This window comes from Daucus carota, chromosome 2 (assembly GCF_001625215.2).
Source record: "Daucus carota subsp. sativus chromosome 2, DH1 v3.0, whole genome shotgun sequence".
Taxonomy (NCBI): domain Eukaryota; kingdom Viridiplantae; phylum Streptophyta; class Magnoliopsida; order Apiales; family Apiaceae; genus Daucus; species Daucus carota.
Window position 1 is genome coordinate 14,247,256 of NC_030382.2, and position 121,180 is coordinate 14,368,435.

Here is a 121,180-nt window from a genome sequence, read left to right on the forward strand (position 1 = left end):
CGAGCTAAAGTCAATTTGATATGATACCGGAGTTCAAATAGAAATATATTTGTCAAGATATCTATATCGAATCGATTTTATTAATATTCGGCTCAATTCAAATTGAGTCGTTACATTTGAACTTGACTCATTAAAATAAAAACTTTTGAACTCTTTTTTTTTTATGTTAAAAGAGATAATAAAATACAATATTTATATTCTACTGATTCCTAAGTAAAATATATCGATCACAAGAAACTGGATAATGGAATTGATTACATACTTAATAACTAAAACTTAAACACAAAGAAGCATTACCGCAAAAGAGCAAAGTTGCATAAGAGCAGCATTAAAGTATGTTTATCTTGATTTTAAGTCGGGCTTAAGACTATTTTTGATTTTAGGGAAAATAGATTTTTTTGCCACCCAACTATTTATTTATTTAGAAACTTACCATTGAACTATAATTTTTTTCTTTTTTATCACTAATGTTAGATTCAGTTTTTTTTTATCACTAACGTTAGGTTCGGATTTGATTATTAACACTATGTTATTTTTTTTAACATTATTAAAATATAGTGTTATTCTTCAATATTATGATGATCTCATATGTGTCCATATCTTTATACTCTCTCATTTTTTTACGTTATTTTTTGACACGTTTTTTCATACTCATTTAAAGTATAGTTTCATAATATATTTTTTAATTTTTTTTCTCTGAATAAAAGTGTGATGTTCAAACTTTTGTTAAAAAAGAAAATTTTAAAAAAAAGTTACGAAACTGTACTTTATAGAAGCCTGAAAATGCGTGCAAACAGTGTACGTAAATTATTTTATTTTACTTTTTCTGAATAAAATTTAACGTTTGAATTTAACGTTGGGTTTTTTTTTCTTCAAAAAAAACGTTGGATTTTTTTGATCACTAACGTTAGATTTTGATTTGATTATTAACAATATGTTATTTTTTTAAAATTATAGCAATATAGTGGTAGTCTGTAATATTATGGTAATATGATATGTGTTATATATAGTCATCTATATTTACCTGGGTAAAAACAATTTTGAATAAAAAAAATTCAAACTCTCATCCTCCAAGATAAACTACCTAGGACACATGTGGAATACTACATATAAAAATATCGACACATTCAGATCACCATTATACTGCAGATTACCACTATATTTTGATAATGCTAAAATGAATAATATAGTGTTAATAACCAAATCCAAACTTAACGTTAGTGACAAAAAAAATTCGAACCTAACATTAGTGACAAAAAATAAAAAGATTATAGTTCAGTGGTAGGTTTCTAAATAAATAATAAGTTGGATGATAAAAAAATCTATTTTCCCTTGATTTTATATTGACAAATATTTGTTTGTATAATAAATTAGAAACTAATTTAAAATCAAAGTAAGTCAGAAATTGAGAAGTTAATTTCAGTTACCTTTTCTAGTGAATTAATTTTTTTAATTTGTTTTCTAACAGTTGCCCATACTAGCATTACATATTTGTTCCGTTTTTTATTGAGATTTTTTTATCATATATTTGTAACTTTAACTTTAAATATTAAATAAAGCTAAAATACTTTTAAAAAAATTAAAAATTAACAAAACACTCGATCAACTCGACCAATTATTGGTGGACAATTCGAAATCAACCTCGTCCATAACGAGCGCGCGTTTGAATAACAAAAATAAACATCATCGAATGAAAGTTCAAACTCAAACTCAATAAGGACATATATTTCACAATAATCAACATCACCTCATATAGGAATATATAATATTCATTCTGGAGTTTGTGCCTGCTCGCCCCAAAAGATCCACCATTCTGATTTTAAATATATATGTGGTGTAGCATAATTATATATTTCTTATCTCTAATTACGACAATCTTAATTACCAAAAGATCAAATTAATTAAATTTTTATCGATTTGACTAGTTAAAGTAAGGGAATTTCTTTCATATACGTGATTTTGGAAACTATTTACGAAAATATGTTATGTTCAAACAATTTACAAACATACGATTTATGTGTTTGTTCTTTTACAAACAATACGTTGCTTTTCTTACTCTCCCCCTCCCGCTCTCTCTTCCCTTATTGTTTTAACTCGCTACTCCGCTGTTTTGCAATGACAATACAAACCATGACGCCGACCATCGCCGATCAGTAACGCTGCTATGCCGTCTTTGAACAACTCCCGTCTATACCACCTCCAATCATCCACACAGCAGCGTCGCGGCCAGCGTTCAATCACCGCCGCACCCTTTCGAAACAAAGGCCGATCTTACTCTCCCCTAATTCTACTGCATTTCACCTTCTTTACGACGCACCTGAGGTTGGCGATTCAAGCGTCACCGCTCGCCTTCATCTACACACGGCTGAAACCGACTATGCAGTCGATCGCTGCAAACAACCCGTCCTCTCTACACGATCCCTCTTGTCTCCGCCAAGTTGGTTGCTTTTCAATTGATTTTTAGTTTGTTATTTGAGTTGAGTTTTTGATAGCAATGCTTATTAATTTTTCATTTGTGGTTATCTTTGTGATATTAGTATTGGTCCAACGGGAGTATTCATTTTTTGGTCTTTACAACCAGTCTCAATTTCTTATGCAAATAAATATAATTTTCAAAAGATATTTTCAAAGTTGCATTTTTGATTGTATATATTATTGCTAGCAGTTGCCAGTTGCAGATATGGTTACATATGTAACCACCGTATTTTTGTAAATATTTTTTCAAACATAGTATTTTTACATTTTGTTTTAAAAGATGACAGTATTTTTATGAAAATTCTTTTAAACTTAATTGTTTTCTGAAAAAAGCCCTTAAAATAAACATATATTTTAGATAAAGAAAGAATATTATTCAAATTGAAAGCGCTCCACAAGAAATATATTGTCATTTCTATATCACATGCAAATTCGTCTGGATGGACATCGACATTTAACCGAGTTCAATTAATTTCCGATATAATCGGTCATTTTCGCCTTTTGGGATTAGGAAGTGAAATAAAATCCAAAAAACATGAAAGATTCCAGCATTGAGAAGGCGCTTAAAAGTTAAAATGCAAATGGCTTTTGAGCTTGAGCGCGCTATCCTCCAATCTCTCTTAAGCCAGACAAAACTTCTTTCTTTTTATTTATCATCTCTCTCTCTCTCTCAATACTCTCTCTCACACACAACACAACTCTCTCTCTCTCTCTCTCACACTCAGATATTTGGTTTCTTCGTTTGACCAGGTAATCAACTCTAACTTCATCTCAATCACGCTGCTATTTCACACTCTGTGCTTATATTTCTCTGTAATCGGATACTTAACTTGTTGTTCTCTGTTCCTGATACAGTTTTTAGCTGAATTTCAACTTCCTCGACTTAATTTCGTGCTTTAACCTCTCAATTTCGATGTATTTTTATGTTCTCGAAGCTTCTAGATTCAATTCGAGCTTATTTAACTTCAACTCAATCACTGATTTTAATCTGATGCTATAGAGTTCGACTCGAACAAATCGATATGTGAAAAATCAGCTCAGTTCTGTGATGTTTGTATTCAGTCAAAGTGTCTATGGCTGTTTGATTATTTCGGTCTCCGTAAATCGATTACTGATGATGATCCAGGTTTATATAAATTGAATTGTATTCGACTTACAAACTTTATATGAGATATGGTATATTAGGATATTTTAAGTTTACTTGAGTAAGAACTTGGGAAAGGATCATAAACAAATTTACTCCCTCCGTTTCAAATTAGATGTCCACTTTGAAAAAATCCCACAGTTTAAGAAAAGTGGATGTTCACATATTAATTGCATTAAATGAGCATAATATGTGGTGTGAGATTGATCTAGGAAATATAAATAAGAGATGTGTGGAGTAGAATTGACTTTGGAAATATAATTTTGCATTGAAAGTTGAAGTGGACTAGTAATTTGAAACAAAAAAATTTCTTCAAAGTAGACATGTAAATTGAAACGGAGGGAGTATTATGATTTATATATTTCATAGTTTGTTAAGCTCATTGGAGAAGGAATCTTCTTCCTGTAATTATGACGCTGACATGATGTAAATAATCGTTGTAACGTGTCACATGATTGGCAATGTTATGACGGTGTATGACTGTGTTTGTATGTAAATTATTGTTGTACTCGTGTTCCTTGATTGGCACTGGTATGACAGTGTGTGTGTGTGTGTGTGTGTGTTTTTAATAGTTTATTATAGAGATCCACATAGAAGACAGATCACTTATTTGTTTCTCTAGCTGTCATTTAAGAAGTTATTGAGCTGGAAACTACAGTTGAGGATGTGCTGTTTCTTGGTTAGTAGCTACTGTAATCAGCAAAAATAAGTTACATTCTGTGATTTGATGTTATTCATTCGCAAATTGCAAATATATTGTGTGGCTTTTTGGTACATGGTTGCATTTATAAGTAATACATTGTTTAATGTTTTTGTCTTGCACAAATTATGTCCTAGTTATTTATTTCGCTGACATAACTTTATACATCACCTTTATATATTCAATTTTTTTGATAATGACCTCTGTCCTCTTTAATACATGATACAAAGTTACAAACTATCAGATGTAGCATATTGCTTCAGATGATTCGTAGCACACAGTTGTAATACTGGTTTCTACCTTTTTTTATATTGATTTATAGAGGAATACTTGGAAGTAATGTCTTAAGATATACCAAGGTTGTATCTAGATATTATGAAACTAGCCATCATTAGCAATTCATTGCATGTATTCAGTGTTATTCTAGATTATCAAAACATTTATACCTCCATTTTTCTATATGCAGAGGTTTCTTGCACATTTCGGTTTATATTTTTTAAATTTTGTGGCACAGGTAAGGGAAAACAGCAATCAAGATTGAGGGGGTTCATTGCTTTAACGAGTATATAGGACTTGGGGTTGAGATCACAAATTTCCAGAAGCTAGATGACAAAGCATCAATGGATAAAGTCAATTTTCAGTAGTCACATTGATCCTGAAACAGATGAGGAGCTAAAGGGAACTAAAATTGGTATACTTCTATTTCAACAAGATTGCACGTGTCAGCATGAAAATTTTGTTGCCATGATTTGTAGGAACCATTACTGCAGTCTTTGTTCCTTAGTAAATACTATAACTTTTCTTTTTGGGAATAAGAAGTTTGTTATGAAATATGTTGTACAAACTTGTCTCAATTTTTCAAACAAAAAGCTAGATAATAGCAGTCGGTAACAGGCTAAAAAACCAGGGAGAACAGGAAGTAGATTCAGAATATAGTAGGTGGGATGCTTTGCTGAGAAGTGCTTTAATAATTATGGTTTAGGACCTTTCTGTAGACACTTAGCTTCTTCCTTTGTTGATTATAAGGAAAATATTTAAGGAAAATTTTGCATTTCTATCTTAAAAGTCAACATTTTATTCCAGTTTCTAATAAATTACAAGGTCTTAAATGTAAGCTTTTCTTTAATTCCAGAGACGGAAGGCAAATTTCAGAAGATACTGAAGCTAGTTAAAGATGAAAATGAAGACTCCAACAAAGAGCCACTAGTTGAATTGATAGAGGATTTTCACAAGCAGTACCAGTTACTGTATGATCGTTATGATCACATAACAGGAGAGCTGCGCCAAAAAGTTCATGGCAAAGAAAAGGATTCTTCTTCATCATCCAGCTCAGATTCTGATTCAGACAAGTCTCACAGAATAAAGAGCAGTAAGAATGGTAGAAAGCAAAGTAATATCGAGAAATTGACAGGTGGAATCCGACATGAACTTGAAATTGCAAATCTGGAGATAGTTGACTTAAAGAGTAAGCTGGGAGCTGTTAGTGAGGAAAGTGAAGCATTAAATTCAAAATATCAGATTGCTTCTCAAAAAGTACAAGAATCGGAGGAGGAGATAAAAAGATTGGTTGCAGAAGGCGAAAAATTGAAACATGAGAATGCTGATATCTTGACTGATAACAAGGATCTTATTGTGAAACTGCAATGTGCTAGTGAGATGGAAGCTCAATTAAATCATCAGCTGGAAGAGTTGAAGAACACAATTAGCATTTTAACTTCAGAGAAAGAAACCGCAGTGAGTGCCATAGAGGAGGAAAGGAAAGTTAGTGATGATTTAAGAGCAGTTACAGCTCAGGTAAGAGATGAGAAAGAAGTGTTGCAGCTAGAACTAGATGCTGCTAAGGGAGAAGTTTATGTAACAAAGGATAATCTGCAATCTGCACAACAAGAAATAGAAAACCTAAACCAGATACAAAAAGTCATCAACGAAGAAAAGAATTCACTCTCCTCGGAAGTTGTGACACTATCCAAAGAGATTGAGCAGGCAGATCACAAAATTCAAGACCTCGTCACTGAATCTAGCCAATTGCAGGAGAAGCTTAATAGCAGAGAGACGGAGCTTTTGACATTAACGGAGATGCATGAAGCCCACTTGAGTGAGACAGATTCTCGGACTAGAGATTTGCAACTCAATTTGGAGACATTGCTGTCCGATAAAACAAAATTGGAGAATCAAAAGGACGATGAACTCTCTGTTCTTCTATTGAAACTTGAAGAGAACGAGAGAGATTTCTTATCACAGATACAACATCTGACAGCAGAAAAATCTGCGCTGTTGGAAGAAATGAAGCAGTTGCAGAACAAAATCCATGAAATTGTCACTGAATCTAGCCTAATGAGGGAGAAAATGGATGGTAGAGAGACAGAGCTTTTGACTCACAAGGAGACACATGAAGCCTATGTGCACGAGGCAGACGCTCGGATAAGGGATTTGGAACAGAAGTTGGAGGCCTTACACCTGCAAATAACTGAAATGGAAAAAGAGAAAGATGATCAACTCTCTGCCCTTCTCGTGAAGCTTGAGGACAAAGAGAGAGATTTATTATCACAGACAGAACATCTGACAACAGAAAAGTCCATGCTCTCCGAAGAAATTAAGCAGTTGCAGGACAAGATCCAGGAACTAGTCACTGAATCCAGCAAATTGAAGGAGATCATGGACAACAAAGAGAGAGATTTTTTGACACTCAAGGGTATCCATGAATCCAGTGAGGATGAAGCAACAAACCGGATAAGGAATCTAGAACTAGAGCTGGAAACGTTACACTCACAAAAGAATGAGATGGAAAAGCAAAAAGATCATGAACTCTCTCTCCTCTTGACTAGACTCGAGGACAAAGAGAAAGATGCTTTGGTTCAATTGGAGCTTCTAAAAGAAGATATAAACCAGTTGCAACTGAGGGTAGAAACATTACAAACTCAGAAAAGCGAACTAGAAGAACTACTTGTACAGAAATCAAATGAAGCATCTAGGCAGTTTGATGAATTAATGATTCAGATCAATGAAAAGCAATGCGAACTGGAGTCTTTACAGAGCGAAATACATGAATCTGACGCTCAACTGGGAAAAAAGGCTATAGAAACTTCTGAGTATCTGATTCTGATGGAATCTCTAAAAGAGGAGCTTTCAAGGAAGACCGCCGAACAGACCAGCGAGATTGATCAGCTGACAAAGGAGAATGAAGATCTGAAGGACAAAATTTCTGGATTGGAGAAAACACTGTCAGAGAGAGAGGACCAATCCTCTTCTCTAGAAAAGAAACTTGAAGAGGCCTCAATTGAAGCATCAGCTTTGATTGATGCTTCTGCAATTGAAATGAACAAATTGCAACAGGAGTTGGAATCCTTGCATGCTGAGAATCTGAAATTGCAAGTAGAGAACGAAGGCCGCGTTAAACTGGGTAAGGATCTAGAATTGCAAGTAGACATGGTGCAAACCAAGATAAAAGAACTTGAGGACCAACTACTGGAACAAACAAACGAAATTGATCAGTTGAGAAAGGAGAATGATGACCTGAAGGACAAAATTTCTGGATTGGAGAAAACATCGTCAGAGAGAGAGGACCAGTACTCTGCTCTAGAAAAGAAACTTGAAGAGGCATCAATTGAAGCATCAGCTCTGCTTGATGCTTCTGCAATTGAAATAAACAAATTGCAACAGGATTTGGAATCCTTGCATGCTGAGAAAAGCCAGTTGGAGTTGTTGGCTGAAAAAGATAAACAAGAGTCTGCCAAAAGTCTGACTGAAGTCGAAGACCAGAACATTGAATTGATAAGAAAGATCAAGGAGCAGGAGTGCATGTTAAAAGAACAAGCGGTTGCTTTCAACGAACTGATGGAAGTGCGCAAACAACTTGAGGTCTCTTTAATAGAAAGCAAGGAAAATTTGCAAGTGTCAGAGAGGAAGATTGAAGAAATGACTAAAGAGTTCCACAGTAGTATGGAGTTAAACGCTCGGAAATTTAATGAGCTGGAGGAAATCCTTAAAGAGGTGGAAAGAGAACTTGAAATAAAAAGAGATGAAATGGAAGAGAGCATTGAAGACTTGAAAAGAGAACTGGAGATGAAAGGAGATGAAGTCACCACCTTGACAGAGAATGTCCGGAATATAGAAGTAAAGCTCCGCCTGTCAAATCAGAAGCTCCGGATTACAGAACAGGTGTTAAGTGAGAAGGAAAATGAGCACACCACCAAGGAAGAGAAGTACCAGAAGGACAATAAGGTACTTCACGAAAGAATTATAGTATTATCTGGAGTACTTAGTGCATATAAAGAAGATCAATTTAAGATGAAGGCAGTGTTCACAGAGCAGTTAAATCAGACCTTTACTGGATTGGATTCGCTAACAAGGAAGTTAGAGGAAGACTCTGGGCACATTGAAACATGTGTCTTTGAGATCTTAAATGAGCTTCAGGTAGCAAAGAGTTGGGTCATGGATAAAAACAACAATGAAGAAAATCAAAAGAAAAAGATCACCAATCTGATCTTTGAGCTTAACTCCATGAGGCAACAGGAATCACTCTTAAGGGAACAGATTGAAAATCTAGTGAAAACTGTTAAACAACTTGAAGTGAAGATGGAAAATTCCAATACTGAAAAAGATGAGAAGATAGGAGCTATGGAGAAAAGATTAAATGAGAAGGATGCATGGATTTCAGGTCTGGGGGAGGAGAAAAAAGAGGCCATAAGACAGTTGTGCATATGGAATGATTATCACCGGGAGCGTTGTGTTTATCTTGAAAAGTACATTACAAACAGGATTAAGGGCAGAAGGCAGGTAAGAACTTAAAGTACTCTGGGGCATTTTTTTTTTGTTGTAGGATCAACAGTTTTGGTGGTTGATTTTGCTAGTGATTCAGGAGACAATGGAGCAGTATGTGTATCATCATACCTATTTAGTGTGCATAGGAAATTAGATTCATTACATTGTTTGGTTTGTGGTTTTGATTAATTGTTGTGTGTTTGCTTTTGTGCCTTTGGAGACCACTCTTCGTATATTCTAGACGAGTGACATTCTATGTATATTTTCCGTTTCTTACCAGTTCTCTTATTCACCTCCCTATTTACATAATACATTAGAGTAAAATGGTTCTCAGATATGCACCCTTGTTAACTAAAAGGGTGAAATGCAGAAGTGCTCCCCGAAGTGAAGTGCTCGTATCAAATTAGTGAGTGAAGCGTTGGTATCAAATTAGTCAATTAACTTAACGGGGTATCGTTTGAATCACTAAAGTAAAATAAATATCAAACATATACATCATATATGTGCTCGAGATCTAAACTTATTTTTATGGAGTTCTATTCATTTTTCTTGAACACTATTACAATTAAATGAAAAGTCATGAGTTTTAGTATTTTAGATAGTATATCGATATTTTCAAAATGTTCTGCTGTTTAGTTTTAATTTTGTAGTTATTTTTTTATTTAAATAAAAACAATTAGTAGGTCAAATTTTAAAAATCGTACTATATTATCTAAATATCAGCCCTTTACCTCAGCGAGCATTTTGAGATTTAAACCTTAACTAAAATTTGTCTTTAATCCATGTATTCAACAGAAGAGTTTGATCCGGGCAGGGTTTGGTGGCCCGAAAAGAAAGCCTTGCCTAGGCTACAAACCCACTGACAGAGCAACTTAAAATCTGAACTTTAACTTTAAGTTGTTTTCGATTTTAAACTCAAAAATATCTGTTTGTATAATAAGTTTGAAGTTTGAAATAAGTCATAAGCTAACTTAAAGTCAAAAGTTAGTTTAAGATACCTATTCCAGTGAAATTTTTTAAAAAAATTTTTTTGATAAAAGTTACTGATAAGTCATAAGCTACCAGATTAAATATTTTGAAATAAGGCAGCATGCAAAGAAAATAGAGGCACATCTATGCAGTGAAGCCAAATATCTAAATGAACAAGGCAAAATGCAAGTATAACACCAAATAGTAAGATAAACATATACGACTGGTTATACAAATATTGAGGGTTGAAACACTAACAGTAATTCTAATAACTAAGAATCTCGTGAATCACTCCACAATAAAACCTTATTGGTGAATAAATGACTGAAGCTAAATGTAAGGCATATAGAAAAAGATCAGTATACATGAGGTGGACTATCAACACTGGCTTCTAATTTCCCCAATAATTTGAAAACTCCGGCCAAAAAATGATTCCCCCTGAATTTAATTTATACTTTCTTCCTTTTCTGCTTCAAAAATTATAATCTGCACTTTCCCTTGGTTTCAATCAGATATCCTCATCTCAACTTTAAGAACGTCCTTTACTATCTCGTAAGTCACAAATGCAATTGCAATTGATGGAACCACCTGTGTAGAATCACAGGAGAATTAAAATGTTTCTGCAACAAGAAAGCTTACAACAGAAATTTAAAAATTTCCTTTAAAATAAATCAATAGGATTGCGAGGTATTCACACCTCACCTTACTAGGCGAGTCCAGGAAAAAAAAGTATTGATAACTCTCATAAAGTTTGTACATTTGAACTACTATATAATTATTCTCTTTTGGAGGTGTCACATAAAAAGGTGCAACCACATTCAGCAAAAACATATATATAAACAGAGTGGGACCTCTTGAATGGAAAAAAAATAACCTTGAGCTAAAGCCATATTAATCTACAAGCAAGAAAATTTAGAAAATTTTCAAACATTAGCCCTATCTACAGTAAACATCACATATATCAAATGATGAAGATATTAACTTGTGCAGCAAACTAACCTTTACCGAGTTGGGAACCAACCCTTTGTATAAAGCTCCGAACCCTTCGTACCGAACTGTTTTCCTGAATGTGTCTATCATACCGTTGTATTCTAGTTGCGCCTTGTTCTTCCCATCACCAGTAACGACTGAGGCAGCATCCTTCCAGCCCACCATTTGCATTCTTCTACGTATAACATCAAGAGGATATGCAACTGTCTGGCCAACAGTTCCAGCTGCAGCACCACATGCAAGCCTTGTTGTAACACCCAACCCACTGTCGTCCACTAGTCCAAATGGTCTGGATTTGACCAACCAGTCTTTCAGAGATTCATACACGGCAAAGTTGAGGCCAACATAAGGTATCTACAAGCACCAACATTAACCTCTTCAGGCTTCTTGCAAAGAAAATTACTAACAAGTTGATTTTGCTACTTGGTATTCTATATGTAGTCAACACAAACCAAATTTTTACAGCTCATCCATAACCAGAAGGAGACAATTATTATGCAAAATTAATCAGCAATGGACTTGTTAGAGCAAGTTATTGTTTATATATTTATCCCATGCACATCATTAATGATGTAATAAAACACAGTACAAAAATAAAACAGCTATATTACGAAGCAGGAAACACATAAATCCTAAAGCGCAAAACAAACAAATTCTAAACAGACTAATACTAAAACAACAGGACCTGAAGGGCACATGCTATTCATTTAAACAAGAACCCAAGATGGAAGTATAAGGTTCAAATATTCAAATTTTGGGAAAGAATATTAATCAAGCAGTAAAATTAATTAGTACTTACAACTCCAATCACAGAAGGAAGCCATCCTTTGTATAATGCACGAGGTCCTTCTTCACGAAGAACTGTTGCAAGAGCATGAGCGATTCCTCTATACTGGCATGGAGAATTGCCTGACTGCAAAATAGGCATAAAAGGTGAACTCCCTGCTATAAACTAGGGTGGACCTGATTCCGTTAGATCCAAATTGCATGAAATTTAGATAGGCACACACTCGTCTCCACTGAGGCTCGAAACATCAACCTTTAGTAACCAAGGACTTGGGGATAACCCATAAATATTATATTCATTATTAATCTGTAAGCTATACCTGGACTGTTATCCGACCTCGTACCAGGTCCATAGGATAAGTAGCCGACATAGCAATTATTCCAGCACATGCTCCTGCTCCAAGGCGTAGAAGAGGAGTAAGTTCAGCATCCTCTGCAAGTGGGAAGTAAGAAAAACCATACTATTAATGAATTGATTTCTTATGGAATTACAAACCCTCTATAAACCAGAATGTCGTGTAGCTTTACCAGACCCCCCTTAACAGTAACCAAAATAAACTAACAGAGTTTTACAAAAATGTCTTGTGCTGATAAATAGGCATGAAGATAAGCTGATAAAGAAGGTGATTTGATTAATAACTACGAGGGGGAAGGATGATCTCACCATTTCCAGTTTGCCGCCTATAGAGCCACAATATTCCCCTGTTAAAAGTCAAACCCAAAACCTTAATACGTATTATATCTAACATATTTAATGCCACTATTATGTCTGGGATCTGGAGATTATGTACTGCAATAGATTTCTTTTGTCAACATGGCTATAATAGATTACAAAGAAGAATAATGCATTCAAATATTTTTTCAGATAACACGTATAAGAAACTACAATATGACCTGCGCATATAGTTCAACAAAATGTAATAAAGCAAGAAAACCCTAAAAACCTGGTGATGCAAGTAAATCAAATATTATCTTGAAAAGTTTCCGAAAAGTCTCAGTTAAAGTTCCAATGCAAGTATTTACAAATTGAGTCACACAATTTGTTAGGGCTTGGGAGGTCGTCAGTGTACTAACGAGAGAGGGGTTTGTTTAGGCAACTGCACTGCCAAATGGTCCAGTCACCAGAAATTTGAACTACTGTTACTAACGACTTTTCTTTGCAATTCTGAGTACTCATATTGTGCTATAAGCAGACAATTCCCATCAACTGTTAGGATATAGGTAGAGTTCGCAATCTTACTATGACTGGAAGCCAATAAAAGGTAAGGTCCCAAGGACATTTCCCTTAATACAACAACAGAACATCAGCATTCACTAATTTCTTGTATTCTTTCTACAAAAAAGATATGTATTGTATATGGATACTACAGGAATTAAAAGGTAAAACTCTACCGGGCAGGATAAATATACCTACTGAGAATGAGAATAAATGCACGGCCTTATGGCTATGTCGCCCAACTTGCATATACCAAAAGGAAAAATTTTAGTAACAATATACTTTAGTATCATAAGAACTGCATGCACATGTTTCAATGCACCACAGAACTGTTTGTAAAGATATTTTACATTCATCATACATTTGGCAAACAATTACTAGTCACTTATCTTGGTATAGCAAGTTTATATAAAGATAAATCTGCTTAAGTTGCGGCCACTTTCACACCAAGAGATGTGAAATCAAGATGCTGGCAGCTTTTCTAATTATAAGAGTAACATATTATATTGTCAAATTTAAAGAATATCTCATGCTTAAAAGAAATTCATATTCTGTAGTTGAGCAGGAGAAAAACACTCAATATTTTCCATCTATTAATTTCATGGCAGGAAATACAAAAACATACTTGGAAGCTTCCTCGTAGCTATAAAACTTAACGGCGGAGTTTGGCACAATGCGAGCGCAATTAGTGCCATTGCCTTTGAACAATCCTCGAAAACCCTCAGTTCGCCATATATATTTCAAACCCTGGACTGTTCCATTATATTTTATGCTATGCGGGTTCTGAACCTGCAATATATACACCACATACAATATATAAATTTCTAAAATAGCCAAATGAAGGCCAAAACTTTTTTCTGACAGAAAAGAAACGAGCAAAGTGCACCTTATGTATCGCACTTAACCTGTCAGACCATTAAGTGAGAGTTTTGAAATGGAGTATTTCAAGTGATCTGACACGTTAAGTGCAAGTACACAAAGTGCACTTTACTAAGAAGAAAAGAAAGTGAAAGTTTTAATTTCTGTGACGTGTTCCCAAGTGATATTTTGAGAAGAGAAGGAAAAGAAACCAAAAGATTGAGAAAGAAACTCCTCTAATATTTGTCCAAAGAATTTTCTCCCCACTTTTGGAAAGATTTGGTGATAAAAGAAAATAACCACTTTTCCATTCTTTACTTTTCTTTCCAAAACTCGGGAAGATGTATTTAGCAAAAAAAAGACTCGCGAAGATGGCGTGAGTTACACGTACAGGATGGATTAAGGTAAAAAGATGATCAAAAGATTGTTTCGAACTGTCCCAATTATAATTCAAACAAAGAAAATACACGGCACAGTAGAATCATGCAGGTGTTCTTCAAAAAAACTGAGTTAATACAGATGAAGATAAGGAGATTGGTGGTAATGGAAGGGCAGTAGATGATATATGGAAATTTTGAAATCGAGGTAGAAACAGACTTATTGACGGGAAAGGAGAAGAGCAAGGTAATTCCTCTATCCAGAGCTGAGATGGCTACAACGCGAGCAACAAAAAACATAGACATCCATTGTTGTCATTTGGAACAGTAATGTGGCTTTTAACTGGAGAGTCATTATCATTCATTCTAATGTTAATGTGGTTGGTCCATGCTGAATTAAGTGGTTTAGCAGAATAGTAACATAGCATCAGAAACTGATACTGTTATGGAAGGGTCTTCTAGAAAGTCAAGCACACAACATGAGCGAAACCGTAATGAAGCATATTAATTTCAGCCATTGATGGAATACTTTTTAGATTTCTTATCTTTTAGCAAAAGAATATACAAATATTCTACTTGATAGCCAGACAAGCTATAAAGTAGAGTGTTTGTATATTCTAATGTAGATCAGGTCTCTTGGCAGATTGCATGCTGCAGAGCCTAGTTCACACCACCACAATTTAATACGTAAAGCATGTTTCACGATAACTTCCTTTATCAGAACATAAGTTGCAACATAGTGGCTTCTAAATGGATGATCAGGATAACTTATTAGAATTATTCCCACATAGCAAATCTGCAAGTTTAAAATGTCTTTGCACCAACGTACATGAATACGGTTAACTATGGTTCTTAGTTGAAATTGAACAACTGATTTCAAATTTATCCAAAGTTGACCGGCCTCGTTAAAATAGTTTTTACAGCACCATTTATCAATGTATTCTGGATCATTCACCATTGCCAGGTTTCTCCTCATAATAGTTCAATGAGGCACTAAAATCATAGAAGTTATTGGAATTTTCAATTTTTCACTGAAAATATGCTGCCTCATTTGAACAGCTTCTACAGCATCATTATATTAAGTGTTCTAGATCATTAACCATTGCATGGTTTCTTCTTATAATAGTTGGGACTTTTGGACATGATGCATGACAAGAAACACTGACAGCTTCGAATTATTATTCAGATGACAACCTATACGCTTCTTATAGTTTTATATTGAGAAAACAGAAATGATAAACAGAGAGTTCTACACCCACTCTTAAATGACAAACAGAAATGATAACAGCTTTCTTGAATTTCAAGAGTAGATATATCAAAAAAATTGTACTTTAATATAATTAGAAGATTATACTGTAATTAGAAGATGTTATATTTGAAGATTATACTCCACAGGGAAATCATGTGTAATGAGTTTCTGCTGCTACTGGTTGCAACTTCTAACATTTGGGATAGAATTATAGAAACCAGTGAATTTATGGAAACAGATGTAATCAGAGCATATGTTCTCTAAAGTCAAGATTTTGTATAGTACTAAAATGCAAATGTATAGCACACAAATTTTTCAACAAAATGATTGAATGCAGAATCCTGATTTGAGGTGACATAACAACCCAACAGCGAAGACAAGTACCTGTAGCAAAATTTTCAACCGTTCTAGAGGAGCAACAGCAGTGCGAGACCTGAAATAGGAGGGAAGAACAATAACTTCAGCATATAGAATTACTATGCAGACAAATCCATGCATACTCTTATTAGCACAAAATAAACCAAAACCATTAATCAGATTAATTGCTTGAGACATTATTTTTATTTGGCAATGTTCAAGTACAGGAATTATATTACTCACGCACGAAAGGCCTTTACTGTTGCTCAAATTTTTTTACCTTAATGCTTTGTTCTTATGGGGAAACAGAGTAACTACAGACCTACAGCCAAAAATACCCGAAATCTTGTTGTTGGCTTATTGCACAAAACACATTAGGTTATGGTTGTAAAGCTTCTGTCAATTAGATCTACCTTAACATTGCTTAACTGCTAAAATTTAGACAGTAGTAAAGCCATTTTAGCATTAATTATCAGAAATGTTTTAATATATCAAATGTTAATAGTATCTAGGATATGTACTATACAAGTTGGTTATATCACATAATTTCTTTTGTATTTTCCAAGTTCTTAAGTTTTGAATTCTCACATGTTTAGGAAAACACATGATTGTAACTATTAACCACAATCCATTGTCCCTTCTTCTGCGCCTTGAGGATCCAAAGGGCGAGAAAGTTTTAACAGCTGACTGAGACATGTTGACATCTTTCTAATAATTGTTACTTAAAATAATATAAAATCCTAATATCCTTCATAGATTAATGTTCACCGCACAATTTGGCTTCACTACAGCTACAAATCTACTACAAAAATATTAGGAACATGGCTTCCTGCTTAAAAATTAAATCATGGAACAGTAACAATACAAAAGAGAAGCGTAGAGTAAAAAAAGGACAAACTTTATTCTGTTTCTCAATTCCTATAACATATCTATGTATACCGATACATATAACATATGACGTAATAATTTATCCTTCCTAAATAATTCTATTAAATTACACTTCCATTTTACTGTATCCATCATTTCCATTATTCTAGCCAATTCCACTTCATCTACGCAAACATGCCTCGTAATTCACCAAATCTCATTCAAACAAATACTAATCACTTAAAACAACAATTCATTTCCACAAACAAATATCACAACACAAATCAATCGAAACACTAAACAGATACGCATTTCTACAAACACAAATTACGAAACGAAATAATTGAAAAGAATCACGAAACTAACACGCCTCCGGCGACTCCACCGGCAATCAGAGACTTCGTAATAGTAAGCCAATCGAACTCGCGCGGCGCTTTCACTCCTTCCCGCGCTATCTTCGCTTCCTCAGCGAGATTCACGATTCTCGTTACCGCCGTCTCGCCGGTCTTTCCCACCACGTCCTCCGACGCCATCGTCCTGATCTAATCTCGCCGGAAACCTACCGGAAATCGTTGAAAGACAAGACTTTCCGGCGATTTCGAGAGAGAGATCACTAGGGAGTGAGTGTATTGGGAAGTGTGTGATTTGGCGGCTTTTAATTAGTTATACACTTTAACTACCTCAACTAGGTTAGCAACTTATCATATTAAGAATTTAAGATTCCTAATCAAAATAATTATTCAAATTTAAGATTCCTATATATTTTTTTGAACGGTTTTTCTATGGTGTGCCCATGGGCATATGTTAAGCATCAAAATCTATGGATTTAGAGGGTTTTGATTGGCTTACACTCTTCAATAATGATGGCCCCCTGCATTTACAACAACCACACCAATCAAAACCCTCTAAAACTATAAATTTCTGTGCTTAGCATGTGTTCATGGGCACACACTAGACAAACCGTTTTTTGAATTTTTGAAAGAGATAAAAATCCTGTTTATTGTGATGAGTTGTCGACCATATTGCTAACGCTGTGAGTGATTTTTGAAAAGTAGTATCTTTATTATTTTTTTTGATTTTATATTAAAATTATTTGAGCAGCGCATTACGGCGGCCTATAAAACATATATTAATAATTGTAATTAATATTTGCATAATAAAATAAATTTGCAGTGGTCTATAAAAATTATATTAATAATTCAAAAATTAATATTTGTATCTTTATTTTTTTAATATTTCATAAACAGCCTTCAAGCAAACAGATATTGTGGAAGTGTTGCATTAATGATATTTTCCTGTATACAAAATAAATCATATTAAAATTAACAATGACAAACATATTCGATAAACAAAACAAAACAGATATTATCATTAACAGTGAATTTATTGAAATTTTCATCCATCAATATTATGTCAAGACTATTCTTCTCTCGTGTTTGGATTACACGATTCCCACATCCGACAAACTCATACTTTTATCGATCAATCATCTTTATCGCCATTCAAATCATATAGGATAGTGTAACTCAAGATTGTATCAGATGGAGAAGATAAATAGGCAAAAAAAATTGTTTATATTAAATTATGATAAGGGTTGATTTGAGAAAAGACTGGCTTATCAAAAAAAATTTCTGTTTTTGATATACATTTTTTTTTAAAAAAATGGTCATGGTTTTAGAAGAAAAGCAAGTCATTTAGCCAAAAAAAGAAAAGCAAGTCTTTTTCGGTATCAAAAATTAATGAAAAGAAGTTTCGAATTCTAATTTTATATTTATTAAGGTATGTAGTTTTTATTTTTGATATATTGAAAAAAGTAGTTTTGAAATTTTTCTCCAATGTATTCGAAATTACAAAAAGTAATTTTTATTTTTGATATTTTTAAAATTAAAATCATAATTTGTGTCTTTCTTCCAATAAATTTTATGTAGGTATATTTTATTTTGATATTTTGAAAAAGGTAATTATGAAACTTACTTCTAATATATCCGAAACTAAAAAAGGCAACTTTTATTTTTAAAAGTTTCTATCCAAAAATTCCAGAAAATTAGAAAAATCAGAACGGAACTATCTGAGAGGCACCACATACACGCCCCTCATTTCTCTTTTATATAAGTATATTGATGATTGATGATTTTAATATATTATTACTCTCATGTGAAATTGATCACATAAAGTTAAATAATTAATTTTCATCAATTTATTACATTATATTACATATATTCATCATCTTAGAAAATATCTTCAAACAAAATTAATAAACCGGTTACTTATCAATTATGTCACTTTTTACACTAGAAAATATCAAGTGGATCACTCGAAATTTTTTGATCTCATTTGAATTATTTAAGTCATAAAAAATATCAAATTGATACATTTAATATCTTTTCGAGAAGTAAACTTTATTTTTCATTAACATTCACACATTTTTCTTAACTGTCAGTATAATCAAATGAAAGATTATAAATTCTAGTATTTATGATAATATATTCAGATTTTAAAAAATTTATTTACTATTTATTTTTAATTTTACAATTATTTTGTTTAATTTATATAAAATAAATAATAAATAAATTTCTTAAAATCTCAATATATTATCATAAATACTAGAATTCATAGCATTTTATTTGTTTATACTCACAGCCAAGAAAAATGTATGTAACTCAATGAGAAATTAAGTTTAGTTCTCGAAAAGATATTAGAGTTATCTATTTGATATTTTATATGACCTTTAATGATTCAAATGAGACCAAGAATTTCCGAGTGATCCGCTTGATATTTTCTAGTGTAAAAAATGACCTAGTTGATAATTAACCCATTAATAAACATGCAGTGCTAATAAATCAAAAATTATAAATTTCATGATATATTTCAATACTATTTACATTTTAAAGGGGTGCCAATATATTCATATAATTTTCAAAGAAAAAAATATTATTATTATTATTATTATTATTTATCATTAAAATTATCATTAATATCCTGCCCTCAATCTCTCATCAATCATTCAAAATACAAATAGGATTCTTTCTTTTGAAAATAAAATAATTGGTTATACAGATAACAAAGGTAAAACACTAGGAGCCGTTTGGATGAGCTTAAACTAAGTGCTTATTACTTAATGTAAAAAAATGAAGTAGAAGTTAAAAACAAGTTAAGACTTTTAAGTGATAAAAGTGTTTGGGAAATAAGTAGAAACCGTGAGACAAAAGCTAGTAATCGTAGCTTTTTTTAAGTACTTTTTGACTTCTACACAAACAGTACAAATAAGTGCTTCTAACTTATAATTCAGAAGCCGGGCCTATAAACCCGTGCCAAACACCCACTAAGAATCTCGTGATTCACTTCACAATGAAACCCTATTGGTTATGAATGAGAATGAGTGAAGCTAAAGGCAAGTCATATAGAAAAAGATCAGTATACATGAGGCGGAATATCAACACTGGCTATAAGATCGCAGCTTCTAATTTCCTCTAATTTGAAAACTCCAGCAAAAAAAATGACTCCCCCCGAGTTTAAGTTAGTAATTTCTTCCTTTTCTGCTTCAAAAATAATAATCTGCACTTCCCTTTAGTTTCAGTGGGATATCCTCATCTCAACTTTAAGAACATCCTTTACTATCTCGTACGTCACAAATGCAATTGCAATTGATGGGACCACCTGCGTAGAATAACAGCAGCATTAAGATGTTTCTACAACAAGCTTACAAGAACATTATAAAACCTTCCTTTGAAACAAATACTAGCAAGGTGTTTACACCTCACCTTACTAGGCTAGTCAAGAAAAAAAGAAAGTATTGATATTTCTCGTAAAGTCATACATTTGAAATTATTACAGTATATATTATTATTATTCTCCTTTGGAGGTGTCACATTAACAAGCTGCGACATAACCTTAACCTAAAAACTAAAAACTTGAAAATTTTAAACATTAACCCTATTAACAGTAAACAGCGTATATATCAAATGATGAAGATATTGAGTTGTGCAACAAACTCACCTTTACCGAGTTCGGAACCAACCCTTTGTATAAAGCTCCGAACCCTTCATACCGAACTGTTTTCCTGAATGTGTCTATCATACCATTATATTCAAGTTGCGCCTTGTTCTTCCCATCACCGGTAATGACTGAGGCAGCATCCTTCCAGCCCACCATTTGCATTCTTCTACGTACAACATCAAGAGGATATATATGCAACTGTCTGGCCAACAGTTCCAGCTACAGCACCACATGCAAGCCTTGTTGTAACACCCAACCCACTGTCATCAACTAGTCCCAATGGTCTGGATTTCACCAACCAGTCTTTTAAAGATTCATATACGGCAAAAGTTAAGGCCAACATAAGTTATCTACAAGCACCAACATTAACCTCATTAGGCTTCTTGAAGGGAAAGGACAAACAAGTTGACTTTGCTACCTGATATTTTATATGTATATAACATAAACCCTATTTTTACAGCTCATCCATAACCAGTGCGAGACAATTAGTAATTTATCATGCTAAATTAATCAGCAGTGGGATTGTTAGCTGGAAAAAGAGCATGTTATTGTTTACTTTATTTTTACCATGTATATCATTGATGATATAATAGAACACAATACAAAAACAGCTCTATTTCAAAGGACCCAAAACAAAAAATTCTAAGTAGAGATAATACTAAGACAACAGAACCTGAAGGGCGCATGCCATTCATCTGGACTTGAAGCCAAGATGAACATATAAGGCCCTGATATTAAATTTTGGGCAAGAATTTTAGCCAGGCTAGATAGTTTAGCACTTACAACTCCAATGACAGAAGGAAGCTATCCTTTGTATAATGCACGAGGTCCTTCCTCACGAAGAACTGTTGCAAGAGCATGAGCGATTCCTGTATACTGGCATGCCGAGTTGCCTGACTGCAAAATAGGCATAAAATGTGAACTCCCTTCTATAAAGTAGGGTAAACCTGATTCTGTAAGGTACAAGTTACATGAATTCAGACACGCACACATTTGCTCTACTGAGGCTCGAAACATCGACCTTTAGTAACCAAGGACTGAGGGATAACCACATATTATTACTTCCTCCGTCCCCCTTTTTCTAGTCCCCATTTCCTAATTTCTTTGTACCAAAAAGGTTGTCCATATTATGTTAATATGGTAAATTACATTTTAAATTTGTTAATTTTTCTGAAAAAATAATACAAATTTTTGGTAACATGCAGCAAAATTATTATGATTGAATAAAACTTGGGTTTTGACAGGGGGACAAGAAAAGTGGGACAGACAAAGTATTCATTATTAATCTGGAAACTGTACCTGGACTGTTATCCGACCTCGTACCAAATCCATAGGATAAGTTGCCGACATAGCAATTATTCCAGCACAAGCTCCGGCTCCAAGGCGTAAAAGAGGAGTGAGTTCAGCATCCTCTGCAAGGGACAATAAGAAAAACCAATAAAAAATTAACAACTATCAATGAAATGCCTTCTTATGGAAATAGAAACACTTTGTAAACCAGATTGTCGTGAAGCTTTACTAGAACTATGTTTTGGTAGCAACTCATGATAATGCAAACAGTAACAAGATTAAACTAACAGAGACCTTTACAAATCTTCTTATCCTGATAAATAGGCATGAAGATAAGGAAGGTGATTTGATTATAACTACAAGGGGAATATGATGATCTAACCTTTTCCGGTTTGCCGCCTATAGAGCCACAATATCCCCCTGTTAAAAGTCAAATCCAAAACCTTAATATATATTACACAAGTTACATATATGATGCCACAAATGATGTCTGGGCTCTGGAGTATATTTTACTGCAATAGATTGCCACGCTTTTATCAAATATGGCTATAATAATTTACAAAGAAGAATAACCCATTCATTTTTTTTATTTAAAATAACACGTATAAATAACTATAATATGATCAGCGCATGTAGTTCATCAAATTGTAATAAAGCAAGAAAACCCTAAAAGCTTGGTGATGCAAGTAAATCAAATATTATCTTACAAAGTTGCCTAAAAGTCTCAGGCAAAATTTCCAACATAAGTATTTACAAAATGAGTCATACAATTTGTTATGCCTAGGGACGTCCTCATTGTACTGGGGGGAGGGGGGTTTCTTTAAGCAACCCCTAAATTTGAACGACTTTTACTTATGATGTTTCTTTGCAATTCTGAGTACTCATATTGTGCATTAGCAGACAATTTTCTTAAACTGTTAAGACATAGGTAAGAGTTCTCGCTGATATTCCAATTACTGGGTACCTGAAGGACGAGAGTTAAGGAGAGTACTGCTTAGGACACATAAATGGCAAGGTCCCAGACATCAACATTCAGTAATTGCTTGTATTCTTTCTTAAAAAAAATAGCATTGCATTTGGATATTACAGGAATAAAGTTATAATAAAAGGTACAACTCTACCTGGCAGGTTAGATATACCATAATAGAGTACTTCTTATTATGAAAGTAGTAATACTTTTTGATCATCTTAGCAAACAATTATTAATTACAGTTCTTGGTATAGTAAGTTTATATACCACTTTTACATCAAGATATGCAAATTTGAGACACTGGCGGCTTTTGTAATTATAAAATAACAAACTAAAGGGTAAAATTTAAGGAGTATATAATGCTTCAGAGGAATTTATAATCTGTAGTTGAGCAGGAGAAAAACACTCTGATATCTTCTAGTTATCATATTTCATGGTATGATATACAGAAACATACTTGGAAGCTTCCTCATAGCTATAAAACTTGACGGCCGAATTTGGCACAATGCGAGCGCAATTAGTGCCATTGCCTTTGAACAATCCTCGAAAACCCTCAGTTCGCCATATATATTTCAAACCCTGGACTGTTCCGTTATATTTTATGCTATGCGGGTTCTGAACCTGCAATTTGCACCACATAAAATATATAACTTTCTAGGATAAACAAATGAAATCAAAACATCGCAATAAGTTGCACATACAGGATGGATTAAGGTCAAAAGATAGTCAAAAGATTGTTTTGCAATGTCCCAATAATTGAAATTCAAACAAAAAAAACACAGCAGAGTAGTATCTCGTGGGTGTTATTTAAACAACTGAGTTATTACAGACATTGAATATACCTGCGACAAAGGAGAGTGGTGGTAATGGAAGGGCACTAGATGATATTTGTGACATTTGTGATAGAGGTAGAAACAGAATTATTGACGGAAAAGGAGCATAGCAAAGTAATTCCTCTATCCGGAGCTTAGATGGCTGTAATGCGAGCTACAAAAATGTAGACAGCCACTTTTGTCAATTGGAACAGTAACATGGCTCTTAACCGGAGAGGCACTTTCGTCCTTGTAATGTTAATGTGGTTGTTCCATGGCGAATTAAGTGGTCAGCAGAATTCTAATAGAGCATCAGATAATGATATTGTTGACGGGAGAATTCTAAAAGGGTCTCCTGGAAGTCATGCATACAATATGAGCGAGACCGTAAAGATAGGTATCAACTTCAGCCATTGATGGAATATTTTTTTAATCTCTTATCTTTTAGCAAAAGATTATATAGATAGTCCACTGGCTATCCAGGCGAGCTGATTGTCTAATGTAGATCAGGTCTCTTGGCAGATTGCTTGCTGCAGAGCCTACTTCACAGCACCACAAATTCATACGTAAAGCATTTTTTTAAATAACTTCCTTTATTATGACAAAGATTGCAACGTAGTGGCATCTACTTTGTTGATCAGGATAAACCACTTAAATTATTCCCACATCGCAAATCTGGAGTTTAAAATGTCTCTGTTACAATATACGGAAATACGGCTCATAGTTGAAATTGAACAATTTATTGCAATTTTAACTGAAATTAACTGGGCTCGTTAGAGTATTTTTTTACATCACCATTTTATTACGTGTTCTGAACATTTACCATGACATGGTTTCTTCTCATAATAGTTGAATTAGGCATTAAAATTGTACAAGAGATTGCAATTACACTAAATATTATCTGTCTAATGAACACAGCTCCTACAGCATCATTATACTAGGTGTTCTGGATCATTCACCATTGCATGGTTTCTTCTCATAATAGTTGGGACTTTAGACATATCGCATGAGAAGAAACACTGATGATTTTGAATTATTATTCAAGGATGACATCTGATAAGCCTCTTATCTTAAACTTGAGAAACAGAAACGATAAACAAAGAGTTCTACATCCACCCCAAAGCCCACCGACAAGTATAACATTATTCTAGAATATCGAGTAGAATCATAAAAAACATTTTACTTTGGTATAACTAAAGATAATACCCATTAAGATTAATCTCCACAGGGGAATCATGTATGATTATTTCTGCTGCTACAGGTTGTAACTTATTCGATAGAAGCCAGTAATTTTATGAAATTAGACATAATCAGAGCACATGTACTCTGAAGTCAAGGTTCTGTGAAGTATTTAAATGTAAAGTGTAAAGCACATAGATTTCAACAAACGATTGAAGGCAGAATCCTGATTTGACATGACATAAACAACCAACAGTAAAGACAAGTACAGGGCCGGTTTTGAGGGAGTGCAACAAGTGCAACAGCACAGGGCCCATGAAAATTTAGGGCCCCCAATTTATTACTACTTCTTTCTATCTTTTGGTATACTCATGATAAATATAATATAATATTAATATCTCTTTAATTTTTACCATTATTTTATTTAAACACTAATCAATTCTCAAATCTCAAGACCCGGCCATGCCCGTCTCTTCTTATTCCTTCTCTCTCCTCACAAACTAGTAGACTGCACAAACAGTAAATCCCACACGGCCACACACATATTTAAGTTTAACTACTTAAAAAAGACAATTTTTCAGTTGTAGTAGTCTAATTTTGTTTATGATATCATGTTATTTTAAATATATTAAAATTTTGTTTTGTCATTTGGAAGGGCCTCATTCTTAAAGTCAGCACAGGACCTCAAAAAAGTCCCTGACGGCCCTGGACAAGTACCTGTAGCAATATTTTCAACCGTTCTAAAGGAGCAACAGCAGTGCGAGACCTGGAATATGAGGGAAAAACATATAACTTCAGCATATAGAATTACCATGTGCGCAAAACCATGCATACTCCTATCAGCATAAACTATGTCAACACCATTAGTCAACTTAATTGCTTGAGACATTGTTTATTTATTTCTATTTGGCACTGGTCAAGTGCAGGTATTATATTACTCACGCACACAATGCCACCACTAAAGCTCAAATGTTTAACCTTAATTCCTACTTCTTATGGGGTAACAGTGGAACTAGAGACGAACAGTAGACAATACCCGAGATATTGTTATTGGCTTGTTGCGCAAAAAGCATTAGGTTATGGTTGTTAATTTTGCATCAATTAGAGCTATCTTAAGACATCTTCACTGCCAACATTTAGGCAGTAGAAAGACATATTAACATTTATTATTAAATATGTTTTATAACGTCATATGTCAATGGTGTTTTTAATATGTCCTATACAGGTTAGTAATTTATCTACGAAATTTCTTTCAAAATTTTTAAGTTGCTAGGTTTTAAATTCTCGTTTAATATATCACAAGACTAAAACTATTAACCACAATTAACTATTGAAACCCTCACTTAAAGGATCCAATGGTCAAGAAACTTTCTATAGTTTTTTTTTTTTGCCATAGAAACTTTCTATAGTTAGTTAAAACAGATCAACATCTTTACACATAATTTTCATTTAAAACAAACACTCAATCGCGTAATTCTTCATAGACTGTATCTGTATTGTTCTCCCACTTTTTGGCTTCACTATAAGTACAAATTTTTATTAGACTGAAGTTATTACAAATATATATAAGGAACATAGCTTCCTCATTTAATCAACATGTCGTCCTTCACAGTCATCTACAAGGAACAGTAAAAGAGAAGTATGAAGCAGAGAAAAATAGGAAAAAACTTGATATAAATCCACGGTTTTTATAGCTGAAAGACATACTAATATTTGATTTTTTATGTGAATAGAGGGGGTCACATCACCTATGCACGCTTTAGACACCCATCCCAGGGTTTTTATCTTTGAGCTATAAAAAAGTGCGGAAAGATTGTTGCCAACGATCACTGGTCATGGACCATCTACCTATATACATATGCATATATAAATATATATATCACTCGATTTGAAGTATTATTCGTCAGATTCAGACCATATATAACTATCAACCACAATTGATTATTGTACCCCTTATTCTGCGCCTTAAGGATCCAATGTTCAAGAAAGTTTCTAAAGCTAATTGAGACAAGTTAACGTATTTCCACATAATTTTCATTAATAAACAAAAACTCAATTTTGTCATTCTTCATAGAATGTATCCATATTGTTCCTCACATTTTGGCTTTGCTACAGTTACAAAATTTACTAGATTAAAGTAATTAGAAAAATATATATATATATATATATATATATATATATATATATATATATATATATATATATATATATATATATGAGGAACATGGCCATCATTGTTGAATCAACATTTTCCCACATTTACCAACAAGAAACACTATTAACTATACAAAAGATAAAGTCCGCATTTCTTTAGGTAAAAAGTACAATCCTTTACTATCTTTTATTTTCGATTTCAATTTTATTTTATCAGGCCAACTCTCCCAACAAAACAAACATTCACATATCAACACATAATCGATCCATCATTCTATTAAATTCCAATTCCACTGCATCGTATCCATCATTCTACTTGATGCCTATTCATTTCCGCAAACACATAATATAACACATCTCATTCAAGCAAATACTAATCAAACATTTCATTTCTACATCAACAAATTAATCGAAACGAAAATCAAATACGCATTCCCCATATACAAATTACGAAACAATAGAAAAGAATCGAGAACTAACACTCCTCCGGCGACTCCGCCGGCAATCAGAGACTTAGTAATAGTAAGCCAATCGAACTCTCGCGGCGCCTTCACTCCTTCCCGCGCTATCCTCGCTTCTTCAGCTACCGAAGTCTCGCCGGTCTTTCCTACTACATCCTCCGACGCCATCGTTCTGATCTAACCTCCCCGGAAACCTCCCGGAAATTATTAAAAGACGAGACTCTCCGGCGATTTCGTTGAAGAGATCACTACTCAGTAGTCAGTAGTCACTGCTCACTGGGGTGTGACACGGGGAAGTATAATTTGGCGGCTTTTAATTACTCGCTCTGGTTTTATTACATGACGTTTTGAATTTTTCACACATCTTTAGGTCGGTTGACCGAATAGTAAAAATTAATATTTTTGATTGAAATTTTTTGTGAATAAAAATTTGGATTATATATTTTTATTTAAAAAAGAAAAATTTTAAAAATAATAATTTTAATTACTCGGTCAAATCACTTAAAAGTATGTGATCAAGTCAAAGCGTGGAATAACTTTACCTTCTACTCTCTATTTTTTATTTCAAAAAAAAAATTTAATTTATTTTATTTGATTCAAGGAGATTCGCAGATAAAGGGAGTATTTAGTAGTATTTGTATGATAATTATAGACTAATACCAGTATATTGTTATTTTTTTATAATGTTATTTAGGGTTGTTCTCGTGAATACCCAAGATTAAAAGATTTTTTGCAAAAATACTATCATCTTTTAAATCAAATTATAAAAAAATAATATTTCAAAATATATTTGCAAGAATATGGAGGTTGTATTTACAACTGCTAGCCACCACATATACAATCACAAATGCAAACAGAAATCTCAATATTGTTGTTCCTGATGAGTCATCCATTCAGGATCATGAGAATCCTAATCCTGCTAATTGCATGTACAAGACTCCTGAGATTGGTGCAGCTCGATATAACATCAATCCCAGTCTTATTCAGATGGTGAACAATTCAGCTTTTGAAGGAGACATTGAACGAGAGGATCCACACCTCCATCTAGAGTGCTTTGTGCAAATGTGTGGTTCATTCAGAATCAATGGTGTTACAGCAAATCAGATTCGTCTCCACATGTTCCCTTATTCTATAAAGGGAAAAGCTTTGGAATGGTTTCAACAGCTGTCAGATACTGCTTTAGCTACTTGGGATAATCTTTCTACTGAGTTCTTATCCAAATATTATCCTTCTGACAAGACTCAGCAAATGAGAGCTATTATTCATACTTTCAAAGCACAACCAGGTGAAGGCTTGTATCAAGCATGTGAAAGATACAAGGCATTGTTGAGAAAATGTCCACATCATGGTTATGAGGAGTGGATGGTTCGGAGTACTTTCTATGGAGCTTTGAATTCTGATATTCGGCTGAGTTTGGATGTTGCAGCTGGAGGAAACTTTAAGAAAGCACCTGTTCATCAAGCAAAGGCACTTCTAGAGGAATTGGCCTCAAATAACTATGCTTTGGCACCCAGTGGTACAAGCTCGGTGAAATTAGCACAAGACAATCATGGCCTATTCAGAATAATTCATATTACACTCCAAATCAGAGGCCCAACAACAATCTTTCCTATAACAACAATCATGCTGTTAATCCACAATATGCAGTTCTGAAGCAAAATCAACCTCCTGGTTTTCAACCCCAACAACAATATCAGCACCAAACAAAGGAAAAGGACGAACCTGCTGATTAGGAAGTTGCACTCGGCAAGATGATACATGGAACTCCTGGGGCTTTTGCTAATATCGAGACTAAATTCGAGAAGGTTGAGTCAAGGATTGATCAGATAGCTTCCTCACAGAAGATGTTGGAAATGCAGATTGGCCAAATTGCTAATAAGGTTGGTGCTCGTGAGCAAGGATCACTGCCTAGTCAACCAGATGTGAATGTCAAAGAACACTGCAAGGCTATCACGTTGAGGAGTGGCAGAGAATTACCAGAAGTTAGAGCGCCGGGACTAAATGATGCAACTCTTCCTCCTAAAAAGAGAAAGTCATATCAAAATACTGTGAAAATTGCTGAGAAGAGTGAGGATGAGCCAAAAGATGAGACTCCGCCGAAAGCTCACATGAAACAATATGTGCCTCCACTCCCTTTTCCATAAAGGTTGACAAACTGGAAGTTAGAGAAGAAATATGAGAAATTTTTAAAAATGTTTCGGGAGATACACATTAGCATTCCTTTTGCTGATGCTTTGGCTCAAATGCCTCTTTATGCTAAATTCATGAAAGAGGTATTATCTAATCGCAAGAAGTTAGAGGCTGTGGAGACAATTAGTCTTAATGATGAGTGTAGTGCTGTTATACAACGCAATATTCCTCCTAAGCTCAAGGATCCTGGGAGCTTTTCTTTGCCATGCACTATTGGGAAAGTTGGAGTAAAAAGAGCATTATGTGATCTTGGAGCTAGTGTGAGTTTGATGCCATACTCTATCTATAAAAGACTTGGTGTGGGAGAGCTAAAGAAAACAAGGATATCACTTCAACTTGCGGATCAAACTATAAAATATCCACTAGGTGTACTTGAAGATGTTTTGGTGAATGTTGATAAATTTGTTATTCCTTGTGATTTTGTTATTTTGGAGATGAATGAGGATGTTGAGATTCCAATTATCTTGGGAAGAGCATTCTTGGCCACTGCTGGAGCAAGTATTGATGTGAAGGTTGGCAAGCTTTCACTAAACGTGGATGAAGAAAAAGTTGAGTTTGATCTAGATCAAGTTATGAAGGCACCGTCACTTGAAACTGAAAGCTTTGCTGTGGATATTGTTGAAGAACCTTTGACGGATGTCACTGATAATATTCGCGAGAAGGAAACCGAAGGTGATGAAAACAATTCTCTGGAATTCCTAGAAGATGATTTGAAAGAGACGGATTTGACACTTGGACTAGTTAAGATGATAATGAAAGAGCCACCATAACAGAATGAGGTAATTACGTCAAGTTAATGACGTTAAACAAGCGCTTTTTGGGAGGCAACCCAAGGTATAATATATATTATATAATATATTTTGTAATTTTTATAGGATTTTAGAATTTTTGTTTTCATTTTCTTTACTCCCATGAGATGCGTTGATGGGTGTGTTCAGTGTTTCATGTTATGATATTTGTTGAAGAATCATGGCATGTTGTGATAATGATGTTGTGCACAATCATGCACTCTCTGGTGCACCTAATTGGATCATGCGTCTGGTTTTTCTTCAATTTGCACGGTCATGCAATCTGCAACATGCTCATGCATTCTCAACATAGCACAATCGACTGGAATTATCAGACCTTGCATGATCATGCAGTTCTGGAACATGCTCGTGCAGTCAATTATGCTTGCTGCGTGTGAATTTTGTGGCATCAGCATGATCATGCAGTTTTGTGCATGATCATGTCCTACCTTCACTTGCTTTTATGGGTTCTTGCATGCTTATGCAACACTCCTCAACCACTTCGACACTATATGGATCACGACACTTCATGCGTATGCACATGGGAGTCTTCTTAACTTTTATTTGTATAATTATTTATTATATATTATTATATATTATTCATTGAGGACATTGAACCATTCAAGTGTGGGGATGTGTTCTCACGAATAATAATATTTTTTAGAAAAATAGAATAATTAAAATAAAAATTATATATTGCCTTGTCTTAAATTTAGGAAATTCATGACAATTGCATTTAAATTAAAGCATATAGTTATTTAATTTGACATGCATATTTTTTAGTAGATTTTTTTTATTATTTATTTTCTTTTTAGTTTGCATTTGCATAATTTCATGAAAGTTGTCGACCAAGTCAATTTCTTATGATGAGTTTATTTGCATAATTTCTTGGCTAGTAATCTTGATCACATGTGATATCTTGCATGCTTAGAAATTTCTTGTGCGGAACTTGTAATTACATTATAAATGTTAAAGAGACGAGATTTAGGCCAGCTTAATTCTTGAGTCTTAACTATGAGCCGGACGTAGAATTTTTGTTTATTACCTTTTGAGCTTAGAGTCTATAATTCTCAAGTGAGGGGGAGCTTTGGGATATACATGTCTTTCTAAAAAAAAAAGAGATACATATATAAGCAATAAAGTTTAAAAAAATGGTGGTAGAATTGACTGGGTTGGGCTAATAATTACTCGAGTAATTAAGTCTGAGGGGACTTTGTGCCTAGTAACCTAAAGCCTTTCATGGTTTGGGATTGCTGACCCAACACTCGCTAAATGAGTATTAGTGCATAAATCTTTAGGGATCTCAACCATTGCAAGGTCAAATAAGCCACCTAAACCGCATGTGAAAAATTTGGTTGGTGAAGTCTTATGTGGTCGTAACTCACTTACACTGAGAAGCATCCCGACCTTAGACTGAGCATGTACACACCAAATAATAGATATTGTGTGGAGAAAAAAGCATATATATATATATATATATATATATATATATATATATATATATATATGAGAGGCATGGAACTTCCTTGGTGACCCTAAACTGTAGTTGGCTCTAATGTAACGAAGTGTTTAAGCATTATTCTGATTAACGACTCATGGTTAAGATTCTGTTGAAGTTTGTTGGTCTCTATTTTGTTTAATTAGAGAGCATGTTGATCACACACGATGCACTCCGTACTTGCAATGGAAGAGTTGCATGACTAATATGTGAGATAGATGAATTCCTAGAGTGTTGCATATGCTGAGGATTATATGTTGACAAGGTTGATATTTTCATGATTGGAATCTATGCATATTCATTTAGTTTGCATTCATATTAGTTTCATTCTTAGGACTTGGCAGAGAAAAAAAATGAATTTTGTGGGTACATTCACTATAGGCCCTCACGAGACCTTACTCGTCCACTAGGGCTGCCTAGGGGTTTAAAGGGCTTGTTGCATATGCCAAATGCAACCGTGATCACCAACGGAAGTGGTATATATCTATTAGGTATTAGTTTTATTTATTTTATTTGCCCGAGGACGTGCAAAACACTAAGTGTGGGAATATTTGATAAAGCATATATTTATATATGTTTTTATATGATTTTATTCCTATAATATTAGTATTTTGTAAATAATCGGGGCTTTACTTATTGATTTTAAGTGTTTAATGGTAGGAAAATATATATTCCTAAATTTGGATTAAATCAAGCTTATTTGGGCTTAATTAGATGGAAATTCGGATTTTATGGGCTACCTGCGCATCAAATCTTATTTGGGCCATACTTGAGTTCCGGACATCAGAATTGGGCGATTCAACAGCCCACGCGAAGATATTGTAATTTTATACAAGTCTCAAGTGGTCCAGATATCAAAATCCGACTGGAGCAGTCCAGAATCAGGCCTGAAAGTCAGCCTACGAATTTCTTTTCAGAATCCGACTTATTTTAGGAAATTGGATTTGTTTTCCAAGGAGCCCATTAAAACACTATTATTATTAGGGTTTGGATTATTAGAGATTAGACCGGAGATTATTTTGTATTGAGAGAGAAAGAGAGAAACACTTGTAGTGGGAGATAGAGCAAAGGATTGAAGGGATTCATCTAGTGTTTTAAGGAACTCTTAAAGTTGTATTTCTTCTACTCTTGACTCTTGTACTCATGGTTTGGTTTACTCATATATATACAGTTTCTTATTCAATTATGAGTAACTAATCCCCTAATCCGGGGATTGAGAAGTATTCGTTGGTTTAATATGTTTGTCTGATAATGTTGTGATTATTCTTGCTTTTGCTAATCTATCATTGAGCGTTTAATACAACCAGAGGAGTCATGAACCTTTAATTGTATTCATAGGAGTTATAATGAACCGGGAGAGGATTTGTAATTTCTAGTACATGATATGATGAACATAATTCAATTATTGAATCGGGTGATTATTATGCGAGTTATGAAACTATAAATTCTTGGGTATCAATAGTTTATGGCTTATATTTTGATTGATCATGAGAGTGGCGTTCAAGATATAGTTGTATGCAGTATATTGTATCTTGGGAGAGAACAATATAAGCATTAGAAGAATTGTTTTTAGCAAAGTGAGAGAACAAGATATCACATATATTAGACATTCATGAAACCAATTGATCACCCCTGTTCCTCGATTGTTTTCTCCATCGTTAAATCTTATATTTTAATTGCTTAGTAGTATAATTTAGTTAGTAACAAAATACCCAATTATTCTTCTACACTTCTAGATTTAAGGAATAATACACTTGACTTGATATTGAATTTAGTCCTTACCTGTGAACGATACTCATAGAAGTACTTGACAACAATTATAATACATTGTGCCGGATTATAAATGTCAAATGTATATTTAGTTTTAATAATATAATATAGATTTAATAGAGATATAATTATTTTAATAGGTTGCCGCTATAAGAAATGATAAATGGTGAGATAGTGATTTATTTTAAATAAACAGAATTGTTAGGTACCGAAGTATTGTAGAGAATTGAATAAAATACTCGATACAATTTAAAATTCTTTCTAATCTTGCAGGTAAGTAGATTGTAGTCCTGTAATAAGTTTCGTGTTCCAGTTATATATCGAATTCGTTTTTGTAGATATTCAATAATTATGCTGACACACAATTTTTTTCAGGATATATTTTTATTGATAAAATTCTGAAAGTTGCTATGAATCCAAACCCGTAGTTCTGTTAGGATCATGTTTTTATCCTCGTAACTGTTTATGAGTGTATTTGGATTTAATTGATTTTGTCTTTTAATAACATTCACGCTAAGTATATTTGAAAGATATCATTGACAGATATTGTTTACAATTAATTAAAGATTTTTTCTCTTCTAAAAAGATAAAATAATTAATTCAGGAATAAGATTAATTACTAAAAGATTATTGTTTGGAAATTTAGGAGATATCGAGTCTGATAAAAATAAATAGTAATAATAAAATAAAGGGAAAATTAGAACTGTTGATATTTTATTGTTTAGGTCCATGAACTAAAGATTCCATTTTGTGCCACTTAACTTTTCCGGTTTTTTTATCTAAATCTTTTCATCAAAAAGATTTTAACGACATTATAATCAGAAAACTAGGATCCTCGATGTTAATACAGATCAAAACATTTCGAAGATGTTAGTGATATCCAAATTTAAAGTTCAATTAGTCAATTGATTGAAGGTTGAAGCACCAGCGACACTCATAACTCTAATTTTCACAAACTAAGTTTAATTCAGAAAATCCTGAACTGGCCATAAATTTAGGATTTTTGAATTAGCCTTAATTTATGAAATTGGTATCAACTGAGATGGGTGTATTGGATTGGGATTTTAAAGCATTTTTTTTCATTCATGAAATCCGAGGGTATTCGATTGAGATTGTTTGAAATCCATTAAAATCTTGAGGTATTCAATTGAGATTTTAAATTATGCTACAAAATCTGGTGGTATTCAATTGGGATTTTAAATTATGCTTTAAAGTCCGATGGTATTCAATTGAGATTGTTTAATATCCATTAAAATCTGATGGTATTCAAATGCTGATAGATTTTTTTGGATATCATAAAATGATGGATTTTGTGGCATTCTTCAGTGTATTTTAAGTTTTTTGAAATTTCACCAAAATCAATGAGATTTTAAAGCATTGTGCTTAAATCCTATAAACTCTGCGACATTTTATCAGGAATCCGCACAAAATCAAAATCACATACAATCCATTAAAATCCATAAACTAAAAACAATCCATTAAAATACCAATCGAATACACACCCGTGAGTGTCTCTCGTGATTCAAATTTCAATTTAACTACTTAAATTTTAACTTGAGATATCACCAACACCTTCAAAAATGCTTTGTATGAACATCAAGAATCCTAATTTTCTAATTATAACCGTTGTTAAAATCTTGTCGAAGAATGACTTATATCAAAAAGTTAAAAAATTAAGTGATCCAAGAAATATACTCCAATTTTTAGTTGATGAAACTAGGCAAATAAAACGTCAATAATTCGTATAATTTATTTTTTCCTAAAATAAAATTCAAATTACTCTTATTACTTACAACCATTTTTCAAAGTTTAACACCATTTTTTTAGAAACAAAACTAAAAATATGGTAACAAGAAAAAAACAATAACGTAATTTGTAACCGCTGTATCAAGTAAAAAACAAACACAAAAAAAGGCGAATCACTTAAATTCCCAAATACGTCTGATTCTCGTTTCTACCTACATAAATATTAGTCAAAGCAAGCAGAAGCCATCCATATCAAGCCTCATCTCACTTATAATTTCAAATTCTCCGGCGATCGTCGCCGTTAAAGAAAAAAGTCGCCGGAGATCCCATCCATGGAGTCTTCTCACTTGCTGACGTCACCAGGTATCATCACTGCTTGCTTTCTTAGCAACTGATAACAAACTCCATCATTTTGTCTCTCTTATCATGAAATGAAATGTCAGTTACGAGCTTATCCTCTGTCGTCCCAGGTCCTGTGGTTCGATCCTGGCTCACCCTGAGAGTTTCGTAGAACAGATACTCATTTGTAAGGCTATAAGTCATATTTTTAAAAAAAATAAAAAAAGTCAGTTGTATGCTTACAAATTATGTACGTATATTTTTGTATTTTTGTGGTAATATTATTTTCCAAGGGTGCTCTTTTATATCTATTTATTTATAAACAAACAAACAGTCAAATATAATTGTACCCGTTGACCTAAATAATTAACGGATTATACAAATATCATTATAATTTTCCTTCTGTCCTTCGCATTTTTTTACAATTTTTTTTTATCAAATATGCAGCGGAAAAAAAAGGTTTAGAATACGTGCCGAACCCGAATCCGACACAGTTGCGTCCAAAACTGTTTTCTAAAAGACGCTAACAGCAACAGACTTGTTGTTAGTAACACGGAGTTATAAACTATACGAGTTGTTCTCAATTTACATCATCATCATTATTAAATTTTATAATTATAGTTCTCAACCCTCCGTATTAATATTTATATTAAAAATAAAGATAATATTCTACTATTAATACTCCTTACCACATGCAAACACAAAGCTTACTCTGACACATTTAATTGCAAGCACTTTAGATTTTGTTAAGTTGTAATACAGTAGTAATTATAATGCTTTATTTAAATTTTGAATTAGAATAAAATTAAATGCAATTCTGCGGTTAAATCTGGGATTTTTAGACTAATTTGAGTAGTGAATATTGGTGTGTGAAATCTGTGTTTTGGAGTTTGTTAGAAAATAGTGCATGTGTGTAATGGCAGAAATAGTAGAGAACGGTTCGATAGCTAAGGTGGCCAGGCAGGAAGAAGATGCTGGTGCTGCTTTCGTGCTTGAATCCAAGGGTACCTCTCTCGCTTTTTTTAATGGTCATAGCTCGATTTTTGTTTGATTTTGCCGTGTTAGTGTATCGGGTTTTTTTGTCGTTTTTATGGAGGGTTTTCAGCTCAATTTCTATTGGATTTGCTGTATTGTGTTTGATTTTGCTATATTGGTGTATTGTGTTTTTTTTAATCATTTTAGCTCAATTTTTATTGGATTTTGCTGTATCAGTGTTTTTTTAGCGTGGTTATGTAGAGTTTCCAGCTTGATTTTTGTTTTATGTTCTGTATTAGTGTATTGTGTTTTTTGTTTTTATTGTGTGGGGTTTTCAGCTTGATTATGTTGTGAATTTTTTGTTGTTATGTTGTAATTTGAAGGTTGGATTTTATTGATCAGGGGAATGGTGGCATGCTGGATTTCACTTAACGACGGCGATAGTGGGCCCTTCGATACTGGCGCTGCCGTATGCTTTTAGGGGAATGGGATGGGGGCTTGGTTTCTTCTCCTTGACGGTGATGGGCGCGGTTACTTTCTACTCTTACTACCTTATGTCCCTTGTGCTTGAGCACTGCGAGAAATCTGGGAATCGCCACATTCGTTTTCGGGAACTAGCTGCTGATGTACTTGGTAATGACTTTCTTGTACTGGTTTAAACTTTGATGAGATGAATTCATTGTAATTACATAGTTTATGCTACATTTGGCAATCTGACGAAGCATGTTTAGGAAGTTCTGGTTGATATACTAGATGACAGAAGTTATAATTTTGTTTGAGAACCATGGGACAACCTAGTTATAAAGGCGGATCCCCAATATCGAGTGAACACAAATTTGATTCTTATACCCCCTCCGCTAACTTCAATTCAGTAAAAGTTAATTAGTTTCTTTAAGGTCAATTTGAGCTCTTGCAAATTAGTTTCTCCTACAAAAAAGTTAAAGTGTGAGGGGAATGGTACCTGGTGGGGATTGCATTAATAATTATATGGACCATGAGTGCTTCTGGGTGGGTAGGTGGATCTGGATGCATAATGGCAGGGTATTTATCATATAAATCAGCACTTGAGGTCTTGAAAGTTGAAATGTCAGCCTTGTCATTTATCTTCTCAAAAATGTCCATCCAGATTAGTAATAATGACGATTTGAATTCTGGTGCCCACTCCATCTATTCCTCCAAAACTGTAGAGTTGGGTTTTCAGTGTTACCTAAGTTCATCTTTTTTTTTTTTAAGGTCCGCTTTCTTTTTTTGGGCCTGCAAATGAAATGCTAGCTGCTCTGAAAGCTGAAAGCATTGGCAGTTATGCTAGTGTATATAACATTGTTGGATTTATTCATCATTTTGCCCTTTATTATCGTTTATCATCCGTAGAAATTGCTCTCTTTGCGATACTCAAGTTGCATCTATATCAGTTGAAACTTTATCAATCTGAGTTATGGTCAACAACTAAAAAATCCTATTACTGGGTGAAATCCAATTAGCGCACAAGTATCTTCTGATCAAGAATATCCAGCTTCCATGAAAGTACTGTCCAGTCAAGAATCTCTAGTTTAGTTATATATTATATCAACAGTGTTTACCGGCCAATCTTTCTATAGAGCCAGAGTTGTTTATTGAATAACAAGAGTATTGCTTCTGTGTGGTAAATTTCAGACTGGACACATACATTGTACTCGAGAAATCTCAAGGAAAATGCTTTCTGTGCAAAAAAGAGAATGAACTTAATCTGCCTTCTTATTTGAAACAAATTTAAATAGTTTTTGGCATGACATCAGTCAACCATGATTTGACCTTAAATTTGTAATCTTCTCCTTGAAGCATTTGTACTTTCACCAGATAGATTGTAAATTCTAAATTGATGACTCTAACTGCACATCCCACTTTTTTGAACTTTGGAGTGCTTATAGGACACATGGGCAGATTTCCTTGACATGTCTTGATTTTATATCCTTGTAGGGTCTGGCTGGATGTTTTATTTTGTGATATGTATTCAAACAGCAATCAACACCGGCATATCGATTGGTTGTATTTTGCTTGCAGGAGATTGCCTTCAGGTATATTTATTAAAAGATTTCACAAGTTATGTTGTCTATGGAAAAATAATATTGGATATCTACAATGTATATGTAAGCAAGTGGTATCACTTCAATCGACAGTTGTACTTACATAAATCTGCGCCTTAATGTTATTTGACAAAATTAATGTTCTATATGTATTATCACTGATCCTCAATCACATCTTTCTTTTCGCTTTTTAAGATCATGTACCAGGAAATTAATCCTGCTGGGACCTGGAAATTGTATGAGTTTATAGCAATCGTGACTGGAGTCATGATCGTTCTGTCTCAGATGCCCACTTTCCACTCTCTCAGGCATATTAATCTTGCTTCACTGTTTCTCAGCTTGGGCTACACCTTCCTTGTCACTGGAGCTTGTATCTATGCAGGTAACCCATATCTACCCATATCTTGAGTCATCGTTATGTGCCTTTCGGCAGGTAGTTTTGATCTGTTGGAAGTCAATATGTTGATTATAGGAAATGCACGCATATTGTTGTGTGTCTTGTGTCTAATAATAACTTTTCCACTTATAGGATTTGTTAAGTTAGTGTCGACTGTATTTCATGTGTGTTATTGCTGCTCATGTGTCTCTAATCTGATAGACAGTGACTAGTTTTGCTTTGATGTGAAATATCTTTGTTTGCTAGAACTTTTGAGTAAAGTAAAGATGTCTTGCAGGTACCTTAAAAGATGCTCCTCCAAGGGACTATTCTCTGGAAGATTCATCGGCTTCAAGAATTTTCAGCGCATTTACTTCGATCTCTATCATTGCTGCCATATTTGGAAATGGGATACTTCCGGAGATACAAGTAATGTTATATCCTTGGTGAACATTTGATTAAGTTCTGTTTACCATTAAACTCAGATCCACATTTTCGCGCCTTGCATTAGCCTCGTTTTCTATTTGAATTTCTGATGCATATATAACAATGATGCAAGTTAGTTTTTTGCTACTGCCAACTGTTTTCAGTTCTCGTGAAGTTTTATGTTTCTAATGGCCACAATGTCAAACTGTATATATGTACAGGCAACTTTGGCTCCCCCGGCCACTGGAAAGATGGTGAAAGGCCTGGTAATGTGCTACTCAGTAATATTCATTACTTTCTACTCTGCTGCAATTTCTGGGTACTGGGTATTTGGGAACAAAGCTAGTTCAAACATTCTTAATAGCCTAATGCCAGATGAAGGACCTGCACTAGCTCCAACATGGGTTTTAGGACTCGCCGTTATCTTTGTTCTTCTTCAGCTATTTGCCATCGCCTTGGTAAGCTTATTTTCCTAGTACACAAGCGTCACAAAGATGGTATTATAATGCATCTCAATTTCTAAAGGTCCTCATGCTATTCGAATAATTAGTTGGTAAAAGTTTGACTGAATGGTTCCTTCCATTAAATTCTCCCCTTACTAATTAGAGTCACAAACATAAGATAAGTTAACAATTGAGCAAAAGCTAAGGAATTGCACTACAGTAACATGTTCAACCTATCTCTCAGATCTACTCTCAAGTGGCGTATGAGATCATGGAAAAGAAATCAGCTGATGTGAAGCAAGGACTGTTCTCGAAAAGAAACCTCATTCCCAGGATAATTCTTCGATCACTCTACATGATATTCTGCGGCTTTGTTGCAGCAATGTTACCATTTTTTGGAGACATTAATGCTGTAGTTGGAGCTATTGGTTTCATTCCTCTGGACTTCATCCTCCCAATGCTTCTTTATAATATAACTTACAAGCCCCCTAAATCATCGTACACCTACTGGATCAACAACTTTATTATGATAGTCTTTACATGCGTGGGACTCCTGGGATCATTCTCTTCAATAAGGCAGCTGATCCATGATGCGAGCAAGTTTAAGCCCTTCTCTAGTGATGTAGTCGACTGATCTCGTGAATCATTATATATATCTTTATATGTATATTTAACATTGTATGACCAAGGAGAACCTTCAAACTGTTCAATATGTTGTAAATAGGGGTTCACCCCAGGTGAAAAATATGAAATGTATCATATGCAACTGACTTCAGGTGTCAATTGTTGCAAAGATGCTGCACATTTTTAAAATTTGCTTCACCTAAAGCTAGGTATCTCTATATATATATATATTCTGGTAAAATTGACAATTAGACTGGTGTATTGGATTGAGATTTTAAAAATATTTTAAAATCTCAGTTCAATACATCCCTTTGAATTGGTATATGTTAGCCATTGTTAGTTTTGAAGTTCCGTATCGAACCCCTAGTAGTATTTGTAGCTTGTGAAGATAAAATTAATACATAAAAATATACTTTCCCGAATTAAAATTTATTTAATATAATTACATAAAATTTTAATAGTACCCAGGCAAAAACTATTATCCTTGAGTTTCACATGATAAATTAGGTGTTGATAATTTTAATTTATATAAAAAAATAGTACACTATTTTTATAAATTTAGATTTATTTATTATGATCAATGTTCTAAAAATCTCCGATTTAACTGATAAATCCCCGATTAATCCCCTGCAAGGTCGGCCACCGATCCGATTTTTGAAATCCGATTAATCTTTATATATATATTTCATAATCGAAATATATGTGATAAATTATTAAAATTAGAATACTATATTACTTTAAATATGAATAATTATAGAGTTTATGAATATAGTAAATATTTTAGTTACTAAATAGCTAATATAATAACAACTAAATATTAAATAATATTTTAATATTAAAACAAACCCGAATTTAATTCCGATTAATCCCCGATTTCCGATTAATCCTTGAATCGATACCTCAACCGATTAGGTCCGATTCCCGATTTCTGTAACAGTGATTATGATGGAATAAAAGCCGGAATCATCTGCCATAATAGTGAAAAGTTGAAAAATTTCAAACATAAATCTACCCGCCTTTCAACTTGAACAAAATTTGAGTAGTCTCCAAAACCCTTTGCGCTTGTATTCTCCACACACTAGTTCTCTCTAAAACCCTCTTCTCTTGTGTGTAGAATACACAGATACTTGTGAGGATCAAGAATGACTAGAGGCTCCAAGAGAGATTTGCCTAAGACTATTTCGCCCCCACCTTCTCCCAAGAAAGCTAAGGCCGAAGAAGAAGAAGATGAAGAATGTTGTTTTTCCGGCGACCCAGTTCCGGCCGATGAAGCTCTCCGACGGTGGCCTCAACGGTATCGTTCAAAGGTATAGCCCAGTTTGTTAAACCCCTTTTCTTCTTCTTAGATATTGTGATATTCTGACTCTCTCTCTCTCTCTCTCTCTCCCTCTCTCTCCCTCCCTCCCTCCCTCTCTCTCGCTCTCTCTCTCTCTCTCTCTCTCTCTCTCCTTGCCACAGATTAAAGGAAAAGATGGTGGGTCATCTGTTACTTTAAAAGAGTAAGCATTTTAATGTATAAATTGTTGCAGTTTTGCAATTTTGTGTTTTCATTTTTCATTCGGTTTCTTATTGATTTATATGTTTCTGATTTTGATCTACAGAAGTGAAACTGAGGTTTTACAAGCTAAATGTCACTATAAGCAAGCAATTGTTGATGGCATTGTTTATAATCTTAACGATGATGTTTATATTCAAGTAAGCGTTGTCTATTCCTTCTTTTTTCTTGAGAAACGAAAGCGTCTGCTATACTATATAATGCATGTTCTGTTAGTACTTGTATAAACAGGTTACTCTTTATGTGTCATTGTTTTATCTTAGTTTGATTGTCACAATTTTAAGGCCTTTTAGTATGGGTTTGAAGAACAAAGTTAACTACATTTGTAATTAGTTCGATGAAGAATGTGAAGCTGAATGGATTTAGTTGCCTTAATTGCCAAATGTGCACTGCATCTATTTTATAACAATGATCTATAGTACCCTGTATGGATTTGTGAAATTTTTGATAATCTTCAGCAAGGATTGTGTTAGACTCTCTTAAGATAGTTAAGTTTTGTTTACTACGCGAATAATTGCGGGAGCTCACAGCTGAAGGGAAATAATAAGTAATCATATGTTATGTATAGCAAAAGTATTCTAATAAAAGTTACTGGTTTGCATAATCTATGGTAGCATACATTTAAGGATTCTTAAAAATCTCACTGAATATGCTTTGATCTTGAGGGGGAGAATTGGCTCAATAAAGAAAGTAAAAATAAAGGGAATTTAGCCTAATGTGTAAGAAACTATTAACATTTCTTCTGTGTGGTATTCAATTGAGTACTGTTTTTTGATCTTTGGCTCATTTGGATTTTTGTCTGTGGCTAACAGTTGGGCCATCTTAGGGTTCAGAAAATGAGTTTATAGTCATTATCTGTCTTGTTTGGATGGACGAGTCATTTGTACACATGTCATTCTACAATTGCTAATTGTCATTATTCTTTTTATTCTTGAAATGTCAGGCTGAAGATGGAAAGCCCAATTATATTGGGAAGATTGTAGAGTTCTTTGAAACCATTAAAAATGAGTTCTACTTTACAGCTCAGTGGTTTTTCCGACCCGAGGACACAGTAAGATAATTCATAAAACATAAGCACTCTATGTTTATATATTTTTAGCGTAAGTTCAATACTTATGAAGAATGTCAATTTGAATATAATAAGCATGATTGCAGGTCAACGATATGTTTTCGTTATTATTAACTCCTTGCCATATGCTGATATGCAGATGATAAAGAATAAATCTGATCTTATTCACAAAAAAAGAGTATTTTTCTCTGAAGCTAAAGATGACAATCTATTGGATAGCATCATACAGAAAGTGAAAATTGCCCAGCTTTCTTCAGATGTATGAATCATATCATATAGTTATGTTTAATTCTTTCTGTAAATTTTGATACTTATATTACAACTTTTTAACATCATCTTTATAATTTAAATCTAGTTTCTTCATTTTTATTTATTTTTGTTGCAAACTTTCATGCATCAGTTTGAGCCAGCTGTTAAGGAAAAGCTGATATCATCCTCTGATTTGTACTGCGATATGGGATATTCTGAGCAGTTCTTTACATTTAAAAGAATAAATGCAGGTTAAATAACTGCTTAAGTGCTCTACATATATTATGAATAAAATTTGACCAAGATTATTATAATTTGTGAGAAACATATGTTACACTCACAGTTTTTTGTGCCTATGTATTTAATGATCAGGGGTTTCAAAGGTCAGTGTTAAAGCATCATCACCAGTTTCAAGAGAAATTGATGTGGTTAGTAAAGTTCATGAAAAGCCTATTAAGGTTCAAGAAGCAAGTATGAAAGTGTTAGATTTGTACTCTGGTTGTGGTGCAATGTCTACAGGACTCTGCTTAGGTGCACAATTGTCTGGACAGAGACTTGTAAATGTGAGTCAAAATGATAATATCTACCTGCTTTTACTAAATCAAACTATTGTGTAGATACTTACATTCATTATTGTGGTTGCTGCTTCTGTTATTTGCGTTCACAGAGATGGGCAGTTGATATAAATATTCATGCATGCGAAAGTCTAAGGAAAAATCATCCGGAGACAAAGGTATCATTCTTGTTGTTTCTTGAGGTCTTTAATTTCTCTGCAGAAATCTGTTTTCTTTTAACTTGTATGTTTAAAATGATTAACCAGGTTCGAAATGAAGCAGCTGAAGACTTTTTATGCTTATTGAAGGAATGGAAAAAGCTATGCATTGAGTTTGGAGTCTTAGGCTCCAAACAAAATGAAGATGAGAGTTCTGAAGTTATTAGCTCAGAATGTGATGAAGATGAAAGTAACTGTAATAAGTCCTCAGTATCTCGTGGGGAATTTGAAGTGCAGAGGCTACTAAATATATGCTATGGGGATCCAAATAAGGTCCAAAAACCGGGATTGTATTTTCAGGTACTCTGAAAATACCGATGGGTATCATGCTTATCCAATAAATGATTTCACCAACCTTTCACCGAATCATATTTTCTCCCTTACAATATTGTGGATCTATTTGTATAACTATTAGCCATAATTAAATTTGTCTTTGAAATTTTATATTTTTATTATAATTACGTAGAGGTCCTTGATTCGGCCCTTCATTCTTGCATTTGCTGAAACATGTATGGTTGTGGTAGATATAAAATTCACATCTGTTCTACTTACTATATCAGTTCGTATTATCCATCTTCCACTTAATAGGTTGTGCTGATTGCTTTATCTTACCTACTTATTATTAGGTGCGCTGGAAGGGTTATGGGCCTAGCGACGACACTTGGGAGCCAATTGATGGTTTAGGGTATCAAATTCAATGGCTTAAGATCTCTTTGATTTATCTGATGAGCTGCTCTATCATCTACATTAAAGCTATTTACACATGTTTTTCTGTTTAATGATAGAAATTGCAAAGAGCGTATAAAGGAATTTGTATCTTCTGGGTACAAGTCAATGATACTTCCGCTACCTGTAAGATTATCGGCTAGCATATGCTTCCTGTAACTAGATTCTCTGCAGTTTCCAATGTAGCTGTTCTAATTTTATTTTTTAGGGTGATGTTGACCTTATATGTGGAGGTCCGCCTTGCCAAGGTGTTAGTGGTTTTAACCGATTTAGAAACCGAGTGGATCCTTTAGAGGATGAGAAGAACAAACAACTCATTGTGTATATGGATATTGTGGAATACCTACGGCCAAGACACATATTAATGGAAAATGTAGTCGACCTTGTTAAACTTGCTGGTGGAGCTTTAGCTTGCTATGCAATTGCACGTCTAGTTTCCAGTAACTATCAAGCTCGTCTAGGGATCATGGCTGCTGGTTCATACGGCGTACCTCAGTGCAGAATGAGAATTTTTCTCTGGGGGGCTGATATTGGGGAGGCAAGTTTGTCTGAAGTTATCTGATGTCAATAGTGAATAAATTTATGTTTTGATGTATACGTTTGCATTTATAATTCTTCATATAGTTCCAAAAGTATGTAATAAAACATCTATACATTACAGGTTTTACCTCAATTTCCTTTGCCAACACACAAGGTTGATGGGGAAGGGATTACTCCGAATGAATTTAAGGTTTTTATGCCATTGGTGTGAAGTTAAATCTTAAGTTTGTAAGAGTCATCTGTGTATAATAGAATTTGGCATTTTACATGCAGGAAATCATTGTTGGGAGAGATAATGAGCTGCCTTGCAATTTGGAAAGAAGCAACTTTCTTGGGGATGCCATTTCAGATTTGCCAGAGGTGCTTCTGTTATCCATTACTAAATATTTGGTTCAGCCTTGTTTGATGGAATTCTTTAACCTTTTTTGTTGTATTGTTTTTCAGGTCACAAATTATGAAGATCGTGATGCAAGGGAGTATGGCACTGTTCCTTGTACTGATTATCAGAAGCTTATAAGATTGGGGAAGCAAGGTGCATTTGACATTCTTTATTGGTTTTTTTTTTTTTTTTTTTAAATTTTAAAATTTATACACACACATACATACATACATATATATATAGGGTATAGTTCAATGAGGAACTCCCTTATCCGGGTAACCGGGTAACTTTACATCTCACCCATACAATATGCATGCGCTCTACTTCTGTTAGACCCGGCCATTCGGGCGGGCCGGGGCGGTTCGGGCCGGTTCAGGCGGTTTTGGAACCGTCATCGGTGGAACTGTAACCGGCACGCCAATACTGGCGGTTCGGTTCGGGTCGGGCCGGGCTGAGATTTTGGAAACCGTAACCGTGGAATACGGTTCACATGATTCTCCGGTTTCTCCGGTTTAAGCGGTTCTGGCGGGCTGGCGGTTAACACGGGCTGCTGTTACGCGGGCTGACGGTTCAAGCGGGTTTAATCACATAAGCTGTGGATTTGTGGAGTTGTGGACTTGTGGTACACTGGCATAAAAGTTGGCAGACACAGACTACAACTCTACGGACTACAGTCTACAAGTCGTAGACTTGTTTTTCTTTTTCTTTTTTTAGTTTATTTTTATTTATATTAACATGTTTAAATTTTAATAATTCTTAAATTTTATAAATTCGATAACAAAGTTTTATATGACTAATTTTTAATAAATTGTAAACTAATAAATAATTTTTTAGTAATAAATAATAAAATGGTAAAAAGAGGGCGGCACCTCTTATAGATTTTATTTATTAAAAAAATATTTTACAAATAATGTGAGAGGACTCCTCTCTTAAAAAAATAGAAATATATTATTTTTATTATATTTCAAGAATGGCAAAGTTCTAGTTATTGTAAAATTAAATAGATATATATTATTTTTATTATATTTCTACTATGAAATAACTTTGTTACAATAATATTCTTTTTTTTTTTTGAAAAATAATTTCTTAATAAGACAAGAAGAATAATTAAGAAAGTAAAAAACAAGCAGACAATTCAAATACTTCTTTCAAAAAACAGACTAATATGCACAAGCAGAACTGGTTCACGGTTCTTACGGGCTGGCTGAACCTCGATTCACGCGGGTCGCGGTTTGACGCGTGTTGGAACGGTTTTGGCGTGCCGGTTTGTACGGTTTGCGAATCGAAGATCTTGGACCCGTAACCGGCTCGTCGTCAACCACGGTTTGTGCCGGTTCGTGCCGGTTTCGAACCGGAACATGAAAATGCGGGCTAAATGACGGTTCGGTTCGGTTCGGGCCGAGCCAAACCGCCCGAATGGCCGGCTCTAACTTCTGTAACTTTATACCTGTAAACCTAAAACACCTAGCCACGTGCCTACTTATTCTGAAACACATACCCACATATATTTTTCTATTTATTATTATTAACATTCTTTATCTTTTAATTATACTTATTTACAGAACATAAGTTTATAAATAAATATTTTTATTTATAATCATAATTTTAATCATTAGTTTAAAAATATTATTTATATGTGTAAATATAACTGTAATTAATTTATAGGACACTTTATATTTTATATACAGAACATAAGTTTATAAATAAATAGTTTTATTTATAATCACAATATCGTGTTCTGTAATTAATTTACAGAACATTAGTTTAAAAATATTATTTATATGTGTAAATATGGCTGTAATTAATTTACAGGACACATATTATATTTTATTTACAGAACATAAGTTTATAAATAAATTTACAGAACATAAATATATTTTTTATAAATTTATAGAACATAAAAATATTAATTATCTTTAAAATATTTTTATGTTTAGAATATAGTTATTTACAGAACATATACAATAACTGCTCTGAAGTAACTCCCAACAAATAGTGCAACCGCTACCACTCACGTGTTTTTGAAAAAAGTTCCTAGGTTACCATTTTGACAAGTTCCTCACGGAGAAGCCCATATATATATATATATATATATATATATATATATATATATCTTATCCCTATGTAAGGGAGGGTTCTGGTACAAATTTACAAACTTTTTTGTTCAACATATATATAACTTGAGTTCAACATTTTTTTAAGATATTTTGTTGAATATCGATTAAAATTGTGTTGGAGAAGTACATAGACTAATTTTTCGATGTAAGAACTAAGTTAAACGTATTATATAACTAATATTTATCTTTCTAGACCCTACCCAAACCCCAGAGGTATAGATTAAGCATCTCTATAAATATATTCAACACAATGATAATTAATGTTCTACACCTGATGTTGAACCCCAGTTACAAATGTGTTGAATGCACGATTTATCTGAGCGATATTTTTAAAATTGTGATGGTTTTTCAATAATTTTCAACATAGATATTTTCTATAACTAAGGATTAACAGGTTGGGAGAATAAAAAAAATTCAAAAAAAAAAGTTTGTAAGTTTGTAACTTAAAAAAGTTTTTATTTGATCCTATCCCTATATATATATATATATATATATATATATATATATATATATATATCCTGAAATTGTGTGTCCAAGTACGGAAAATGTGAGAGATCTTTACTAGGATACATTTGTGTATATATAGTGAGATGATCATAATCAACAAAGTCTGAAACTCTTTTTACAACTAGGTTTGTTTGAAGTTTAACAGAAGTAGTTTCTATCACTTGGTAGCCTAGCTTTCACAAGTTATAACTTATAAGTGAGGCCTTAAATGTTGCTATTTCAACTCCCAAGTTGAACTAAGCTAAAGATAATATTACATCTCAGAATTATGGATGAGACATTACAAATTTTTGTTGTTGCAAGGTTTGTGACGCCTTTGTAGTCTGAAGCAATAAATATGTTTTGATCCACAGATTTGTTTTGTTTTGAGAATGCTGTGAAGAATTGTTCGCAAAAGAAAATGTTGTATGACCACATACCTCTTAAGTTGAATGATGATGACTATACAAGAGTATGCCTGATTCCCAAAAAAAAGGTATCAACATGAAATTTTATTTTGTGGTAGGATAATCAAATACTGTACCAAACTTTAGATATCCAGTAATTGTTCTGATTTTGCATACCAGGGAGCAAACTTCAGAGATATGCCTGGGGTCCTAGTTGGCAAAAATAAGAAAGTTGAATGGGATCCCTCAGTCCCTCGAGAGTATTTACCTTCTGGGAATCCTGTGGTATAATATTTTGATATTATATTTTACTGTTACTTTTAAATTAACAACATTGCTGCCACTGTTAGGTAACTACTTTCCATTAACTAAATTTAGGTGCCTGACTATGCTATGACATTTAAAGGTGGAAGATCAAAAAAGTATGTCCATGTTCTTTCAGTCAGATATATTTCATGTTTTCAAGTTCATTTTGCAGATAATTATATCTTATAATAAATTTCAGGCCTTTTGCTCGATTGGCTATGGATGAAATTGTTTCAACTGTTGTAGCAAGGGCCCAGCCGCATAATCGGGTAACAATTTTAATACTTTAAAATAAATTTAATCATGATAAATCTTTGATCACTAACCTACAATTATGGATGTCTTAGGCTATGCTTCATCCTAAGCAAGACAGAGTTTTAACTATCCGTGAGAATGCGCGACTGCAGGGATTTCCCGACTGCTACAAGTTATATGGCCCAGTTAAAGAGAGGTACTCTTGTGCATCATTCTCTCTCTTTTTTTTTGTCTCCCATGATATCTGGAATGTCATCTGTTGTAATTCCAACCTTTCTAGAGTTTTAATGTTGAAACCACTTAATCATACTTGTGCATTCCATTAAATTGAATTTAAGCATGCAGTTGGGCATTGATGTTTCACTGTGTTTCAGGTACACACAGGTTGGCAATGCGGTTGCGTTTTCTGTATCAATTGCCATGGGATATACTCTTGGCAAAGCAATCGAAGGAGTTGACAGCAGTGAACCATTGAAACTTCCATTCAAGTTTCCGGATTGTCTTGGCCAGCTATCAACTCTAAACAAAAAGAAACTAGAAAGATCTATTTAGTTATATATGACTTGCTTCATCTCTACCTTTCATTTTAAAGTGATTTGTCTGCAGATTTTGTTTACTAGTACATATATGTCATATGAATCTGAGACAGAGGAATTACTATCTCCTTCCATAACTTGCTCATTTTAAAATATTAAGGAAATCCGGCAATTGCATTATTATAATACTTATAAATTTTAAACCCATATCATAAAAATTAATCTTTAGTGCAAAAGGTGTTGAAGTTTTAACGGTATGTCTTGGCCAACTATAAACCTCCCAAGAAATTCTGAATACCTTCATCTGCCAGTTCCATTGTTACTTTTGAAGTAGTAATACAATTTTTTTAAATTTTAGGTAATGAAATTTTATATCCTTGTAACTTATATTAACTCTGCTTTTCTTTTTATGTCTTTGAATTTCCATATTTTTCATAAAAAAAAAATTGTATGCATGTTTAAATATATAAATTGAATGTGAAAATTTAATATTAGGATTTGTTCCCCGGATAACGTGTTTTTGAAGAAACACTACTTTAGAACTTATAATGTTTTTTTACATAACAATAATTTGTTATTATCATTGAATCCAGAAAGAGACTTTTAGTGTAAAAGTATTTAAAAGGAAAATTTGTGTATTTAAAAACTTACCATCAAATTATATCTTTTTTTTATTTTCATCACTAATGTAAAATATTCAATAGGATTGGATTTTTTTATCACTAACTTTAGTTTCGAATTTAATTATTAGCTTTTAGCATTATATTATTCTTTTTAACATTATTAAAATATATCTATTTTATTTGATATTCATATATAAGTGCACCACATGTTTCAATCAGAGAGATAGAAACAAGTTTAGCTTGGTCAGCAATGATCAGTTGTGCACCATTTGTTTGCAAGAACCCTAGCTTACTGGGCTCTTCACATTTCTTGCATAATTTTGACACACACCCAAAAATCCAAGAAATTAAACATCAAAATTGCTTAAAAAATGGTGCAAGATTTAGCAAAAGGAGGGGAATGATTGTCTGTGCACTGCCATTGCTAGTAGACCCATGGGCACCAAGCATAGATTCACAGAGCATAGCTTCACAGCTCTTTGCAGTTTCTTTGTTCCCTTATCTTGGTTTCTTGTACTTCATCACCAAGTCTAAGTCCTCTCCAAAGCTTACCCTTTTTGGGTTCTATTTCTTGCTTGCTTTTGTGGGTGCTACAAGTGAGTTTTTAGTTATTTAGCTAATTATTATCTGTTGCATTTTGTTAGTCCTGGCATGTCTTCTATAGAAAGATTTCGATAAAGAATGTTGTTTGTATGATTTGGATTGCATTGAAGAGAAACTGTGTTTTAGGTTAGAGAAAGAGTTGGACTTTATGCAAATTCCTAGTCAATTTGAGTTTAAGGAGGGACTAATGTGTAGTTTCAGAAGACGGGGGTTATTACCGAAGTAGTCTACTTTAGGATTATCTGTTTTAAGACTAGGGGTAAGATTTCTGTGCATCTTAACTGCTCGTGGAGTATGTTATATATGAATAAGACTGTAAGAGCAAGTCCTACGGTATTCTATATCTTGTTGTATATCTATATTATAGAACAATTAAAAATCACCGCTTAAATGGTGTTCTATATCTTGTGCTAAAATTGACAATGCTATAGTTTGTTCTAAATATAGCACAAAAGATTGACGGAGCTATAATTGTCACCACACCAAAAAGTGAAGATAGTTTGGTCCTTGGTGTAGAGTTAGGTTGAAAAATTAGATTTTTATTTGGAAGAGTGTGGTATTTGGAGAATAAGTTAAATTTGAAACAAGATATAGCACCAATCATTGGAGACCTGTGGTTAGTTTAGCATCCAAAATCACTTTTTGATGCTAAATTATAGCAATAACTCCATCTATCTTAGCACGACCACTGGACTTGTTCTAATGAGTATACTCGGTTTGGTTTAGGTACTAATGTGTAGTACATTATGGCTGGTTCTGTTTTTAGTCAAAAGTTATTTGGGTAACTTTTTTTTAAAACAAGTGCCATTTCTTCCCCTTCCTTTATGAGGTTATGCTGTGGAAGCTGTCATGGAGCTAGAAAAAGAATTTTTTGATTTAGGAATTGAATTTTTAGAATTCAGAATTTCTCCATATTGCAAACTGACCCATGTCATATCCAAATAATCCAACTGACAGCGACATAGGTGCTACTAGCTGCAATGATTTTAGTTGCTTGAGTAGATACTTTAAATTTCCTTCATGCTTCCTACTATCTGGTTTGAAGAAGCCATTGAAGAAGCCACCAGTTCAGCAAACTGTAGCGACTTAAGTTGAACTGTTAGATCTTACGAACCTTAAGTAAGAAAGTTCCTTAGAAAGTAACGAAGGTATATATATTACCTCACCCTTCCTTAATGGCCTTTTCATTTCTTTACTCCTACATGGTATGGTTTTTAATCTAAGAATCTGTCAGCAGTTCTCCTGATGATGCAAGTATACTGCTTTATTTAGTGCTTTGAATTCAAAACGTGTTTTCATGACTACATCTTTCGGCCTTCCTTAATCAATGAGTAAAACCTATTTTCTGTTGCTACAGTGTTTCTTATTGATTATTAATATTGTGAAAGCCTCCCTGTAATCTAATGATACTCTTCTTGTCTGTCTTTGCTACATGTATCCGACCATTCAGTCCCAGCCGGAATCTATGGTAATTCCTTTCACTAACAAAAGCTTTCCATTTTCCTTGATCTATATACAAATGTACATAGCCTGACTACCGAAGTTTTCTTATCTTCATACTACCATCAGCTAAGGTGCATTACGGAACTTCCTTATCCAATGTGGACTGGTTGCACGGTGGTGCTGAGTCGCTGCTCACTTTGACCAACTTATTCATCGTATTGGGGCTAAGGAAAGCTCTTAGGGAAATTAAGAATGATGAAGCAAGCACATCCAGTGGTAGTTCAGCTACCAAAGATAAGCAGAAGCCATCCGTCTAAGTGCAGATTATAAGAACAGTACTAAATCGCTGGGTCTTTTTTTCATTTGCAAACTTATATGCTTCACCCTAATGTACATGATATTTCCTTACACATCCTGATCCTATATATTCATCACAAGACTCTCCTCATTTGGCTTCATCGGTATAGGCTAATCGTCTTCCACCCCGGTGATGATTTTTATTTGCAAAATGTCCGTGCTTGTTTGATATTTGCATTGCTCAGATAGGTCGTTTAATTAGCTACATGATTGATCACTGCAGGTAGCTCTGTTCTACACTAATTAAAAACATTATTAGTGTTTTTTAGTTGTAATATATAATCTTTAATACTCCTATATTCTTAGTAAAAAATACATTGCATATTTGATGATGATGATTCTATCTTGATATATTTTATGTATGTTGAACTAGACTTTGTACGTTCAAGGATATAACAGCTAAAATATTTTCTATGTAAGATGTGGCGTATGGTCGTTAAGAGTTACCTCATAAAACAGTCTACATCATACTTGTTAAGGCGTAAAGGCGAGGCTAGACGATAGTCCACCGCCTAACTGCCTAGGCGGTTAGGCGAGCGCCTAGGCGGTAATTAGACGGATTATACGTTTAATAATATATTGATTATATTTTTTATATACATATATTTATATGTTATAATAAAATAGCATAGATTAACTATAATTAAATACCAAAAGTAAATATTATATAAAGTTAAGAGGAACAGGTCTAAAACATACAAATCTAGTAATTTCTACAAGAAAACTATGATAAACTAGATGATAAAATCATCAAGAAAAGGTTGTTCTTCATTTCCGGGTCGACTTTGAGTTGCACTCGGTATTTCCCCGTAATCATCATCAATATCTTCGTCATCATTTTCATTTGACAATATGTCATTGTCCTGGACTTCTTCTTCACTTTCAAAATCGTGCAAGTGAAAAGTACGTGAAGTGTGCGCACGAGAAGAACCTGCACCATTACGATGTCGATTATATGTTAAAATCTCCCTGGTGTTTGTATTAGTTTCGCCACCTTTATCACGATTTCTATTACGAAGATTACGCACTGCACTTGCCGGACCAGCAGCTATAACAACATGTTCCCATAGCAGATCTTCTCCAGGATGAACAGAATCACCATCTGCATTATTTACCCATTCACCACTCCAGTTAAAGTCTTCGAGCGCAATTGGATCGAACTTATCTCCAAGCTCACGGCGCTTTTGGAATCGCTCTGCAATCTTTTCATTGTACTGGATATACACGAGATCATTCAGCCTCTTATGTTCCAAGCGATTTCTTCTTTTAGTGTGAATCTATACAATATGCAAGGAAATAAAATGGTATAAATCGTAAATCTCCAACTGGTGCTAAGCAACTAATTTCTAAAATGTAAAATGAATGTTCTTACAAACTCAAAGGTGCTCCAATTTCGCTCACAGCCTAATGAAGAGCAGCAAAGGCCAACAATCCGTTTCGCTATCATTGCTAGGTCAGGTGCGGGACCCCCAAAAGCACTCCACCAGTCAACTAACATATTCGATATATAAAAAATTAAGTGACCTGCTCATAGTTATATTAAATGGAATACTGAAGTACTAGGTTTACTTACGAGGACTCTTCGTTTTTCTTTGATCAATTGCCATTTGTCTTGCAAAGTTCTCTCTCGTATGCTCGTAGTTATCACTTTGGTTACTTAGCAAATTCCTAGTCTCAATATCAGGCACCATCTTCTCCAAAACATCATTGAAATCTTCCCGGAGTTTGCAAGCACTACGATAGTCTTTCTCTTGTATGTCAAAGAACTTTCCAGGATTTAACAAACAAACCAGCAGCATGTATTTGAACCCCCATCTGCGTATCCCAGCGTTTCTCAATGATGTCAATAACAAATTTGCAAAGTGATGCATTGTTTTCAAAAGAATCTTTGATAGTTTTCTTGGCATGTTCCATAGCAACAACAAGTTCTGGCATTGCTGGTTGTTCATCAGCATCGACTACTCTCAAGGCAACAAGAAGCGGTTGTGCAGTCCTGATACAATTTGCAATATTATTCCATAGTGCAGTTGACATAATCAAGTCATAAACCTGTTTTCCAGCCTCTGTTTTAGCCAAACTTGACCTGCTCCAGTCCTCACTTACAAAGAGCTACCTCAATGCATCTTGGAATTTGAATAAACACTGCAGTGTGAGAAAAGATGTGGCAAATCTAGTCACTCCAGGTCTCACAAGTTCTCTGCCTCCTGTTTTAACCTTCATTGCATTATGAAGACGACCATGCCTATAAATAAATGTTGTTATCCTTTTTGCGTTCTTGATTGTGGCATCAAATACTTTGTAGCTACCGACATCCTCCAACATCAAATCTATGCAGTGAGCAGCGCAAGGAGTCCAGAACATTGGTGGGAATCTTTCCGTTGTTAGTAATTGACCTGCCTTCTTGTAGTTAGCACCATTATCAGTTACGATTTGAACCACATACTCCTTTCCAATCTCTTCAATTTTGGCTTGTAACAAGTCTGCCAACATCAAATGATCGTGTGACTCACTCGAAGCATCCATGGAACCCATAAAAAATGTTCCATCTGGGCTATTTGCAAGGAAATTAATCAGGTGCCTGCCTCTTCTATCTGTCCATCCATCTGACATGAGGGTACATCCATATTTTTTCCAAGCACTTTCATGTTTCAATCGTAGCTGGTCAGTTTGTTTCTTCACCTTTTCAAGCAAAGGGACTCTTAGTTGGTGATAAGATGGAGGAACTAAACCAGGTCTATATTGGCCCACTGACTCAATCATCACTTCATAATGTCTCGAGTTTGCAGCATTAAACGGTATTCCACATGCGTAGAAGAACTTTGCAATGTGTATATGCACCCTTTCCTTTTCTTCAGGTGTCCTCCGAATATTGTCCAAAGTAGTTTGTTTTAAATCCTTGCGATGCCTATCCTGAACAACTTCTTCAGGAGTCTTCCTTAAGATAGATGCAATGGTTTTTGTAGGCTTTGGAGGTGGAGCTTGAGGTTTTGCAAACTCATAGAGAGTTCCTGCTCTTTTTCTTTTTGCAGAAGTCCCAGAACTTGGAACGGGAAAAAATGCAGAGGCGCCGGTTGATTGAGTAGTATGGCCTGATATCTCTTGAACCTCGTCACTGCCTTCATCACCCTAGTCATCTAACATGACAGGTTGTTTCCTTTTCTTGCTTATCAACGCTTCTTGCATTTCTCTCCTGATTTCAGTTGTTGCATTCGGACACTTGCTTATATCGGCATAATTACCAGTCAAGTGTTGCTTGAGTCTATTGATCCCCTGTTTTACTTGTTTTCCACAAAGAATACATTCAATACAGCCTTTCACTTCTGGATCAGGCCAATATCCATACTTCCATCCGGGATCAATTGACTTAGCCTTATGTTTAGGATCAGTTTTGGGATCAATTACTTCATTACTCTTTCCGGATTCAGCCATTACAAACACTATCAAAAATAGACATGCTTTATGTGTTATATATACAAGTGTATGATATGTATATAATTATGTGTTATAAATGTATACTTATGTACACACATATATGTTTCTACATACATATCTCATAAATATAATACATATATATACACAGGTATATACATATATATATCTATATATATGTAAGAGAACAAGGAAAAAAAGAATAGTGTGTGTGTGTAAGAGAAAAGAAGAAGAATCAAAGAAGAATTAAAGAAGAAAGAATACCTGATTGATTAATTTCTATCCAGTAGTCTCGTGTTTCTCTCTCTAGTTCGTTGAAAATTAGGGTTATGACGGCTGCTGTTATAACATATAAGTTATAAGATACACGTGTTGGGCTGGGCCTGGATAATTGGGCTGGACCGGGCCAAAAATTATTTGGGCTGGACCGGGTCAGAAACTAAGACGAATTAGACGAGAAAAGGCGAGAAAGGCGTCGTCTTATCCGCCTAGGCGGCCCTGGGCGTCGCCTACCCACTAAAAATCAAGACGGGTCGGACGCCTTCACATTTTTTACCGCCTTGCCGCCTAGGCGACGCCTAGGCGACGCCTAGGCGACGTCTTAACAACTATGGTCTACATCATAAAAAATACTACTAGCATATCGAAATTTATCTTAGATATACAAGCTTCTAAAAGTGGAATTACTAGAAAAATCCTGGCATATCGAATGGGAAATTAGAATCAAGGTTCACTTCATCAATTTGGAAGTCCAGGTCTAGTATCGGAGAGGTTGTGGTTGATGTGTTGGCTGATATTATCTCGGTATAATCAGAATCTGATAACTGTCCAAAGCTGTTCATCTGGTAAGGTGAAACCGAGAAGTAGCTTGATCCGGTTGTATCTGGAGAGATAAATGATGGAGAAAATGTCCCCATCAGATCCTCATTAACCAATTGTGAAAACGAAGAGAGCTGGCTATTGTATTCCATTCCAGAAGGAAAAGAGAAGGAATCCGCAGCTTCGTGTATTCTGCAGTCATCAGTTTTGACTCTTAGATTTGCTCTGAAGTTAATCAGCGCTTCATTTGGTGGTTGTGGACGATGATCACTACGATTCTGTTCTTGCTTTACTGGTTTTGCTGGAGGCACTGAGTTGCCAGCCTTGTGACAAGTATGTTTTCCCTTGTAAGTGATCTCAAAAATCGCGGAATCGTTATCCGATCTCTGAACTTGCTTTGTAGCTTGGCAACTTCGAGTCTTCCGGTATGTGCATCTGTAATAGCTTCTGCAGAAATAAACGTTTTCATAAGATTTATGATATCTGACCTTCATAAAATTTCATATTTATGCACTTGTGTATCCAACTTTTACATATTTACAGTAATACTATTCATTTCCGAGTCTAACACCCTCTTGTGTCGTGTTCGACACTTCGTATGCAACATGCATCTAGTGTGTTTTACATTATTGTTTTGAAAGAGATTAATACATGACATATTGTCTTTTTTCTTGTGCAGATTTTTCAGCGAATTAAAAGGCACTATAAATATTAAAAGGGGTATGTAGTTGTCGGATAAATGACTCTCCGCCTTTTTTTATTTAATAATTAAACACACTCAAACACGCACGAGTATTGTTTTTTTTTAATCAGTAGTGACGCTAACTCTTACCTTGGATGTGCAGCACCCAAAATGTCCTTCTGTCCGTACTTCCTCCAACTATATCCATCAGCAGAATTCTCCCCTCCATTATCCGAAGAAATTCTCACATGGTCTTTCCACGTAGGTAACGCCTTTCTGCAAATACGGAAAATAAATAATTAGTCGATATATCTCACTCGAAAGCAGGTCTGGTGGTAGCATGTATGCAACCATTGAAAGTCTTAATTAAATACCTTTTTTTTGAAACATCTCGGTGATGATCCTTGAAATCCCCACTTTCATAGGTAGAAATCGGAGATTCGGGCAGCTGAGCCAGCATTGCTGGCAATGTCTGAGGCTGCCCTGCTGATGACTCAGTCCAGTTGAGAAGCAGCAAGGCAGTGTCATATGAAGATAATATCTTCTGCAGCAGAGTTAGTAGATTTTCCGGAGACGAAGATGCTGTAGTCAAGTGAAATTTCAGCTGCTTTGCTACTTCCATTCCTTGGATCAGCTCACTTGCAATTGTACTCTTCTCAAACTCACTACTAGTTTCCATTTTTGGGTAAATTCTAGCTCAATCAGTTGATTTTTACTAATTCAGTAAATACACGACACGAAAGCACACAACACGACTATCAGATCTATGCTAGCAGATAGGGTAAAGGATGAGTTGAAGTATAAGTGAAGACTTTTACAACTCAATTGCATGCAGTGACATTGAAAGTTCACGAAAACACGACACGATTGCCAGGTCTAGGAGTGAAGGTGATGAAACACAGGAATGAAGATAAGTAGGTATTTAAAGAGCTGCCATTCTGGATTTGAGTGAGAATAATGTTAGTTAAGAGTGGTGAAGTTTGACTGAGAAACCGAGTTATTCATCAACTAGGCTTAGGTGGTATGGTATGAGTGGTAATTAGTGAGCGCAGGAATGACCAAGATGGGCCCCTCTCCCTGCTGACCAATTCAATTCTCTGAATATAAAACATGCAGAACCTCATTTTTTTATTAAATTAGTATCTATTCCAATACTTTTTGAGATGAGTCAGAATCGAACCCGGGTCTCCCGGGAGAGCAGAGGATAAACCCACCACTTGAACTATCCAATCGTGCTCAGCAGAAAGTTAATTAGTTTTATAATTACTTGGTAATTTTTTTTTAATCATGAATGAAAAGGGTTTTCAAAGTGAAAATTAAACTTTTCCTAAAATGTGGACATCACATAGTTCTGGTTCACACTATGTAGGACCAGTTTGGTTCCTGTGTACTGTGTAGTAGGGCATGAAAAGACAACAAGTGTTCAATTAAAAGCTTGGCCAGTATCAAAAGAGTTTGAAGATAAAATTTTATTTTAGTTTTTGTCTGTCATGTTCAAACAAGGTCCAAAATTGATGCACATAGCAATGATTTATTTTGGGGGGAAAATTAGGAGAATTAGATTATAGGTCATGAACTATTGACGTTTTAATGTCTAGGTATCTAAATTAGAAATTCCGTATTTTAGGTCATCTAACTTTTCCGTGTTCTGAATCCTCCGTTAAAAAGAAACTAGAGTTTTTGAGTTTCATACGGAAAAATTAGATTATAGGTCCTGAACTATTGACGTTTTAATGTCTAGATATCTAAATTAGAAATTCCGTATTTTAGGTCATCTAACTTTTCCGTGTTCTCTGATTTAAATCCTCCGTTAAAAAGAAACTAGGGTTTTTGAGTTTCATACTGATCAAAACAATTTAAATCCTCCGTTAAAAAGAAACTAGGGTTTTTGAGTTTCATACAGATCAAAACAATTTTGAAATGTTACTGATATCCAAACTCAAAGTCTAAGTAGTCAAATTGATGCTTAAGTCGCTACGGACACTCATATGACACCAATTTTTATAAAATGATATTAATTTATAAATTTTTAATACGATACAAATAACATTTTTTTCATTTATAACGAGGAGCTGGACTTTTTAAGTTAGCACCCATCTCAACTCCCAGATTCATATGTGTCCAGAAACTAGTCAAGCTAACGTGCTCGAGTGAATACAAATTCGCAATAAAAACAAATATTCACAAATTATGACGTCACTGATGATCTGGATTTGATTCCATTTTTGCCACGTAAAAAAAATGAAGTTTATAACATCTCTGGTGATCTGGATTTGATTCAATGTGATAATAAAATATTCGAATTATATAAAAAAGAAATCCTAGTAGCTCAGTTTCTCCACCAAAAGGAAACTAAGACCGGGTCTCTTGAGTAGAATGCTGACCATTTCAAACGTCTGAATTATTTCTCACTCCCTTCACTTAATCATTTCCGATTATGAGCACGGTTGGATAACTCAAGTGGTTAAGAGCTTATCTTCTGATTTCGATTAGATTAACATTCTGGATACTCGATGTATGCTTCCGATCATTTCGAATTTTGCATGTCGTATTAGTTCCGTATTTCATTTTGTTATATTCTGTCATATTCAGAGTCAAAATATGTTATCAAAATTTATAATTCAATTCGTATTAGTATTCGTCATACTCGGAGCCAAAATTTGGATCAGGAAATGCTAAAATTTCATGATTTAGCTCGTGCTCGTTTTGTTATAGTATTTTTCAGTAAGGATTTTGTAACGTGGACACACACTAAAAACCACTTTTTGAGTAGATGGAGAATTTTTATTGGCTAAAATCTCATTAATAATCATGATCTCTTTGCATGCACATAAATTATGACAAATAAAAAAATCTCCGGTTCAACAAAAAGTACTCCCTCTATCCTATTCATTTTGCTTTTCGAGAAGTCAAATTGACCAATTTTTGACGAAGCATTACAAATTATCTATTCATTATTTCTAAAATCTGAAAGCTTCATACTAATATAGACTAGATATACTTTCTAATGTTATGAGTTTTATTATTTTTCCACAATTATCTAATAAATGTAAATTTCAATCAAAATATAATCAATTTGACTGATCAAAAGTTAAAATGTACTTGTAAAAAAGGACGGAGGGAGTAGTTAATGTGTGCGCATAACACAAACTCTTTTCAATATAACTTCATTCAAGCACCAGCTTGTAATCATCACCATGAATATAGAAACCATACTTAATCGATTAATACATCATTCAGAAATTGATTGGAGAATAATATTAATCAAATATGTTCAACTCAGATATATTGAAATAATAATATTAAATAATTTTAAACCTATCATTTCTAAAAGACTACTCAAATTATAAAAATAATATTAGGATTATAATATTCAAATTATAAAAATCAAATGTTTAATAATAAAATGATCAAATAATTAATTACTGAGCTACTTTTATAATTACATTAAAAGTTTAAACAGAGATATTTTGTACTCCCTCCTTCTCTAAAAACACAAGACAAATTACTAATTTATGTTTAATTTGTAAGATAAAATATAGTCATGAGTGATCTAATTGGATTCGTATTTATGAGTATTTTAATACGGTGAAGATTTTATATTTAATACGAATATAAAATCAAAAATATTAATGATTAAAAATGTGTATTGGCAAACGTGAAAAAGATAAATGAGAAAAGTATTTAGAGACGGGGAGTAGTATATTTCAATGGAAAATATCGTATTCGGGCAGAAGGATGATTCGCGGCTTACGTTCACAAACTGCGTAATCATTCTTTCTAAAAACCTTTACTACTTTGACTTTGACATTTCGCTACTTCCAGAATTCACATGGACTGATGTGGTCCCCGTATTATATAAAGTACTCCTGTTCACACTTCTCCATCGAATCATCGATTGCAATTAAATTTATTGACCAGAAAGATTTTAAATTAGTTCGAGTGCAAGTATACTTGTATCCAGCAGAATAAGGATATTACTACAACTTTCGTGGTGTCGAACAAAAACAGAAAAATCACCACTTTAATCCGGCCTTTCATTTCACTAGGCCCAAATATCTGTTGAATCGTTTTCGGTTGATACTTGTTAATTGCTGGATTAACGAACATGGAGGATTCGTGATTTATTCGGAGACTGATTGAATTTTTCCGGACTAAACTAGTTACTAAAATTATTCTTAGAATCCTGGAAAGGGCAATTTTGAGATTTTAGAGTAATTGGTTCCTTGACATGGTATCAGAGCGAGGTTTGGTAGGAGGTCTCGGTTCGAGCCCCTGCCACCCCTAATATTCTCACAATTTAAGATGGGTACAAAGGCAAGTTATGCCCGATCCACTCTTCAACTCAAAATAATAGGATTTCGAAAGAAGGAGAGTGTTGAAATATAAGTATAAGATCCATAAAAGGACCTCATCTAACACTTTAAAGTTTTAGAGTTACAGGCTATACTTATTTGTCGATCTCTTTTTTCTCTTGCGAGTAATAATTTAAAATCTATGGATGTGAAAGCCATTCCAACGATGAAATGGATCATGGGCCGCTATTAAAATCAATTTAAACTTCAGAGATGGGGATGATGAAAGTTCACGAGCACTGGCCGCTGCTCTCAAAATAAGTTAGGAGTTTTTAGAGTAAACTTAAAAAAAATATTTCTTACTTAAAATAAAGAAAGAGGAGTAGAAATGAGAAATAAATTAAAATTTATAGGTGATTAAATTGTTTGAAGAAAAAATTAAACTCGTGAAATAAAAATTAGTATTCTCAATTTATTATAAATGCTTCCCATTTTTTACATAAACGGGTTAAGAAAAGTTAAATCCGGTTTCTTAGGAGGAAAGCCAAGTGTTATTGCCCAAACAAGCACTTAATATATCATTTAAAAACTAAGATTTTAAACTATAAACAAATTAAGATTTATAAATTATTAAAGTATTTAGATAATAAGATTAAAGTAGACAATTCTTTCGAGCTCGCCCAGCTTGAACGTTTAGTTAATTGAATCGAGTTCGGCCAAAAATTTTGTCTCATTTGATTAAAAGAGTATACTCGACTTAACTGGTGAAATTAAATAAATGAGCATGTATAGGTTTAGGTTCACAATTAAGGTATTTTAAATGAGCTTGCTTGATCGATTCGTTAAAATCAGCTCATTTAACTAAAAGCTGGTTCGACTCAACTCGTAAAATCAAACGAGTCAAGTTTAGGAAGAGGTTTTAGCTCCGTTAAGTTAAACACGTTATGCATCTATTTATAGGTTATTTCCAATATAAATAAATGTTATTGATTGTAGGTTATTTTAGTTTTTTTTTAATTTTTGTATAACTTATATTTAAAAAGATAATGATAGAATTTTCATCTTATGGTACATCACACGTATTTGAAACTGTTTTATGACGCAAGAATAAAGACCTCGAAATGATGTATTCACAAGGTAGTCTCATGTGGCTTAAACCCAGCCCTGAGCCCATAGCACCTTCAGATTTGTTTATAAAAAAATTTATGTTTTATAAATAAGCCCACCCAACTATTTGAGCCGTTCCTTTATATTACATACCTAGTCCAATGATTTGAACAAGCCACATTATAAACTTTACACCTACCAATCGTTCAATTAAAAGAAATTCGAGATGGATGCAAAGACACTTGCGGAGGCATGTAAGAAGGTTCATGGACGTGTGTATTTTCAATTAATTGTGTTGAGTGGTGTTGAGTTATATAAGCATTATGATGAGATGCTAGTTGAATTTGTTCATAGGTCTGCAAATGAGATAACTCAAAAACTAGCAAGAGTTACTCATTATATGTGAGGTATCCAGGAGTGGGCTGATACCGCTTCGGAGTTTATTTTTCCGATGCTAAGCAAGTACGTTTATGTTAAAAAAAAGAAGAAAAATACTATATCCAATCCTAAGGAAAGGAGCAGCAGCATAATGAGCAAACGTCTGCATTCTGAAAGCACGACTATCAGCCATGATCAAATTAGTCTGAAACTGTAACACCCCAGTCCTACATCGAGGAGTGTGGAGACTTTAATTCAGTTTATAAGCATAAGTACTACTACCAATTGCACCAACAAATCATGATCTTTTGGGGGCTTGTGGTGGGTTTGTGGATTACCCAAGCTGTTGCAATTGGACCAGTTTATTTTGGGCTTATTTTCGGATTCGGAGTTCGAGACTTGACCCGATTTTCGGAAAAGACTCGGGATTTGACCTGAGTTGTTTCAGAAACTATATGTTTACAAACACCAAATTCAGTCTCAAGTGACCAACAAAAATTTCGATCAAATTTAGCGTATTACATAAACAATGAGGATCTTCTGTGCATATCATTGCTGTCTTTCTCCGAAACAAACAGCTTGCACGTTGCGACTATACAAAATTGCTTGGGAATTATTTTTCGAAAAAAAAATGCAATGGTGGTCCGGCTCGAGTGGATGATTGATCCACTATCTTGTTAAACTTTTCTCCATGGACTCGGGCCTAACCACGTTTCTGTGAACTCCCTTCTTCCTTTGGATTTTCTATATTTAAGCATCAATAAAACAAAAATGACCCATTTGTTTCCACTCATATATGCATTTTTGAAAAGTTTATCCACTAGCTTGACAACTAAAAGAAGATTGTTAACTCATTGAATCTAGCTTAGTCACCAAGTTTACTTAGTGCCTCATAATAATTTAATCAGTATTTATTAGTCAGATGATCCATACATACAAGAGGATATGATACACCATAGTTTGGTGCACATCTGTAATAATATTCGATACTTGTTAGAAGATCAGATATATTCGAGAGAATGTCAAATTGATATTATTCCTTCACATATCAATTACCTAGAGGGGAATGTCAAATTAGTATATTTTCTAGATTTTAATTTTGATTAAGAACCGATGTTTCCGACAATCTTTTATAGAATATTAAAGATATAGCGGGTAGCGGAATTGAACCCGCCTTGTTAGGTTGAAAGGTTAGGAGTTGTAGTCGACATCGATTCAACATTTTGAATGTTTCTAATTTCAGTATTTTTAACGTTTCTAATTCAAATCGAACATGAAACTTTGATTTCACCCGCTTCTTTATAGAAGATGCGAAGATGTGAACTATATTCGCTCTTTTAGAGAAGATGTGAAGGTGTGAAATACATTACAAAATAGAACTCTAGTATTGTAATTTAATTGTTTCTTGATAATAAGTTTTTTCTGTAGTGATATTATAATATGTGAAATAAATTACAAAATAGACCCCATCTACGATCGTAACAAGTTCTTTATCCGTGATATCATTAATACAATAACGTTGTGTTTGGTTGGGGTGAATGGAATGGAATGGAACCAAATGAGTATAAAGAAAAGAAAATAATAGAGTGGAGGAGGGAGGACTTTGAAAAAAAATGAGTGATTGCAAATTTTGTATGATAAGATTTGTGTTAGTAAAATAGGTATGATAAGAAATGGAGCATTCCTTCACAAAATGGAGGGCTTGAGCTCTAGTTAAGGGTGATGGAAATGGAATGGTGGAAGGAATGAAATTATTACACATTCAACTAAAATATAGTTCATATCTCAATTCATTCCCTCCATTTTCATTCACCCCAACCTAACGCAACATAATAACGAAGGCCCGCATCTTATGTGATGCAAAATGATCAATTTTGAATCTTCCCAATAGTTTGTTACGGTTTTATACCTTATAAATTAATAGATGCAGGTAAATATGCAGCAGTAATCACACTATGTATTGTAGAATACATATGGTAACCAGAAAATCATGAGATAAATGTAAAAGTTATGTGTAGAAATCGGAGCAGACTGCTTAATGCTTAAAATACAAATTGCCTCTTAGCCATTGGTTAAGGTTAAGATATCCAAACAAGATCAGATGTTGGTGCTACTAAAATTATCTACAAAGTAATCACTAAGATATGGATTCCCCACCATTTTGCCATGTCTTTTTCCCCTCCACTATTTGTTTTTTGTTTTTTATACTTTCTGGTAGCTTATATAAGGCTTAATTAGTTGGTTGTTCAATCAGATTTATCAACAGAGCTAGCAAAGGCCAATGATAAAATTCAGAAAATTTTAACATTATGTCTAGCTACATATATTTTGTACAATTAAATTTTTACTCTTCAAGGCATTGGTTGCTTACTCTCCCTCAAGGGCTTCTGGATTGGGCCATTTAATAGAATTATTCTATTAAAAAGGGCTTGCTAGGAGCACTTTGAGGGGGAGTCAACAGCCCTTGCCTTGCTTAATGCACTCTGCTGCAAACAAGTCAGGTGGTTGATGAAGATTTGAACAACAATGGCTACATATCATTGCTCACTCTCCCTCAAAGGCTTCCGAGATATTATTCTGTCCTATGGAATCATTTTTCCGGAAGCAGTTGGGGGCGAGTGGATAATGGTTTGCCATGATTAAGATTTATACGAAGTTTGATATCTGCATTATTTATTTTCGTATCCTTAGATGGAAATATATGTGAAGTGGAGTAATATAAGTTTGTAGCAGTGATTCGGTTGAGACCGGGTTTTTTTAGTTACGGGAGCACTGAAAATATTTGTTCCTCTCTTTTGTAAGTGTGAGAATCATTATTTTCATTCTTAAACCCTAAAACATGCTCTGCATAGCTGAAGCATGAAATATTTGATATTTATGCAACATGCAGAAAGTAGATAATTATTTAGAAATCGAGAGCTCAGAAGTCAGACGCCACTTATCAAAAAGAAGCAGCTAGAAAGTCATGCATGGGTCGTCTAACTTTAGCAGTAGTGCTGTGTATGCGACAACTGATCTAGTCAAATAATCACACATTCTATCTTCAAATCCAACTTGATCTACAAACACTCCCTCCAACAACTTTAGTTTCCATATGAGATATGACAAAGATCAGAACACCTTGGGTAATAGTAAGAGTTTAGGGTTAACTGTTGAAGATTTAGTGCAGGCAATAATTCGTAAAATTTAAATTCTGTCATATTTATTATGTCTGTATGGTTTCGAAAAATAATGCCTGTCTATGAAGTTATGGATTGAAGTCTGAAGAAACTATGGTTGGCAATTATTTCAGATATTCGGGTTCAAGTTGGGTTGACAGACTCGTGACCCAACCCGAACCCAAAAAACTCTGACAGGAATTCATAGTTTACGGTTCGAATGCGTCTGAAATTGTGAGGCCAGATTTTGTCACCGTCCACAGGCTTAACCTAGTGACAACACATCTTATATGGTTATGAAAATATAAAGGCAGAAAGAGGGGTGCATGTGATGACAGCAAGGGAAAACCCCACCACACAGGCAGAGCAGCAGCTGGCAAATAAGCAGTGGGATAACTTTAGTTGAAAAATAGAACTCTGTGATGCATACCCATTTTTAATCTTAACTACATAAAGTGTCATTTGCTCTTTACTCTTTACTGCCCAACAGAGAGCCAATGAAATGTATCCCATCAGGCTCTCAGAGTCCCCAGTACTCAATGTACTATCCAGTGGTCACTGTTAAAATTGTGTATGTGTGTGTTTGCGTTTGCCACCACCACTGTCCTGGCCCTTACCATGTACTACAGTATTAATTGTGAAGGAGTACCAGGAGGAATCATCTCTGTCGTGTTTTGTTTGTTTCTACATGGGAATTACTCATGTTACCTACCCACAACTTTAATTTCGCAGCACAGGTGCTGGAATGTGTTTGGTTTTAGCTGGTGTGTAGACCCGACAATTCGTGTCATGTACCTGCTACTCAAACACGACACGAAATAAATTCGTGTACTGAAATCTAAACACGAACAAGAAACGGAAAAAAACGGAACAACATCACACGACACATCACACGACAGGAAGTACACGAAATTTTTTTGTACATTTGCATTGAGTTGATATATTGATATGGCTTCGGGTCCGTGAGAGATGCATGCTGTAATACCTGCAGAAAGTCTGCTATAAAATCTAATTTACACGGAGTTTGATATCTTTACTTGATTGATATTGTTAAGTTCATATTTACTTACTTGTTGTATTATCCACAGTTTGACTCAAACGAGAACTATATATACTCGGGGAAAAAATCAGAGTAAGCTAAATATTTCGTATTTTTTTCTTATCTTATATATAAAAAAACCAAGTAATGTGGTCATGTGTAAGTGCAGTAGTGTATTGCTTCACTGGATGCAGCTAGCTCATGTACTAGTTTATAGTTTAAGATTCACCGACCGAGCTAGCTACCTATATATATGTTCTTCGATGTACTTACAATGGGGCCGTTTGGGTGAGCTTAAAATAAGTGCTTATTGTTTAAAATAAAAAAGTGAAGTAAAAGTTAGAAGTAAGTTAAGACTTATAAGTGATAAAAGTGTTTGGGAAATAAGTAGAAGCCGTGAGACAAAAGCTAGTAATCGTAGCTTTTTTTAAGTGCTTCTTGACTTCTTACACAAACGGTACAAATAAGTGCTTCTAACTTATAATTCAGAAGCCGGGCTTATAAGCCGGTGCCAAACACCCACAATATATGTATTTCACGATGATATTCAAATTAAGAATAGGTAGGGGTACTCAGCTCCGAACGTACCTCGTAGCTTCCGTTATCTTTAAATGGAGAATTTTTTTTCTAATTAATTCACTCAAATTCGACCTTAATGCGGTAATATCTAATTGTAACACAGTTGCAGAATCCACAGTAATATACCGGCCGTTCCTGATGAGCAAGTGGATCGAGAGAAACACGCACTACAAGAGAAACGGGTAAATTTGACGATTCTTGTTCAAATTTACCCGTTTTTCTTGTAGTGAATGAAAGCGTCCAAATTTTTATAGGCAAGTCTGCGTACACAAATATACTATGAATCTCCCTTAAACTGCCCGATAACACAATAACATATATACATACAAATCTCTCACACAACACAATCTCCTGTATTAAGCAAGCTCTTGGTTCTTCTCCACAAGCCTCACATTCTCCGCAGATCTAAGCACATTGGCCTACATTGTCATAATCGAAGGCTAAACATAAATCATCGTTCATCCGCAGAATCTAAGCAATGTATATAAACATTTAAAACGATACGCTAAGTGTGTACCTGATCCTCTGTGATTTCGACAGCGAAGCCATCCACAATAACCAGAGACAACGTTTTGTTGTAGCTGCCTGGCTGAAGATAATTCTCCAGCAACTCGTCATGCTTCTTGCTCAAGTACAAATCCAGCTTATTCCCCCCTTTCTTCGTTCTGCAACAAGGGTTTAACACGTTTACAATGATAACACAGAAAACAAAAAATGATACATTTTTCAACTTATAAGTTAGTTATAAGCGGAGATAGGTAGTGCAAAAGGTGCAGAAGTGACCTAAAAGATCGGAGGCGGTCATACTGAGGATCATAGTTCATGAAAACAAAGTATAACTCAGGAGCTTTGGTACTTTCCATCGACCACTTTTTCTTGGCTTGGCGATCTCAATATTATTGGTACTTGCTAGCTGCTTTCGGTTGTGGGGACTTGGGTTTATATATACAGCGGATGCCTTGATATTTACCTGCCATGCATGTGATGCCTATTTATTTATGCACTCTCCATCACCTCATCCATACCATTTATTGCAACATGGAGTTTGACAACTTTTTTGAGCACTAATTACATAAGAAAAATGTTTCACGCATAAAATTGAATATCAATAATATTTGTTAAAGTTTGATCAATATTATGTATAAAATATTTTCATAACAAAATCTAATCATGGTATTGATCTAAATCCGAATCGGAAATTCAAAAAACTAAAATCTATATATATATATATATATATATATATATATATATAATATTATATTATGTGGTAAATAAAGTATTATATATATATATGTGTGTAATAATATATTATATATGGTACTGTTATATATTGTAATCTGTACATTATTTACTATTCATAAAATATTTTTAATTAATAATTAACTCCAAGACATGTAGAATACATAATTATATGTTGTAATATATTATAAGTTTATCAATTAAAACTCGATTTTCATATAATTGAAAATTTAAGTTGATAACGATAAACATTCACTTGTCATGAGATATGAATAATTATTTTTCTATTTTAAGTGTTATTATCATGGTATGTGAATTGTGATATTTTAATTTCGGGTTTGGGTTTCGTGTATTTCAGATTTTGGATATATCTATATTTAATTTAGAAAAAATTCGGACTTTAAGTATCTGATCCAAAATCCATCTAATCGGGTTTGATTTTCATTTTCGCATATTTTTCGGATTCATATCTAGTTCAGATATGGATAGAAAATTCAAGTTTGGATTTAGATATTGATATATTCGATTCGATCCGACTAGATTGTCATCTCTAACCTATTCATTTCTTACATATTTGAACCCTTTTTACTGGATATAAATTAATTTTTCAAACAAATAAATTAAATATCAATTAAATATTTAATATTAAAATTATATAAATCTAATTTTAAAATAAATTCATATTTTCATAAATAAATGTCGGACGAATATGTCCATTATCCAAAATGGATGAATTATTTATTGTTGAACTCGATTAAGTCATTATCATGTCGTGAGCCTTGCATAAGGGAAAGAAATTTTTTTCGATAATATTAATTCATTATACGTCAGATATGCAGTCCTGGTGACTGGTGAGTAGCGGAATGAAGGCGATGAAAACCCTAACCTATAGCTATATATATACAGGTTAAAGGTTATAAATTGACTTTGTAAAATGTTACCACTTCCGTCCCTTTTTATTTGTCATTTTGACTTTTTGCACTTAACTTAAGGTAGTTCAAGAACATACTTCTACTTATTATTTTTTAAATTTTTTTTTTGAATTAAAGTTTATATTTTATATTTTCATTCACAAAAAGAAAAATTTAAAAATAATGAGCTAAATTATATTTTTTACTCATCTTAAATTACGTGCAAAAAGTTAAAGTGAAAAATAAAAAAAAACGGAAGTAGCAATTGTAAACAGGTTTTGATTAGTTGGCCGCTTCAAGCAACATGTGATTAGCATAAACCGAAAGGCAGACGCGCTCTCTCCTTGGTTAATTACAAAATTTTGGAATATAATGATTCACACGCTTGCAGTGTCGCAAAAAGTCAACACTGGCAGTCATCTCAGTATGCATTCACATTAGAAATCGCCAATTCGTCCGGCTAATTGCTAAAGTTGAAACGGATTTTCTTATAGAGTCCTACTCCAATATATAGCAAGCTAAAATACAAACTAAAAACTACTCACTCATCTACATATTGTTCGCACAAAATCACGCAAGCGTACGTGGTCACAAGTAGTATAGAAATTTAATCCAGTTCGTTCCCACAGAGACTAGTGTATTCAAGAGTATGCACTTATGCACCAATGTATGGCTATTATTCAATGCTCGGACAATTAACAAATTGGTTGGTTTTATCTAAATTAACTAATTAAGGTCGAATTATAACTAAGAGAATTAAAATCGAATTACTAATGAGAATAAAACATGGGATTCTAACTTCATTATATACTCCATTCAGAGTTATGCCTTATCGATATGTGATGGTTGATAACTAATCAGAAAACATGAAACTGATACACGCTAACTGTCGTTATACGTGCACCATACTGCTACACATCCACAATTAAGATAGAAGGTAAACAGACACCAATTATGCTTAGACCCTATATGTCTATAGAATTTGAAAACATAACGGTTGAAGAACAAGTTATCTATCAAGATTACATAGGGCGATGCAAGATGGTTAAAATTACACCACTAATCATGTATATCGCATACATAATCCTATGTTCGCATGGCAAATTCTAAATCAATATATCCACTGTCGCTTCAATAAAGATTAACAAACAATCTAAGATGTTAGCTACGCATCCAAGACGAATAAGCACAACCAATACGAAGAAATCAAACATTCATCACACAAATAATAGGCTGAAATCCATATATAAATCCGCTAGAATCCCACGATAATGATTAGTTCATAATCGAACCACTCATCATCATGGGTTCGAATGTAAACATGGTACGGAATAGTCTAAACAATATTAAAAGAGTAAAACAAGAGTTTCGAAACAAATCCGAATGAGCATCCAAAGTTACGCCTCCTTCGAAGAATTACAAAGATGAAATTATGAACTAGATCTTCTTCGTAGCCGTCACGTGCTCCTTGGAATGATTCTAGGTTATTAGACTTCTCCATTGAGCTTTGATTTAAGTCCCACACCGATCGGGCCTTCAAACGGATCAAGAATAGGAAATTCGGGCTTTTTCTCCCAACAGAATGGGGTGGAGACCCCGTCAGTGGGGTGGAGACCCCGTCAGTGGGGTGGAGACCCCGTCTTGGCAGCCTCTATTCTGCTGAAGTGGGGTGGAGACCCCATCAGTGGGGTGGAGACCCCATCTTGGCAGATTTTTCTCCTTCAGAACGGGGTGGAGACCCCATAAATGGGGTGGAGACCCCATTTGGGCAGCCCCGAACGCTCTTGGAACCTTCCTTCCCTTTTCTCCTTCCTTGCTCGCTCGATCCTTACGCCGTTTCTTTCACCTTTTAGCCTTTAATCCACCCTTTATCCTCCTCCTAGGAAACCTACACAACACCACAAGAACCCATCAAAAACACCACATACTTGAGGCCAAATCATCACTTTAAGTCGAAACGAAGGCATTCCAAGTGGATATAAAATCCACTTATCACACCCCCAAACTTAAACCGATGCTTGTCCTCAAGCATAGACAAACACACAAACTACTAATGCAATGCATGAATGCAACTATATGTCTACTTGAATCATGAAGTGTAATCCTTGTTAACATAGAATCCTCAGAATATGCAACATTCTCGGCATTCATCTCTATCACATATTAGCCAAGTTCTCTTCCACTACAAGTGTGAAGTGCATCGTGTGTGCTAGCATGCTCTCTAGTGAAACAAAACAAAGACTATCAAACTTCAACAGAGTCCTCACTATGAGCCGTTAATCAGAATCAAGCTTAAACACTTCTTTACTAAAGAGTCAACTACAATTTAGGGTCACTAAAGAATTCCTATGCCTTTCCTATTTTTTTCTATTTTTTTTTCTTTTTTTTGCTAAGTCTAAGGGTGGGACGCTTCTCAGTGTAAATGAGTCACGACCGCCATTCGACTTCGCTTATTCTTCTTTTTTTCTTTTTTTTTAATCAAGAATTTCTCTAGTAATCAAGGGTTGTGAAAAGTCACCAAGAATTTGCTATTTCTAATACATTTGCACTTAATACCAGCACAAGTACATGGATCGTCCCTTTCACATGACATTGCATTTTACCCATTGATCTCAAAGGAGTACCTGATAATTTTTATTCTTTCTTTTTTTTTTTTCTTTTTTTTAGAAAGGCATACTTATCCCTTAACTCCCCCAAACTTAAGATTTACAAACTCTAAGTTCAAAAAGGGAATAATCCAAACTCTACGCCCGACTCAACGCAAGGACTCAAGAAATAAGTTAGTCTAAGTCTTATCTCTAGAGCATAAGTGTAATTACAATTTTCACACAAGCAGTTTCCAAGTAACAAGGCATCACATATGATCAAGATTACTAGCCAAGAAATTATGCACATAAACTCATCATAGGAAATCAACTTGGGAAACAACTTCAAGATTCATGCAAATGCAACTATATGAAACTACTAACATATACTAAACACAAGCATATAAAAAAAACTAACTAATATGCAAACAATATGAGATAATATGCTAAACTATATGCATCATGCAGCTTATATGAACACACACTACTACTAGTCCTTAGATTACCACCCCCAAACTTAAAATATTCAATGTCCTCATTGAAGGTGATAAAAAGGATAGACACGTACCTAGATGTCGGGAGGATCACCCTCCTCGGGTGGAGGATCAGGTGGTGAATATACCATGCCATCTCCAAACACTGGCCAATCAACCTCAACACCAATGGCTCGAAAAGCACTCCCAAGAGCCTGAGTCAAATCCTTTGCAAACCGGCGGTGAATTTCATGCATGTCGTCTATGCGCCGTGACAACCTTCTAAATTGCACATCACTTAAGAGATCCGGTGGTAGCTTGAGTTCGATTATAGGAGCTTCTTCAATAGATGGTTTAAGATGCTCCTGAAAATTTCTAGGCTCTTCTACTCCTTCATCTTCGAAATCAGAATCCCCTGTTAAGACGCTCTCTAAGGTACATGGCCTTGGCTTTTGCTCCATCTCAAACTTTTCAACAGCTTCTAGTGGCTCCACCTTAAAGCATTCTTCTTCGTCGGTTGGAAATTTCATTGCGTTGAACACCTTAAAAGTGACACTCTGATCTTGAACTCTCATTGTAAGCTCTCCTTTTTGCACATCGACCAAAGTTTGGCCTGTAGCTAAGAACGGCCTTCCCAAGATAATAGGAATCTTCTTATCCTCCTCAAAGTCTAGAATGACAAAATCAGCAGGGAAGATGAGCTTATCTACCTTAACCAAGACATCTTCCACTATACCTCTCGGGTAAGTGATGGACCGATCAGCCAGTTGTAATGACATGTTCGTAGGTTTCGGCTCCGGCAGCCCAAGTTTCTTGAAGACAGACAAGGGCATCAGATTGATACTAGCTCCCAAATCACATAAACACTTGTCGAAGGACAATTGCCCAAATATAGTACACGGGATTGTGAAGCTTCCCGGATCTTTCAGCTTCGGGGGCAATTTCTGTTGCAACACAGCACTACACTCCTCGGTCAAAGCCACAGTTTCCAATTCCTCAAGTTTGAGTTTTCGAGATAGAATGCCTTTCATGAATTTAGCATAACTCGGCATTTGTTCCAGAGCCTCCGCAAAAGGTATGTTGATTTGTAATTTCTTGAAGACCTCTAGAAATTTTGCGAATTGTTTGTCGAGCTTATGCTTTTGAAGTCTCTTCGGAAAAGGTGGAGGTTGATACACTTGCTTGACCCCAATATCAGCTTTCGGGCTAGATTTCTCGGCTGAATCCTTGCTTGCTTCCTCGTTGATTTTATTCTTGTCAGCTTCAACAACAGTTTTTCCACTATCTGACTTAGATGAGAGCACGGGTGTTTCAACCTGTTGATCACTCTCTTCCTTGTTTTGCTCTGTTGCTGATTCTTTTTCCTTCGTAACCTTTCCGGACCTTAAGGTGACAGCCTGTACCTGTTCCTTCATCTCTTTCTTACCCGGATTGACCTCGGTATCACTAGGAAGCGTTCCTTATGGTCTGTTTATCAACGCGTTAGCAATCTTCCCAATCTGATTCTCCAAAGTTTTGATTGACACCGCTTGGCTTTTAATCATTAATTTCATCTCTTCCCATTCAGATCGTTCGTTGGAAGACTGTCCAGCCACCCCATGATTTTGTTGCTGGAATCCAGGTGGATGGAATTGCTGCTTCGGTGCAAACCGTTGTTGAAAACCAGAAGGGTTGAAAGGTCTAGCTCCTTGCTGCTGAAATTGTTGTTGCTGTTGTGGCATGAAGTTCTGATTATTGCTCCAGCTGAAATTCGGATGATTTCGATTATTCGGGTGATAAGTAGCCGGAGCTGGCTGCTGAGATCGCTGAAAATTGCTAACAAACTGAGCTGACTCGCTAGATATGGCACACTGATCAGTGGAATGTGTACCCGCACAAAGCTCACAAACTGAAGGTGGCTGCTGAATCCCCAAGTTTACCAAAGAATCCATCTTCATAGTAAGAGCCTTGATTTGCGCAGTCAAGGCTGTAGTAGCATCAACATCATCTCCTTGTAGGATTCTGATATTCATTTGCAGCCATCATCTCGATCAACTCATAAGCCTCCTCATAGCTCTTAGCCCATAGAGCTCCACCTGATGCTGCATCGAGCATTGGCCTCGATTGAGGACCCAAGCCATTATAGAAGCAATTTATCACCATCCAATCAGGCATCCCATGATGTGGGCACTTTCGCAGCATCTCCTTGTAGCGTTCTCATGCTTCACATAAAGTTTCACCAGATAGCTGAGAGAATTGAGTGATAGCATTCCTCATTGCAGCTGTTTTGGCCATAGGGAAGAACTTAGAAAGAAATTTCTGAGCCAGATCCTCCCATGTCGTAATAGATCCTGCAGGAAGAGAATGCAACCATCCTTTAGCTTTATATCTCAGAGAGAATGGAAACAACCTCAATCTGATGGCATCGTCAGTAACACCATTGAACTTGAAAGTGTCGCAGATCTCAATGAAGTCCCGAATATGCGTATTAGGATCCTCAATCAGAGAACCCCCAAACTGCACTGAGTTCTGCACCATCTGAATAGTGCTCGGTTTGATCTCGAAAGTGGTGGCCTGAATTGCTGGCCTGATAATGCTCGACTGAATGTCATTGATTTTAGGCTCAGAGAAAGCCTTAAGAGCCTTAGTATCATTTGCAACTGGTGGTTGATCAACCATTGTAGTAATCTCTATCGTTTCTTCCTTAACCAATGCTTCCTTACGAGCCTGAGAACGTGTTCGCATACACGTCACTCAAGTACCTGAAACACACACACGAACAAAAGTGAGAAAAGAATCCAAGTCACTGAACTTTAACGACCACTAATGACAAGCACATAAACTAAAATATAACACCGAGTCTCCGGCAGCGGCGCCAAAAACTTGTTCGCACAAAATCACGCAAGCGTACGTGGTCACAAGTAGTATAGAAATTTAATTCAGTTCGTTCCCACAGAGACTAGTGTATTCAAGAGTATGCACTTATGCACCAATGTATGGCTATTATTCAATGCTCGGACAATTAACAAATTGGTTGGTTTTATCTAAATTAACTAATTAAGGTCGAATTATAACTAAGAGAATTAAAATCGAATTACTAATGAGAATAAAACATGGGATTCTAACTTCATTATATACTCCATTCAGAGTTATGCCTTATCGATATGTGATGGTTGATAACTAATCAGATAACACGAAACTGATACACGCTAACTGTCGTTATACGTGCACCATACTGCTACACATCCACAATTAAGATAGAAGGTAAACAGACACAAATTATGCTTAGACCCTATATGTATATAGAATTTGAAAACATAACGGTTGAAGAACAAGTTATCTATCAAGATTACATAGGGCGATGCAAGATGGTTAAAATTACACCACTAATCATGTATATCGCATACATAATCCTATGTTCGCATGGCAAGTTCTAAATCAATATATCCACTGTCGCTTCAATAAAGATTAACAAACAATCTAAGATGTTAGCTACGCATCCAAGACGAATAAGCACAACCAATACGAAGAAATCAAACATTCATCACACAAATAATTAAGGCAAATCAACTACTGAAATCCATATATAAATCCGCTAGAATCCCACGATAATGATTAGTTCATAATCGAACCACTCATCATCATGGGTTCGAATGTAAACATGGTACGGAATAGTCTAAACAATATTAAAAGAGTAAAACAAGAGTTTCGAAACAAATCCGAATGAGCATCCAAAGTTACGCCTCCTTCGAAGAATTACAAAGATGAAATTATGAACTAGATCTTCTTCGTAGCCGTCACGTGCTACTTGGAATGATTCTAGGTTATTAGACTTCTCCCTTGAGCTTTGATTTAAGTCCCACAGCGATCGGGCCTTCAAACGGATCAAGAATAGGAAATTCGGGCTTTTTCTCCCAACAGAATGGGGTGGAGACCCCGTCAGTGGTGTGGAGACCCTGTCAGTGGGGTGGAGACCCCGTCTTGGCAGCCTCTATTCTGCTGAAGTGGGGTGGAGACCCCATCAGTGGGGTGGAGACCCCATCTTGGCAGATTTTTCTCCTTCAGAACAGGGTGGAGACCCCATAAATGGGGTGGAGACCCCATTTGGGCAGCCCCGAACGCTCTTGGAACCTTCCTTCCCCTTTCACCTTCCTTGCTCGCTCGATCCTTACGCCGTTTCTTTCACCTTTTAGCCTTTAATCCACCCTTTATCCTCCTCCTAGGAAACCTACACAACACCACAAGAACACATTAAAAACACCACATACTTGAGGCCAAATCATCACTTTAAGTCGAAACGAAGGCATTCCAAGTGGATATAAAATCCACTTATCACATATATATGTCTTATATCTACACATACAATCTATATATATCATCACAATCATCCAATATATACTATCAAAGCCGCTACAACCATCAAATAACATCAATATATTTGATCATCAAAAATAGGGAATCATCATATTCTGTCCATATTCTGTTCTCTGTTCTCTTTATTTGACTAATTTCTGAAGTTGTGATCACTAATTTCTAAAGGGGATAAATATCAAATAGGTGACTCGTTTCGTCCAAATATATCAATTGAGTTACTGCTTTCCAAATTGACTCAAATTAAACACTCATTAGAAAAATTTGTATCAAAAATATCATTCTATCGTTAGTCAAAATTTTGAAAGTATTATATATTGAGTTTCGCATATTTTTTTATGAATGGTATTACATCTAAACTAAAGATTCTGAGTCCTACTATTTTCACTAATATTTTTAGATTTTTAAAATTTTATCAACTATTTATTTTTAATTTTTTGATTGTTTTATTTGATTTAAATAAAAATAAATAGAAGATAAATTTTTAAAAATCTAAAAATATTATCAAAAATACTAGAACTCAGAATCTTTCATTTAGATGTAACACCATTCATAAAAAATGTGCGAAACTTAATATATAATACTTTTAAAATTTCGACTAACGATAGAGTGATAATTTTGATACAAATTTTTCTAATGAGTGCCTAATTTGAGTCAATTTGGAAATCAGTAACTCAATTGATACATTTGGACGAAACGAGTCACCTATTTGATATTTATCCCATTTCTAAAGCAGTAATCACTAATTTCTGAAGCGAATATCACTAAAATATATAACAGCGACCAGCGAATTTATTAGCAAATTTGCCGACTAGTGGGGCTGAGTGGAGGGGTGGCAGGGTGGTGTTCGGGATCGAGATAGGTGGTTGGATGATGGGTCATGCAAATGGGGTGCGTAGATAGTGTAAAATAGAAGGTTCTTAGTTTGTATTTTAAGAATGGTTTGTATTTGATCACTAGCCTATATATATATATATATATATACATATATATATATATATATATATATATATAGGCCAAATTCCAGAGAAGGACTCCTTATATGGAGTTACATAGCGCGTCACTATAAATCATCAATTTTATCATAAATTCTGTTATAGAATACATATAAAACGCGATTCTAATATAGAATATTATGAAATAAATCTATTTTAATTAATTTAACACTTAAAATTTGATTAAAAAAAGTATATTTTTAGAACTGATTCTACAACAGAATAATTCTGGATGATTATTATTCTGTTATAGAATCATGTTGAGATATTGCATAATTTTAGATGATCTTTGGAATAAAAAATTTGTATAACTTCGTTTTCGGTTTAATAATCAAAATTTGCAATTGTATTTCATAAAAAATATAATAAAATATATATTATTAATATATTTATAATGGCGTGCTACGTAACTCCATATAACAGGGTATGCCATGGAGTGCAACCATATATATATATATATATATATATATATATATATATATATATATATATATATATATATATATATATATATATATATATATCCACGGGACACATTAACAACTTCTTTTTAAGTTGATGTTGTATTTATAATGATTCCAATCAATAATAATAATAACCCCTACATGTACAAAAATTCATATGAATGAAAATCCTCCATTTAAATTAAAAATAATTGTTAGTGTGTACTTATGAACACAAAAACTCAGTTAAAATTAAGTACTCCGAGTATTAAAAATTATGTATAACGCGACCTATTTATTTTTATACAGGTTTCATTTTGTATATCTCATCACTTGTATACGTTCTAAAAATAGTAATTTTAATAATGCAAAATATTATTGCATCTCCTACTTTCTTCCACCATCTCTAAACATTATTTTACCAACTACTTTTCTCTAATACTACAAATCTATTATAAATATAAGGGAAATTATTAATGGTACCATCATGATATTGAAATTTATGAATGGTACCAATACGTGTTTTTGACTTACAAGCGGTACCACTCAGTATATGATCCGTTAGCAAAACTACCATTCTGTCTATCAAAACGTTAAGTTAATGTTAGTTGACCGTATTTATCCTGTATTTTCTTTTAAAAACCAAAAAATATAACTGAAATATGTATTTTTTCATTATGTTCTTTCGGTTGTTGAATTCTTATGAATTAAATATCTTTTTAATCATGTTGTCGATGTCCATTTTTAAGAGTTTGAGTAATCAAATCAAAATTTTAGACGAGCTCTATCTATTTTAGTTATCAATTTCATAATAGGATTTGACTTTTCGATTTTTGTATTTTACGTAGAATTTGGGGTTTTTCATGTTCTTCGTTGATTTCATACTTGTTTGTTTATGTAATTCGCTTTATATGTTTCGTATGATATTGTTGTGTAACTTGTATTGAGTTTTAAACAATTTTTTGAAGTCAATTGTATTTATTACTGTTCGGTCCCGATTTTTCGTATTTGATTTTGCCGGAATCAAAGTTTTGTTGATGATTTGTATTATTTGGTGGTTGATTATGATTGTCGGACTGATGTTGAGTATAAACGAAACAAAAACCAAGCTAAACGAAGTGATTTAAGTTATGGTTAAGACGTGAATAACATCTGAAATTTGCCAACTGATTTCTGGAATTTCCAGAATCCGGTGAGAATCCCATCTTAACTTTTAAGTTAACAGATTTTTGATTTTATTAGGTATATAAATACACAGTGATATTAATTTTCTTAAATATAAATTAGTGTCACTACTTGCTTTTCGTCTAACTTTAATCAATTTTTACGTATGTTCTTAATCTCAGTATCTCAACCCAATACATACAATTGGTTGGGATGCATGGAGTAATAAACACCATATCATAAAACAAAAAGTTTTTGGTTACTATCTACTACTGAGATAAATTTTATACTGTGAATAATTTATTAGTTATGAAATTTAACAATAAAAATAGATTTTATAACTTATTTACTAAATTTTAATATTAATTTTATCATATAAAATTATGAGAATAAAATTAAATATTCAAAACTACTTATTACCAATTTATGACTTCAAAGTATTATTTAATTTATAATTTATTATAAAATAAATTAAAATGCTATTTTAATTTTAAATAATGTTTTAATAATTTCATATACATAGGTTTCAATTGAAAATTAAAATTAACTTAAAATATGCGGTTTTAGTGAAAGCAGACATGTTAGTGGAACAATACAAGTAAACATTATGAGTAATTTATGAGTTGTTCAAATGTAATAAAATAAATGAATTTGATAGATTATTTAACTAAATGATGTTATTAGTTTTTATCATATAAATTTATAGGACAAAAATAAGATATTCTTAAAAATACTTCCAACTGGTTTGCGATTTTAAATCAATTTCTGCTCATTTTAACATTAGGTTAGTTCGACTTGTAGACGACCTTTCTTTTTCTTTTTCTTTTTTAAAAATGCAAATTCATTTCATTAAATTAAAATAAGTCTAGTCGAGACAAATTCCCAACTGACAATGCAATTAGGTTGATAAACAATAAAACGAGCTAAACAAATAGCTGCATTGTATTGTTTCCAGACTGTATAACACACTGAATCCAAAGATTCTTAAAACTGAAAATAAATACAAAGGCTTCTCGATTAATCCAGCCTACATCTTAATCGGCATGTAAACATAAACTCAGCAGTAACCGAGTTTACTTGGTATAGATTCATGTTTAGAGGCAGAGAGGTTAAGCATTGACCATATCATGGAGCTTGATAATTAAAGAATAGTTAAGATTCGTTGCACGAAGGTAAGCAGAAAACTGAAATTATAATACATAAAGTCAAGGTCGTCATAGGTATGTACTTTAGTTAATTTAACCTATGCACATAGTTGTTTAGCATGCCAATCGGCAGTAAAGTATTTGCATTCCACATGATCCCATGTTATCTCTAAACTAGCACTGTAGCCCGTGCGAGGCACGGGTATTATCTCATATGCGTGATGAATATTGTTATTCTTGTTATTGTTCGACAGTGGTAAAAATAAAGAGTTTAAATTTTAGATCCATGTTATTGCAGTGTGCAGTGTAAACATATCTTTTATTATTAGAGTGCGATAATTGTTAGTTGTCCTTAAAATAATGTAAGCAAAGTGTCACAATGATATTCCTGTATCAGTGAAGTATAACGTTGATATTCAAATGGTTGTAGTGTATCTTCCTCATTCACCTTCAATTTATTTTAATTATTTTTAAAAAAAAATTGACTATTTCGACCAATAATTCACCTAAGAATTTAATTAAACTTATAATATATTGTTCCACTGTCAGTGGAATATCACATTAATACTCCCGACACATGAATTATCACCCTGATACGTAACTGGTTGTGACGTATCATCATGATAATCCTCTTATAGTAAAAATTTTGTAGATATTTAGAGTCCTCCTTAGCAAAGTAACACCTTTATATTCAACTGGTTGTGGCATATCATCCGGATAATACTCTGATATCAGAGTATGTTGTGGGTAGTTAAGGCCCTTTCTAATTAAATATTTATATTTTGATTAAATATAGTTGAAAATTTATTATTTCGGCCGGAAATTTGCCCAAAAATTTAACCCAAGTTTATAAATATGTTGCTCCACTCATAGTGGGAAATACACTGATACTCCTCTACCCGTGAAGTATCACCTGATACTCAACTGGTTACGATATATCATCATGTTAATCCTCTTGCAATCAAAGCTTTTGTCGGTATTTAGAGCTTTTCTTATTGAATATACTTATTTATGTTAAATATTGTTGAGTCACGAGCATGCTGGGTATTTAGGGCCCCAACTTACTGAATATTCATATTTTGGTCAAATATTGTTGAAAATTGGGTAGTTTGGCCGGGCATTTACCGAAGAATTCAATTAAGTTTTTATAAATATATAAGTTTCACTCCGAGTGGAATATCACACTGATACTCCTTTACCATTGGAGTATCATCCTGATACTCAATTAATTGGACGTATCACCATGATAGTACTCTTACAGTCAAATATGTTGCGCATATTTGGGACTTCCTTACTAAATATTCATAATTTAGTTAAATATTATTGAGACACGGTCACACGGGAATGTTCTCATATGCGTGGATGGATGTTGTTATCTTGACGTTGTCAAAGTGTTAGGTTTGGGTTCTTATTATTGCAAGGTGATGCATTAACCATTGATATGAATTAGATATAGTTGTCCTTATAATAATGTGAGTAAGGCATCACACTGATATTCTTTTACAAGTGGGGTATCATATTGATATTTGACTGGCTGTCCGTATCAACATGATAATACTCTTGCAGTCAAATATTTTGCGTATATTTAGGACTTCTCTACTAAATATTCATAATTTGGTTAAATATTGTTGAGACACGGTCACACGGGAATATTCTCATGCGCGTGGATGTTGTTATGTTGATGTTGTCCAAGTGTTAGGTTTGGGTTCTTGTTATTGCAGGGTGATGCATCAACCATTAATATGAATTAGATATAGTTGTCCTTATAATAATGCAAGCAAGGTATCACACTGATATTCTTTTTCAAGTAGAGTATCATATTGATATTTAACCGGATGTCGTGTATATGTTGCAAAACTCCGAATAAAATATCACATGATATCTAATTGATTGTGACATATCCTCATAATAATCCTTTTACGGTAAAATATTCTAGAGGTATCTAGGGCCCACAGATAATTTAGAAAGACATTCATCCAAGAACTTAATTAACGTATTTTTGTTAAAAATTGTGCAAATTAGATTTTTTGACTATAAATTAGTTAGTGTGATACATACTTTGACGATATAATTATTTACCTACCCATTAATAATTAACATATTATTTACAAATTTAATTATGAATAAATTAATATGTTAGATATAATCACACATATTAATTATAAATATTAATTTAATGTATTAATAAAGAAGGTAAACACATCAATTACATGTCTAATTATGAATTTATTAAAGTCTTAGATATAATTACACGTATTAATTGAAAGTTATTAATTATATGTATTAATGGAAGAGATATTAGTTGCAAGTGTATTAATGAACGAGAGGGTTAAAAGAGTAATTTACATGATGAATAAAATGTGGCATGTTGGTCTATTATATATATAATAGATATTTAGTCCTCTTTTTGTTGCCAGAGTCTAACCTGCGACTTGAAATAAGTTCATTTATACTGTAATGAAAAGTTAATGTCTGAGTTGATCAACCTATTTAAGTCGGAATTACTCCCTCCGTCCCAAAATACATGTCACTTTTGACTTTTAACTAGTCAAATTGACTCATCTTTGACTATACATAAAAAATTATTTATTTATTATTTTTAAACATAAAAAGTTAAATATTAAAATAAAGTAGATATATTTTCTAATGATATTTTTTTGTTTATCTTTTTTCAATTATATAATACATATAAATTGCAGTCAAACTATAATCAATTTGACTAGTTAAAAGTCAAATGTAACATGTATTTTGGAACGGAAGGAGTATGTTTTATTTTTGTAACATAGAGTTATATAATATTCATAGGTACATAAACTGATCCTAGATGAAAATCAGTATGGAATTATGTAAGGGGTAAGTGGTCCTGGGCCGGCCCAGTATTCTTGGTATCTTATCTGCTGACACATCACTCCTCGTTAAGAATTTGGGTTTCAAGTACGAAAAAATAGCCATTCTTTTTTGTATGTTATCCACTGGTTGATTTTCGGCTCCTCAATATATTATTTTAATCAGAGGAATGTTATGTTAAAATTAACTAGAAAAACATAAAAAAGTAGCTTATGGGGGCACTTGATAGCATCTTTTTTAGAGAATAAGCTGTGGAACAGGTCAAGCATTGTGATATATGTTTGTTTACTACTATTTGGTGATTATGTTCTGCTGAATAATATTGCAATTTGCATGTAAAACCAAGAGATATGGTTCAAGACTTCAAGTTGAGTGAACATCACATATGATCATATGTAGTTTTATATATATGCCTAAGACAGACTCATATATTAATATCTGAACAAGTGGAGTTAAAATAGCATGCAATAAAATACATTTAACAGGTATCAGCGTTTTAAACTGCAGAATATAAGATAAAAGCTCAGCTACAATCAATGGCTATATTAGTGAAGCATATGATCGTGTTATCTTCTACAAGGACATGTTGAACTCACAAAACTAGCAATTGCACGTTTTTATAATTTTAATGAGCCAGTTACCTTCTTCACAAATTATGAACTGAAAGCAGTTTAGAGTCAAGCTACAGCGTAAGATAAGGAACAATGTTCCATATCTTGCAGAAGAGATGCATGTAGATAAATATCAGAATTTCATCAAGAAACAAAGGGAGCAGACTAGTAGAATTGATAATGTCAAAGTTAAAAGTAGCATACACTAGTAGATAAATAAGAAGTTACACCCAATTGAAAGCATACAAGATATATTAAGTCCGACATAGAAACAGACTTCAAGCCTAGGAACTGTAAAACGCAGCCATTCAATCCAAGGTTTGAGCCCTGCAAACATAAAACTATCAGATTAATGGATCAACATAATGTCACAGTCATATAAACAATGCTAATCTCAATTATGAAATGCCAAATTGACATACGATGGACGATACTTCTTGCATTTAATTGTAGTGGGACTTTGTAAAAGAACAAGGATACTTAAGTGCTAACTTTAGTGAAATTTAACCTTGAAACTAGATATCATAAGTCTAGATGACTAGATATCTGTTTCTGAAACAATAGGTCAGACAGGTCGAAAAAGAAAGGGGAGCTACAAAAATCTAGTATTCACTTAAAAAACATGAATAAAGATATCTACCCAGCTTCATAAATTAAATAAGAGATTTACTTGGTTTTTTCAAGTAATCTAAACCTGATATCTATCAAGAACAAGGGGAAATCATTCACCAAGAAAAATACTTTTACCCAATTGTAACCTCATAGCAAGGAAAATATTTGATAATGTAGTAGTACTCTTTCATTCGATGACAGGGAAGCTGAATATAGTCACGACTAAAACATTTACAATAAAGAAAATTCTGCAATTTGGGTATTTAAATAAACAATAGCACAAGATATGAGTCACGAAAACTTTGGGAATAAGAAAAAACTACATAACATATCAAAGAAGTTAATTTCAGGCAAGCAGTCTTAGTCTAAAACGAAGGGAGAGAAATACCAGTTTTGACATCATGATTCCGAAATTCTATATCTCCACAATAATGTCACTAAATATGTGGCCATGCCTTGGTAGCACATTATATACAAGGGCCAAGAGTCACTAACGACTAAACTACTGGTTCTACTTATCCACCCAGGCCACTAAATATTCAGGCAGAAAACACATTGATAAGCCTACAACCTAATTGACAAAAGCTGTCAAAGTTAGTGTGAAGATACATGAAAGAGAGATAACAAACAAAAGACTTAGAGACGAGAATATATAGAGAGAAAGCCACGTTATCATCAATCAATTTTAAAAGGGGTAATGCCAAAAAAAACTTTGTTTAGTAACACAGCTGGCTTGCTAGTAGCAAATTTATAGTTATGTAACATACCATAGGCTTAAAACTCCTACTCAGATCCCGAGTCAGAGTCAGAGTCAGAGTCGGAGTCGGAGGAAACGATTAGAAATCCAGAATCAGGGACTCGAGTAATCCTGATACGTAAATTAGGATCGGACAGGGCATAGGTGGTTTTTGCACTTGCTCTTCTGACGGTGGTTGTTGCACTTGCTCTGAAGGTCTTAATCACACCATTAGTTTCTTGTGCTTTATATTCGGTTATTACAGTATCACCTAATAACATCTTACCCTCCACCAGTTCCACAAACATGTACGAGCTACCCTGCACCAAAATTAATACTGTGTTTGAAGCATATAGAGTATGTAAAACACAAACACAGAGATCATCCTTTATTAGACTTATAAATAAATTCCAGAGCAAATTATAAAGTATGGTTTTATCGATGATGAATAATTAAATCGAGAAATTACCTTCTTCTGGTTATACTGTGTGATTGCTCTGGTAGAGAAATCAATGAGATCTTGAGGTTTATAATGGTGTGCACCATGACTAGGGTATATACGCATACAACTGTCATCATCTGAGTACTCCTCTTCCTCCATATCAATTGAATCATTCACAGTTTCATCTTCCCGCGACGGCATCACAGAGCAACAACAGAAAGAATGTATATATGAGCTGATTGTTAATTAAAAGTGTCATGAAAAATATTTATTCGTCTAATGAGCTACAAACTCAGAACTGGGGCATAAGTTAATGAGAGATATTGTTTTTGGGGAAATACTTTTGAAACTTTTATTTTTTGATAAAAATTATTAAGACATAAATTATTTATAAACTGTTTTTCTTTTTATTTTTTATATTTTTTTAATAATTTATACATTAGTTATAAAATTATCCAAACATGACTCAAATTCTAATAAATTCAAATATAAGCTCAAATTATATGGTAACATAATTGTATATTATAATAAATTAACTTTTTATGATGAATTATATTATTTATATTAAGATATTTTTAACTAAAATTATATAGTTTCAAGATTATAGATTATTCATAAAATATTAAAATATAAATATAAATATTCAGTTAAATAAATAATTTTAAAATATTAGATACAAATAAATTAAGATCTTGAATAATATAATGAAATTATTTCTCGATGTTCCATCACATGATAGTTCAACTTCTCTATCTTAATAATAATAATGATAATAATATGATTTTTATATTAAATTATATTATATTACAATTTACAAAGTATAATAAATACAAATAATATGGACATAAAATCATCTTATTCATAGAGATATATTTGTGCATGTATATGTATATGTGATGTATATGTATATGTGTGTATATGTATGGGCTCATGATCAAATGCATGCATACAAACTAAAAACCTCTTTTATATTACCCAACAACTCCATCTTATCTTCTTCGTCAACTCCACTTCATCTCTCTCCTCTCTTTCTCCACCTCTACTGCCACCTGTCCACGCACTCCTACCAACATTGCCACCCATGTCACTGCTTCCAATTTCACCATCATCATCACCACCATCTGTGCCACCTGCTGCTAATATGTTTACAAAAATCGGTGATTGTGATGTACGATTTACTGCCATCTCGCTCACAGATCTATTACCACTCTATCACTACTCTCAACTCTCACCTACATCTCAGCTTGAAGGTGGATCGAAGGTTAATTAGCTCTGTCATAGCTTCGCACTCCGCTCTCGCTAAATCGAAGGAGCTAATTAACCTCACTTAGCTAAATCGAAGGGTTTTATGGGTCTTGAATAGGGTTTCTTCTAATTAGTGTTTCATTCTCGAGCTAATTAGGGTTTCTACTGACTTAGGTTCATTTTGCAGGTAATTTGGGCTATTCATCGAGGCTTCAATATTCAGGTAATTTCTGTCTTTATATTATAAACTTGTCGAATATATTTTATATTTGATGTTTGAATTTATATGCATGTGTTTTTTTGTGAATTTATATGTTTCACTTTTATGTTTGGTGTTTGATGTTCGAGAGGTTTAGTTTCTGAGATATGAATTTTCATTTCTTCCACACTTTTTTCTTTTTGTAGTTTCTGGGATTATTCAATTTTTATATGAATTCAAGTTTCTGGGTTTTTGGGTGTGTTTGTTTATGCAGCAACTGTAAGTCTGTCACCAGCATCAGTGGCGGATCCAGCTCCGAAAGTAAGAGATGTCGTATATAATATTTTGTACGGATGATTGATCGGAATGACAACACATAAAATAAAATTTTAATATTCATATTATATAATTGTTTACCGTTTAACAACATAAATAACTCCTGTTCACCTTGATCAGAATGTTCAATACCAAAATGATAATATTGAAAACAAAAATTTAATATTCAGATTATGTAATTGTTTACCGTTCACGACATTATGTAATTATATAAAATTAAGGACAAAAATTTAAGGGGGTCGACTGAACCCTTACTCCTATCAGGATCCGCTTCTGACCAACATGCTTAAATAAAAAATTTAGCCAGTTCCAATTTTATCATTTCCAACAAAACAAGTCATCATAATAATACAATATGTTATGGCCAAATATCAACTCGGCAGATGATTGCGTGGACCTCGCCTTAATTCACGGAAAGGACCGATCTCCGGGATCGTCCTCGCCCACTGTATGGACCTCGCCATCTATGTGGCCCAGAAAGTAAAGACTAGCAACAGATGGACCCGGGTCAGCAGAAGGGTCCTCGCCCGATATGGACCCTCGTCCTAGGTACGTGTCGGACCTCGCGGCCCAATGATTGGCAGCCATAATCTTCAAGGAGTCCTCGCCCTCTGTGATGAGGCCTCGCCCAATGCTTACCTTCTTCGCCATCAACATGATCCAGGGCACAAGGCGCAACGTCAGGTAAGACCCAGTCTTTTGCCGAGTCCTCGGCCGATACGAATCCTCGCCCGATATGGAATCTCGCCCGATGTGGATCCTCGCCCTTAACGTGGGTCAATACTTGCGGCCCAGTATCCAGCAGCCAGGGTCTTCGATAGGGTCCTCGCCCTCAGCAATTGAGTCCTCGCCCAATATGCTTCTTCCTCGCCCAATGCAGAAAGGACCTGATACGCCTGGTTCGCAGCCTGATTATTATTGTTTTATCTTGGGCCCAAGCCCACCATCAGCCTCGCCCTAAGAGAGGACGGAGGGCTAGCCCATACAGCTGAGTCTGAGGAGGTCCATGTGGGCTAGTGCTGGTCAGCCCACCTAGTTCCATGCTCCTCGGAGGAGGCTGGGCTCCAGAAGCTAACGTCCGTCTGATCTAAGGCGGTGGCCCATCGCTGGAACCAAGGAATGAGAAACCTATTCTGATTAGGTTACTTGTTCCCCAAGAACTACGACTGGCTTGATCCCTATAAATAGGGTACGTAGGCACATTGTTTGAGGAGAGGTCGCAACCCTTGCAAGAGCGAATACTCCTTCGATCTTGTGACAAAACCCTAATCCCCCAAACGATCTCAGCCAAACCCAAAATCACCACCCATACTACGTCGTCCGCCGTCATCATCCACCACAAGTTCCAGCAACCCTCCCTGAATCTTGTTATCACCTGATTCCTCCGTTAACAATTGGCGCTAGAAGGAGGGGCTTTTCGACAACTATTGGAGGAAGGATGTCACATGAGACGAAGAACGACGTTGTCAATCTAAGGAAGGGAAGGAAGACCTCGGAGATTCCGGCTACCAATCAACTACCGTCGCCTCTCTTGACGTCCGCAACCAGCTATCAGGAACATCTTGAAGGAAAGGATTTTCTGAGGACATGGAACGCTGGACATCAGAATTATTATCAAGAAAGTTCATATTCTCCTTCTCTAAATTTGTGGTTATATTTTCTGTTTTGATATTTGCGTAACAATCCTGGAATCGATGAGATCACTCCCAAGACTCGGGGGTAGTAATGGTACGTTCCCTCCGACCACACTATCATGTAAGCATGCTATTAACAACAAATTTAGAACCTTTTGTATATCTTTTTTCGAATCTATATATTTGTGTCTTGTTTGGAGCGTGAAGACCAGGGACAACCTCCCTGCTACTTTGGAATTCGTCTTCATGTGTAATCGAGGCACATGTTTGACACCCTCGGGATGCCTGGACAACCATCTTCATAAGATGGTTCGAAAGAATTCCTATGCCCTGGTGGCCCGTACTTCCGGTAAACCATCAGGAAGACCCTCAGGGGTGCAGCTTTGGAAAACCCTCAGGGGTTGGAGTTTTTATTCGAATATATTTATTATTTGTTCGTCCCCAAGTAAGGTGGAGGGCGACGACCCACCTTCTTGGATGCCTAGGATTTAAGTAGATGATGTCCCTACGGTCCTAGATGCCTGGGATTTAAGTAGATGATTTCCCTACTGTCCCGGAGGTTGTTCGTCCCCAAGAAAGGTGGAGGGCGACGACCCACCTTCTTGGATGCCTAGGATTTAAGTAGATGATGTCCCTACTGTCCTAGATGCCTGAGATTTAAGTAGATGATTTCCCTACTGTCCCGGAGGTTGTTCGTCCCCAAGTAAGGTGGAGGGCAACGACCTACCTTCTCGGATGCCTGGGATTTAAGTGAAAGCTGTCCCTACTGTCCCGGACGTTGTTTTTCCGCAAGTAAGGTGGAGGGCAACGACCCACCTTCTTGGATGCCTAGGATTTAAGTAGATGTTGTCCCTACTGTCCCAGATGCCTGGGATTTAAGTAGATGATTTCCCTACTGTCCCGGAGGTTGTTCGTCCCCAAGTAAGGTGGTGGGCAAAGACCTACCTTCTTGGATGCCTAGGATTTAAGTAGATGTTGTCCCTACTGTCCTAGATGCCTGGGATTTAAGTAGATGATTTCCCTACTGTCCGGGAGGTTGTTCGTCCCCAAGTAAGGTGGAGGGCAATGACCTACCTTCTTGGATGCCTAGGATTTAAGTAGATGTTGTCCCTACTGTCCTAGATGCCTGGGATTTAAGTAGATGATTTCCCTACTGTCCCGGAGGTTGTTCGTCCCCAAGTAAGGTGGAGGGCAACGACCTACCTTCTTGGATGCCTAGGATTCAAGTAGATGATGTCCCTACTGTCCTAGATGCCTGGGATTTAAGTAGATGATGTCCCTACTGTCCTAGATGCCTGGGATTAAAGTAGATGATGTTCCTACCATCCCGGAGGTTATTCGTCCCCAAGTAAGGTGGAGAGCGACAACCCACCTTCTTGGATGCCTGGGATTTAAGTAGAAGCTGTCCCTACTGTCCCGGACGTTGTTTTTCCGCAAGTAAGGTGGAGGGCGATGACCCACCTTCTTGGATGCCTAGGATTTAAGTAGATGTTGTCCCTACTGTCCTAGATGCCTGGGGTTTAAGTAGATGATTTCCCTACTGTCCCGGAGGTTGTTCGACCCCAAGTAAGGTGGAGGGCAACGACCTACCTTCTTGGATGCCTAGGATTTAAGTAGATGATGTCCCTACTGTCCTAGATGCTTGGGATTTAAGTAGATGATCTCCCTACTGTCCTAGATGCCTGGGATTTAAGTAGATGATTTCCCTTCTGTCCCGGAGGTTATTCGTCCCCAAGTAAGGTGGAGGGCGAAGACCCACCTTCTTGGATGCCTGGAATTTAAGTAGAAGCTGTCCCTACTGTCCCGGACGTTGTTTTTCCGCAAGTAAGGTGGAGGGCGACGACCCACCTTCTTGGATGCCTAGGATTTAAGTAGATGTTGTCCCTACTGTCCTAGATGCCTGGGGTTTAAGTAGATGATTTCCCTACTGTCCCGGAGGTTGTTCGTCCCCAAATAAGGTGGAGGGCAACGACCTACCTTCTTGGATGCCTAGGATTTAAGTAGATGATGTCCCTACTGTCCTAGATGCCTGGGATTTAAGTAGATGATTTCCCTACTGTCCCGGAGGTTGTTCGTCCCCAAGTAAGGTGGTGGGCAAAGACCTACCTTCTTGGATGCCTAGGATTTAAGTAGATGTTGTCCCTACTGTCCTAGATGCCTGGGATTTAAGTAGATGATTTCCCTACTGTCCGGGAGGTTGTTCGTCCCCAAGTAAGGTGGAGGGCAATGACCTACCTTCTTGGATGCCTAGGATTTAAGTAGATGTTGTCCCTACTGTCCTAGATGCCTGGGATTTAAGTAGATGATTTCCCCACTGTCCCGGAGGTTGTTCGTCCCCAAGTAAGGTGGAGGGCAACGACCTACCTTCTTGGATGCCTAGGATTCAAGTAGATGATGTCCCTACTGTCCTAGATGCCTGGGATTTAAGTAGATGATGTCCCTACTGTCCTAGATGCCTGGGATTAAAGTAGATGATGTTCCTACCATCCCGGAGGTTATTCGTCCCCAAGTAAGGTGGAGAGCGACAACCCACCTTCTTGGATGCCTGGGATTTAAGTAGAAGCTGTCCCTACTGTCCCGGACGTTGTTTTTCCGCAAGTAAGGTGGAGGGCGATGACCCACCTTCTTGGATGCCTAGGATTTAAGTAGATGTTGTCCGTACTGTCCTAGATGCCTGGGGTTTAAGTAGATGATTTCCCTACTGTCCCGGAGGTTGTTCGACCCCAAGTAAGGTGGAGGGCAACGACCTACCTTCTTGGATGCCTAGGATTTAAGTAGATGTTGTCCCTACTGTCCTAGATGCCTGGGATTTAAGTAGATGATTTCCCTACTGTCCCGGAGGTTGTTCGTCCCCAAGTAAGGTGGTGGGCAAAGACCTACCTTCTTGGATGCCTAGGATTTAAGTAGATGTTGTCCCTACTGTCCTAGATGCCTGGGATTTAAGTAGATGATTTCCCTACTGTCCGGGAGGTTGTTCGTCCCCAAGTAAGGTGGAGGGCAATGACCTACCTTCTTCGATGCCTAGGATTTAAGTAGATGTTGTCCCTACTGTCCTAGATGCCTGGGATTTAAGTAGATGATTTCCCTACTGTCCCGGAGGTTGTTCGTCCCCAAGTAAGGTGGAGGGCAACGACCTACCTTCTTGGATGCCTAGGATTCAAGTAGATGATGTCCCTACTGTCCTAGATGCCTGGGATTTAAGTAGATGATGTCCCTACTGTCCTAGATGCCTGGGATTAAAGTAGATGATGTTCCTACCATCCCGGAGGTTATTCGTCCCCAAGTAAGGTGGAGAGCGACAACCCACCTTCTTGGATGCCTGGGATTTAAGTAGAAGCTGTCCCTACTGTCCCGGACGTTGTTTTTCCGCAAGTAAGGTGGAGGGCGATGACCCATCTTCTTGGATGCCTAGGATTTAAGTAGATGTTGTCCCTACTGTCCTAGATGCCCGGGGTTTAAGTAGATGATTTTCCTACTGTCCCGGAGGTTGTTCGACCCCAAGTAAGGTGGAGGGCAACGACCTACCTTCTTGGATGCCTAGGATTTAAGTAGATGATGTCCCTACTGTCCTAGATGCTTGGGATTTAAGTAGATGATGTCCCTACTGTCCTAGATGCCTGGGATTTAAGTAGATGATTTCTCTACTGTCCCGGAGGTTATTCGTCCCCAAGTAAGGTGGAGGGCGACGACCCACCTTCTTGGATGCCTGGGATGTAAGTAGAAGTTTTGCCTACTATCCCGGAGGTTGTTCGTCCCCAAGTAAGGTGGAGGGCAACGACCTACCTTTCTTGGATGCCTAGGATTTAAGTAGATGATGTCCCCACTGTCCTAGATGCCTGGGATTTAAGTAGATGATGTCCCTACTGTCCTAGATGCCTGGGATTTAAGTAGATGATTTCCCTACTGTCCCGGAGGTTGTTCGTCCCCAAGTAAGGTGGAGGGCGACGACCCACCTTCTTGGATGCCTAGGATTTAAGTAGATGTTGTCCCTACTGTCCTAGATGCCTGGGATTTAAGTAGATGATTTCCCTACTGTCCCGGAGGTTGTTCGTCCCCAAGAAAGGTGGAGGGCGACGACCCACCTTCTTGGATGACTAGGATTTAAGTAGATGTTGTCTCTATTGTCCTACATGCCTGGGATTTAAGTAGATGATTTCCCTACTGTCCCGGAGGTCGTTCGTCGCCAAGTATGGTGGAGGGCAACGACCCACCTACTTGGATGCCTGGGATCTAAGTGGATGATTTCCCTACTGTCCTAGAGGAGGTACGTCTAAACTCTTCGTATTCTGAACTCATTTTCAGCGAAAGGTCGCGACTCTTCAAGGGAAGCCGACCGTTGAGTAGCTCGGAGAAGCTTTGAAACGAAGAAGAAGAACCTTGCCCCCTGCTACAGGCGAGGACAAAGGAAAAGACGAAGTAAGTAAGCAAGAATAAGACACAAGGACCAGAGGCACAATCCTCACCCGTTGAAGAGTCCTCGCCCTGAATGCTAGCGAAGCAATGTTCGAATGCATGAGGACGGCGACTGCATATGAGCACAAAGGAGAACTTCACCTTTTACTAAAGGCGAGGACGAGGACACTCGGATATGGGAGATGCGTGAAGTGAGAATGAAAGTAAACGAGGGGAGGGACAGTCCTTGCCCTCTTAGATTTCACGAGAAAGAAAATTGAAGTCCGCGCCCCATCAAGGTCCTCGATATATCTGTCTATCTCAAACGTAGGAAAGCAACCAAGGACAAGAAAAGTCATCGCCTGATTCAAAGACCTCGCCCTATGCAGCTATCTTAATGATGAGTGATCAAGGGAGGGGTGAATCCTCCTCTTCATTTATGAGCATACAAGGAAGAATAAAAAAATAAGAGGTTAAGAGCCTCGCCCGAGGATGGATCCTCACCCTGTGCAGCTATCTTAAAGATGACTGGTCAAGGGAAGGATGAACCCTCGAGGTGCAAGCAGCTATAAAAATTATCAAAAAGACATGGCGAAGACGATGAAGCAAGATAAATTAAAAGCACGGGACTACAATAGCAAAAGAGTTAGAATTCAAATACAACTAGCAAAGCCAATTACGGAGGGCTCGCACTCCAAATGTATTTAGGACTGCTCAAAATAAAAAGTTCAGTCTTTCTGCTGCTCAGTGGTGATGGCCTCACCGTCGCCCTTGTCTCCTACTTCGCCCTGTGTGGTCTCGCCGCCTTTCTTGGCTAATGCTTCCTTCTCTTTAAGGATCTTCGACTCAAGATCCTTCCTCGTCTTCTCAATGGCGGTAGCATTAGCCTCTTTGAAGCCCTCCATGAAAACAGAAGTAGAAGGGGCGAAAAACGTCGTCCAGCCGTAGTTAGGGTCCGCAGCCAAGAAATTGATAAGATATTCCGAGAACCCAAGGCGGTATGCGTCGCTCAGCTCCTTGGATTTGGAGGCTTTCTCGCCCTCAAGCTCAGACTGGAGACCTGCGATGGTAGAGTTGGCGAGGTTGGCGGCTGAAGTTGAGGACTCAGTGAGTTCATTGAGGGTATCCTGAACATTCTTGATCTGGGTATCCCTTGTCTTGATATTGTCTTTGTATTTCTTCTGGAGGTCTTTAAGTCGATCTGCGGACGTTGTAACCTCGCTCTTTAGCTTCGTGTTCGCCTTTTCCAGCTCTGCTATGTGAGCATTTTTGGCGGCAAGGACGTTGAGGCCCTAGAAAAACGCCTCGCCCAATACTAACTTGAAGCCATGCTCAGCTTCATCAGCTTTCTTTGACGACCAGACTTTGACGTCCTCAGCATCATAGTTGTCTTCAGCCAAAACACTGAAGGCGACAGACACAGCAGAGGGGGTCGACTCTTCGCCCTTTCTTAGTTTCTTTTTTGAGGCTGCAACTTCCTCTTTGTTCCCCCGTTTTTGCTTGTTCCTCGCCCTCAATTCTTTCTCCGGTGGAGGGGTCTGGTTCCGGCGAGGAGTAGGAGTGGCATTCACAGAAATGGTGGGGCGAGGCTGAGAAACAGGAACTTGCCTTCCAGCAAAAAGGTTATTACCAAAAGGAAGTTCGGCCATAATCTTTCCTGAAAAGAAACCAAGTGTAAACATTAGGCGACGAATATATGATTGGCAAGGAACATGTATTAAGAAAAAAAGTAAAGCGTGAAAAAGATAAAGGGCGAGACGCAAGCTGACAAAGGGCGACGCTTCTACCTTTACCAGTTAAGGACGCTAATGACCTTTTAAGGCACTTTTAGAGCTTTCTTCGACCTATTCCTCTTGTCGAATTCTATCAGAGAGACTTGGCCAAAACCCTTGTTATAAAAGCCATATTCGCGAAGCGATTCCGGAGTAACAATCTCGTCGAACTTCTTCTGGGCGGCATCAAGATTGTCAACAGCCTGGGCACGAGTCAAGAGCTCGCCCTCGAGGTCGTTTTGTTGAGGTTTATCTAATAAGGAGTTAAAGTTAAGTACAGATGATAGGCGAGAAGGTGAGAAGAAGGAGATGAAGATTATACTTACAAGGGTCAAGATTAAAAGACACCCTTTGGCGAGGAATGTCATAGAGGTAGAAGTAATCCGGCTTCCAGAATTTCATGTTGCTAGGATTTCCAACGGAGAAGCCTTTCTTGTGATGGCAAGGATGGAGCGTTAGATAGAAAAAGCCGTAATCGTCGCCTGTCTTCCTCAATGAGAGGAAGTGATCCATCTCAAGCATTGAGGGTTCGTGGAACCCAAGGCGGCGATACACTATGTAGATACCTATGGCCAGCCTCTAGCCGTTGGGACCGACTTGGATTGGGGCGACGTGATAATGGTTTGCCAACTTTAGCAACCACGGGTGCATAGGCCATCCGAAACCCAGCTCCGCAAGCTCATTAGTTACCACCATGCGAGGACATGGGAGACCGTCAAAGTTGAACCTGTGCATCCTCATGAAGCGGCGAGGCCTATACCACTTGCCTTGGAAATTGTAGTACTCAATCATCCACATTATTTCGTCCGAGAAAATTTGTGAAGAGAGTCCCGCACAGGTTACTGTCTTATTGACATGGCGTTGTCGATTCCTCTCTTTCTCTGGGACGTCTTCGTCAAAGTCAAAGTCATAGTCGTGATTGAAGGTCTCTGGAACAAAAGGGTTGTTAGCAGGCGAGGGGCATTCCATCTCATAACGAATTAGCAAGGCAGATATAGCGTTTGCATCATCTTCGCCCTCAGATAACTGTTTACTACGGCTTGATTCCCCAGTTTCAGTTTCATTATTGTCCTCGCCCTTTATGTCTTCCTCGCCCTTTGAGTGATCAGCGTAGGCATCTCTGACCACTTGAAGCTGCTTCCCCTTGCCAACTCCCAAGAGGGGGCGAGAATGACCGGAACGTTCGAGGTTTTTGAAGAGGGAATCTGGAGAATCGTCATCCCTCTGGGGATTGTACACACTCTCTTCGTCGCTCGAAGAGATGCTGAGAACTTCGAGTGGATCTAGCCGGCAAGAAGGATCGGCCTCGTCGTGATGGGCCATCAGCCATGCCTGATCTAAGTCGTGGCCAGCTTTTGGGTCGACGTCAAGAGATGACCACGAATCGACCTGAGCATTAGCATTGGGAGGAGATTGTTGAGAGTTCGTCATCTGAAAGAGAGATGGCGGGGAAGGAATCAATATGGGGCTACAGATAAGGAAGAAAAGAGAAAATAAAGTCACGAAGGGCGACGACGCTGGTAATAGGTCCTCGCCCTAAGCAAGCATGTTATCGATTTGACAGAGCCCTCGCCCGCAATTACTCTAACTCTCGCGATCGACGCTTATGTTAATAATTGGGAAACCCTAGGTGCCTACGTGGACAAATAAAATTGGATTTGAAAAGGAAGTAAGAGAACATGCGTACCTGCAATTTTTGAAAGGGGTAGAAGGTGTGAGGCCTTTAGAAGAGCGTCGCCTGATGCTACCAATTCGGGAAAATAATTCAGCAGCACTTCGTGTGTATACTTGTGAAATGAAAGGAGTTGCCCTTATATTGAGGAAGGAAGAGGCAGGAAAATTACTGACATCAGAGCCACGTGGCACGCCCCGACTGGCCAGTTTTCTCACGCTTCGAGGCAGGACTTTTGAATTCTGCTGGCGTCTCTTGCGTAGCCAATGTGATTTTTCCACCATTTTTGCAAGAATCTCTGAGCCAAGACGAAAATTTTGATATATGACGAGCAACAACAGGCGAGCACTTACCATCTTCCTCGCCCAATGCTTTTTAAAACCCTTTCGCACTTATGTTGCAAGGAACTGGGGGGTAGTCGTTATAGCCAAATTTTGCGTCATCTTTTAAAGATAACGTCTACCTCAGCGGATGATCGTCCTCGCCCTGTGCTGATGATCGTCCTCTTACTCAATTGATGATCTTCGTCTACCTCAACTGATGAGCTTCGTCTACCTTAGCTGATGATCGTCCTTGCCCTCATCTGATGATCGTGATCTACCTCAGCTGATGATCTTCGTCTACCTCAACTGATGAGCTTCGTCTACCTCAGCGGATGATCGTCATCGCCCTGTGCTGATGATCGTCCTCTTATTCAGCTGATGATCGTCGTCTACCTCAGCTGATGAGCTTCGTCTATCTCAGCTGATGATCGTCCTTGCCCTCATCTGATGATCGTGGTCTACCTCAGCTGATGATCTTCGTGTACCTCAGCTGACGATCGTCCTCGCCCTCAGCAGATGATCATCCTCTCACTCAGCTGATGAGCTTCGTCTACCTCAGCTGATGATTGTCCTCACCCTCAGCAGATGATCATCCTCTCACTCAGCTGATCGTCTCGCTCGGCTAAGCCTCACCTTCAGCTCGACCCCTTAACGGAGTCCTCGCCTGAGGGGCGTCCTCGCCCGTTGCTGATTTTGGCAATTAGCTAACCGGAGTGGAAGACTTATTTCATCCTCGCCTTCAGTGAGTCCTCTCATGGAGTCATGTCCAGAACGTGATATTTGATTATCTGAACGACTTGGTTCTTTGATGAAGTCCTCGCCCAAGGATGGAGCTCGCCAGAGTACTATTACCGGAAACCAGCCAACTAACCATCTTCCTCGCCTGAAGCTTCTTTAAACCCTTTCGCACTTATGCTTCAAGGGCTTTGGGGGGTAGTTGTTATGGCCAAATATCAACTCGGCAGATGATTACGTGGACCTCGCCTTAATTCATGGAAAGGACCGATCTCCGGGATCGTCCTCGCCCACTGTATGGACCTCGCCATCTATGAGGCCTAGAAAGTAAAGACCAGCAACAGATGGACCCGGGTCAGCAGAAGGGTCCTCGCCCAGTAAGGGTCCTCTCCCGATATGGACCCTCGTCCTAGGTACGTGTCGGACCTCGCGGCCCAATGATTGGCAGCCATAATCTTCAAGGGGTCCTCGCCCTCTGTGATGAGGCCTCGCCCAATGCTTACCTTCTTCCCCATCAGCATGATCCAGGGAACAAGGCCCAGCGTCAGGTAAGACCCGGTCTTTAGCCGAGTCCTCGGCCGATACGAATCCTCGCCCGATATGGAATCTCGCCGGATGTGGATCCTGGCCCTTAACGTGGGTCAATACTTGCGGCCAAGTATCCAGCAGCCAGGGTCTTCGATAGGGTCCTCGCCCGCAGCAATTGTGTCCTCGCCCAATACAGAAAGGACCTGATACGCCTGGTTCGCAGGCCTGATTATTATTGTTTCATCTTGGGCCCAAGCCCACCATCAGCCTCGCCCTAAGAGAGGACGGAGGGCTAGCCCATACAGCTGAGTCTGAGGAGGTCCACGTGGGCTAGTGCTGGTCAGCCCACCTAGTTCCATGCTCCTCGGAGGAGGCTGGGCTCCAGAAGCCCACGTCCGTCTGATCTAAGGCGGTGGCCCATCGTTGGAACCAAGGAATGAGAAACCTATTCTGATTAGGTTACTTGTTCCCCAAGAACTACGTCTGGCTTGATCCCTATAAATAGGGTATGTAGGCACATTGTTTGAGGAGAGGTCGCAACCTTTGCAAGAGCGAATACTCCTTCGATCTTGTGAGAAAACCCTAATCCCCCAAACGATCTCAGCCAAACCCAAAATCACCACCCATACTTCGTCGTCCGCCGTCATCGTCCACCACAAGTTCCAGCAACCCTCCCTGAATCTTGTTATCACCAGATTCCTCCGTTAACACTATACATGATTTGAATGAATGTCAACTTACTGACTTGTAAATGAAATTTAAAGATAACATAGAATCTTTTCAGATTTAGAAGAGTCATAGTTGCAGCTAAAAAAGATACTCACTAGCTACTGCTGTCAAAGTAAAGTCATACATGTTTTAAAGAAAGAACTTTGATTTGTTTTGTTTTGGGTATGTGAAAAAGTTTATATATTTACTATCTACACTACTCACTTTCAAACTCCACATTCACAAACAAAAAATCTGAGAAAACCAACTCTAGAAATAATACAATATTATTGTTGAAAATAGTAACTAACATAAAACCAACAAAAGATGAACTTGAAGATTTCATTTCGAAAACAACTCCAGTGATCGATGAAAGAATATACTTTGAAATTATCTTGTTCAATTGTATAATAATTTTAACTATTTTTTTCTTTTCATTTGCATATAGGATATTGGGTTGGTGATTCATTTCTCTAAAAAAGTTGAAGAAAATGAGTGTAATAGAACAACATGCCAAATTACTGATTTTGAATAGGAGTTGGGTGACACTGCAGATCTTCATGAAACAACAAAATTAGCTGAAATTTAATTTTTTTGAATGAGTGGATAGATGTTGACAAACATGAATTTGTGATATCAGTTTCACATTATAAGGTATGGTATATTAGCTGTTTTATTTTTTTTTAAATATAATGCTAGATTATGGTTAACTTTGTATAATAATCAAACTGTAGAGTAATGTTTAATATATAATTTAATATAAATTACATTTTTTTAATATAATTCAAATAACAAATATAATGAAATATTTACTAGTTATTCTAGTGTCTCTAAAAACGATTAGAGATTTTATATGTGTTTGAAAAGGATATATAGGGGAAGGAGAGTTATTTTGATGAGATCTATTGCCTTAATAAAATTATAATTAAATAATTAAAATATGTGAAAAATGAAAATAATTGTTAATTATTGCATCATATCTTGTAGTTTACAACTTGTGTTTCACATTTAAAATAATTTAAATGTACATATAAATTATTCTTTTAGTGTTTTTTGTTTTGATGTATGATTACTGTTTTAGTGTTATTCTCACAAATAGTTTATAATCCATTAATTGTATTTGGTGCAGAATAAGGTGTTGATGGATTGGACACAGAACAAATTGATTGCTTTCATGCTTGTATATAATCAACGCAAGACGAGAACTTGTTGGGCTTTTTACCGTTGCACATGTTGTTAGCTGCAATTATCTTAACAATCATCAAATGGTAAAACCTCTTGGAGAATCTGTGTTGAATTTTACCGTTGCATATGTTGTCAGCTGCAATTTTCTCAACAATCATCCAATGGTAAAAACTCTTGGAGAATCTGTTTCTTTAACAGAAGAATTGATAGGGTGGGTCTACTCTGCCACACAACTCCATGAGAAAAAAAAAATCATTGAGATCAAAATGACAACACCTATGCAAGTAGTCCTCGGTATCTGCTGGATTATGTACATCACTATGTTGTCCTCAGTATCCGCTGGATTGTGCACATCAATATGGCATTTCTTTCCTACAAAACTATGCGATTCGGACTCGGAAAAGAAAATTTAGAGCTGTGAATGATGAATCAAAGAGATGATGATGAGCAAAGGACCTCGGATCTTCATCAGAGAAGATTAAGTGTTTAACTTTAACCCTGATGGATCACCTTTTAGTATAGGATAGGTAACAATAGAATAGGTAACAAAGGTTCTGAGCGAGAGAGTGGTGCATGGCAGTATTAGGTTTTGTAACGGGTGTCCAATTTCGGGTTGTCAAGGTTTTTTTAAGTTTGTTGATAATGGTATCTACGATGAGCCAGATTACCTTGCACATGCTAAATATTGTAGTCATGAAGTAACAGTTCTTCGAGTTGGTAATAGAGAATAAAAAGATTACGTGCACGTGAAGGTTGGATGGAGAAATGGAGGCTACGAAGATGTGCATATCAAATTTCTTAGGAGGTTCTGTCAGGTGATGAGGACTAAAAAAAAAAGATATCAAGAAAGACTAATGTGTTGACGTCTTAAATTAAGTTATGTTGCTTTGTTGTTTTGTGTTTAGTTTGTTGTTTTATATTTTCATGTTCAAGTAACCGGTCAATATCATGTCATTCTATTTGGTTGTTGAGTAAGTAGTATATCTTCTTCGACAAACCATGTTTCCGGTGACATGAATGAAATCCCAAGACATATTGGAGGGAAATTCTTTTGCAAGGATGTTGTTAAAGTCTTAGTTATCTCAATATTAAGTCTTGGTATTTTTTCACATACACCAGTTTTTTTTAGTGTATGTACTAGTTTGTCCTATGAATCGACCTATGCTATTTAGTTTGTCGTATGAATCAATCTATTGTACTAATTTGCGCTTATTCATATTACTTGTTTCCTCATACACTAGTTATATTTGATCCTTCTTATATTGGTTAAGATTCATTAAGTTTGAAGATAGAGGATAGAGACCTCTGTCTTAATTCAAGATTCTCAAATTCAATGTATCTTCTATTTTGATTGGGTATGTGTCAATGTTTGTTATGATTTGGTTTGGATGCTTCTTTGCATATATCCAACCTCCTTTTCAAACTCGTTTGTCTTAAGACTATATATATGGGTTTATGAGCTAGAGTTTGATGATCTTGCCAGATTCATCCTGAATTGCTCAAAAACTGCTTCTGGATAGTGAGCATAAATATGCCCATAAGTGGATGTAGGGTATGGGGTTGGCTTTTGTACACTGCTGCATAAACCCGGGTTTTAGATTTTGTAAAAAAAAAGGATTTACTTATTGTATTTTTGGGTTGGAGATTATGGTAACACTGATATTCTTTATGTTGCGGCAACGAGGAAGAGTTGTTGATTGGGTTCTCTAGCTTTCGGTGAAAAGAGTAAAGGAAGGAAGTTCCTTGTATAATTAAGTTTGAGATGACAAAAAGGATTGTACAGGCTGCAACAATAGGAGGGAATCGAGAGGTTTTACTGGCACTTTAGCAATGGAGCTCCATGTTCATTAGCAGGATTTGTTATAATCAAATTTTAATTCGTTGATATGACAAAAAAAATAATTGTTGATAGCTTTTTAGACATCTTGTTTATGTGGCTAAGAATCTCTGTTCTTATATATTACGTGTTACAACCATGATTTAATGTACAGAAGAACGGCTATTATATTCTTTGATGATACTTGTGCCTTGTGATATATATGGCTTTAACATGTTAGTAATATTGAGAAAACAGGCTGCAAGATTTAGGCCCCATTTGTTTTGTTTAATTGACTGCTTAATGAGCTTAACTGACTAATCCAGAAGATTCATTTCATTTAATAACTTTTTATGTTAGTGTTGAGCGAATCATATACAGCTGAGCCATTCTTTCTTAAAATCTTGAATTATCAGTTCAGTAGTAGATTAATCTAAAATCAACTACTTTTGCAGTCAAGTATATATACTATTGTGAATTTTTTTAATAATTATCATATTTATGTAATAATTATCATATCTATCTAATAGCATAATAATAATAATAATAATAGTTGAAGGACATTTACTCATGAGCTCAAACAAATTTATCTATTTAAAAAAACATTATTCAGACACTATTAAATTTTATATGCCAAATAATATTTATTATTCATCATTCAGATATTTTATTGATTCGGATTATTCAGATATATTAATCAATCAGATATAACTCATTCAGATTTGTCAGATGACCCCCTAGAAGGTTTACCTGAATGATTGAAATGTTTGCTGAACACTACAACCAATGTTTGAGTCTCTGGTTGCTGTGATATTTATGAGGTGTGACCTTTGCTTTGTTTCATATATCTGTCTTGAGGGCTCATGCTACATTATAGGGTAAGAAATCATGCAATCTAGGGATGACAAAATTTTTCGAACCAACGGATATCCGACCGAACCGATCCGAATGATTTTTACCAAACCCGATTTTTATGGTTTGGTTTCGGGTTTGGTTTTTATTTTTAAAAATCGATTGAATTTGGTACGGTTTTGGTTTTTGGGCCAACCGAACCGATACCAACCCGAATATCCGAAACTCGATTCGAATCCGAACCAAACCGAAACCCGACCGAACCCGATATTATAAATTTATCGCATACCATTATATATATATATATATATATATATATATATAGGGGTGGGTTCTGGTACAAACTTACAAACTTACAAACTTTCTGCGTTCAACACATATATAATTTGAGTTTAACATTTTTTTAACATATTTTGTTGAACATCGATTAAAATTGTGTTGGAGAAGTACATAAACTAATTTATGAATGTAAGAACTAAGCTAAATGTATTATATAACTAATATTTATATTTCTAAACCCCACCCAAAGCCCAGAGGTATAGTTTAAGTATGTTTATAGATATATTCAACATAACGATAATTAGTGTTCAACACCCGATGTTGAACCCCAGTTATAAATGCGTTGAATGCACGATTTATTTATGCGTTATTTTTAAAAATTGTAATGTTTTTTCAAGAATTTTCAACATGAATACTTTTGATAACTAAAGATTAACACGATGGGAGAATAAAAGTTTGTAATTTGATCCTATCCCTATATATATATATATATATATATATATATAGGCTCATGATCAAATAGAAACCACTTTTAAAATAAAAACTAGAAACCAATACAAGTTAGTGATATTCGCAGTACAATTTAGTGATATTCTCTGTAGAATTTAGTGATCTGTGTTGCAAGAATTAGTGAAAACTTGCAGAAACAGCCCAGAATCTCCATATATGTTCCAAAAACTGCTCAAATCTCTAGATCTGTTCACGTTTTCGATTCAGATGGTGGTGACGGTGGTGGAGATGGTGGAGGTGAAGGTGGAGATGGAGAAAGGATGATTGTAGCGAAGGTGTGGGTGGCTTCAAGTAAGGGGTTGGAGCGTTGCCGGAATAGTGGCGGCTCCGCCGCGTTTTGAAGTTGAGCTGAGGTGGAGAAAGAAGTATGAACGGGGCTGAAGAAGGTTGAAGCAGCGACCAAGATGGGTTTGGTGAAGATGGAGGTGGAGATTGTGTTGTTAGAGAAATAATGGAGGTGGAGATGGAGGGGGCGGGCGGCATAGAGGTGGTGGTGGTTATGGAGGAGGTGAGACGGAGGTGGTGGCAGTGGCAGATGTGGAGGTGGGGTTGGTGAAGATGGAGGTGGGGTTGGTGAAGATGGAGGTGGAGATGGGGTTGTTTAAGAATTTAGTGGTATTTGCTTTAGGATTTAGTGATATTTCAACTTGGTTTTTAGTTTCTAGATTAAGGAGGTTTCTATTGGAGTAAAACTCTCTATATATATATATATATATATATATAATTTATGGAAGTTGTCTGCAAGATCAAGGCCAATCATCACCCCTGTATCAGATAGCAATAAGCTAATTTAGTATTACAGTGAAACCAGGTTGGTATTCCAAATAATCATAAGCATCAGAAGCAGCTAGTAAAGCAGGTGGAGCAAAACACATACCAGTAAATGGCACGCCTTGGTAACATCGATCTCAATCTTCTTTCGCCAAACAACCTTCTCACTGAGCTAGTTCCTTCCTAGAACTCAATAAATCATAAAGAACACAAAGGAAAAATAAGACCCCAAATACTCCTCAATTTGCAAAAAACATAGACATCACTACTAACTTTTTTAGTCAATAAGAATATGTGGGGTAGAAACTCAGCTGCTAAGTCAAGAACACTTGAATTACTAGACACTTTTTAAGGACTTATTAATACTTGTGTCCTAGTTACATGTATAGACTTTATTAAATTGCTTCAGCATGAGTTATCTATGAATAAGCATTTTTGTCAGGTTGCTTGTTTGAAAGGACTTCGGAGTTGATGTTTAAGGACGAGAAAAGGTTCTTTTTGTCATACAGTGGTTGTAAATCACTGGAATTATTTGCTTGAATCAATGTTTTGTCAAATTATGAATCACTGGAATTTGGGGTAGTGAATTGAGAATGACATCCTCAATTCACAAATACATGCAATCAGATAAATTTGGGGTTTCAAATTGGGGATTGAAAAATTGGTGGTTTCGAAAAAAATGGAAACTGTTTCAAATACATTGCATATTTTAATTTCTTTTCAAAATTTTAAATATAGACTATTTAAAAAAATTGTAAAAAAATATTATAATATCATAAAATTTACTCATACAACTTGAATATGCATTGATAATGATATCATAAAATTTACTTATACAACTTGAATATGCATTGATAATGAGATAAATCTTTTATATATTTTTTTATACTGACTTTATATCACGATCTTTTAGGACTTGTCTTATATAATCACCATCTAAAAGAATATAAAAAGAATACTATTATAATACACTATTATTCATTAAACAAATGATAAAAAAATTATTCGTTAAGATTGAAATCACGATATTTAATAACAATTAAGTTTAACAAATCAAATTTAACGTAGAATAAATTCTCCTCAAATTCAATATATATGATGACTAGTCCATATATGTTCTGCAAGTAATATATTACATAAAAAATTGCAAAACTTATTATTTTGTGAATAATGTTGTGCAAATATCATTATTTTACTCATAAATTGCTTCGAGTTGGACATCCAATTGCTTCGAACAACAATTATCACCAGTGGGAAGTAAAAAACATCATGTAATACAGCACAAGGTATAAAGCACCATAAGTCTTATAATTATTTTGAACATAGATACCATAAGGCTGGTGACCATAGGCATAAGGCTGGTGACCATAAGCCATATTGCGTAGAATCATAGGTACCATATGTCAAACCATACGTACCATAACTTATGGAGACCGTAAGTACCAAATGAATGCACCATAGGTACCCTAAATCGTTGGACCATAGGTGCCATAATTCCTAGAACCATAGGTACCATAATTATTAGAACCATAGGTACTATAAACGCATTGACCATACGTACCATAAATCGGTGGACATGTAATTAGGGACGGAGGGAGTAATAAAAACGAAGACAATTGACTCATGTACACTACCAATATTTTATTCGTTGGAACCGTTTTTTTATTTTTTTTATTTTGAGTAAGAGTTGAAAATATTTTTAAAATTCGAAATAAGTACATTTTAGTTTGTATTTATCCTTTATTGGATAATTATTGTAATTATCTGTACAATTTTGACAATTATCTTTTAAATGATTCGTTTTATTCGATTTTTAAGTACCCGTTGACCACTAAATCTGCAATGAAAAAGATTGAAGACAATAACACTTTGGTTTTCATTGTTATGTGTCTCGGTTTTATTTTAGAGTGGCAAAGGTCCTAATTAACCTCGATTACATAACCTGCTCATTATGTTTCTTTCCTCGATTACATAACCTCGGTTCTTTCTTCTTCTTGATTTCCTCTTCTTCTTCTTGATAAACATGGGTGTGTCTTTGCCTTTGTTTGTTGTTGTCTTTATTTGTGCTTTACTAGGGCTTTTTATGTTGGCATATCTTATTGCTGTAGGTATTGAGTACATTTGCTTTTCAGCAATTGAGGACAAGATATGAAATATCTCGTGGCATGGACGCAACAGAAGCTTATGTAGGCGGCCCTAATATTTAGGTTCAACAATTGAGGACAAGATATGAAATGATCTCGTGGCATGGACGCAGCAGAAGCTTATGTAGGCGGCCCTAATATTTAGGTTCAGCAATTGAGGACAAGACATGAAATGATCTCGTGGCGTGGACTCCCGCATTGAAATTAATGTGAGATGTTTTAGATTGACAAGAGCAGAGAACAAGTCACTCATATTCTCAGGAAGCCTAGCATATTTCAGATGTAGACTTAATAAAGCTGGGAGATCACATACCCTTTGGGGTAAAATACAATCATTCAGACGGAGTGTTGTTAAATTAGGCAAAGCAAAAGACAATTCTGATAAATTCGAAGAATCAAGACATAACGTTCTCAAGGCAGGCAAGGAGGTAAAAAGTATTATTGGAGAGTGGATATAAAAAGTATTGTTGGAGATGAATGCACGTTAAGTTGAGTTAATTTTTTATTTTATATTTGAAGAGTGGGTTAAGATTCGGTTGGAGATGCTCTGATACTAGTAAAAAGGAGAGAGATTCTAACCACTGTTCTAAAAAGCGGTAAGCGGGTCTAAGCGGTGACACGACCTTCTATCGGTTAAGCGGGCGCTTAAGCGGATTTCAAAGCAGGTCATTAAGCGGATTGTAAATATATACATATTTATTTATTAATTAATTATATATTTATAAATTGTTGATTCTACGATTTTTATACATATATTTACTTACAAACTTAAATTTTGACAACTTAAATAAATTAACAATGCATACTAGCCGATAGTCGAAGAAAGAAAATAGAAAAATAAAGTTTGTAAATTTTTTAAAAGGTCAACACCAATTAATCGTGTTTGACCCGCTTAATTTCCGCTTAAGTGACGCCTAGACGACCGTTATACTAAAAAACGCATAATTAACCGATTAGTACAAAAGTAGGCGGTAAGTATTCCGAGTTTTAGAACACTACTTCTAACTGCTTATTCAATTCATTTCATAATTTCTTCCACCTTCCCAAATCAACTTATTCATTCCAACTGCTTCATTTATCGCAGAGTACTTCATCTGTATTTGACTGATAAAGAAAAGCAAAGCTGGCAGATTTCGAGGGTTTGAGTTTCGAGGGCTACGGTTGTCAAAGAGAGAGAGAGAGAAACCATTAATTTTGTTTCGAGGGGTAGAAATTTGTAATTACTCCACTATCGATTACAGTGGTAAACCATCAAATCAAATCGATGAGGAGGTTTAATTGCAGAAAGAGGATTTCAATGTGTGTTAAAAGAAGGGTATCCCCAATTGAAAATAATGAATCCAATACCGAGAAGAAAGCGGGTTTGGAGTTGAAAAGTAACGAGTCCAAAAGAAAGCGGGTTTGGAGTTGGAGAGTAGAGAGTGTTGGTGATAATTTCACTACTCCACCTGTAAGTTAGTATTTGTTTTGTCTACATTTCTGTATATTACTGTTTCGTCTACACTGTTTGTATATTTTTGTTGTATTTCTTGTTTCTTGGTTTGACTATATTGTGTTCTAGTGACTTAGGTGTTTTTTGATAGATAGATGTGAATAGATGTGCATGCGTTTATTCCTACCTTGTTTGTTTATGTGTAGATGAGCAGCAAACGAAAGAGCCGTTATATTGGTCCTACCCGACATGAGTGGACAGCGGAGCAAGAAGAGTTGGTAATAGTTAGTTTCATTTCGAGTCTAAACTCGGATATGGGACGGCCAGATTATTTGAAAAAAATGACCTGGTCAGAAATAAAACAACGTGCAATTGAACTTTATAGAGTGAAGTTCGGTCAGGAACCTTATGTCACTGCAAACAAAATCAAAAACAAGGTCGATTGGCTTCGAGATGCTTATGATCAGAAAGATACCAGTGTAAGTTGTTTTCTTAGTTTGTTCTCTACTTATTTTTCTATTCATGGTTTCCAACTGTAGTAGTTTTTTTTTTTGTAATTATAGAATATGAGGAGAGAGAAATTCAGAAAATTTATGGAAAGATGAGGTCGAAAATTTATGCAACTACAATTCCTGATTCAAGTTCCAGTATGTCGACTCCAAAGATGAGGTCGAAAATGACATTTGAAAACTGGAACTTGAAATCAGGAATTGTAGTTGCATATATGGTTGCATATGAGGTTGCATTTAGTTGCATATGGGGTTGCATTCAGTTGATTCTATTGCAATCTAATGGCCCCGCCAGGGGCACCCATACATCAGTTGCAACTTACAGTTTTCAGTTGCATATGAGGTTGCATGCAACCTCATATGCAACCTCATATGCAACGGAAAACTGTAAGTTGCCACTGATGTATGGGTGCCCCTGGCGGGGCCATTAGATTACAATAGAATCAACTGAATACAACCTCATATGCAACCATATATGCAACTGAATTCCTGATTTCAAATTCCAGTTTTCAAATGTCATTTTCGACCTCATATTTGGAATCCATATATACATATAGAGTAAAGTTCTATGGAGACCACTTTTATTGGAGACCGTGGAGACCACTTATGTTCTGCAAGTCAAATATTGCATAAAAACATTGCAAAATGTATAGGTTTGCACATCATGTTGTACAAAATCATTATTTCACTTTAAAATCTTGAATATCATATAAGTTTCGCATGTAGAACATTACAAAAAGTTATATTCTACGAAATATATTTAGTTTGCAGGACATTGTTCAACTTGCAGAACATACATTATATACTTATGAAACATAGATGATCTTCAACAATTTTAATGAATACATGATATTTGTTGAACATACTTCACAAAATAATGTATTTTATAGTGTTTTGATTGCAGAACATAAGTGGTCTCCATAGAACTTTACTCATATATATATTCATATATATATATATATATATATATATATATATATATATATATATATATATATATATATATCGAGTCCAAAGATGAGGTCAAAAATAACATTCGAAACTTGAAATTAGGATTGTAGTTGCATATATGGTTGCATATGCAACCACAATATTTTTGAAAATATTTTAGAGAAGGTAGTATTTTTGAAAATAAGATTGGATAAGCTAATATTTTTGAAAATAAGATTGAAAACGTGGTTATGAATAAAAAAAGCCCTAGAAATCAACCTACATTTATTTTTAATAAGCTGAATTAATAACACTTAACTAATACTTAAAAAATGAAGTTTCTTCTTTAATTATGAATTATTGTATTTGCTAATTTAATCATGCATGTTTTGTATAATATAAGGATATGTTAATTTTTGAATAAAAGACTTGTTTGTGAACCTATATTTTAGATATATTTTTTAGTATTTTTTTATATAATTTTCGGTTTCGGTTAAAACCGAACCGAACCGAAAACCGGTGGTTCGGATTTGGTTTTTGAACTTCGGGTTTCGATTCGGTTTGGTTCGGGTTCGGTTTTGGAAAACAGTAGTCGGTTTGGTTTCGGTTTTCGTTAAAACCGAATCATACCGACCGATTGTCATCCCTAATGCAATCTTCTTTTAATGTTGTAAATAATTTCTGCCACTTGCTTGAATTGAGATAAAAATGTTACAGTATTCTACAAAGGAACTGAGCATGCACCAGTTTCATGGCTGCTACTCAGTTCTGAGCAGGGCCACGGTCTAACTTGAACAGCAGCACCAGTTACATCCGAGCACTTCCACGGAGAATTTTTCCTTCCCCTCGCGCCATTAAGATGAATATTGGAAAGACATATCCCAGTAAAAGGGGAATTTCTGAGGCCTTGTATTGAACCTGCTTGCTGAACCTTTTCGCCCCAGACATTATTGATTACAATGTCCTTGACTACAGGTAGGGCTCTTCGGTTGTATTTTCCATCAGGATGATCTCCAACATCGCCTGCAATTTTTATTCCTTTTCGTACATTCTCCATATACACACTGGACACTGTAATGTTTCTTATGACTCCTCCTCTGCCAATGTTGGTCTTCAAGTGGATGCCAACTCCCATATTAAACAGGCTTATGTGCTCAGCCAAAACGTTGGCTACGCCCCCAGATGTTTCACTTCCGATTGCTATACCAGCAAAAGGCGATGATCCTGTTATTCTCCTGATAGTGATGAAACTGCTAGGACGACCATATGCAATACCATACTCATCCCAACCGCTCTTTATGGCCACCAGATCATCGCCTGTAGATATGTACGAATCCTCGATGCAGACATGGGAGCTTGAATCTAAACACAGTTTTAACACGTAAACAAATTTCAGAAAAGATACTTCCTAAAATGAAAGAGAATTCTAGTGTAGGATTACCTGGATCGATTCCATCAGTGTTAGGAGAGTTAGCAGGGGCCAATATGGTCACATGTCGAATTACAACATTGCTGGGAAAAGAGGAATGTACAAGGTCAAATTATTGCATTAAGATATCAGATTCTAGGAAAGTTGTAGTATAAAAATTTCAGCCTTATAAGCAGGATGCAGGTGTGCCAAATCGCAGAATGATCAGGTTGTCGAAGCAGGCACATTTAGCTATAAGCATATATACCAGTTGTTTAACCATGTACGAAAATCAGTCAAGTAGTATGTACGTAGCCAAAATCAAAGGATTTAGTGTGACGATAACTAATAGAGTCCGTCCTCCTATAACTATGGAGTAAATCAAGACTTGATACACAAATGCAGATTAGCTGGAATTTTCATTGTTGTTCCTGTCTTAGACTATATCATATAACTAAAATTCAGAAAATTAGATGAATGAGAATGGTGTTAAGTACCTGCAATATACAGGGTGAATGTTCCAGAAGGGCGAGTTCTTGAAAATCACATTTGAAATGATAATGTCGTTTGAGTTCATGAGCTCAATCAGATTGGGTCGCGTGAACTGAAGAGTTCTATGTCGCCACATATTCCACCAGACATCGCCTTGGCCATCGATTGTCCCTTTCTCACCTAAGAAGAAGAAAAAGTTGCCATTCCAAATCGCGGATAAGATAAGTAAACAATCTAACAGGGCTTGTACAGCTTCATATATTATTAAACTGAAGAATTTTCACCGGAATGTATTGAGTAGTGAGACTAACCTGTGATAATGACGTCGCTAAGTCCATTTCCATGAATCAAACTCATATATCTTGCACCAGGCCGCTCCCTGCCTCTTCCATACGAAGGCAAGGGAGCGATTAAAGGCCAATGTCTCACATCCTGGAGAAAAAACCAGAAGAGCATTCACCAGTCAAGAACAATAAAGTTCAAATTTCAAATATTTTAACTAATATTACGAAACCATATAATCTCATAGCATAATTTTCGAATTTCCAGGATGAGGCAAACCAGATTAGTGCAGGCATCGCTGTCCATGTTAACAAAATGCCAAATTTCATGCACATGCAGACAGACCCCACCTTCAATTCAATGAACCAAAGTGCATTGTGTACCACCTTACTTTCGTATGATAAATTAAATGCATTTTTCTCGAATTTTCTTTTAACTTTTCTGCTGTGAAGTGTCTCTGTCGCACTTCTAAACGTTATAGCTCATTTAATATCATCCGGGTTACTGACACTCTATGGCTAGCATACACCCGTTTCAGGCCACAACAATTCATTAATGAAAAAACGTACCCAATTCACAAGACTCCCGTAACTGAATACAGAGACTCGGGATAAAAATTTCATACCTTTGTGGCCTTGATAACGGCTCCTCTAGCCAAGAAGAGAGTCATGTGACTAGTGAGATTGAAGCTCCCTGTCAAATAAACTCCTCTAGGTATATAAAGAAATGTCCCTCCTCTCCTCTTCAAATGCTGAATCCGGTAGATAGCCTCCCGGAACGCCTTGGTATTCAAAGTCCGGCCATCTCCCACACCTCCAAAGTCCGTAATCGATATCTTATCTTTCCGGTACCTCATCGGAACTATATTCGAGCATGTCATCATTTCAGCATCCACCAAGTAGTCTAATAGCAAGAACACAACCGCTAATGACAAAAAAAGTCCCGAAAATCGGTACATTTTGTAACTAGAAAAGCTTTTGTACTTGAAGAGCTGTGTCAAAGTGCAAGAACAGAGTACTTTGTCCTGTTACTGAAAATTCATTAGGGAGAAACAAACAGTTAAATTCCACTAAATGTGTCCATATTTACGTTATTACTTAACGTGGCATCAGAGCTCGTTTTTTTTCGAGAAAGAGTAAAATATATAGAGGGAGAGAGGGTTGTTGGAAAAACCTGAGCTTGAGAAGAGAGAGATGCAGAGAGGTTGCAAAGTAGAGGGTTGTCCACAAATGAATGTCGTCTTCAACAGAGGTGGAGAGAAAGAAACCAAAAACACAAGTGTGTGTAGTGTTGTATAATTTGTCTGTATTTATTAAGATTATCGAAGAGGCAACCAAGAAGATGGCAAAATATGGGGATGACGTGGAAATATAGTTGTTTTGTGTAATGTTAATTATATGAAAGTTGTGCAAAACATGGTATTCATGTATATGAGCTCGGTGCCCATGGACTTGCATTAAGTTTTGTCGTAAATATTTTTCTTTTTTAAAATACCTCCGTCGAATTCGTGTACTTTGTCATTTTGTATGCGCGTGTTTTTATATACTAGCTTATACCCGAAGACACGGGAGCTTTTTAATTATTTATAAACTTTTTAAATATATTTTAAATGGTGTGAAGAAATTTAATTTATAAATAATAAATTAAAATTTTCAATAAAATAAAATTCGAAATTATAATTTGTTTGTAAGTTAGAACTGTGGTAAATACATCATCACAGCCATTAATGGCTTCAAATAAACTATTGTAATGAAACCATTCCTTTTCGCATATGTACCCTGTCAAAGTATTAATTTCTTTCTATCAAATTTTAATATATTTTGAGTGGAATATGTTATTGCCAACTCTTATTAGATTATTTATAAATGTATTTTATATTAGAATTATTATAGTGTGATTTAAATAGCCCGCAAGGGTTGGTTTAGCTGGTTAAAGAGAGGACCTGTATCCTCTTGGTCACAGCACCGCTATTGCGTGAGCTTGTGGGTTTACCAGCTCGAAGGCTAGCGGCTGCGGGTTCCTAGGTTAAAATAAAATAAAAAAATATAATGTGATTTAAATATTTTTCAAAAAATTTATATGGTTCTAAATTAAAATTGATAAACATAATTTGTTTTTGAATTAAAAAAAGGAATCATAAACATGCAATAAGAAGGTAGAATCTATTTTGGATTAAGAAAAATTTTTGTATTTGCTAATCACATAAATCCGGCTTATTAATTTTAAAATATATTATAAAAAAATTGTGACGGTAAGATTTATATGATTTTACGAATAAAACTTGTAGGAAATATTTATTTGGCATTAAAAAAATCATATACACGTGAAAGACAAAATTTGTTTTGGACTCAGAAAAGGAATTATAAACATGCAAGGTGATATTAGTTGCCTTGTAGAACAGAAGTTAATTTTCCAATCTAACGGTGCTTATTTGTTCAATATAAGATCCAACGGATGATAAGTTTTTGGACCAGAGGAACATGCGACCAAATTATCTCCCTTACGCTTATTATATATAAGTATATAATTTTCTAATTAAATATAAATTCATATTCGACTTATTATTGATTCATATAGAAGCTTATATTCGATAATGAAAGTAAAGTACATTTCGTACCATTTTTTATGTATACTATATATAAATATATTAATATAATTTCATAAAAGTTAAATGCATATATCTAGGATGAAACCTCGTATATGACATTAAATTAATGATATACTTTTACATTTTATATTTTTGTGAAATACACTTAATATGCAACTTTTAATGCTCATAAAATATAACTTGATAAATTATTTTGAATTGTTTTTTCTTCAGAATAAATATTTACTATCTAAATTTATATACAAAAAAAATTCAAAAAACAAAACTATAAAACTATGTTTTATAATAAAAAAGTATAAAGAAATGAGATAGAAGAACGTAACCCGATGTGCGCCGGAATTATTCGACAACTACAAACTCGGTGTTCTGTTTGAGTCCCCTTAAAACTCTTAACAAAAACAAATATACCAGTTCATCACACCATCTCAACTCCATGCAACACTAAAGAATTTTGACAAAATAATATTGAAACTTTAACTATTTTCTCCTCTTGAAAATACTGTATGGAGCAGGTAAAATAATAATATTTTCATAGATCGCATTCATCCTATCATCAGTGACATTTAAATCCTTAAAATGTTTATCACATTATATTCTGTCTGAATCAGGTTCCACTATTGCAGGTTCAAGCTTCTTAGCCCATGATTATCCGCAACGTTTTCGATGGATCCAAAGCCTGAACGTCTCAAGTTATAGTGGTTTCTGTTCTGTCATGTAAAATTTGGGACAAAAATTTGAATGCCGAAAAGCTAAAGAAGACTCCGCTCTCACTGGTCACCAAAGCTACCTCCATACGACAGAATCTCCACTTTTTTCACACCAATAAAGCAAAAGAGATGTCTTTCTACTCTGAAAACAATTCACCGAGCAACAGGACAAGTGAGGACCAACTGAGAGCATATTTTAAAGAGAGACTAATGATGACTATACTGGAAGCTTCAACAGTCTCGACGGTAGTGATCCTACAACAGAGCTAAATGACCAGCACATAAAATGGAAATGATCTGCTTTCGTAAAATATGGATGCATTTTTGCAGCTGGTTTAAACTTAAGACAGCAAAATCATGAAAGGTCCAGTAATGTTTGAACTACATGGTATGAATAACAAAACAGTATGCATGATCGTCGATTTAAATCATCATAGTTACAACAGAAGTTTGTGCATTGTCGCGTTAATAAATCAAACATGGGGATAAGTTTACAGAGTGAGAAGCAGAATGACACCTGATTATGAGGCAATAAACAGTTACTGACAAACTAATTTTATGCCATCTTGAGATAACTTAAAAAAAAAAAAAGCACATTTGTATGCAGTTCAGACGGAACGTCATGGACCCTTGACAATAGGAACAATCACATTAGAACTTTAAGTGTAACCTCCTTATATACTGTCAATAGACAGAACACAGAAATAGAAAACTGAATTTATAATAGAAATTTCATTGTAGTTGTGTTACCCTGATCACCTTACCTGTACATGATGATCCAAAGGGCCTCGGGAGCAAATTTTCTCGTGACTGCATCCACAAACAGCTGCCTTTATTAAGACTGCTAATCATGATAACCAAGGAACAGGCCTCATATGTATGCAATTACACGCTATCATGCTCGTGTACTTGCATCACACACAAGTAACTTAAAATAGGGTTCCCAGAGATTGTGCTCAGACTTGTGATTTTGCTAAGCAGTTGTGCTAAGACTTATTACAGACATGGAAGGGTAATTATGTATTATAATGTTCTGAATCAGACAACGGAATGTTTGTAGCATCAAGAATCCCTAGGTCGATCATTTTATTGTATTAAATGTCATAAGTCATTAAAACCTCAATCCATAAACTCATGTTTGTGTCTTTGTAACCAGTATTATAGTGCTTCCTTTCTACCTTTAAAATGACTAATACATTATATATTACATGACTTCAGGGAGCGCGGGGTCAAAACATATGTTCCCTACAGGCTACAACTATTGCAGATTGTCGCCTACAGGTCACAAGAAGACCTAAATAAGCTATAACAAGCATGCATGCACTTATGTACTGTGCAAGTAGTAGCTCATGGTCTGGATTCGTCATGTAAAATTTTATTTAGTAGTAAGTGTTGGATGCTCAAGATGCATAAGTTTTCACCACTGAAAAATAGTGAGGATAAGCGGAGGTGACAGCACTAATAAACGTGAATTGGTACCGATCCACCCAGCTCCTCTCTTCCCCGTGCCCTCCCCTCCCCCCTACTCCAAGTTTTCTAATCTCCCTGGTTCTGTCAATTCTAACCTCTTATCTAAATCGTGCCAACTGACATAATGACTGCTATTCAAGGTGGAAACATACTAATTGCTAACAATAGGATTAACGGAAGTAATTTCAGAATCATTGTCTGGGAAACATTCTTCATTAAAGTTTTGGTACCCTTTTCTAATATAATTATGAAAGCACCAAATAAATTCAAGTAGTTTAGCTTGAAAGAACTGTTAATTCATTGGAGCCATGCCATCACACCACAAGTAAATGTGATAACTGATAACTATGTGAAGGATAATAAGATGACAACTTACGAATGCCAGTCTATTACTGGTCGTTTAATCATAAGAATAATGGAGATGTCAAATAAATCAATAGGTGAAAGTCGCATAGTGTAGGTCAGATTCTATATTTCTCAAATCATCCATTAAAACCTTCAACTCAATTAGCATAAGTTGATGCAAAACAGCAAAAGTATAAAAAATGCTAGTAATACAAAAATTTGATAGTAATAATTAAATACCCTGAGCCTGTGATAAGAACCAACAAATCTTCATACCAGAGATATGCTCTTCATCATTCAACAATTCCAACCTTTCGGTGCATGTACTGCAAAAAATATACTGTAATTAATATTTAGCAAAAAAAAAATATAATTAATCACTTCATATTTGTCTCTTCTTGCTGAAGCGAGAAGAAGAAGATATTGTAGGGGTCTTGCGAGTCATTAAACTCTCAGCCAAATCTACTTCATGCCATGCATCCAGTCCATTGCTAAAAACTTTTTCAAAGTTTTGTTCCTGCCTTCTCTTGTGAATCTTTAGATTAATAACCAGTCTCTTCTGGGAACTGTTTGCTATAAGTGTGTGGCATGTGATACACCACATAGTTCAAACAGAACATTGGAGGTTTTATAGCAGTGAAAATTCCATTTTGGCACAAGGAGTTCAATTGATATCAGGCTAATACAAACAGGAAAAATTACATATTAATTAAAGCGACAATGAAACCGTAATTTAGATGCTGGAAGATGGGTATTGCTTTGCTTGCAAGACCTCATCAGAGAGATCGTCAAAAATCGGTTTTGCATTATTGATTTATGCTTGTTTGAAATTCTTGTGATTTCTCCAGATAGCGATGGAAGAATTGGCACTCCCACTGTTTCTACATTCAGCGCAATCAGCTTCTGCAACTTAGGCATTCGAATAAGCAAAAAGCTCTGTCAAACAAGGAAAATATATATCAGATCAAACAAATAAATCACATGAGTTCCTTGGAGTACAGATAGAAGTAGAGAATGTGTGTCAACTACTAGAGTATTGCCTCGCAATGAACACCAAATATATAAAGGAAAATCGATTAGCTTCAGCTTACCATCACAACCCAAGTATCACCCTGAATATAGAAGTTTTTCCTGCATCTTTGAACTTTTTTGATCCATTATAAAGATCTGCAAGAGGAGCAGCTCCCCATGCAAGGTGTCTACTTTTCTAGTGTCTTCTGCAATACTTTTTTAACTCGTGAATCTTCAATATTGCAGTCTGATGAGTAACCCCGGATACTCTATCCAAGGATTTTGACATAATCAGTGGATGGGCAACCCTGTCAGGTAAAGCACATCCTCCAATCTTTGCAAATATTGCTGATATCATTTTCAAACTCCAATTTAGTTTTCTCAGTGTCATAAGTCCAAACAAACAATTTGGACTAGCATCTAATTTTTATTCAAGACCTTCATGTAGCTGTGATATTGTGCAGAGCTTATTAGTGCCACGAATCGCTAAGCTATTCATTTTCCTGGAAAGCAATTCAAGTAATGCTTCAAGTGGCATAGGTTTCGTATTCAAATCAGTACACTATGGTATTTGCATTTCGTGTACACTAAATCACTCAAACAGCTGCTTCGATGATCACAATGTACTAAATCTTGATCGGGTCTTGAGGGCTTACACTTAAAACCGAAGAAACCTAAGTCTTACATACATATATATAAAATTTTACACGATGTCCTAATTTATGAACTGACTATGTTTTAATCAACCAAAAAACATAAGGTTCGAATCTTATCAAAGATAAGATATGTGTGCAGGGACGGAAAGAGAAATAATTTTTTGGGGCTGAATTTAGATAATAATTTTTAAAATCGAAGTATACATAAACATAATGCATTATAGATGCCAGAAAATGTATGTAAGGTATCCTTACATACAAAAATGTCAACAATAGTTGAGATTTTAGAGTTATTTTGGATAATATTATAGATTTTAGGGGACAAAATACACTATGTTATGAATTTCAGACCTCCATATTGAAGATATATAAAGAGTTTGTAGAAGTTTTAGGTATCATGGTTACTCCATGTCCCCCTGAATCCCATCCACAGCATGAATGTGTTGAACTATTAAAGAATTATAGAAAAGAGAGTCGAAAACATTGTCTCAAACAAACATTCCATTATAGAGAGAGAAATGAAGATGAGAATCAGCTGCATACCTGTATAATTAAGGAAAAAGAGTAGGAAAAATAAGGTCGAAGGAGGCTCTCGTAGATTGGCAGAAATGTACAGAATATAGATCAGTTGACGCAAGGCATCATTTCGAGTTTACAGATTATCATCAACAATTTCATATTGCATATTAATCATAATTCGCAAGAGTTGATCTAAAGTTTACAGATTTCACTGAGAACCTTACATCCTGCTAATACCTCCGAGATCTGTTTTACTGGCATATGTAATTGCCGGGAGTAAAAAAAATCCAAAAAAAAAAACACACAGAAGCATGAGATTAAAATAAGTGCTTCTTGCTTAAAATAAAGAAGTGAAGTAGAAGTTAGAATCAAGTTAAAACTTATAAGTGATTAAAGTGT

The 121,180-nt window shown here is 35.3% G+C and overlaps 10 protein-coding genes, 1 non-coding gene and 2 pseudogenes across 13 annotated transcripts; 6 read left to right on the forward strand and 7 right to left on the reverse strand.

Moving 5' to 3' along the window:
- Positions 1-3,034: 3,034 nt before the first annotated feature.
- Positions 3,035-9,359, forward strand: LOC108209074 (COP1-interactive protein 1). 2 transcript variants are annotated; one of them, XM_017379802.2, is made up of 3 exons: positions 3,035-3,225; positions 4,834-5,010; positions 5,452-9,359. In XM_017379802.2, exons 2-3 carry the CDS (start codon positions 4,926-4,928, stop codon positions 9,105-9,107), a joined length of 3,741 nt encoding a protein of 1,246 aa, XP_017235291.1. In that variant the 5' UTR covers positions 3,035-3,225; positions 4,834-4,925; the 3' UTR covers positions 9,108-9,359. The 2 variants fall into 2 exon arrangements, with proteins under 2 accessions (XP_017235291.1, XP_063942580.1); XM_064086510.1 differs by lacking the exon at positions 3,035-3,225 and adding an exon at positions 3,271-3,601.
- An 874-nt stretch (positions 9,360-10,233) lies between these two features.
- On the reverse strand, positions 10,234-17,474 carry LOC108209234 (mitochondrial adenine nucleotide transporter ADNT1). Its single transcript, XM_017380038.2, has 8 exons — positions 17,116-17,474; positions 15,910-15,958; positions 13,667-13,830; positions 12,490-12,527; positions 12,146-12,258; positions 11,839-11,952; positions 11,049-11,393; positions 10,234-10,637 (listed from the first exon to the last, which is right to left on the reverse strand). The coding sequence occupies exons 1-8, from the start codon at positions 17,280-17,282 to the stop codon at positions 10,554-10,556; spliced, it is 1,074 nt and encodes a 357-aa protein (XP_017235527.1). The 5' UTR covers positions 17,283-17,474; the 3' UTR covers positions 10,234-10,553.
- A 2,651-nt stretch (positions 17,475-20,125) lies between these two features.
- On the reverse strand, positions 20,126-27,922 carry LOC108209235 (mitochondrial adenine nucleotide transporter ADNT1-like; annotated as a pseudogene).
- A 926-nt stretch (positions 27,923-28,848) lies between these two features.
- On the reverse strand, positions 28,849-28,963 carry LOC135150981 (small nucleolar RNA R71; annotated as a pseudogene).
- Positions 28,964-29,803: 840 nt separating this feature from the next.
- LOC108207123 (uncharacterized) lies at positions 29,804-30,571 on the forward strand. Its single transcript, XM_017377582.1, has one exon. The coding sequence runs from the start codon at positions 29,804-29,806 to the stop codon at positions 30,569-30,571; it is 768 nt and encodes a 255-aa protein (XP_017233071.1).
- Positions 30,572-35,782: 5,211 nt separating this feature from the next.
- LOC108209599 (probable GABA transporter 2) lies at positions 35,783-41,053 on the forward strand. The gene is made up of 8 exons (XM_017380587.2): positions 35,783-35,966; positions 36,866-36,946; positions 37,320-37,550; positions 38,874-38,971; positions 39,176-39,362; positions 39,655-39,785; positions 40,004-40,240; positions 40,470-41,053. The coding sequence occupies exons 1-8, from the start codon at positions 35,936-35,938 to the stop codon at positions 40,857-40,859; spliced, it is 1,386 nt and encodes a 461-aa protein (XP_017236076.1). The 5' UTR covers positions 35,783-35,935; the 3' UTR covers positions 40,860-41,053.
- A 790-nt stretch (positions 41,054-41,843) lies between these two features.
- LOC108209598 (DNA (cytosine-5)-methyltransferase CMT3) lies at positions 41,844-50,426 on the forward strand. Of its 2 annotated transcripts, XM_017380585.2 has the most exons (21): positions 41,845-42,156; positions 42,308-42,348; positions 42,451-42,544; positions 43,348-43,455; positions 43,613-43,732; positions 43,874-43,973; positions 44,095-44,285; positions 44,390-44,455; positions 44,543-44,794; positions 45,121-45,179; positions 45,280-45,346; positions 45,429-45,758; positions 45,882-45,950; positions 46,034-46,120; positions 46,205-46,292; positions 49,117-49,238; positions 49,330-49,434; positions 49,528-49,571; positions 49,655-49,724; positions 49,803-49,906; positions 50,085-50,426. In XM_017380585.2, the coding sequence occupies exons 1-21, from the start codon at positions 41,992-41,994 to the stop codon at positions 50,260-50,262; spliced, it is 2,460 nt and encodes an 819-aa protein (XP_017236074.1). In that variant the 5' UTR covers positions 41,845-41,991; the 3' UTR covers positions 50,263-50,426. The 2 variants fall into 2 exon arrangements, 1 of the variants encoding a protein (XP_017236074.1); XR_001804672.2 differs by lacking the exons at positions 49,803-49,906; positions 50,085-50,426 and having other exon boundaries at positions 41,844-42,156; positions 49,117-49,237; positions 49,328-49,434.
- A 653-nt stretch (positions 50,427-51,079) lies between these two features.
- On the forward strand, positions 51,080-53,373 carry LOC108209170 (uncharacterized). Its single transcript, XM_017379950.2, has 3 exons — positions 51,080-51,465; positions 52,923-52,940; positions 53,042-53,373. The coding sequence occupies exons 1-3, from the start codon at positions 51,120-51,122 to the stop codon at positions 53,230-53,232; spliced, it is 555 nt and encodes a 184-aa protein (XP_017235439.1). The 5' UTR covers positions 51,080-51,119; the 3' UTR covers positions 53,233-53,373.
- A 178-nt stretch (positions 53,374-53,551) lies between these two features.
- On the reverse strand, positions 53,552-55,386 carry LOC108207124 (uncharacterized). The gene is made up of 3 exons (XM_017377583.2): positions 54,846-55,386; positions 54,645-54,763; positions 53,552-54,549 (listed from the first exon to the last, which is right to left on the reverse strand). The coding sequence occupies exons 1-3, from the start codon at positions 55,225-55,227 to the stop codon at positions 54,007-54,009; spliced, it is 1,044 nt and encodes a 347-aa protein (XP_017233072.2). The 5' UTR covers positions 55,228-55,386; the 3' UTR covers positions 53,552-54,006.
- Positions 55,387-57,321: 1,935 nt separating this feature from the next.
- Positions 57,322-58,881, reverse strand: LOC108209169 (probable WRKY transcription factor 53). Its single transcript, XM_017379949.2, has 3 exons — positions 58,577-58,881; positions 58,353-58,478; positions 57,322-57,967 (listed from the first exon to the last, which is right to left on the reverse strand). Exons 1-3 carry the CDS (start codon positions 58,879-58,881, stop codon positions 57,388-57,390), a joined length of 1,011 nt encoding a protein of 336 aa, XP_017235438.1. The 3' UTR covers positions 57,322-57,387.
- A 17,237-nt stretch (positions 58,882-76,118) lies between these two features.
- On the forward strand, positions 76,119-76,225 carry LOC135150944 (small nucleolar RNA R71). Its single transcript, XR_010289404.1, has one exon. It is a non-coding gene; the product is annotated as a small nucleolar RNA R71 (small nucleolar RNA).
- Positions 76,226-85,626: 9,401 nt separating this feature from the next.
- On the reverse strand, positions 85,627-87,527 carry LOC108208359 (uncharacterized). The gene is made up of 3 exons (XM_017378889.2): positions 87,339-87,527; positions 86,901-87,189; positions 85,627-85,848 (listed from the first exon to the last, which is right to left on the reverse strand). The coding sequence occupies exons 1-2, from the start codon at positions 87,510-87,512 to the stop codon at positions 86,917-86,919; spliced, it is 447 nt and encodes a 148-aa protein (XP_017234378.1). The 5' UTR covers positions 87,513-87,527; the 3' UTR covers positions 85,627-85,848; positions 86,901-86,916.
- A 24,397-nt stretch (positions 87,528-111,924) lies between these two features.
- On the reverse strand, positions 111,925-114,846 carry LOC108206961 (probable polygalacturonase). The gene is made up of 6 exons (XM_017377416.2): positions 114,639-114,846; positions 114,091-114,495; positions 113,495-113,615; positions 113,189-113,363; positions 112,725-112,795; positions 111,925-112,645 (listed from the first exon to the last, which is right to left on the reverse strand). Exons 2-6 carry the CDS (start codon positions 114,421-114,423, stop codon positions 112,005-112,007), a joined length of 1,341 nt encoding a protein of 446 aa, XP_017232905.1. The 5' UTR covers positions 114,424-114,495; positions 114,639-114,846; the 3' UTR covers positions 111,925-112,004.
- Between the last annotated feature and the right edge of the window lie 6,334 nt (positions 114,847-121,180).

Coding starts and splice junctions, on each gene's coding strand:
- LOC108208359 (XM_017378889.2), bottom strand. CDS start 87,512: ATGCCGTCGCGGGAAGATGAAACTGTGAATGATTCAATTGATATGGAG. Junction 87,190..87,338: donor CACAGTATAACCAGAAGAAG/GTAATTTCTCGA, acceptor ATTTTGGTGCAG/GGTAGCTCGTACATGTTTGT.
- LOC108209234 (XM_017380038.2), bottom strand. CDS start 17,282: ATGGCGTCGGAGGACGTGGTGGGAAAGACCGGCGAGACGGCGGTAACG. Junction 13,831..15,909: donor GGTTGAAAATTTTGCTACAG/GTACTTGTCTTC, acceptor TATATATTGCAG/GTTCAGAACCCGCATAGCAT. Junction 12,259..12,489: donor TAGGCGGCAAACTGGAAATG/GTGAGATCATCC, acceptor TCCCACTTGCAG/AGGATGCTGAACTTACTCCT.
- LOC108209074 (XM_017379802.2), top strand. CDS start 4,926: ATGACAAAGCATCAATGGATAAAGTCAATTTTCAGTAGTCACATTGAT. Junction 5,011..5,451: donor GCTAAAGGGAACTAAAATTG/GTATACTTCTAT, acceptor CTTTAATTCCAG/AGACGGAAGGCAAATTTCAG.
- LOC108209169 (XM_017379949.2), bottom strand. CDS start 58,881: ATGGAAACTAGTAGTGAGTTTGAGAAGAGTACAATTGCAAGTGAGCTG. Junction 58,479..58,576: donor CGAGATGTTTCAAAAAAAAG/GTATTTAATTAA, acceptor CCGTATTTGCAG/AAAGGCGTTACCTACGTGGA. Junction 57,968..58,352: donor TTGGGTGCTGCACATCCAAG/GTAAGAGTTAGC, acceptor TTATTTCTGCAG/AAGCTATTACAGATGCACAT.
- LOC108209598 (XM_017380585.2), top strand. CDS start 41,992: ATGACTAGAGGCTCCAAGAGAGATTTGCCTAAGACTATTTCGCCCCCA. Junction 43,974..44,094: donor ATTTAAAAGAATAAATGCAG/GTTAAATAACTG, acceptor TTTAATGATCAG/GGGTTTCAAAGGTCAGTGTT. Junction 49,239..49,329: donor GCCTGATTCCCAAAAAAAAG/GTATCAACATGA, acceptor TTTGCATACCAG/GGAGCAAACTTCAGAGATAT.
- LOC108206961 (XM_017377416.2), bottom strand. CDS start 114,423: ATGTACCGATTTTCGGGACTTTTTTTGTCATTAGCGGTTGTGTTCTTG. Junction 113,364..113,494: donor TAGCGACGTCATTATCACAG/GTTAGTCTCACT, acceptor TCTTCTTCTTAG/GTGAGAAAGGGACAATCGAT. Junction 112,646..112,724: donor CACTGATGGAATCGATCCAG/GTAATCCTACAC, acceptor AACTGTGTTTAG/ATTCAAGCTCCCATGTCTGC.
- LOC108207124 (XM_017377583.2), bottom strand. CDS start 55,227: ATGCTGATGAACAACCAGCAATGCCAGAACTTGTTGTTGCTATGGAAC. Junction 54,764..54,845: donor AAGAAAAACGAAGAGTCCTC/GTAAGTAAACCT, acceptor CGAATATGTTAG/TTGACTGGTGGAGTGCTTTT. Junction 54,550..54,644: donor ATTGGAGCACCTTTGAGTTT/GTAAGAACATTC, acceptor CATATTGTATAG/ATTCACACTAAAAGAAGAAA.
- LOC108209599 (XM_017380587.2), top strand. CDS start 35,936: ATGGAGTCTTCTCACTTGCTGACGTCACCAG. Junction 35,967..36,865: donor TCACTTGCTGACGTCACCAG/GTATCATCACTG, acceptor GTGTAATGGCAG/AAATAGTAGAGAACGGTTCG. Junction 40,241..40,469: donor AGCTATTTGCCATCGCCTTG/GTAAGCTTATTT, acceptor CCTATCTCTCAG/ATCTACTCTCAAGTGGCGTA.
- LOC108207123 (XM_017377582.1), top strand. CDS start 29,804: ATGTTTCGGGAGATACACATTAGCATTCCTTTTGCTGATGCTTTGGCT.
- LOC108209170 (XM_017379950.2), top strand. CDS start 51,120: ATGATCAGTTGTGCACCATTTGTTTGCAAGAACCCTAGCTTACTGGGC.